The sequence below is a fragment of the Thermobia domestica genome, chromosome 7, assembly GCF_964235325.1.
Source record: "Thermobia domestica chromosome 7, izTheDome1.hap1.1, whole genome shotgun sequence".
Classification (NCBI taxonomy): domain Eukaryota; kingdom Metazoa; phylum Arthropoda; class Insecta; order Zygentoma; family Lepismatidae; genus Thermobia; species Thermobia domestica.
In genome coordinates, this window is record NC_137460.1 from 260,707,726 (window position 1) to 260,851,904 (window position 144,179).

At 35.9% G+C, this 144,179-nt stretch overlaps 2 protein-coding genes across 14 annotated transcripts; both read right to left on the reverse strand.

Moving 5' to 3' along the window:
- Positions 1-8,335: 8,335 nt before the first annotated feature.
- LOC145690860 (uncharacterized) lies at positions 8,336-98,236 on the reverse strand. Of its 8 annotated transcripts, none has more exons than XM_081766237.1 (3): positions 97,473-97,685; positions 84,503-85,171; positions 8,336-9,918 (listed from the first exon to the last, which is right to left on the reverse strand). In XM_081766237.1, exons 2-3 carry the CDS (start codon positions 84,997-84,999, stop codon positions 9,915-9,917), a joined length of 501 nt encoding a protein of 166 aa, XP_081622363.1. In that variant the 5' UTR covers positions 85,000-85,171; positions 97,473-97,685; the 3' UTR covers positions 8,336-9,914. The 8 variants fall into 8 exon arrangements, with proteins under 8 accessions (XP_081622363.1, XP_081622359.1, XP_081622356.1 ...); XM_081766233.1 differs by lacking the exon at positions 8,336-9,918 and adding an exon at positions 36,805-41,302; XM_081766230.1 differs by lacking the exons at positions 8,336-9,918; positions 97,473-97,685 and adding exons at positions 43,969-52,174; positions 97,876-98,236.
- An 18,210-nt stretch (positions 98,237-116,446) lies between these two features.
- On the reverse strand, positions 116,447-129,823 carry LOC145690864 (uncharacterized). Of its 6 annotated transcripts, none has more exons than XM_081766255.1 (3): positions 129,772-129,823; positions 123,924-124,583; positions 116,447-118,990 (listed from the first exon to the last, which is right to left on the reverse strand). In XM_081766255.1, exons 2-3 carry the CDS (start codon positions 124,418-124,420, stop codon positions 118,342-118,344), a joined length of 1,146 nt encoding a protein of 381 aa, XP_081622381.1. In that variant the 5' UTR covers positions 124,421-124,583; positions 129,772-129,823; the 3' UTR covers positions 116,447-118,341. The 6 variants fall into 6 exon arrangements, with proteins under 6 accessions (XP_081622381.1, XP_081622383.1, XP_081622379.1 ...); XM_081766257.1 differs by lacking the exon at positions 129,772-129,823 and adding an exon at positions 129,462-129,759; XM_081766253.1 differs by lacking the exon at positions 129,772-129,823 and adding an exon at positions 129,420-129,759.
- Positions 129,824-144,179: the final 14,356 nt, after the last annotated feature.

The following is a 144,179-nucleotide window of genomic DNA, read 5'->3' on the forward strand; positions in this document are numbered from 1 at the left end:
ATAACTTTTGTAGAAGTCTCGTCTTATTTTTATTTACGGAGAATTCTGTTTTGTTTTCGTTTAATTTATGTAGATCGTCTTGTTTTCATTCTTCAAAAAGTTCTGTAGGAGTTTCGTCCGATTTCTATTTTTGAGAAATTCCTTCTCTGTCGATTTAATTCGCGGATTCTTATCTTAAACGAACACATTTCTCATCTCGTTTTTTAATAACTTTCGGAGAATTCCCTTAATTCTTGAAGAATTTTTCATCTCAATTAGATTGTTGTGAAAAATGAAACAAGATGACACAAGCATTAAGTTTTTCGTCTTTTTTAAAAATAACTTTTCTAAAAACTCTCGATTCATTTCAGCTCATGAGAAACTTACCTTTGTTAACACGAAATGAAAAACCACATTTTAAAATGAAAGATGAAATGAGACGAGATTTATACAAAGTTTACAACACGAAGCGTAAAAATTTATTTCTGGTTTAGTCTCATCTCTTGAACAACAGTGTTTAATATTTCTAATATTAAGAAACAAATGCAATGCGAATTGTGTTACACAAATGTTAAACACACATTTTTATAGCCCTCAATGGAAAAGAAACTGGGTTTGTACTTTTGAATTCATATTCTGCGTATGGTAATCGGGTTTGAACTTTAAAATACAAATTCGTTAATAGGAATATTAAGGAGACTTTGTTGTAACATGATCTGAACTTTAGGGAAAAGAAATTGGTTTAGCTATTTCTGAGTACATGTTCAGCGTATGGTGAATGGGTTTGAACTTTTTGATGCGAATTCTTTAACAGATAGGGACATATTCTTTTTTTGGTATGTTCAGCTTGAGGGAAAATCAAATTGGCTTACATACTTCTGTGTTGGATGAGTAGCCCCCTGGACCCAAGACAAGGGAAGGAGATTTTTATTCATGAATTTCATTTTTATCATGTTCAAGAGTCCAGCTGTACACGGAAGCTAAGCCGTCTTCAACGTCAGAGCGTTTGGTCATTTACCTTGGAGTTCAACTCCCTTGGAGCAACATCGCTTCCATGACATCATAGCAGGAATAAACATAAGTTTCTTTTTTACTTTCTTAATCAAGCTTACCGCAAAGCAGTAATTCTGTTGTCATTGAAATTGAAAATAATTCGATAATTTGTAAATTACAGTAATAAACCTTAGGAGAGCAGCTATTCAACGGACATAACTAATATCTCATTTTCCCTTAATTTCAATTTCTTCACTTATCACGCCACATGAAATTAAGCTTTTTCTGCATTATTTTCGGCCATTGATTTATATTCTTTGTGAGTGTGTTTTGCAAATCATGGAGGTATGTGTTTTGAGAAGAGCCAACACTTCGATTCTACAGTATGTATTAGAAATCAAGCTTTGGGGAACTGTTAGGCTAAGGTCGAAATTCTTTTCCAGCTTTGGAATGTGACTTGTTCCTGCCATATTGAAGCATGTCTTCTTTTCTGTTGGAACACAAGACTGAGTGACTGTAGGACTTCGGAGACAAAGCTGACTTTGTGTTTGGTGAAGTTCTACGGAGACATTTTGGACACACGTGAAAATCACACTACGTTTGCTACCTGACGTCACACACGAGTCAAGAACAAAATTGTTGGAGTAGAGCTGTTCGACGAACTCTGTTATATAGTTTTGGCACGGTACACATCCAGAAATGGAGTGGGTCAACAGGACGCAATCCACTGCGACGCATCGACCCACCATTACCTACTCTGACTTATCGAACCTCTCTTCTGAACACTGGAGAACTTGTCTACGTTTTACTGCCAAGGCCTCCGTTTTCTTCCTTTTTCATTTGTCTGTATTTACTTACCTGAGATGAGTATATCTAACGAGGAAGATCCATAAACCGTGAGAGTTGAATTTTGATGAAAATTAGTGACAAGATTCAGTTCGAGATGCTAAGTAACGTAGTAATAGTCACTCGATGCGCAAATGCTTCGTTGAGCTGCTACACCGACGCCATCTTGAAATCCAATAGGGAATGTCCAAGAATACCCTTTTGGCATAAAAATGAAAAGCTTTAGGTAGATGTGACTTCAACATTGTAAACCGGGATAGGGAATCTATATGTGGGAGTACTTCCAACGCATGATCGCCATCTTGAAAGGCGCCATATTAAATCGCGGTCAAATATGATAAATGGCAAGGGGGTCATGTGGGGTATCAAATAGCACTGAAATTTACTCCTGAATCCATTTCCGTAACCAATGTTTACATATCTGTTTTCAGTTCAGAGTTAAGAGCTCTCTCACCTACAGGAACATATAAAAACTGTGCGAGTTAGATTTGTTATGAAACATGGTCGTGCGAGTAAATGCAGGGTTTTAACTTATGCACTATACCAATAAGATCTTGAGCCTAGTGAGAGAAATCGTTAATTAAATTGATATGCCTGTAGTGAAAAATGGAATAGCAGGACTGTAACAAATTATACATATTTTAAAGTGTGATGGAATAGACTGGTGGTCGATGAAACACACGTTTAATAGTACTGACTAGTACTGACGAGCAAAGAATACTAAAGGGATTGTTCAGATATATATTAGAAAATCCACTATAATCAGTAGGTCCAGGTCTGCTTTAGCGTAGCGGGCATAAGTGTGGGACATTGAACTGAATCAAACCAAAAATCTATTTTAGGCAATTTTATATGGCCCATTATATTGTGTTTCCTTCTCCAATCTTGAAACCTTACGCAAAGACTCTCATTGTTGCAGAATATTGCGTTCCTTTCCAATACTCATACTTGACAACCTATAATTTACCGTGCATATTACGAAGTTAAAACACTTTAATGTATTTGTTGTCAGTTTGTCTAAATAAAGTCGATTTATCGCTGATGCATTGAACAATGAAGGGGATTTAAATTATCAGTTCACAGCCTATTCTTAGAATATAGACCTGGAAACTTAGAATTTACTTTTTCTTGTGTCTGTTCTGCTATTAGTGATAAGAGAATGAATACACACCTGCTAAGAAGAGATGGCAATAAAGATTGTTACAAGTTTCAATATCAAGTTGCAATCCATAAAAAATGTCACTTCTTGCTTTTCCCTTCAATATTAAATAATTAAATATCTGCATCTTTCCACCTTTAACGATAAAACACTCGCTTATAATAATGGCAAGATTAGTTTTCATATCAAAACTGTGATAAATAACTAATTGTAGCAGGTGTTTCGAGGATTTATTTATTATTTAAATCACGTACTTGACAACTCAAGAAATTCATTTTGGGATTTGTTTATTCATGTGCTTTAACACACAATGATATATATGTCTCTTTTTTGTGTTTGAAATATTCTATGGGAATGTGGTGAATTTCCCGAATATTGTACTCCGTACTATTAAAAACTAACAAAGTAGGCTTATTAGTTCTCTTGACTTTAAACTATTGTTTAGGGTATTAAGACATAGCACGCAGAATTTAGAGAGTTTTCCTACAGGCAATAATTGCAACATGGGTGTGCAGTGAGGTGTATGGTGTCTTTCTCCGAATGACAAACGGTAGTAGTACAGCAATTTTGGTGCGGGCAGGCGTGTGACGTTCGGTACGAACGCATTTGTTTGACCAGTGAAACATTCGTTCCGTGCATAAAATGCGAACAATTAATCCAATAAAGGTAGTCAACATTTTAAATCAAGCAGTGATGGAAAAATATAGTGTCGTGAGTGAGAATGGGGTAGAAGATAAAACATTTGCAGGTATATTGCTTGCAATGATAGCAAGCAAATATGATGGCAACATTTCTCTAATAGTGAGTGACACATTAGATGTAGACACTGACACAGAGAGTGAGCGTGAAGATTCGACAAACGAAATGGATTTGGAACAGATAACTAGTCCATCAATTAGTGAAAGTGAGCCTTCTACGAGCGAGTATGAGATGTCATCTCCAAGCCGGACTAAATCTGTACGTGTAGCAGAAGCTGTCGTTAAAAAAATACAAACAAGGAGCACGTTGCAATATTGAAAAAGAATGGGAAACGTAACACCGTTGCAGCTGCAGCGAAGAAATTCAAATGCAATACGGCATTTGTGTATAAGGCTTTGAAATTCCGTAACAAACCTCCTCGCTCTCATGTCATGTCACTACTAAAATACGAAGTACTAAAAACATTCAACATTTATCGCACTAAAGGACTTACGGTACATGATTATCATTTAAAAGCGTGGATGTTACTGACAGCGAGGAAATTGAACTATCCATTCCATGCTTCTCGTGGTTTCATTAACAAATTTAAAAAAGAGCACAGGATTCGCTCACGAAGGATTACTCAATTTGTAACGAAGAAAGATGTTGAAAACGAAGGTGAATTACTTGATAATGCCCAAAATTTTGTGATTAAAATTAATAAAATAATACATGAGAAACCGTACAACAGTGAATGCATCTTTAATACTGATCAGTCTAGGTTTGAGTACGAAATGACCTCTGGTAGAACTCTGTCAGAAATAGGTGAGAAACATACCACAGCAGTCGTTCAGTCTTTGGCCTCAGTGTCCCACGCATATACCATCCAAATTCACATTTCCCCAGTACGGCTAGGCACAAACACAACACACACACACACACACACACACACACACACACACATATATATATATATATATATATATATATATATATATATATATATATATATATATATATATATATATATATATATATATATGTGTGTGTGTGTGTGTGTGTTTCCAGGAGCCTAAAGGCGTGTTCGGACCCAAAGTGAAACAACAGTTAGCTAGACAGATACCTTTCAACATTGTTATTGATGCGAGCAAATCAGGTAAACTTACTCGCGGACACGTCAAACGGTGGCTAAAAGACGTGTTTATTCCTGATGTGAAAGAGGATTCCCTGCTGTTGCTTGACTCGTGGAGTGGACAGACGAGTGAAGACGTGCGAGAATTGTTATATGAGAAAAACATTCATGTTGAAGTTATACCCCCAAAGACCACCAAATTTATTCAGCCTCTTGATGTATACTTTTTTCGGCAATATAAACTGGTAATTCGGAGACTTGAGGATTATTTTCGACATAAATTCATTGTTTCTGGTACACCGAACAAGTTATATGAGAGAATTCTCATAATGAAAATGCATTCTGTTGTGTATCATCAATTTTGTGCGCCAGTCCTAAAGGACATGCTTTCATATGCATGGGAAAAATGTGGGTACGTCACAAGAGCAATAGTTGGTTCATTTACAAATGCTCTGGAGACTATGTTGCAAGTAGAAAATAGTGTCTGTGTTCATGAAGATTGTGACGAAAGTGCATTTGTTAAGTGTTTGTACTGCTCCATGATGCTGTGTGCTAATCACTTCGTTATGGATCTCGATAATCACAACTGAAGAGGAAAAGGTCAGTAGGTTAATATCTGCTTATGTGCACCACTTTATGTTATTTTTCTGATGATTTATCTATTAATTTTCTAATAACTTCAAGACATACCCTTGTAAAATCATATGTGCCGTTGCACCTAACTTAAATCACATCATTTAAGTGCTTATAATTTGTTACAGTGCTGCTATTCCATTTTTCACTACAGGCATATCAATTTAATTAACGATTTCTCTCACTAGGCTCAAGATCTTATTGGTATAGTGGCTCTTGTGAATTAAATGACTACTACTGCATAAGTTAAAACCCTGCATTTACTCGCACGACCATGTTTCATAACAAATCTAACTCGCACAGTTTTTATATGTTCCTGTAGGTGAGAGAGCTCTTAACTCTGAACTGAAAACAGATATGTAAACATTGGTTACGGAAATGGATTCAGGAGTAAATTTCAGTGCTATTTGATACCCCACATGACCCCCTTGTCATTTATCATATTTGACCGCGATTCAATATGGCGCCTTTCAAGATGGCGATCATGCGTTGGAAGTACTCCCACATATAGATTCCCTATCCCGGTTTACAATGTTGAAGTCACATCTACCAAAAGCTTTTTCATTTTTATGCCAAAAGGGTATTCTTGGACATTCCCTATTGGATTTCAAGATGGCGTCGGTGTAGCAGCTCAACGAAGCATTTGCGCATCGAGTGACTATTACTACGTTACTTAGCATCTCGAACTGAATCTTGTCACTAATTTTCATCAAAATTCAACTCTCACGGTTTATGGATCTTCCTCGTAAGTGAAAAAAGCACTTCTGAATATTGATACAGTGAAACCTCTACTAACGGACACTTCCCATAACGGACATATTTTGTAATCCCCAAAAACTGTAATAGGAAAAAAAACATATTGGCAAACCTCTCTCAAGCGGACACTCTCTGCTACGGACACGGACAGCCGGACAGTCTTTTTGTCTTTTATAGGTATTATTTACCTCCGTATTACGGACACTTTCTCTAGAAACAAGTTGAAAAGTGCAGTAAAAATACACTTTTAGTAATTCATACGTATGTCACCAAGGAAGAACATGTGGGTGTGACATTTTGCCTCCTCAACTGTCTGTTCAGCAACCCAGAGAGCAACTCAACTCTCTGTTTCAAAACACCCTTATATCCTTTGCTTGCATTCCAGTCCCACCCAACCTACTTCAGAAACAAAAGTGATTGACAGTTGTCCACTGTTTGGAATGACATATCATTCTACTGTCTCGCTGGAATCTCTAACCAAACAGAAGACAAGTTTGGTATTTTTGACCACGGGTAGGCAAATTGTCTTTTTAAAAAGTCATTGCTGGACTGCAAGTAACTCACAAATTAAAGCAACACACCGAAAACGTAGTAAGTAGCGATAAGTGTAAAGTGCAGAGAACTATAACATCTTATTCCCATGTTGTGCCTCGAATTGGATGGCGCAAGATAATGCAGGTACAGTAATATTCATAAATACGTGATTCATGCAAAAAAAATTCTAATTGCATATTACTTTGTTTATTAATTTACATAAGAAGATATTGAAACCTCTCTAAGGCGGACACCTCTCTATAGCGGACAATTTTTGATTCCCCACGGCTGTCCACTTTAGAGAGGTTTCACTGTATTTGTAATTGTAATAATAGCAATAGGACTTACTACTTGGCTTTTAATACAAGTCTAATATTACACTTTTTTCCTTTACGTTGGTCTACTTTACCTTGATTTGAAACTTTGAAATTTCATCCTATTTTCTACCGAAAAATATCTGTAATTCAATAAGGAAATAATTATATACGATAATTAAATTGAAATTCACCCTAATATGGCCAATTACAAACACTTTACCATTTTATGTCGTCAAGGTCATATCCACTGATAATGTAACAGACTGGTGCTTGAGCGATTGACCGTAGAAATTCAAACACCGATTAGTGATAATTTCACAGCCTTCTTTTATTACAACTGTAAATTCTTTAATCAGTGGAGGAGTGTACGGATCATGGATCAGAGTTAATGATGATGGGTTTTGGTGGATGGGGGGTCTGAGTGGGACACAGTGAGTCAGTGGATCATGGTGTATGGTCGATTAGAGTGGGTCACGGTTGATTATGGGTCAAGTTTTCATTGACCCACGCTATCTCTGTACACATCGCCTGAGTAGATGCTCTATTAGTGCGACAGCCCCAACTTAAAAGGACTTCATGGTGAGACAAAGCTATGATTATAGTTGCAATCCCAGTTTGTCCTCTTTCTCTTAATTAGCTACTACCGATTTCATCAATTTTAAATATGTTAGTTTCTTTTCAGTAATTTCAAATTCAAAGTATCTACTCTTATGTAGTTTGTAAAACCTGTTTGTTTGTTCTTGCATTAGCAAGTAGTGGAACGCCTCAAAATTAATTTATTTCCGAATTTACTCTATCCTTCACGGTATGTCAGTAGTAAGCCCAGAACTTCTCCCGATTTTGTCCCTGCTTCAGGACCCATGGTCCCTGGCCCGATTCAATGACCTAGGAGTACCTAGGACCACCCCCTCTAAATTTTGACACGGGTATCTTGGCCCATACCCTAAAGTTTGCCAGAGATATGTTGGACTACCCCTTTGAAAATTGCCAAAACTAAAAATTCGGTTTTGGTACTATACGAACAGGGTATCTACGTTTGTAAGTTTTGGGCGTTCATCTTGGTTCTTTTCATGGATAAGATATTGCGAAAAGATCAAATTTCGGAGCTTTTTGGCCTAATTTATTCTCTTTGATGAGGTCTTATTACTTTATATAGTTATATGGCCGAGTACAGGGGTGCACTCTTTCATAAGATATAGCTACATTGATGCACCCCTCTGACAATTTGGGAGGGGTATGTTGGCCCACCCCTTCAATTTTGGAAATTGCCAAACTTAAAAATTTGGTATAGTAGTAGGAACCCTAATATATACTACTATAAAGTTGCGTGATCCATCTCGTTCCCTTTAATTTTTTTTAAAAATGCCAAAATTCAAATTTCGGAGGTTATTGATACAAGTTCTTTTTTTTATTATTTTTCTGACTATTGTTATTATTATTATTATTATTATTATTATTATTATTATTATTATTATTCGTTTTAAAGTCTTTGTTTTACCCACGTTTTACAAGGGAACATTCATGTTTACATTCTTTAACATTTGACAAGAATGTCACGATATTTAGCAGAGCGTCTGTATTTTGATAAAGTTCATCACCGCTGAAACACTGATTTTCATCTTCATACGCGCCGGACTTCCATTCTAGTCATCTCGCCACCGATTCCATGGAGCATATATCTATCCAATGTATCTAAAAGATAATGGAACTTTTCAAATTAAAAAAAAAGAATTAGGTATTTTACCAAGTGTTTTTTTTTTTATTGAATACATATCCCTTCCGCATCAATACACCACTGGGCACGTTCAACCAACGCTAGCATAGAGTTTTTAGTGTTCTTTTTCGGAATCGCCTTAATGATTCTAATCACGGCAGACTGGACGTGTGTAACATTGTCATAAAATATTCCTTTCATGGCCAATTTTAATATTGAGTATAGGAAATAGTCACATGGCGTTAAATCAGGCGAATACGGAGGATGTGGAAGCACACAGGTTTGTTTTTTAGCCAAAAAGTTACGAACTGCGACGATACTGTAACATGGTGCATTGTTGTGAAATAAAGAGCAACTGCCTGGCGCTCGATACTTAAGTCTTACGCGAACAATTCCATAAACGCTTCATAACATCCAGATAATATTCACCATTAACAGTTTGAACCTATAGAACGAATTTTCGAAGTATAATGCTTTTGGAATCGTAAAAATAAACGCAGTTTTCTCGCATTCGGAGAACCTGGGGACTTCCACGTAGCACTTTCGCGTTTTGTTTGCGGATCGTTCTTGAAGCACCAAGTCTCATTACCAGTTACAATCGATTTCAGGAATGTTCTGTTCCGTCTGGCTTGTTTAATAAGGTCCTTGCAATGTTCAACACACGCAATTTTTCGGTCGTCAGTTAAGGTGTGCGGAATAAGTCTAGCATAGACTTTCCATTTCTTTAAATTCTTTGTCAAAATTTCATGAATCATGTCTTTCGTCGTATTTAATTCCTTCGGCATCCATTTCACAGTTGAATTTGCATCGTGGGCGATCATTTCACGCACTTGCTCCACCAACTCATCGCAATTTTTTCGGTCTGCCTGGGTTTGGATCGTCTTCCTAGGACTCACGTCCGTCCCGGAATCGCGTATACCACTACGCACTCATCTCCATACATTTGTTTCATCATTTCCAATGTTTGTATGAATGTTTTACATAGCTTGAAACAAAATTTAATATTGGCTCTTTGCTCCATCGTGTTTTTGTGACGAGGTGACACCAGATACATTCACTTTTCTTGCTATAATTTGACACTTCGTTAATCGGTTCTCATGATTGTGGTCTCGTTAGGTTGAGTAGATAACCAGCTTTCTGATGATACGTTGCTTCAATAGATGAAGCTAGTAGCTATCTGAAAAGAAAAAGTTAAGTTATTTTTCCCACATACTGTGTACTAGTATACCAGACGGAGAACAACAGTAGGCTGAAAAAATCATCACTGGAGAATCACCGAGAATATATAACAAGTAGTGTGTAGATTATTCCTATCGCAAACATATCCTCATTCTCTTTTACCGTTTTTCATCCCTATTACATCACAGTCTGGGTCATTAAAGAAAATATTCTGTTTCATTCTTTGAAGCAACCCAGATTACAAATCCCTTACCTTTGTTCTACCAATTCTTGTTTACGAAATCGTAGGGTGATTTGTCAGTTCTAAATCCCCTCCATCTTTATTTTGTTACTGTTATTTTAAGCTACGAGAACAAGGAAAACCACGGTGCACAATACATGTATAAATTTAACAGCTGCAATAAGAGTGCTTATTAAGGTATTGTTTCAAAATTTCTTTATTTTCTGAGCACCTAAGTAACCTATCTAAGTTCTCCACATTGGAATGGAATCGATGGTGGTCAACATAGATAGGTTTTGCTGTATATTCAATTCTTCGCTCATATGTTCTACTAGTATAACCTTTCATCAATGAATATGACGTGAAAGTGTGAAAAGTACAATGTTCTTTGAAGTAAGTAGGAAACGTATAGCATATTGTGAAGATCAGCAGCAGTTATTTCATGTTCCAGGAAAACAAATTGAAAGTTACTGTCTTAATACCCTTGTAATTTACTGATATTGCCAAAAATTCCTATTTACGTCTTAGTTTCATACCAAGAAAACAAAATCATGCTTAAATGATATGGCTTAGCATATTACCAATCATCAATTACATTAGCAGTAATGGGGCCACTTGATCGAACTTTATGCGCCCCCTGGAGTGGCGCCAGGGTCAATGACCTAGTGACCATCCCTCTACATTTTAGCAGGGGTACCTTGCCCCCACCTCCTAATTTTTGGCAGAGGTACATAGAACCACCCCCAAAATTTTGGAAATTGCCAAATCTAAAAATTAGGTATGGTAGCCTAGGACCAGGGTATCTACCTCTATAAGTATTGGGTGTCCTTCTCGTTCCCTTTGGTGGCTAAAACATTGCCAAATATTAACATTTCGGAGGTTTTTGTCCTAATTTATCCTCTTTGATGAGGTCTTATTACTTTATATGGTTATATGGCATGTATAAGGGTCCATTCCCTTTCATAAGACATGAGATATTGGTGCAACCCTTTAAAAATTTGGGAGGGAGACATTGGCCCACCCCTTAAATTTTGAAAATTGTCAACTTTAAAATTTGGTATAATAGTATAGTATAATAGTAATTAAGTTTGAAAATTTTGTTTGAAAAAATTTCTGTTTCAAATTTTTAATTTTTTTAAAGATTTGTAAACCCTTGCACTCATTGGTAAAGAACAGTTTCGAAAAGAAACGGAACTGTTTAGAACAAAAAGATCTGGCGACACTGTTTCATCATGATGCAAAAGTACATATCAGAACATATTTTCTTGGGGTTGTACTCAGTGGTGCTATTCTATTTTTTTTAATAACCAGTTGTTATATATATATATATATATATATATATATATATATATATATATAGAGAGAGAGAGAGAGAGATGGATGGGTAAGCCATGCCATGGATTCCACCGCGGTAGAACTTGGTGGGCCGTGAAGCGAAGAAAGTATCAAGTGAATTTTGCACCTCTACTAGGGATTTGAACTTGAATCCTCTAAGGTAATTGTCGAAGGAATGAAACAGGCGATAATCGGATCGGACGTGGGGCTTAGCATTATCCTGTAACAGGAGGATCTCTTTGCGATTCAGAAGTGCTGGTTCTAGAGTTTTGAGTTTTTCTTGAACACGGCTCAGCTGCTGACAGTACACAGTTGCACTGATGCTTTGACCAGCTGGTAATGGTTCTTGATGAACGATGCCGCGAGCAGTCCACCAAACACACAGGAGAACCTTCTTCTAGTGCAGTGCTGGTTTCTGCTGTTTTGGAATTGGTTTATGGGATGCTAACCAATGATGACGACGCCGTGGGGCTTCGTACATGATTCACTTCTCATCACATGCCAACACCTTGTCCAGAAATGGCTCCTTCCTCAGACGAGACACCAAAGAAACACAGGTATGTGCTCGCGTTGCCTTCTGGCCCGGAGTCAAATCGTGGAACCCATTGACCTAACTTTGTCCTACCCCACTGCCCGTAATGCAGGTCACGCACGCAGGACCGATATCCAGGTCTGCAGCCCCGGAAAACATCCAGTCTGATGTAATGTCACACGTCTGTCAACGGTAAGGATGTGGCAGTTGTTGCGCAACAGTGATTTTCTATTCAACGCTGTCTGTCCGAAATTGCTGGAATTAGGAACATCAAACACGGTCTATAGATCACCAACGGAAAGAAGTTTATCTTGAGTCCGTCGGATGGTGAACGACCGAGATATGAGCTTTAGAAGTCATGTACGACTCATCAGAATTGAAATACAGCTTATCAAATGAAAAAAAAAACTTTTACACAAAAATTTTATCAGAGGCATGTACTAACTAATTATGAACATTCAGAATTTCATAATATGAATTTTGTAAGGTTACTTTATCGAAATTGAGTTGACAATTACTCACAATACATATGTAATCTGGGTTACGAAATTATTGCTGAAACAAAACGTCTTAGCAGACATTACAAAGAAACATGACACGAAATCAAATTTGACACATGCATTACATAGAATACTTTGACACATAAATACAAGACATGCCATCATAATAGATTATATCAGAAAGTACAACGAGGGGGAACCCCAAAAAACGGGAATTGTGTTGCAGTGGGGAGAGAGAGTGGGGAACCCATTGTTGTACCAGTTGTCCGTTACGATCACGCCACCTGCGTCAGTGTGCGACGTTGTGTCGCTGTGAGTGCATCGGTTCGCTCTTGAGAGTTTGTTTAGTAAAACAACTTTTTCTAGTTCGGCGACAACGTTATGGCAGATTATCGAGAGCAACGGGCGGCTGTGAAATTTGGTTTGCTGTTGGGGAAATCGGCCGCGGAAACTACTGTAATGTTGAATACTTCTTATGGGGATGCTGCCCTAAGTAAAACCAGAGTATAGGAGTGGTTTGCACGTTTTAAAAATGGAGAAATGTCAATTGAAGACCAACCCCGTTCAGGACGCCCCGCAACGGCAAGAACTGACGAAAACGTCGAAAAAATCAATGCCCTTGTTCGTGAAGACCGTCGCTGAACCATTGATCAACTCTGTGAGATGTCTGAAATATCGTGGAGTTCAATTCAGAGGATTTTATCGGAAGATTTGCATATGAGAAGGGTTGCAGCCAAATTTGTCCCTCGCCTTCTCACAGACGAGCAAAAGGAGCGTCGATTTGAGGCATGTGTTAAACTTCAAAATCAGCTCAAAGAGGACCCTGACTTTTTTGCCAAAGTGATTACTGGTGATGAATCGTGGTGCTATGGCTACGACCCCGAATCAAAGCAGCAATCAAGCCAATGGAAGACAAGTGGCTCTCCTTGTCCCAAGAAAGCTCGCCAAGTGAAGTCACACATCAAGACAATGCTAATTTGTTTCTTCGATTGCAGAGGTGCTGTGCACGCGGAGTTCGTTCCCCCGGGTCAAACTGTTAACCAGGGGTTCTACTTGGAGGTTTTGAAAAGATTGAGGGAGAGTATCCGTAAGAAAAGGGCGGATCTTTGGCGCACAGGCGAATGGTTCTTCCATCATGACAACGCTCCGGTCCACACCGCCCTCTCCGTAACGCAGTTTTTGACCAAAAACGACATGACACCGATTGTGCACCTCCTACTCACCGGATCTAGCCCCCTGTGATTTCTTTTGTTTTCCCAGACTCAAACGTGACATGAAAGGAAAGCGTTTTGCCAGTGTGGAGGAGGTAAAACAAAAATCGCTGGAGGTCATAAAGAAGATCCCGATAAGTGATTTTCAAAACTGTTTTGAACAATGGAAGGATCGTTTGCAGAAATGCGTTGCGGTCCATGGACAATACTTTGAAGGTGATGAAAATTTGGTGTAAAAATATTAAGAAGTTATGACCAATTTCCCGTTTTTTGGGTACCCCCTCGTATATCTGATGTAATTACAGGTAAACATACTGGTACAGTCCCAGGTAAGCAAGTTCAGTTGGTAATCTATTAGGTAAAAGTTTAATAGTCAATGGAACTAAAGTTATCATAACCTAGGTACTGTCATATCATATGGAAGTTCAATCTTCGACACCTCATCAAATTATTTAATTGCTATTTTATTTATTATTAATTGTGCATCGACCTTTTATTTTCTTTATGTATATATATTTCTTCATATACTTCTTCCATAATTAATCATTTATCTATATAATCCATTTTACTTAGCATTCCATAACATTTTCATCAATATCTCGTTGCTTTATATATTGTTAATATCGTAGTATTTTATTTTGTTTTGATAGCAATTACTCTATTTTTAATATAGATGATAAGACGAAGATAACTGTAATAAAATCTGTATGGTTCTATCCTATTTTCTTCTTTAAAAGGCTGCATTTATATTCTAGTTCCAAAGCATTTAAAATGTAGCAACATACATTAATACTGAATTGTTTATATCTAAATTGCTTTATTGTCCTGGGATACGGAATACGATATTGAATGCATACATGTTCTATGTCCAAAGAACTACTGATTTAGAAGTTAGGCCTAAAGCTGAGAATTCCAGTTAGTATTATTATTTCATTAAATTTAGTGCAGATTCATTTTGGGGAAAGATTATGTATTCAGGAGGCTTCACCTCCTGGACAAGATTAAACTGCTTAGCTAGACATCATTTTGTAATGTTCCCCTTCAAAAAGCTTTAAACATAATATGAAAAAAATACAAGTTACCGTTGGTATTGCTCCGTAGCTATAATTCCACTTTTGGTATTCACAATTCCATCAAATTTCTGCTAACTTGAATTTTACTAAATTTTTTTGGATTATATTTCTCCTTCCAATAACAAAACCGTAGAATGTACGAAGTTACTTCAAAATTGACGTTTCACTAAGAAGACTCAAACTTTATACATTTCAAAAACCATTTTGTGTATATGGTATTTAATTTTAACTTGCTTTCTTTCTTTTTTTATATATATTTTGCATTGGCACATTTATTAAATACATTTATGAAACAATTAAGAAAAAATAACTAAGTCAACAGGAAACATATTTCGATAGTCGAACCAAAGGAAGGGGTAGAAAACCACCTATCAACGGCATCACATCCAGTGCCACTGCCTGCCTTTCCACGACATCCAATGACACCACACCCTACTTGCATAGCACGTCGTCCAGTTGTACAAATGTTCAGTATTGTCCTCTGTGTTAGAGAAGAAATATCTCCTCTAGTTCTTTTCCATGTGGTAAGGTGCCAAGAACCGACGACACGTTGCCACGTTGGATAGCAATAGATATGCGTTGTATTAAGAAAGATGTTGAACGAATATCTCCAGTGACAATAGAAATGCGTCTGCCTACTTCTCTAATAAAATCAAGGCTTGCAGATCCCCAAGCACCACTAGTCTCGATGGCAATTGGAGCAAAAATAAATTTATCAAGGAGGCTGTTATATTTCCTTTGCTTTTCTACTTCTCTACGTCTAGCAACAGCCCCAGCATTCATAACAGCTAAAGGGAGACTTGAATGGGCAAATGTATCTGAACACGTAAAGTCCCAAACTAGTGATTTGCCTTTCAACCAAGGAAATAATGTCATGCCATCAGGTAGTTTACCATCTGAACGACAACATCCTGAAGGTTCACGTATTGAAGGAATTCCAGCTGTGGTAAGGGCTCGTAAAATGATATCATTCACAGAGGAGTGTCTAGCGTTTCTACCCATGCTCTTCATGCATGACAGGCCATGCAGGCCACGTTGGTTAACTTGATCCCCGCAAACTGGACAGCGATGTGGCTCACAAATATCTGCACCTAATCTTAAGGCGACAGAGATTCGAAATGCCTCATTAGTCATATGAAGACCTAATGGTGGGGAGGGTAATGCATTCAACCATGCCCCAGCATGTAGGGATGAGGCAGCACGAATCCTGGCTTTATCCTCTGGAGCAATAACTGACTGTAAGAGAAGTTCATGAAAATGCTCTGCAATTGGTGTGTACCAAGATGCCTGAGAACCTATTTTGTTAATCTCTGGAAGATCTGTATCTGTTAAATTTTTCCATTTGGTAGAGCCTTCTTGAACTGTGCCATCTGGGTCTAGGTAGTAACCTTGCGGAAGAAGAGCCTCGACTAAACGAAGAGATCCGTGGTAGGACGCTAAAAAGGAAGGAATCGCCATATCCACGGATCGTCGAATACCAAGACCTCCTAATCTCACAGGTAAGGATGCTTGAATCCACGATTCGTCGCTTAAGGAGCAGTTTAAAATTGACTCCAGACCCATTTTAAGGATATGATCGTATTTCTCCAGTAATGGAGTCTCATTCCAAGAAGGAAAACATCGTAAGAAGTAGTTTAAACGAGGGATCGACAAAGAGGCACGTAGAAGAAAGAAAGCTGCATGGACAGAAATCGAGGCGAGTCGAGACAAAAAATATTCTAACTTCGATATTTTGCTTAACAGGACATTGGTAAAAGCTTCCTTTGTGAGGGCGGCGCCTAGAAGACAAGCATCCTGGTTAGTTAGAAGACGTATTCCTGGGGCACTTTCGTCAAATTTTTTGAATAATAGGTCGAACTTGGCTTCGTCTGATCCAAGAAAACCAACTTCACACTTTGAAAAATTTAAATATAGGCCAAGTGCAGAAGCCTTCTCATTTATTTGTGCTAGAGTTGAAAGAACTACTTCAGGTTCATCAGCGATAGTTCCATCATCCAAATACCAAATGTTTAATTCAGTGTTGATCGATTTCACTAAGGAATGAATGGTTATAGCAAAAAGTGCTGGGCCCAGGGGATCACCTTGTTGTACTCCTCTCTGGGATGAAATAGTGTCTTCACCTAAGAATAGATCACTGGGTTGAGCGTAACATTGGTAAACATATGGATAGATTGAAGGAAATTCATTCAACACTGTAGTGAGCATGGGGTCCCGGCGAAGCTCGTTAAATGCGTTGCGAAAATCCAGTTTTAAGATAGCCTTAGGAGTATTGTGAATAGAGGAAAAATAAACCCTGGTTGCATGTACAGCTGCTTCGGCTCCGTTGGGAGTACAAACACCAAGTTGATGGGGAGACAAAAAGTTCTTAAAATGCTCCCGTGTTCTGAAGCATATAATTTTTTGCTGATATTCTGCGCCAGACATTACCAACGGCAATAGGTCTAATTCCACCAGATTTCTTTTTTAGAGCAGTAAGTTTGGCTCCGAAAAACAATGGCCGAACTTCCAAGGGAACTTTTCCTGAAATAATTAAATTAAACAGATCGCATAATGATTTTAAGAGCTTTTCCTTCGATTCAAGTACTTGACAGAATAGGAGATCTTTGAGAATCGAAGGGCGAAGACCATCGAGACCTCCCGCGCTACCAGATGGAAAGGAATTAATAGCTACCTTAATTTCATTAATTGAAACTCCTTCACAGTTGTTTGAGTCATCTGGAAAATTCGGTAAAGTAAATTCACCAGGATGGGCTGGATGCTTCTCCAATAGCGTCTCAAACACAGAAATGTCGGGGGCTGCAACAGTATCATCTGACATTAGTAGACGGACTGCTCCACGGATGTCACCATCCGCAAGTTTGTTTTCTACAATCTTAAGATTGGAAACATTCTGTTTTGGAAGAGATTTCCTGATCTTTGTTGGATGCCAGGTTAAGGCGTCAATACCTACATCACACCAAAGACGAACTCTTTGTTTTACCCACGAGGTAAGATTTTTTACATTTTCAGATTTTTTGGGAGCAGGTAGTGCAACTAATGGAAATAATAACATGTTGATCCAATCTTTTTCGTCATTTGAAATGGCTACTTGAATTAACACATCGGCAAGTGCATCAGCAACTGCAGCTCGAGCACCTCGAGGGACACGTCTTAAAATATGTGTTGAGGATCTTAATGATATTAATATTTTGCCCAAGTTAGACACCGTCAAATCCTGTGTGCCTTTATTGCGGTTAGAGATGTAAGTTCTTTTAGTTTTATAACCAGGATAGCTATTATTATAGATATGACAACAATCTTCGTCCCCATTTATAACCTGATGCTTTTTACCTATATGTATAGCTAATCCTCTGGAATTCACATAATGTTTTCCACAGTGAGGACATGGTAACACATTCTTCGAGTTAGTAGAATTCGGCCTGCTAATGTTGGCAACTGAATCAATCTTAGCTATATTACATTCACCTAATTTGGCTGATTCAATCGATGGAACACTTGAACCGTCACTTGATAATTCCATTAGTTCATTCTGTAATATATAAAAAAATCTATGATATTAATATTTAAAAAAATCTAAATATACGTTTTTAACGAATTTCTGTTGCTGTTTATTTCATTGTTAGAATACTATGTTGGAATTATAACGTTCGATAGTTCTTTCATTTCTTTATAAGAAGATAACCACTAATCCTATTTTTGAACGGATTTCAACATTTTTGTCTAGGAGACGTCGTGCACACACACATGTAACTCAAACATGTCCATCAAAAGTATTTCCTCTCTTTTGATCGAAAACCTTGCAGAGAATATCCTTAGGCTTGTGCACTGATCACAACAATCACAACAATCACAACACTGATCACAACAACTTGCTTTCTTGGTATCTTCTATTGTTGTAGGGTGTGGACGCGTGTTTGAAGAGCTCCGTAAATTTAATTAATTTTAAGGTTTAATTGTGATTTATTGGTGAGAAAGGTGTCTATTCTTGGCTTCATGCATGTTCTGAACAAGTTAGGGAACATGGTGTGATCTACAGGCGCTGGCCAGCGCTGATGGGTGTGCGTGGTGTGGTCTTCTTTTCATCGCTCAGAACGTTGTGGTGTGGTGCTTTGCTTTCATCGTGTAGTGCATTGTCCTATATTTTTGTTTATAGGATATCCAAGAGTCAACGTGTAATTTTGGTCCATTACGTATTATATACATTTCAGCAGAAAATTTTTATATCAGTTATTAGTCGTTAAAATTCGAATTCAACAAAATATATATATTTTTTTCAAATCCTAAACAATAGAAAACAATGGAAAACAAATCTATAAATGCAAACTGTTCACAAGATTTATCCATCTAATTCGAAAATGAAATTTATTGTTCTCAATGCGATAAAAAATTCCCGACAAAGAAAGGATACAACATACACAATACTAGAAAACACGCTACGCAGGAACAACACTCAGCTACGGAAGACTTTACACACGAGTTGGCTAAATTAAAATCAAATATATGGGTAATAAAAAGGATTCCAAGAGGCATACGAGGTGCTGTAGCAGACAAACTATCATTTATCATTAGTGATTGCGCCAACAAAAATGATTTAACTTCTTGAAAGAAACTGTTCAGATTTGCTTTTCATAATCTACGAATCCCCAGAAATCGAACAACATCCTCAGTCACTAACATAATCAAACAAAATCTAAGAGAGTCTTCTGTAGTAGAATGTCCTGCAACTTCAAGTAAGAAGATCAAACCCGACTTATCTAAACTGATTACAGCCAAAATCGCTGATTTTGATACAAGAGGTGCCTTAAGATTACTGATATCCGACGATTCTCTGGCTCCTTCGAGTGAGGAAACTTTTGTTAGTCTACAAAACAAACATCCGTCTCCCTCCAGAGTTTTAGAAATGCCGGAGCAACCAGAGTGCTTGACATCTTCTCTCCTTGTAAAGAAGATATGGTATCAAGAGCAATCCATAACTTTAAGAGTGGCTCCGCTTCATGAATCGATGGCTTATCCCCTCAACACCTGAAACACTTAATTTCTAAATCTACAGGAGCATCAGCGTCTGTTTTACTAGGCGAAATCACGAAATTGGTTAACATCATTTTAAATGGAAACGTAAATCAAGATGTGTGGAAATACCTTTTTGGAGCCAATTTGTGTGCATTACGAAAAAAGGATGGCGGAATCAGACCTATAGCAGTTGGATGTGTTTTTCGACGAATAGCATCCAAGATAGCTGTTTCGCTCGCTTACAACCAATGCTCTCAATACTTACGACCACACCAACTGGGGTTTGCAACTAAAAAAGGTAATAAAGCTATTATACATGCCACACGGACATACATAAAGAGAAATGAAAACGCAAACAAAGTAATCTTAAAAATCGATTACAAAAATGCCTTTAATTCGGTGGAAAGAGACTCAATGCTAAAAGAAGTGAAATCTTTTATGCCACATTTGTATCTTTTTTTTTTTTGGGCAAAGCTATGCTTATCCATCAATATTATTTTATGGGGAAAGAACTATCTCATCGCAAGTAGGATGCCAACAGGGAGATCCTGCAGGTCCAATGTTGTTTAGTTTGGCTATTCATCCGATAGTCCAAGCGCTTTGTTCTGAATTGAACGCCTTTTATCTGGATGGTGGAACCCTAGGAGAATCGCCGAATATAGTCATAGAGGACATGAAGCATTTAATTACAGAAAATTGGGCTAGAGGTGAATCCATCGAAATGTGAACCTTATTACACAAAGGGTAAAATAGACACAGACGTAGAAATCCAATTTAAAGAGCTGTTGCCAGGCATACGTATTTTACAACCAGATGAATTATCGTTATTAGGGTCTCCGTTCCACGAAGAAGGATATGATCTCCATTTCCAGAAACATATGAATAGTTTCAAATTAATAACTGAGTAACTAAAAAGTTTACCAAATCACATATCTTATTTTCTTCTCAAAAATTGCTTGTGGGGGCGCGGTGGCTCAGTGGTAGAGCGTTCATCTCCGGTGCTTGGGGTCCCTGGTTCGATCCCAGCTCGCGCCGTGTGGACTTTGTGGTGGACAAACACCGTGCTCGTGGGTTTTATCGGGGTTCTCCCGTTTCCTCCCACTTTCTTCATTTCACCATTTCACTCATTTCTCATTATCACCGTCTCCTTTAGCGTAACCGGCATAACCGTGGGACGTAAAAACTTAAAGATTACATTTCATTTTTTCATTTTTTCAAAAATTGCTTCGGCATGCCAAAGCTAACGTACTTTTTAAGAACTGTTCCAACATGGAAAAGACCATCTAAAGTTTTACAGATAGATAATTACTTGAAAAAGGCATTACAACTAATAATCAACTATTCCCTAAACGAAACCCAATGGACACAAACAAGCCTTCCAGTCCGCTTAGGAGGTCTAAACATACGAAAAGCATCGGACTTGAGCCTAGCAGCCTTCCTTTCTTCTTGCCATGGGGTGCGTCCACTTGTCTCCAATATTTTAAATAGTTCAGTTGACAACGTGGATATACATAACATGGATGAGGCTTTGGAAATTCGGAAGGGGATCTACAACAGTAAAATTCCTGAGACAAAAGAATTACAAAAAAGTTGGGATTCAATATTATTACAGGAAGTAATAGATAATGAAGTAATTCCTGAAAGCATAATTGACACTGTGCGTATGAAAGCTTTACAGAAAAAAGAGACCGGTGCTTGGTTGCAAGTCACGACATCTAAAACGATAGGCACCTTTTTAGATAAAGTTTTTCAAATAGCTTTGCGTCTGGGGGTAAATATCTGCCGTACATTTACTTGTACATGCCAAAGCAGAATGGATGAAAAAGGGTTACACGCACTAAGTTGTACTAAAAGTGGAGGAAGATTAGCACGCCATGGTGAATTGAACAATATAATAAAACGAATACTAGCGAGCATTGATTTTGGAACCATCAGGAATGTTTCGAGAAGACGGAAAGCGGCCAGATGGAATTACTCTAATTCCATGGAAAATGGGTCAACGGTAGATATGGGATGTCACATGCGTGGATACCTTTGCACCATCTTATTTGCCATACACACGAAACGAAGCAGGTAGTGCATGGGTAGTGCAGCTGAAGTGGCCTGCAAGAGAAAACACTCCAAGTATTCTAAACTGAAAGAAGAACATCTTTTCGTTGCTTTTGCAATTGAAACTATGGGGGTTTTCAGCAAAGAAGCTCACAAATTTTTGAAAGAACTGGGTTCCAATTTGATTACTAAATCAGGCGACGCCAGAAGCAAACACTATTTAGTACAACGCATTAGCCTAGCTATACAAAGAGTTAATGAGATTAGCATCATTCACACAAGTTAGAAGAAATCTTTTATCTTAATTAAACATAAACATATTTCGAATTAAAATAAAGTCTGGAAAAATTTATCACCAATGGAATTACTCTTAATATTCATCTGTAATAATTTTAAAAAGTAATATTTGATTGATTGATTTTGAGTTTTACGTCCCGTTCAGCAGCGAGGCTATATGAGACGTGGACCTACTGATTAACGTGGAATCCGAACCATATGAGCTCCCGCCGGGAATCGAACCCGGGTCTCCCGTACGCTAACCGCTTAGCCACGGAGGGGCTCTAAAAGTAATATTTATATTAAATATTGTACAGATTTATTTGTAAAAAAACTTGCCCTCTCTTTTTCGTATTCAGGTGCAGAATTTATACACATGTCACCTAATGCTTGAATACACCGTTATAACTAGAAAACAAATTACAAGTTCATTGCTATAATCTGGATTAATACTGAAACAAAGCATGAAACAACTAAAACGTGAAACTAAATAAATAAAATAAACTTAAATATCAAGATAAATACGAAATGGTACTGACGTAACAAGTGTGCAGGTTTATAATGGTGATGACAACTGTACAGGTTCACTTTAGTGGAGCAGTACAACTTGTAGTGCTTCCCAAGTAGTGCTCTCAAACGGGTCGGGTTGACCCGACCAACTCGGGTCGGGTTATCGGGTCAGGCTACTCGGGTCGGGTTGTCGAATAGGGTTATTCGGGTCGGGTCAGTTCACTTTGGTCAACTGAGTTTAGGTTGAGCTGAAGGCAATGAAAACGTTTCGGAACACAACAAAAGAAACGCAGAAGTTATCCTCCCAATTTCTCAATGCATGACACCACAAAAGAAACATACACATTCAGCGGTAGGCGCCCCTAGTAATTAGTAGTATGCGTGTGACCAATCGACAAAGGCGATTACCCGAAAAACTCAGGAATAATGATTTTTTATGCGACGAGACTATAATATCACTTCTAAAATAGTTAATAGGGAACATGTATCTAAGTTAGATGAAAATCTAACCATCGAAGAGGTAACAAATGGTCCATTCATCGACATAGATACCTCTTCTAGGTCAGTATGCTATCAATCAAACCAATGTAATACAGTTGAACTAAAGGTACTACATCAGAATATACAATCCATTAGAAATAAAATAGAAGAACTAGACATACTAATTAGAAACGACAGTGAGCTGATGAACCCAGATGTAATTTGTACTACCGAACACTGGTTGAGGGAAGGTGAAATAGAGTATACAGTCCTACCAAATTATATATGTGTTGGTGGATTTTGCCGGACCTTCAGTAGGTGCGGTGGTGCTTTAATGTTTGTGAGAAAAATATTAAAGTATAACGTAAAAAACAACAGCATGAAACGAACGTTAAGTACTTTCAATATCTTCTTAGCAAGGAAGACTGGACGGACACGTTACTAGAAAATGAAGTAAACAATAAATACAGACAGTTCATTAATACCGTTAGACACAATTTCGAAATAGCCTTTCCACTTAAGAAGATAAAGGTATATTCTCACAAAACTAGATGCAACTGGATAACACGAGGCATAATTAATTCTTGCATGAGAAAGAAACAACTACATACAATTGTGAAAAGGACGGATAATAGGAAAATAAAAGAATATTTTAATAAATATAGAAGTACTCTGAAAGGAGTAATAAAAGAAGCAAAGAAAATGCACACATCAAATAGGATATCTAAATCTGATAACAAGAACAAAACACTATGGCAAGTAGTAAACGAACAATCAACCGTATCAAAGCCGCAAAAAACAGGAATTAAAGAAATAGTACACCATGGCCAAGAAATAACCAATAAATACCATATTGCAAACCTACTTAATGATTTCTTTGCCAACGTTGCGAAAACATACTCAAATTCTGAGTCTGGAAAGACTAACAAAATAAAATTATCTAGTACTAACTAAATTAACTATATACTTAATACCTACCACAGAGGTAGAAATAAGATCGATTATTAAAAAAAATGAAGACGAAAAGATCTTCCGGGCCCGACGATATTCCTTATTATTTGCTTAAAACGTGTGCCGAATATGTTCTAATACCATTGACTGATATATGCAATTCCTCCCTTGAAACAGGAACATTTCCAGATGATCTTAAACTTGCAAAAATAAGACCTGTATACAAAAAAGGATCAACTACTGACCCAGGAAATTATCGTCCTATCTCCATTTTATCTGTTTTCTCCAAAATTTTAGAAAAAGTTATGTATAACAGATTGGTGCCCTTTTTGGAAAAGAATAATATCTTCACGAAGAGCCAATTCGGGTTTAGGAAGTGCAAGTCAATTAACAATGCTGTAGTTGCTTTTCTAAGTGACATATATAAAGCGAGAGAGAGAAGAAATAAAATATATGGAATTTTTCTGGATCTCTCAAAAGCCTTTGACCTTGTTAATCACAAAATTTTATTGAATAAATTGCGCAGTTATGGTATTAGAGGTCATGCTAATTTATGGTTCCAATCCTATTTGACTAACCGCATGCAATATGTAGAAATAGGTCCAACCAAGTCAGAGGTAAGACACATTACGCACGGAGTTCCACAAGGATCAATATTAGGTCCTATACTTTTCCTTATATACATTAACGATCTTCCCGATTATATAGTTTCAAACAAAAGCGTACTTTTTGCGGATGATACAAACATTTTAATTGAAATTCCAAATAACATTTGCTCCGAGGAATTCATATTTAAGAACACGACAGATAAAATTGCAGAATGGATAAAAGCAAACCAACTAAACTTAAATACAGCGAAAACAACTATAATGAGTTTCAATGAAGGAAAACTGAACTCTCTAAATATACATCAAATACGTATAGACGGGGAACTCATGCAGGTATCTGACACTTTTAAATTTTTAGGGTTAAAATTAGACTCTAAGTTAACATGGTATGATCACGTGAATGATTTGTTGAGGAAACTAAGCGGGAAAATATATCTTATACGTAAAGTTAGTAAGATTCTAACTACAAAAACATTGAAAACAATTTATTTCGGATTGATCCAGTCAATTCTATCGTATGGAATCATATTCTGGGGTAGTACCTGTTATGCGAAGAAAGTATTTACAATGCAGAAGAAAGTGTTACGTTTAATGTTATCAGTTCCGTTTCATAGACTAAGTAGACCACTGTTTCAGAAACTAAATATATTACCATTGCCATGTATATGCATTCTTGAAACAACATCATTCATACATGTGAATAAAAGAAACTTTCAACTCAATTCGGACCTACACCAATGCAACACAAGAACAACCAATCATATTCATACCCAAAATTTCCGTCTAACAAGAACTCAAAATTCGTTACACCACATAGGAATAAAACTTTATAATAAATTACCAGATCGTGTCAAACGAATGCCAAACTGGCAGTTTAAAAGGCAACTCAAGTTACTGTTACTTAAAAGTCTTTTCTATGGTTTAGATGAATATCTTCAGTGTGATCTTTCTTTGTAATGTAAATATTAAAATTTATTTGAATTTTGAAATATATAAAATAAGGTATTATTTATATTTTCTCTAAAATACACTTTTAGTTTAAGTTTTATTGTTACGTATATATTTTGTATTATTATTATATATATTGTATTATTATATATTATTTTTTAAATAATTGTATTATTAATTGTAGCGTTTCTCGTGTAATTATTATTATTATTAATTGTAATAGTAACTGTATCTCTTGACGAAGCCATGAACGCTAAGTTCTTACGGCGGAAAATGAAATAAATAAATAAAATAAACTCGGCTGGAGTCAAAAGCTGCTGTTTTTCGCTAGCTGCGTAATTAAAAATAACAATTTTCAATTGATTTTATTAATATCTACGCCAATATGGAGTCTTGATTTAGAACAAAACTAGAAATTGTTTAAGCAAGGCCAAAAGAAAGATTGGATATGGACGATTAAGCCCAAGCGAGGCCGCGGGGGCTCAGTGGTAGAGAATTCAGCCTTGGTGCGTGGTGCCCATGGTTCGATCCCAGCTTGTGCTAAGTGGGCTTTGTGGAGAAACGCCGTGTAGTGGGTTTTCTCGGGGTTCTCATGTTTCCTCCCACTTTCTTCATTCCACCATTTCATTCATTTCTCATGGTCACCATCTCCCTTAACCTCGGTGCAGAATCGAGGGACCTTAAACTGAATATTTCATTTCATTTCACCAAGCCCAAGAACATCGATACAAGAACAAGATAAAGATTGGATATGCAAGACGAATTGCATAGTAATCTTGCTCTTGGCCTTGTTTTGGTGATCACCAAATAGCGATGAGCATATTTTCTTGCTTTCCGTATAGCATGAAAAACGATAATCAAAATTACACTTGGTCTTCATTTGTACTGATGAGGCTAGCATTCTTGACTCTTGTACAGCATTAAAGATCACCAAGACTACGAAATGCAGGACCAAGACTTGACTATGTAAGACAAGGGATAAGACGCAGTATTGATGACCAAGACCCAGGGTGCGAATTGTTTGAATTTCATTTGTTGGGCTGAAAGTGATGAAATAAAATTAGTACTTTATAATTAATTATCATACTGTATTTTAAAATTAATTCATATTATATATCTTCTTACTTGCAACTATATATACTGTAAAATACGTTTTAATTACCGAGAAAAAAAATCAAAGTGGCGCGGGTCCCGGAATCATAAGAACCTATTTTGGAATGAAAGTTGAAGGGTTGGAAAAAATCACAGATGTTCTCCCGTTTCCTCAATTTTTATCGTTGTAGTTAAACGATTTCCTTTTGTCTCCGCCAAGAGACTGTTGCTACTACCTTCCGAGAAGACTCCCTGCCGTCCGAGCAGGTGAGAACACTGACCTTGAAGAAAAATTTCCTCACATAGAACTAAAGCAAGAAAAAAATTCTCCCACGTCGGACATTAATATCAGTTATAAAAAGAAATCACCAAACCTTACAATTGCCAAATATTCCATAAAGTGCATATACAAATCCCCCGTTTTATCTAGCTAGTGGTTAACGTGTAAGACTTCGGTACACGTGGTCCGGGTTTAATTTCCAATGGGAGTGCATTTTGGCGTTCACCCAGTGTGGTGACGTAGTGCTCTCAAACGGGTCGGGTTGACCCGACCCAACTCGGGTTGGGTTGGGTTATTCGGGTCGGGTCAATCGGATCAGCTCGGGTCGAGTCAATCGGGTCGGGTCGGGTCGGTTTTCAACCCGACCCAACCCGCTGAGAGCACTATTTTCAAGTTAATGGAGGTGCCGCCGATTGGTTTCTCCACTCACACTGAATTGTAGTTCCAGTTCCTCACATGTCTGGCCAGTGTTCGCCTCAATTGCTGCATGAATATCTTCACTTTGTATATGTGTTGGTCGTCTGGCACGTGGTGCGTCTTCGAGGGTTTCGTCACCGTCCTTAAACTTGTTAAACCACCACTGCACTATCCTCGCAGTCACGGCATCCTCAGCAAACACCTGGCATATCTTCCGACCTGCTGCAGCGGCGTTTGACTCCAGTTTGAACTTGTACAGCATACACGCTGTTATGGCGCTCTGTGGAGGTCCCATGTTCATTCTGTCCTTACGCAAGTTCACGGTGTAATTGAACTGCCATAACCAGGTAGTTTTGGATATACCCACACCAAGTGACCTTCGCCTTATTTTCATTCGCATTCAACTCACAGTGTGAGGGCCAATTGAACACTGGCCTCCACAAAAAGCGGCAGAACGTTCTTGGTTACCTTTATATAGGAAAAACAATTTTTTTAAAGCATACCGCAAGTGACAGGAAGATTTTTACAGAGCATCCTAATACAAGGTGGTGTGACGAAATTATCACTAGGAAAAATTTTGGAAACTAATTATATGATAGATGGTTGTGAAAAAATGTTGAAAAGACCTTAATCCAGCAATGTATCGACAGTTGTTGATAATGGTGTGAATGCGTTTAAAATATAAATAACCGTCACCATACACTCATGTGATCCCAGTTCTCATTCTTAATATGTGAGCATTTGAGATTAAGAAATAAACGCTTATATCCTATCCTGAGAGATCATATGTTTAACCCTGTAGCTGTAAGAATTTCTGAAAACAAATACAGTAAAACTAAAATATACTGTTTCTGGATATATTAGGGTAAAATTTACTGTTATGTTTGGGTATAACAAATGGTACTGTGAACTCGAAATATTTTGACAATTGGTTTTAGCGAACCAGTGAGAACCGGGTGAATAGCACCAGTGGTTGTACTTGGAAAGAAAAACACAAATCACTGAAATTAATCATTTTTTTACATTGCATTCATTAATCACATCCATCCATACCAGATAAAGGATCTTACATTGTCGATACAATGTATTTTGTACTTCTTGCACTAGTTTGTCTTTAGCGTATAATTTTAATTCCAATATAAGTCTTCTAAAGTCTATTGCAATATCGATAGATGGAATCTCAATGTCCATATGATCACAAATAAACTGTTGATCAATACAGGTATGAATCCACGAACGGTGTTGACAATCATCATACCGTCTATACACATGTTGTACAATATGCATGACACATTTCTCAAAATAGTATTTTTTCAAGAATATATTGGTTTCGTTGCATATTTCAACGGAATGTGTTACACACTGGAATACATTGATGAATTTGGTCCATTCCGTTTGTGTGAGGTACACCATGTTGCGAGGTACATGTAGTGTACTTTTCTTTTTCTTTTTTTACGTAACAGCGCCATCTTCTCCTCGAAGACTGTACGAAGCACCACTTCATGATTTAAGCCTAATTATTTGACTGTGGTCACATGTAGCTCATCGTGAAAATAATCATTCATTTAGTCGATTCGTGTACATAATATTTTCCATTCTTCAAAGTTCAGTTGTATTCTGTACACCAAATTGATCTGCTTTGCTCAATCGAATAACAGGTTCAAACGTTGTAGCACTGATACCATTCATCACATGTTTTATTTTAAATATAATTATTGGGTAATAGCTTGCGAAAAGGAATTATTTAACGTTAGAAGTACAAATCGTTTCAACTAGAACGCGCTTGCTCGAATGATTTCACCACAGATCATAGGGTTATTGCTTATATGCTGAGACGTCATTGGAATGGAATTTGCTGATGTTTGAACTGATGATTTCATCGCAAGACATAGAGCTATTGGTGACGTTATGCTGACAAGGAATTTGCAGATCAAACCAAATTCACAGATCAGGCTGTGTACAAAATTCAAATTAATGACTTCGATCCAAAAATCCTTTGTAGCATAAAGTTGCAGATCCGGTGTTTAAGAAACATAATAGTTCTTCTTGTTTTGGAGCTTCATGGGTAAATATCTTGCTGGTAAAATTATATTGTTATCATTTTTAAGTTTCACTACGATTTTTAATCCAAACGTTGTAGGGATCATTTGGCTAGCTAAGATTTTATAAGGTATATTCTGTTGTAAATCGGTAATCTTGGTAAATGATTTCATCGCATCACGTGTGTTTAGGAACTGTAGAGAAATAGCCATGATGACGGTATGATGAATACTATCTCGAGCGAAGCTTTTACAGTGTGTAACGTAAATACATGACCAAAAGAGACGAGGTGATTGAGGACACCTAAATAAGTAAAACTGTCCCTATAAACATGGGTCCAATACCCCTTAGTTTCCGAGATACAGTGTGTTCAAATGTCGAGTTCCTCCAGTGGTTCACTGTGGGAAAGTGAGTGGAAATATTCAATATTACAGGAATAATACAATCAAGTGGAATTATGCCTCTATAAATACATTCACACTAACATAGACAATGAATCTAATCAATATTTGAGGTTATTAGGTGGTCAGTATTGCCAACCTGGTACAAAGTATTATGTTTTCAAATAACACTAGACGCCCACACGTTAGCATATGATTGTTGATATCAAAACGTTCCTAAACATGGGGTAGATTCCGCTTCGTTTTCGAAAGACAAGGTGTCAAGTGTGAAGCCAATTAAAGACTCACAAAAGTAAACAACGGTTTATAGACCACAAATATTGCATGTTTCCAAAGATAAGTAATTGAGAAAAGTTCGACGGAGGAGTGTGGCTTCGACGGAGGCCACAGCGTTCGTTTAAAATGAATACAAACTTTGGAAGACAGTGCTCGTAAAGACAGTGACGAAATGTATTACAAGAATTGTACCAAGTTGGCAACACTGACAACCTAATAACCTCAAATGTTGGTTAGTTTCATTGTCTATGTTTGTGTAAATGTATTTTCATAGGCTTAATTTCACTTGGTTATTCCTGTAATATTGGACATTTCCAATCAATTTCCCCATAGTGAAGCATTGGAGAAGTCGACATTTGAACACTCTATCTCGGAAACAAAGCGGCATCGGACCCATGTTTATAGAAACACTACTTATTTGGATGTCCCTCAATCACCTCGTCATTTTTGGCCATGTATTTATGTTACACTCTGTATATAAGCGGATATGATGCAAAACTGATGACGTTGAATTACCATGTTCTGACGTGTACTATTGCATCATGATGAAACAGTGTTGCCAAATCATTTTGCTCTAAACAGTTCCGGTTCTTTTCGGAACTGTTCTTTACCAATGAGTGCAAGAGTTTACAAAAAAAAATCAAACAAAATTTTGAAACGAAACATTTTTCAAATAAAATTTTCAAACTAAAAATTTCAAACAAAAAATTTTTGAAACAAATTTTTCAAAAATGAAAAAATTTCAAACTTAAAAATTCTGAAAACAAAAATTTTCATACAAAAATTTCGAAACAAAATTTTTCAAACAAATGTTGAAAACAAAATTTTCAACTAAAATGCACCAAAAATAACTTCAAGCTTTACAGTTAACTGTCAAACTTTATCCGATTTTAACTATTCGATTAGCGAATAAACGGTTTTGATCATATTTATCAGTGAGTACGAAAGCCTGAACGAAAATGTTCAAACTTTGTCGTTCAAAATTTTCGAACTAAAACTTTTCAAACCAAGATTTTTAAATAAATATTTAAACAGTAACCGATAAATGTTAAGCAAAACTTTTAAATTGCATGCAAGAAAAATTTGAGAATCATCAACCAATCAGATTGCATAAAAATAGTGATCAGCCAATCACAAAGATTTGAAAGTCATCAACCAATCAGATAGCATGGAAGATAGTGTTCAGCAAATCAAATTGCATCAACCATAACTTTGTCAGTGATTAACCGATCAGATGGTATAACCTTAAACAGTGAGTTGTGCCTAAATTTGAAAGTGTAAAATATTAGGTATCATTTGTTGAAATATTGTCTTTAGACTATGAGTCATAACTACAACTCTAAGTTTCAAAAAGGTTGCCTATCAGATTCCATAATCTAAAGCTCGAGGTAAAAATCAACCAATCAGATTTCAGTAATCTTCCACCAATGATCTTATACTAGAATTATGTTTATCACAATTCCGAAATTTAAAGACGACCTATCTACCACTCCCGAAGTGCATCAATATACCTAAGTCTTAGAATTAACCATATAATTATATGTTGTAGTTAGGTCTCAATTAGGTCGATAGCCTCCGGCAATAGTTTACCTTAGAAGGAAATAAGCAGAACCAGCTGTGTTGTAGAAACGTGTTATTTGGTAACTCCCAAACTTACGGAGTACTGCAACAAATTTTGAAAAGGAGCATTAAAGGAAATGAATCCCTGTTCATTACCATATATTCATATAACGTGTCAAACCTCATCAAGGTAAATAACACCTTCCAAGTGGTACAACGTATTACTTATGTTTATATTTTGGTATTTCTTTTACCCATAGGCGGGAATAATCAAGACCAATGAAATGTACTACATTATGTAATTTTTTTTACACTTCTCAAATTTAAGCAGAGTGATCCTAAGTACTCCTCGCAAAGCTTAAGAGGAACGTATCAATGTACCAATGTCATGGACCCATATAAGATAATGCAATTCAATCAAGGGTCAATAACTGACCACGTAACTATGCAAATATTTGACAATGATTTACCCAATGAATGGGATAAGCTGAACCACCCAAATTTCTACAATGATACATATCCATATTCTAAGAAGAATTAAAAGATATTGATTTGACAATTCCCAAAACTTAATGGTGACGGAATGTGCCCTCCCAAAATTTAAGATTGGTGCACAAATATACCTGTGTCTTATGACAAGCAATAAACCTGTACTGATATAAAGTAACGAAGCCGTATCAAAGAAGATAAAATTTTAACATTCGGCGAAATTTGAATATTTGGCCATTTTTGTACTCATAAGAGGGAACAAGATAGACACCAACATTTACAATGGGTCCTAGAGAACGTTTACCGAATTTTATTATTCGGTAATTTCCAAATTTAAGAAATGGTCCTATGTACCCTAACAAAATTTAAAAAGGGAGCATCAAAATAGAAATGTACTATAAAGGAAATGAACGCCTGAACATACCCATATAACGTGTTAAATCCTTATCAAAGGGGCGTCAATCACTTCCAAAATTTACATTATTGACAATTTCATACCCATGAAAGGAACAAGATTTATAATGGTAATTGTTAGGGCCCTATACTATTATACCAAAATTTTAAATTCGGCAATTTCTAAAATTTAAGGGATGAACCAATGCACCCCTCCTAAGTTTTCAAATGGGTGCACTAATGTACCAATACCTAAAGAAAGAGAATAAACCTCTGTACACGAACATATAACCATATAAGGTAATAAGACTTCATCAAAGGGATGCACTAATGTACCTATACCTTAAGAAAGAGAATTGACCTCTGTACACGCCCAAATAATCTTATAAAGTAATAAGACTCCATCAGAGGGAATAAATTGGGTCAATTACAGAACACGTGATCGTGCTAATTTTTTGGCAACTTTCTAACCGTAAAAGAGAACGAGATGGAAGACCGAAATTGATAGTGGCATATATTGTAGTCTTATTATACCGAATTTTTAAATTCAGCAATTTCCAAAACTTAAAGAGTGGGCCAATGTACCCCCAAATTTTCAAAGGGGTGCACGAATGCACCTATATCTTAAAAAAATAGACGTCTGTACATGCCCATATACAGACATGTTCAAATTATTAGACTCAACCTCGAAAAATGCGAAATTGATGTTGCATGTAATTTAATGGTTTAAACCACCAATATAGGATGCTCCATTTGTTTACTGTACACTTGAAGTGGTAATATCACCGTTGAACAGCAGATGCATGAGTAGAGGGGAGGAAGTTCTGAAAGTGATATTTCAGTTATAGACAGCTAAAGTGGCTTCTAACAACAAGTTACAATCTGAAGTATTGTGGTTGCAGTCGTAAGCAGTTACGACATTCAAAGGGTTCAAGAGTTCGAATGGGCCAGTTTAAAGTGATCTTGACGTGTTTTGTGTATTAGTCTTTTATTCTATGAAGTCCTGTAATCAGCGACGCAAATCTGTCTTTAACATTGGGGGGGGGGGGCGACTAATACCTTTTTTAAGCGATATTAAGAACATTTATGAAGTTGAGAAACAATGCTGTGGAGTATCAAGGGAATAGAGTTTTCAACATTAGGCGGCGGGCATATTTGAGACTTATTCTGGGGGACATGAATTTCATCTCACTTTCCTTTGTGGCAATCGGACACACATCGTCACATTTCTCATCAAAAAACGCATTTCAAATCGGATTACTGGAGGGGACAGTCCCCCTAGTTTCAAGATTGGAAGGGACATGTCCCCTCATCCCCCGGGATTTGCGCCAGTGCCTATAATCGCGGCATAATTTGAAAAGACGGAGGCCTTTCTTCGCGTAAAGTGGTTGTCAAAACACTTTTGGCAGAAGGAAGATATACACAACGACAAATTACCATTAGAGTTGGAGTAGGGCAAAAATCTGTGTGTAAAATCTCCGTTCCAATGAGCAAGAAGCAAGTGTATAAACAAAATAGGCTTGGGAAGTGTGGGCGAATTCCAAAACTATCGCTAAGAGGTATCAGAAAACTAAAAAGATTGGCTCTGGGAAACAGAAACGCAACTTCTAGTTAATTAAACATAAAAATGGCTGAGTATGGTGTAGACATTTCGCCTGAAAATATTCGAAGAATTCTTTGCTGAGGGAATAAAAGCACTCAGGCTAGAAAGAAAGCAAAAATTACTCCAATCATGGCAAAGAAGCGTCTCGAATGGGCACGAGGCCTAGAACATTGGACTGCTGCTGATTGGAGAATAGATGTTTCCGTGACGAATCACGTGTCTTCGTGCCTGATGAATGTTCACAATATATGAGACTTCGACCTGAGGAGGAATTCAAGTTGGAATGCCTCCAACAAACAGTGAAGCATCTTACTTCAGTCATGATCTGGGGTGTGATTTTTGTTTTCGGGCTTGGGAAACTGCATATAATAGAGGGAACAATGAAGCATGACTATACCTACAAGTTCTTCAAGAAGAACTGCTTCCCCAGACTGGAATCTGGTTTGATGACGCATACTTCATCTTTATGCATGATGGAGCCCATGCCACCGGGGCAAAACTGTTACAAAATTCTTCGAGAACAACGAAATTAGTTCTCTTCCGTAGCCGGGCAATGGTCCTGATATGAACCCGATTGAAAACCCATGGAGCTTCATGAAGGAAAAGCTAAAGAAGCATATTACAATCAAATATCAATTGATCGAGAAGATCAACAATTTGTGGTATCATGATGCTGAATTGAAGCCAAAATGTGCTAAACTTGTATATACCATGCACAAAGGATAAAAGACTTAATAAAGAACAACGGATTTCATACGAAATAGTAATCTTTGGGCGAGAGATCACTTTCTTGTAAGTATTCCGTTTCATTTTTTTGTTTCCAATTTAGATACACATACTGTATAGTATTTATATTTAATGTCACGTACGCATTTGTTTAATTGATATTGAAAAGCATGTGCCATGACCGCAAGAAATTAGAACAGAGTTACAGAACAGTAATTTGGACTAAGTTCAAACGCGTTTTCTGACAATATTGTAAGAACAGTAAAATATTCAGAAACCGAATGTTGAGTCTAGTAATTTGAACACGTCTGTAATTATATAATATAATAAGACCTCATCAAAGAGAATAAATTGGATCAATAACCTCCAAAACTCGAATTTTTGACAATTTTTTAATCATAAAAGGGAACGAAATGAACCACCCAAATTTATAGTGGTATTTATTAGGGTTCTATAGTACTATAACGAATTTTTAAATTGGACTTACGAGGTCATCCAATGGACCCCTCCCAAATTTTAAGAAGGGTGCACCAATGGATTCATGCCTTATAAAAGGGAATGGACCACTGTACACATGCATATAACCATATAAGGTAATAAGGCCTCATCAAAAGGGATAAATTAGATCAAAAACCGAACACGTGGTACAATGTATTGCTTACGTTCATATTTTGGTATTTTTTTACCCATGAAGGGGAACGAGATGGGCCACCGAAATTTATGATTCATACTAGGGTCCTATACTATTATACCAAATTTTAAATTTGACAATTTACAAAATTTAAGGGGTGGGCCAAGGTACCCCTCCCAAATTTTTAAAGGGGTACACCAATGTACACATGTCTTATGAATGGGAATGGACCCCTATAATGTCCATATAACCATATAAGGTAATAAGACCTCATCGAAGGGAATAAATTATTTCAATAACCTAAAAAATGACATTTTGGCAATTTTTTACCCATGAAAGGGAACGAGATGGGCCCCAAACATTTATAGAGGTAAATACCCTGGTCCTAGGCTATCATACCCAATTTTTAGATTTGGCAATTTTGAAAATTTAAGGGGAGTGGTCCTATGTACCCCTGCCAAAAATTATGAGTAGGCCAAGGTAACCGTGCCAAAATGTAGAGGGGTCGTCCTCCGTACCCCAAGTCTTTGACAAGGGCGCCACTCCAGGGGGCACAAAAGTTCGATCAACTAGCCCCATTACTACTACATTTATGTAGAAAACTTCTTTTGTGTAGGAGTTCAAGAGCTGCCGAAATGTTTGTGGACCGTGATAGAAGAATGTTAATACATTTCATATGGTTCCAAATCTACTTGGAATGGCTGTACTAATTCCTGAAGGATCAGCTAAAAATTATGAGGACAGTACCATTCATTTTTTGGAAATTGCAAAATACACATAATAGGAAATAACCTTACCTTTGTAAGACATATCCAGTCCAAGTATCTTCTTTGGTACTTCTTATTCTAATTCCATTCTTATATATTTCCATGAGAATGAATCTTGTGTCGGCTTGCTACTTCTATGAACGTTTTATAAGTGGAAAGGTCTCTTTTGTGTAATGTGGTTGGTATTTAAATCTTCTTGTCGAAATACTGCTAAAAGGAACTAATTCTTTGTTGATTCTGTAGTAATACATGAAATCGTAACGTTATCATCAAAACTGTCATACTGAAGTAGACAAGTTGATATGGTAGAATGTACCCTATCAGGAATATCACTTTTTAAATAATATGAAAGTATGTCTAGATATTTATTATTTACTGAAAGTAATGTGTTTAATTAATCTATTATTTTATAGAATCTACACAATTAAGTTCTTTCTTCTTATTACACAATTTAACTGAATATCCTGTTAGAGATAAATGAAAAGGTGCAAGTCAGTGATGTTTGTTACATGGGAATTTCAATTTTTTTTCATTTTATCACAAATGTTACATTTTATTATTGGGAATATTTAATAGCTGGTAGTTAGTTTAATTAGAACAATTAAAAGCAATTTAAAAAACAAAGGGAACTCTGAAGATAAAAAAGTGTGATGAAAATTTTTGTGGCTTGCTGCTTTATTTTTCTGGAAAGTACACACACTGTCCTTTAATACTTACCTATATCGTGGTGCGGATAATATTCTTTCGTCGAGGCATCCATATTGGTTTTAACAAAAGACTAATAATTTTGTTACAGGGATGAATGCCCTTGGGACAGGTTTGGACTTTGATATCGGTGTTATGTACTTTCGAGCACATTGTGATGTTTGGGTTCATGACTAGAGTATACATAATATACTTTGATGCAGCTTGTTACTAAGAATACTTCAGCAATTAATAACTTCGCACTTAGCCAGCAGCTTCAGCATGAGTACAGAATTGTCAAATAAATAATGTTTACAAACTATTAAATAAGAAAGAGCTAGTGAGCTTCTATTGCGCCACGAGTTTCTGAACTTAAACTAATTATAAAATCATTTAAAAGGTACCAACTATAAAGGATAGCTTTTGAATTTCAAACTTATTTAAATATCTGTACAAAAACACAAATGTATCTGCAAAAACAACTCAAAAGTTACCCTGAAAGTTCCGTGAGAGGAACAACAGCTTTGTATTAAATCGTGTGAAACTAGCCCAACTTTATTTAAAACTAACTTTTGTCGAAAAGTTAATGCACAACTCTGACGTTCTCTCTTCTGAGGACTGAAATTCTTGTTGCACGAGAACGTTTAATTGGGTTATGGACTTTTACACTTGTTTCAGCCACTTGCTAATTTTTTTGATTCCTTCTGACTTTTTAAATCTTTTTGCTTCATTGTAAATCTTTTGAAGAGAAATGGCTTAATACTTTCAGCTAATTAGTGATTAGAACAGGATCTTTACCCGCAGCTGCATCATGGCTTTGGGAATAATTTTTCCCACAACAGCACAAGTGACGTTTTAGTTGTATTTGTTTCACAACGGCGAGGTTGAACGAAGGGCTGACATTTGATCAAGCTTAAACGTATGCTTATATCGATGTCAGGGCATGGCCATTGTTTTCAATGCACACTAGAATTAAATGTCATTCTGAATGCACAATGTCGTTTGTTTTTTTACGCAAAAATAACACTAACGGGAACAAGATCTTCCAGAAGCCCCACCTCATCATCGTGATTTAAGACAGTAACAGATTTACTGGATGAAGTATAATAGTTTATTTTTTATGACAGTATGACGTAATTCAAGAAACAACCCAGGAAAAGCTGTATTTACGTGTATTTTAAGGCGTTTCATGGTATGAATTCAAAAATATCTGGAGATGTTCTTTTTCGGGATTTGGTATCAAACATTTGAAACTACATTTTTTAAGTAAGTCGAGAATAAAAGTGCGTTGGGACACTTTAAAGTAATATTTTTTTAGGTGTTAATTTCAGACTTACCTGGTTTTAATTTTTAAAGTAAAATGAAATTTATTTCCGTGTTTTTTACAAAAATAATTCGAAACTTACTTTTCCAAGATATGGATGTACGGCATAAAATTGAATTTCCAATTTTGGAATCAAGATTCAGAAATTTTATTTGCTAATATTTATGGAGACAACCAAATCATCGAAAATATATATCAGTAGTCTCTTGTATTGAAATATCGAAACCATGTTTCTGTGGGTTATTATAGTATGTCATTTGTTTAGACAGTGATATTCGGTATTCAAACAAATATCATAAAGTGAATTTTTATTTGTTCTTAAATTAGATATACGTTGGAGTGATGATATACCATTTATGTGTTGAATCCTCATGGGGTAGTGTCTTCTTGTATGCGAAAGAAGAACGCAAACAACTGCGCTATGATGACATAATGTCGGCATTCATTCATTAACGGCAAAGCGACAATAGTAACTACTAAAGTATGATGGTATTATCTCGATATTCATGTAAAGGAAAATTTAAGTATTCAAAAATTACAAAACAGAATGTTGGTACTGAAATTATTTGTAATCATAAGTAGGAGTGACAATTAACATTTTTTTGATGTAACCATCTGATAGAATCAATCTTTATGATGTCTTTTGTTAATTAATCAAGCAGAACAATTCAGTTCTAAGAATGTTTCCGTTAAAAGCAGTATATATGCTCGTCAGAGAGAGAGAGAGAGAGAGAGAGAGATAATAAATTCATATTGTCAGGACATGAAAAAAAAACAAATTTTGCACATTATAAGAATATGAACTTACTATAAAAAAAAAAGAAAAATAAAGTTTTTAAATCTTATGAAAATAAGATTTTACATTTGAACATGATTTTTACTCGTGAAGTCGTAGTGAAGTCTTTGAGTTTTACTTCCCACGGTTATGCCGCTTAGACCAAAGAAGACGGTGATGATGAGTAATGAATGAAATTGTGGAATGAAGAAAGTGGGAGGAAACAGGAAAACACCGAGAAAACCCACGCACACGGTGTTTGTCCACCACAAAGTTCACTTGGCGGGGGCTGGGATCGATCCCGGGACCCCAAGCACCAGAGGTGAACGCTCTACCACTGAGCCACCGCGGCCCCGATTTTTATTCGTGTTGCGGACTTTATATTAAGCCAAATATTTTCGTTTTTTAAACCTGCTCTTTTTTCTCTCGGATATTTTATTATCTTGCGGCAATATATGCATTAACCTGCTAAGTCACTTATACGAGATAACGCTTTCCTTAGATGCAATATCAAAAATACAGCATTTTAAGATCCTGTAAATAAGGAGGATCTTATCTTTAAGTTGAGTGTGATATTACAGGAATTACTTGACCCAGTTTAGATTTAATTAGATGCAATTTGTTGCGCAAGTTTCGAAATTGATTTTAGAGTTCACGAACTATTACAACCTGTGTTTGAATGTGATTCAGTAAACATCACTTCTATGGCTTTTCTAAGTTAATTTAATCACCAGCAACTAGAGTAGCCTTAACAGTTTCTTTCAAGCATGTTTTTCGGGGGCAGAGAGTGCCCCTGGACGAGATAAGATTAATACTAACTAGAAGAGTATTAGGAATGGGAGATTCAGAATACAATAAATAAATAAACATTTTAATATTGCTACTTTACACGTGTTCTAAAGCTCCTGCTCAAGCTATTATTGGTTTTTCATACTTAAAGATTAGGTGGTACCTTGTATCTATAACTACCAACCTTGAACAAGTAAGTGACAATTCAACATCTTGTTACGCATATTTCAGAAAATGTAAGACAAGTAGCTGTAGTCTTTGTTAATACGTAGTTTTAGACTGCCAACGTCAACGTTTTCTAAAAGAAACATTACTAACAATACGTCTTTTCAGGCGTCATGTAACACGCGTTCAACCACAAGCTATTTATCTTTATATGCTTGAACACAATCATCACATAAATGAAAACTGTTAGTGAATTAAAGAGCGCTGACTTACAGCCTATTTTTCCTTGACAACTGGGGTTAACTTGTTATCTTATTTGTGGGTAAAGCTTTTTGAGACCAAACATTTAGGAAAATACCTCTCCTCAATCCTGGCAGGGAATGATTTAGTATATGGTGATTGAGGCTTGTTTTCTTCGCAAATATTTTTCCACAAATACGGCACCTTAATGGTTTCTCATCCGAGTGATTTAATATGTGAATGTTTAGCACTGATTTCCGTGAGTAAGTTTTTCCGCAATGTGGACATAAATGTGGTCGCTCACCTGTATGAGTTAATATGTGGTCGTTCATATCTAGTTTTCTAACAAATGCCTTCCCACAATAAGAACATGAATGTGGTCGCTTAGTTGCCTTAGTTAATCGATGCTTTTTGGTAGGTGATGTAAGCGCTAGAACGTTCTCATATTTATTGCATGAATGTAATGTATCTTGCACGTGGGACAATGCGTGAGAATTAAGGTTAAATCTATTTGTGAATGCCTTTCCACAGTCATTGCATACAAATGGTTTCTCACCAGTGTGAGTTAGTGTGCTTTTTCAGAATTGATTTTAGAGCAAAAGTTTTTCCACAATCATTGCATGTGTATGGTCTTTCGCCTGTGTGCGTTCTGATGTGGTTCCAGAGATGACATTTCTGCGCAAATCCTCTCCCGCAATAGAGGCAGGAATTCGGTTTCTTACCTGTATGTGTTGACATATGTCTTTTTAGACCTGATGGATGCTCAAAACTCTTACTGCAAATTCTGCAGTTATGTGATTTCCAATTTCCGTGAGTTAACATATTTGTATTCATATTAGTTTGTAAGGGAAATGTGCGATCAAAGAGCTGGCGTGGATATTCTCTGTCCACTTTAAGAGCGCAAGTGACAGTCATCAAAGATGAGTTTTGAGGAAGTGGCTTCTTACACTCTAATGTACCCTCTATTTTCCTGAAGGAGTACTGCTCATTACAATTTTTATTTAAAGGATGTGTTTGCAAGCGTAATCTGAAACAAATGATGCCATGAAACAGAAAGTACTTGTTTTGAAAGATGTTATAATATATAAATAAAAACTGATTACAAGGGCTATTTATCTATCTTCTTTAAACATGTATACAAGGTTCTTCTGCGACCATGATTGTGATTTAAATATATCAAAAGGAATGACAGTAGAAAAAATGTCAATTATCACTTTTGTGAAGTAGGATCTTCCAAAAATTGTACAAAAATGGATAGTGTGAATTCGAATATCTCGAAGAAAATCAAACACTGAACTCAAGCGGCATACTGCTACTTTATTTGTGACATGCATATGATTTTTATATAAAAAATGTCAGGTTGGTTATTTGGTCGCGGATACCATAAATAATGGAAAGAAAGCAAAGGATCATTGCTAATTTCAAGTGCTGAGTAAAACTAATCATGCATGGGTCGAATAGCTAAGAGCAAAATATAAAACGTTTATAGAAAGTGGCTGTTGGAAATATTCGTAAATTAATAGGCGTTTCCTCAAGCTCTGTTAAGCCACAGAGGAGAACCAGATGAGATAACGAAACGTGATTAGATAAATCTGTAGTTAGAGATCGTACATACCTCATACCGAAAATACACACTAGGTTTGAGTCATTATGAAGTAACAAGCGTTAAAACATACCGAATTGAATCGACGCGCCGCCAAGTAGGCACTATGTGACGTAATTCAATTTCCCCAGTCGTAATATTATAATAGTCACAATGTATGTTTTGGGTAATTAAGAAATTTTACAGTAAATTTGTAAGAGACCTGTGATTTCAATTTCTACAATTTCTCAAGATTTAAAGAAATACTTTGCAATATACACGAAGAGATTAGACGTAACTGGAATTCTGTGGCAGAAGGCTACTTTGATAGGAATTCGTCAATTGTACGGTTCGGGGGATGGGTAGAATATGGTTTCTGAACCTTTCAATCTTTGGATTAGAGAAAATTTTATCTACCTGCAGAAACTGAATTACACTACGTAGTTCACACTTGAAGGGTGCTTCTATTCAACTCGATATGTTTAGGCGCTCTCTATTTTTTAAAGATTGAACAACAGAGTCTGTCTCTCGGTACGGTGAACGTGCGATCTCCAGTGAAAAAATTTGGTATATCGGCGTTTCACCATCTCACATTGTTCTTTCTGAGCTTAATGGAAATTGAAAACAGAATTGCTCTCTTAAGAATTTAATTAAAACTGAGTGATCTGCTGTAACACTAACAATAAAAGCCTACAAGTTCTAGGCAAGACTGTATTTGATAGGCAAAATTTTAACAATATATTATTGTTATATTGATATTGGTTACTACAAACAAAACTTAGTTCAGTAGATAGTATAGGTAGCACCAAAACAGGGATAGACCAAGGATGCTTTTCGTGTATCGCATTGCAAAATTATATGAAATATAACAGTGCCTTCGGGAGGCTTTCATTTGCCTAATCTGAAATCATGTAAGCAAATGAAGTATGCTTATCTATACAATCTAATATATCTCCAATCTTTTAAACCGAATTACCGCTATGATACAGAAAACTTGGACTATATGTTTGCAAAGTCGCAAACTGGTACAACGACCTCACTTTCTATAGTCTTCATCGCTGTTATGCTGATAATCACACTACAGCTCTGTAATAACAACAAAACGAATACATTTCTGGTGGTAACTTCCTGCAAGATATTCATTTTTCATTTGCTTGTGTTTACCATTTAATAGTTTTCCTATCCACCCAGAAGTAAGTACGCGGTAAATTGTGGGGAAAGTCAGAAAATTTGTTATTCCGGTAACGTATCTGAGAAGGAAACTAGCATGCAAAAATTTGAGGCGATGATATATAAGAATATCTTCAATAAGACAATGGTGAATTTATTCGCATTACTTGTGACTATGAGGCTTCTATAAATTACAAGATTTGTGCGTAATGAGTGACCAAATGAAGGTAATTCTTCAGATTTAAAACCGGCTAAGTTGATGCCTTATCTACAGTCTTCAAGCAAATAGGACGCAAATTGAAACATAAACTATGAACTCATATAATAATACGCATAAAAACTAGAAAGAAAGGGAGGCAGAAATGGAAATTTCAAACGTTAGGTATTTAAGCAGAACAATTTGAGGAATTTAATTCAGAATGTTGACAAAATTCTACGTAGTATATTTGTGATATCCCATCAGACTTGAATGTTTTCTTGTAATGGTTAAAAATACGAACGTGGACATTAAGTTGCAGGCAAAGAAAGTTTGCAGGTCACCTAGCAAAATTTTTAAAGAATTTTCAAACTAAAATTTTTCAAACCAAGATTTTCAAACAGTTTTCACACCAACATTTTTAAACTAAAAATTTCAAAGTAAAAGTGTCAAACTAGAAATTTTCAAATCATTATTTTCAAAATAAAAGATCTGGCAAAGTTATCAAATTTCTTTTCTTGTTAAACTAAAATTTTCAACCTGAAAATTTAAGTGTTCGAAACAATGATAAAAAAATTTAGAGGAAAAAATTGAAATGTTTTTAGAAAATTTAAATACTAGAATTGAGATTTTCAAATTAAATTGTTAATCAAAAAATTGTATACAAAAAAAAAAACATTAAACCAAAATTTCAAACAAAAAATGTTAAATTAAAGTTTCCAAACTAAACATTTTATTCTGAAAGATCATCGGAAATTTTCAAACAAAAACGTTTCAAATTACATATTTTTTAAACTAAGAATTTTAACAGTGATCAAATATGATAAGCAAAATTTTTGAATCTTTTAGACAATACATGAGGCAATGATGTGAATGTGATCAATCGATCAAATTGCACCAGAAATAACTTGCAGCTAATCAACCAATCAAATTGCAGCAGAAATAATGAATTTAGACTATACGTCGTAACTTCAATGCCAAGCTTCAAATATTTTAAAATTATTTGAAAAATTAAAAAAAACAAAAATTTGAAATTATCAACGAATTAGATTGTATCAAGAATAGACATCCGGTGATCAACGAATTAAACTGTGCCAAGAATTACTTTCTATTAATAATTTTTGACAGTGATTTGTGACTAACGTCCATAGCGTTGTTGCATATTAATCGATTTATAAGTTATCGTGTTAAAAATTTTTGCGACAACAATCTTATCTTACGAATCACAACTACAATTCTAATATTCAAAGTTCTACATTGTTACTATATGCCGATATGTTACCTATCAGGTTTCAAGTACAGAATTTAAGCTTGAGGGAAAAGTCAACCAATCAGATTTCAGTAAGATGACTGTGCACAATGACCTTACATTTTGAGTTGTAAATAAAGTTCATAGTATGAAAGTTGTGTTATTTTATATGTATTGATGTGGATAATTGCCTACTATGTTGCAAGTTCTAAAAGTTTTACACCAATAACCTTAGACTATGGATTGTCACTAAATTTCAAACTGATATATTTGGTCAACGTTCTCAAATTTGAATTTTGGCATGAGAGAGCACAAGTTAGATCATCTAATTTTTACCAGTTCTAGTTTTGACAATTGCCAATTTCAAGATGCATCCTATGCACACCTCCTAAATTTTGAGAATGTAGCATCAAAATACACATGTTTTATGAAAAGACAATGAACACCTGTATTAAACCATATCATGTAATGTGTTAAACATTCATCAAAGAACATAAGAGAAGAAAATAACCGAGCAAGTGACAATACTAATATTTAGCACTCATAAAAGAAATAAGCAGGACGATATAAATTCACAATTAGTCATAAAGAATGAAATATTGTTGATTGTGAATTCCACTACTTCCACGATATATGACAAGAATGGCATTAAAAGCTACTGTTTTATATATAGATTGAAATATGTACGTAGTGTGGCAATTGAAATCGAGACTGGAGCTGAAGGAAAAAATAGAATTTCCTTCCCTTGGATCATTAGAGCATAGAAAATAATAACACGTGGCCAGATCTGGTGAGTAGTTAGCGTGAGACAAGACAGATATCATTTTGGGATAAAAAGTTTTGCAGAATCACTGCCGTATAACTTGTGGTATTCTCACGCAACAGACGCCACTGAATCTAATTCCGATACTCGGTCCGCATACCTCGAAGTAAAATAAGCCATTAACTATGTCTTATAAAAATAATAAAAACAACAAAAAAAAAAAAAAAAAAAAAAGCGTAATGCTGGTACTATCGTAGAAAATAGTGAGCTAATGCTTGGTTTTGGATTTGACTGGCGGTTTTTTGGCTTATGGAGAAGGTTGCATTCTGCCCTATGACGTTTTGTCAGCGGGCTGTATTTAGAAAGCCACGTCTAATCTTCAGTAACAATATTTAGAAAAGGTTAGGGACCGCACTTGCGTAATTTAAAGTAATTTGGTTACAATTGCTACATTTTTTTTACTGTTGGGAGAATGTAATAGTTGGTAATTAATTTAGTTAAGATAATTAAAAGTAATTTAAAAGATAAAAAATGTAATGAAACTGGTACGTGGTACTGTTTTAATTCCGTGATAAGTATGCGTTCTGTCGCTGAAATACTTACATATACCTATATCATGGTAGAGATTATATTGATCAGTCGAGGCATGCATATTGGTTTGATTGAAAGATGGAACAATTGATTCTACAAACGGTCGTATTCCCTTGGTATGGGTTTTGATCTTGAAATTAGAGTTAAGTACTTCCGAACACACTGTGATGTTTGGTTTGGGCCCAGGACTGGGATATACATTGAAAAGGAGTGTTACTGATGATCACTTAGCAACTGATGATTTAACACTCAGTATGAGGTGTTTACGATCCATAAAGTAAACAAGGGCTACTGAGGTTCTTCCGCGCTGTGAACCTATTTATAAACTAAAATTTGTTATAAAATCACTCGAAAGTACAAGCTCTAAGAACACAGTGTTCGGCCTTATATACTCTTTGTAAATACCTTTATTAAAACACTCTTAAACAACTCCTAAGCTATCGTCAGAGACCCTTGAAAGGAACAATCTGTGTGTCAAATCTATCAATCATGTGAAGTTAGCCCGACTTTAATCAAAGGTATTCTATGTCGAAAAGTTACCCCCAAATTATTACGTGTTCTCTTAGGATGGAATTTTTTCTAGATGCATGAGAACTTCAAGTTCGTCACGATTTTTTACAGTTTTTCAACCATTAGCCAACCTTTTTAATTCGTTCAGACTTTTTGAACTTTTGTCTTTCATTGTAGATCTTTCTAAGTGAAATGGCTTAATATTTTCAGCTAATTAGTGATTAGATAGGGCTCTTTGCCTGAAGCTGTATTATGTTTTTGGATGTAATTTTGCTCACAGCAGCACGAATGTACCTTCGAGTTGAATTTTTTCACAACAGCGTCGCGGGTTGAAAGGCCTGCCATTGGTGAAGAGTGAACGTATGCTTTGTGTTGACTCAGAGCATTACCATTGTTCTCAATGCGCACTAGATTTAAATCAGAACCGTTGGGTATTCGGAATCTTTCTCACTTAGGTTTCCTGTTTGTGGTTCTCTCACATAAGAAGCTAACACTAACGGGAACAAGATTTTATACAAGCCACACTTCATCACCATTATTTAAGACAGTAAGAGATTTGCTGGATGAAATACAAAGTTTATTTTTTATGGTGGTGTGACATCACACGCAAGACACTGCAGGAAAAGCTAAATTTAGTACTATTTACCAGATATTTCATGTACGAAAATAAAAATTAAATATCTCGAAAATTTTCCCGGTGTTTTGTATTAAATCTGAAAGTGCATTTTTTGAGTCAGTCGTTGAGAATAAAAGTGCGTTATGGTGTTTTGAAGCAATAGTTTTTAATCATTTCTTTATAGATTTATCTGTTCCTATTTTCAAGGAAGAACGCCCTGTTATTTTCATGTTTGTTATAAAAATAATCCAAATCTTGCTTTCTTAAGATATTGATATATAAGAGAAAACTGAAATGAAATCTATAAGCTTTACGTTCCACACTTATGCCGGCTAGGTTAAAGAAACGGTGATGATGAGATATGAATGAAATGGTGGAATGAAGAAAGTGGGAGAAAACGGAAGAACCCCGAGAGAACACACGCATACGTTGTTTGTACACCATAAAGCCCAGCGAGCCACCGCGGCCCCAACATAAAATTGAAATCGAGTTTTAGAATGAAAAGCCAGTAACTGTATTTGGGAAATTTTTATTTACACATTCAAATTCATTGCAATTATAAATCAATAGTCTCTTGTTTTAAAATAACGAGACCGTATTTTTGCGGTTTATTATTAATTTTAAATTTTATTGGTTTAGATAGTAATATACAGTATGTGGAACAGACAAAATAAGTTGAATTTTTTTCTTCTTAGATACCTTTGATTTAGATACCTTTCATTTGTTGATCCCTCATGGAGTGGTGTTTTCTCATATGAAAGGGATTAACGCGACAAGTGCGCTATGATCTCGGTATGCCGACCATAATCACGGCATTCGCTCATTAACGACAAAGCTAGACCTGCAACTACTATAGTGCTATTATATCTAAATTGGTCTGATGGAGGATTTAGGTATACAGAAATTGTAAGAAGACCGTAAAAATTTAATAAGACTAATTGTAAACAGAATTGGAAGTGAAAGTTGCCATTTTTTTAAGTTGAAACAAACTGATCGAACCAATTTTTTTGAAGTTTCTCTTGTTAAGCAGAAAAACACGGGCTTAAAAATGTTTCCGTTTTAAGCAGTAGTATATACGTTCTTCAGAGACAGAAAGATTTAATAGATCCGTATTGTGATGTGTGGTCTGGACATACGTTCTGCACATTTGAGAGTATGAACCTATTTGAGACTGAAATAATATTTTTTTAACCCTACGATGAATATAAAAAGAAGATATTAAATTTGGACATGGGTTCGATTAAGGTTGCGAAGTTTAAGGCAAATATTACCTGACGAGTTTATGTTAAACGAAAAAGAACTATTTATATATTGCTGAAAATATACTTAACTGAATCTAACGTTACTCGAAATTATTTTCATAGAGAAACTCAATTATCACTTCTACTGATTTCTAATATTATGTTATTTTGTATTTCCCATTAGATAATAAAATATTATTTAAGTGATGGAACGTCTTAAGGCTCATAATTAACATTTTAAACAAATCTAAGTTTTGAAGAAATGTTACTTCAAACATATTACGTGCGAAGTTTTGTGGTATGAAAGAGTAAAAGAAACGTGAACTATCTCTTTTTTATTTATCTATTTCATTCTCCGCCGTAAGAATTCTGCGTTCGTGGCTTCGTCTTGAGATACATTATTATAATTAACATACAAATATACATTCCAAATATATACGTAACAATAATACCAAACTAAAAGTGTAATTTCTTAAAAAAATATAAATTGTACTTTGTTTTATATATATATTTTAACATTCAAGTAAATCTTAATATTTACATTATAGAGAAAGATTAGACAAAGTATTCCTCTAAGCTATAGAAAAGATGTTTATGTAACATCAGCTTGGGGTGTTTTAAACTGCAAGTTTGGCATATGTTTGATACAATCTGGCAATTTATTTTTCTCATAGTTTTATTCTCATGTGAAATAACGAATTTTGAGTTTTTTTTAGACGGAAGTTTTGTATGTGAATTCTAAGATTGTACTAGTGTTATATTGGTGTAGGTTTTAATTGAGTTGGAAGTTTCTTTTATTCATATGTATGAATGATTTTTTTTTGGAGAATGTGTATACACGGCAATGATATTTTTAGTTTCTGAAACAGTAGTGTACTTGGTGCATGAAACGGAACTGGTAACTTCATTTGTAGCAGTTTCTTTTGCATTGTAAATTCTTTTATCGAATGACAGGTATTACCCCAAAAAACGATTCCGTACGACAAAATTTTCAGACACTCGAATCCCTAAGGTTGTAATCTAAAGACATTTTTCTCTTTCTTTGATACTTGTTCTGACAATACATTTCATTCTTCATATTTAAACAGATATAACTTTGTCCATTATGCGAAATGTCATATAGAAACTTGCAAATTACATATTTATTAGCGTATAGATTTTTGAAAATATTTTGCGTAAAGTCGATTGTTTTGCTACAGTCGCAACTGTATACAAAAAGTTTACTGTGGGTTAAAATGTGCTAATAGGAATGCAATGTCATTATACAGTACTGACCCAACTATGTACTACCCTTTTTCGTAATTATTGTGGAAAAATAAAATACATTTTAGATGAATAATTTGAAGTTGTAGAAGGAATAAAATGACCTACTGTGCGATAGAAAGAATTTCTTTGGAGGTCTGCTTTATTTGAAATTCTCTCCAGCGTTCTGGCATAATAGAAATAGGTTACGAGTGTGACCAAAGACATATTTGTGAAGTTAAATGTGTTCACAATCGCCTCTACAAACTTGGAATAAATAAAGGTTTTCATGTACAGATTGTGAAATGAAGCCTCGGGATAAACGAAAAGTACTAATTACAGTAACAATATGACGATAAAGTATAAGACATAAACTACTAATCTCAAATTTATTGGTTTATTCTGCTTTTTGCATTTAACTAAAAGGTTTTATTCGTGACCAGTACATTGAGGTTTGTTATTAGGAAAATATTTTGTAATTTTCATCACCTGCTTTGTTTTCCTCGGAAGATATAACACCTTGCAAGAATATAGGCATATGCTTGCTATGTTAGTTGTAGGAGTTGACATGTGGTTCTAAGACAATTTCTAACTTACGCCATCGGAAATTCGTGGAAACAGTGAGAACCTTATCTTTGATTTGACCATGCTATTATGGAAATTATTATTTCAAGTGTAGATTTAGTTGAATATAACTTTTGTAGAGATATTGGATTTTCCTCATATTACTAGTATTCAGTATAAAGACAATTCAAGATTTAATAACGATTTCATTTTTTTATTATTTTTTCCTCCTTATTTTCTGTGGATGATGTATAACAGTCATAACTTGGAATAATAAGACAGTCAGGAAATATTTCAAAGCTCTCTTTAGCAGACGATTCCTCATTTTTCATTCTGTGTATTTTTATGTAACTTATGTAACCGGATTGTTTTGTAACTGTTGACAAATTATTAAATAAGTCGAGAATTCCATTAACCTTGCACTTTCCTCAATGATTACACATGCGTACTTTGGATGTTTTCCGTATTTTCGACGGCCATCTTTCTTCTTTGATGGTATAAAAAAGTTCCAGTACCCGGAAGAGGGCAGAAGCACACGAGAAGCGAGTGTGAGCAACAAGAGAGATCTATTCCAACTTCCACGCCAATTTGGTAGAGAGGCTAAGACATGGAGACGACCAGTCGACGTCCAGGAATTGAGGTATGGAACACGCATCTAAAGTCCTAAACGCCCTAACAATCTTCATTTCTTTTTTAGTAAACCAAGACGCTGGACTCTCTATTTTTAAATATCTGTTCTTATTTATTTCTACCCACATACCCTACAAACTAAAAACGCTCGTCGTCTTCGTAGATACCTCTCAATTCTACCAGTGAGCTATATTTCCCAAATAACGATTATCGTTTCTTTTCTTTCTTCAAAACGACGACGAAAGCTTCCGAGCGAATGCAAAAGCGTAAGACTTTTTGCAAAATTTTGAAATTTAATTTAGAGTTTATGAATTAATGAATATGATATGAATCTCTGTGAATATGATACCGGAAAGATCATCTCTCTTATCTTTTCGAAGTTGATCTAATCGCTTTTGATTTGCTAAACTGCTTCTAACATAGTGTGTTTTCAAGTATGTGATGTAGCAGCCGTTTAGCCACAAATAATTTATTCCAATATGCTTGAATACAATCCTAACATTAATAAAAAATTTTAGTCTTGTGAATTAAAGCACGTTCACGTACAACCTATATCCCCATTGACAATTAAATTGTGAACATGACCTCTCATCTGTAAGTGAATGCTTCCTCAGGCTAGATTTGTGGGCAATTACCTATTCTCAATCCTGACAGAGGTATGACTAGTCACTTGCATGATTTAGTATGTGATTATTAAGTTTTGAGTTCTTCGAAAATGTTTTCCCACAAATATGGCATACAAATAGGCTCTCGCTCATGTGGGTTAATAAGTGGATGTCTAGATTTGACTTCCGCGCGTAGGTTTTTCCGCAACGTGGACAGCGATTTGGTTTCTCACCTGTATGTGTTAATATATGGACATTCATATCTGTTTTTTTAAGGAATGTCTTCCCACAGTAGGAACATAAAAGTGGTCGCTTAATCCTTTTTGTTAATGGGTGATTTGTCACTGCCGGTTTAAGCGCAGGAGCGTAGTTATATTTGTTGCATGAATGTGACTTACCATCCGTGTGGATCAACAGGTGTGAAATAAGAGAGGATTTATGTGTGTACCCCTTTCCACAGTTGTTGCAAGAAAATGGTTTCGCACCTGTATGAGTTAAAGTGTGCTTGATAAGAATTGATTTTAGAGCAAATGATTTCCCACAATCATTACATGTATGTGGCCTTTCCCCTGTATGTGTTTTGATATGGTTCGTTAGATCACCTTTGAACGTGTATCTTTTCTCGCAGAAAGAGCATTGGTGTGGTTTCTCACCTGTATGTATTAACATGTGACTTTCTAGACGTGATGGGTACTCAAAACTTTTGCCGCAAATTTTGCATTTATGTGGTTTCCAAACTCCACGAGTTAACGTGCTTGGTTTTATACTAGCTTGTAGAGGTACTGTATGATCACACAGCTGGCGTGAACATTCCTTGTCCTGTTTTGGAGTGCAAGTGACTGCTCTTAAAGATGAGTAATGAGAAAGAGCCTTTTCATAATATTCGGAAGAACTCTTTTGGTCAACGGGATTATTTAAATGATGTACTTGCGAGTGAAATCTGAAAGACATGGAGTAATGTTTAACCCTTAATACGGAAAGGTATTCCAGTTACACAAAACCGCAAGCTGTGTTTAATGGACACACTGCTTTTTTTTTTTTTTTACTTAATGTCGTTTTCAATACTTTAATATTTTGATTTTTCTTAACTGCAATTTTGTAGAAACGCGTATTTAAAATCAATTCATTCTAATATAAGCCAAATATATAATGTTCAGCGTTTCCAACCCCTTTGCGTTACGAAAAATAAGCGACAGCAAATTTGTAAAAGTAAAGACAAATGTATTCTTGATAGACATATTTTTGTATATTATTGACATAACATGGATTAAGTTGTACATTGAACAACAAAATACTCTAATATAAGGAAAAATATATAATATTCAGTGTTTCCATCTCTTTGTACTACCAAAGATAAACAACTAGTTTGAAAAACTGAACACTAATGTTTTCTTAATAGACTTGTTTGGTATTGGTGACAAAACATTCAACATTTCACATATTTAACATCACTACATCATACATTCAAATACAAGATAAAATGTATATATATTGTTCAGGGTTTCCATCCTCAAGTATCTAATGAAAGATAAGCGACTTATTGGAAAAACTCATTTGAAAAACTTTGAAAATATTTTATATTTTCTTAGTTTTCATGTTTTGATATACCATTGATATTACATATTTGTATATTCCTCCTTCAGTGTTACCAATGGAGCATTTCAGACACTTTCTGATAACACTTGAGTGCTTAGAGCAGACATTATTCTTGCACACTTGTCTCTGCTTTCTGCTCTTTTTGGAGTTACACATGTAACATCTTCTCTTGGGCGTAGATTTCAGTGTGCCAACAGCTGTGGATGAGACACTTGACTGAGCTGCTGAAGCATCACGTGTTAGGTCGATTGCAGTAAGAACAGGTCTCTGAAGTCCTAATTTTCTTCTTCGATGAATTTGAGGGAGAACCAAGGATTCCGCCAATTCCACAAGAAACATATGTCGTATAGAGTTCGCTTTTCTTATGTTCCACTGAGGATTGATATTCAACCACACAACATAGGCGGCAACCGCAGACACATCCAGAAGATTCATGAAGAATGCTAGAGGCCATCGATTGGTTTTCCTTTTGCAGGAGTAGCAGTGTACTAATTAATCTAAACTATCAACGCTGACTTTTGTTTCATTATAATACAGTATTATTTCTGGCTTCGTTTTTTATCAAAAAACTATATCGTCAGTGTTGTGCATGCTTGACAAAAGAATAACAGCCTTTTTCGGTTTCGAGCAAAAGTAAACTAATGTGATATCACTTGTGAACTCGAAGATAGATGATTGTTCAACCCTGTTCTTTGTTTGAACTTTTCAGGAACAATTGTTTTTTCTCACAGTGCCTACTATTGTTAGACCGTTTCCTAGTAAGGTTTTTCCGAGTTCCATGTCTGTAAAAATAAAAGTTATATTTGTTAGTTCGATAATATAGTTCCGCTAAGAATAAAACAACTTCTGTAGCTAACTTATTTGCTCTTTTTTTCCTTCTTTGCCTAAGTACGGTATACCTTTCAAAGGATAAGGGATTTTGTAATCACATATCCACTAAATTTTCATCCGTACTTATCTGGTTTTGACGGTGTGTATTGTTTGAAAGGACAACGACCTCTAAAGGAAACAAGCTGCTCGTCGACTGTTAGACAACTACCAGGAGGTTAATATTTTGTTAAGTTGTTGCAAATCTTTTCCCAAATGTCTCTTATCAGAGCAAGTTTGTCCTTCTTCCGTCTTTCCGATCTAGTAGTTTTATCATTAAACCTGATAAACGACAGTAGATCAATAAATTTATTATATCTCATAGTGGCGCGAAATAAATGTGGACCGTACTTCTTATTCCATAGGGACTTTATGGTTTTCCATTTCAGATGACCAGCAGTAATAAGAAATCCAATAAATGCTAAAACTTCTTCAGAATCACATCTTCTACACCTTTTCCCTCTTTTTTTCCCTATAGACCCGATTAGCTCCTGCATTTGTGTTTGTAACAATATCACATATATTATCCCCGACGAATAACTGGAACACATCTTCAGGTGCCTTTATTTCACAGTTAGCAGGAAGAACTACTTTATTGCAACTGCCTCTAACAATATTTCGTGCTTTTATTTTGGTAGAAGTTGGAACGTCCTTATTTCAACGGGTCCCATTTTTACTTACATATTCACTTACACTTGAACGAGAAGGTACTTGAATGTCATTATCACTATCCGAAGCACTTTCTTGATCTTCATGTTCACTTACATTACTCACGTGATCCGCCTCACACAAATCACTTTCTAGTGTTTCATCGAATAGCAATTCTTCATCTGAGTTTATACTGTAATCTGAACACGATTCATCATCAGCAAGTATTTGTTCGAATTCTGTATCATTCAGTTTTCTTTTTGGCATACTTACATATAAAGTATGCTTACAAACACAAAGGAAAATATTTCAAAAGATAAATCATGTGGAACAACATCCACCAACACAAAAGCGAGGGAGAACAAATGAATGACTAAAGGGGCATAACAATATCCAGCCACATCTGTCAAGAAAGCAACTACATACAAGAGATACTTTACTAAATTTTATCAACATAAATATCGAAAAAGATACAAAGAAAGAAAACACGAAAGAAGAACGCAAGTGAAAACGAGGGTATAATAAAACGTCTGATAATTGATTCAAAAATTTTGAAAATACAATTATTCAATACATTTTAAGTATGTGTCCATTGGACTCGTCTTGCGGCATTAACGAACTAAAAGTATAAATCCCGCCATATGCAACAAGAATCAGCACCTAGAACGAAGTTACTTTGGTAACATAATGCTATTGAGTAGTTAGAAGCATACCTAGAAGGAATAGAAAATTTTACAAATAATAAAGATACAGCTTCCAAAAATTCAAAGCTATGTGTCCATTGGACACACCTTGCGGTATTAAGGTTTAACAAAACAAAGTTCTTGTGTTGAATGATGTAATTTTAGTATATAAATTAAAAATAAATATGATACTACTATTTGTCCGTGTTTTCAACAAATATAAAAGGTGCTAGTTACTCAAGTATAGATAAAACAAAAGACAGGAGATAAAAGATCAATTTTTGCTTTTTTGAGGTAGTAGGAACTCTTCTAAAATGACAAGTTGGTATTCAGAAATCTCGAAAAATATCACATGCAGAACTCAGGTGAAAATTTTCACACTTTATTGGTATCTGCTGTAAATAAAAATCCATATTTGATTATTTAGTCGCTGATTTACAGGCTAATGATCAGAAGACATAGAGATTATTGGTAGTTTCGAGAGCTAAGTGAAAATAATAGCTGCATAAACCTGCATAAACCGAATAGCTACTAGAGAATCATAAAACGTTTACGTGGCTAATGGACATACATGTAAATATTAGGGAGTTTTTTCAAGCTTTCGTTAAGCAACAGACTAGCTGTTGAGACGCGAAACGTGGATAAACGAAATCTATTTATTGGATATTTACATTCTATTCCAAAAACGATGATCTCATGATTGTAGGTGTGTATACCATAAATTCTCCAAGTCTAACTTAGGGTACTTTCGGAAATAGTAAACCAAATATGTTCGAGCACCCTAATAGTGGGGTGAATTTACCATTTGTTAAAAATTGTGCAGATGGGTTTTCTTCTATTTGCTGTAGTAAGACATGTTGAAATATTATAAAGCTTAGAAAAATGTAACATTCTTTGATATATATAATGTTACATTATTTCGAAAATATGTGTACATGTGAGCACACGGTGGTCTTATCACTTACGTTTCATACGTAAAAGAACATTTTCAGAAGACAGCAAATATACGATTATCATCGCAAACGTCTTGCACACAGCGCATGCGCGAACGTTTGGTTGGTGTGATCAAGTTTAATTTTATGTTATTTGTGAGTCAGAGTTTTGCCTTGACTTTTGTGTCTGTGTTTCTTAGTCCGCGTGGCTGTGTTGTAAGAAATTCAGTGTTAAAATGGAAGGTGAACCCGACTCAGGTCGGATTACACATAGTGACCAACGTTCCTAGATCAAAATCGATACTTTACCAGGAAAGAATCCAACTGAAATTTACAATGCTTTGCGAGAGGTTCGTGGAAATAATGTAGTGGATCGTAGCACTGTATTATGGTGGTAATCTCGTTTTCCTGATGGGCGTGTAAGTACTGCGGACAACCCAAGAATTGGAAGACCATCAACTCGTATAGACTACCGTTGAGATTATTGTGAACGACATTTTCACAATGTTTATGTTGTATCAGCAGAATACAGACGATCAGTTTGTTTGAAAAATGAAATGAAATCTTTAAGTTTTACGTCTTACGCTTATGCCGGTTAGGCTAAAGAAGACGGTGATAATGAGAGATGAGTGAAAATGGTGGAATGAAGAAAGTGGGAGGAAACGGGAGAACCCCGAGAAAACCCACGAGCACGGTGTTTGTCCACCACAAAGTCCACACGGCGCGAGCTGGGATCGAACCAGGGACCCCAAGCACCGGAGGTGAACGCTCTACCACTGAGCCACCGCGCCCCCTCAGTTTGTTTGAATTCGCGGCTCTGATCAGTCCTCGAGATTCACTAATGCGTTGTGGCACTCCGGTTGATAATTACTGAAATAAATGCATTTCTACCATGTAAGAGAAAGTAAACGATTATCCAATGTAGACGCATGCAAATTTGCATCCGGTAGCCAAACACAACCTTTGGCATACGAATTTAATGTGCGAATAATGGGATGATGAATGTTTAGTCCAGAAGTACTTTTGAAGTTCTAAGTTTGGGATTATCTCTTTAATGTGGGAACACTTGGGTTCCTACCGAGTCCGACAACGCTTCTCTAAATTGAATGATAAAGAACAATACAACTGAGTTCTTCTGTGTTTTGGTTTAGCGTAAGATATAACTGTCTGATTATCTTAATTTTTTATTCCACTTTATTCATCATCCGTATGAAAATAGTAGATCTTTTCTGTTTAGTTAGCTTTTTCCATTTTAAAAATCTATCCTAGTAGTTAACTAAAAACAGAGAAATTATTTCAAAATTGGGTTGTTACCTTGATTACCGATTAAAATTTGGTAACTCTAAAGCTGATTAGAGATCGTTTTATTTATGAAGGGCCACGATCACGAGGTTAAATCTTAATGAAAGCAGTTACAGAGAAACTATTTCATATCTCGTTTTAGCGATTCTATTTATTGGGAAGTTTCACTTCTTGTGAACTTAACGCTGATATAAATAAAAAAGTAACATTGAAACAGCGGAGAGGGAATCTAAGGTACTGGATTAAATACAGGTCTTGCGGATTGTTACATTGAGTGCGGGACCGAGTTCAAACCTAGTAGGGGCCTTAATTTTAACGGATTGTTTTGGAGCCAAGTTTACAAGAATCCATAGAACGAGTCTTCAGAAACTCACAGATTCGTTAGCGAAATTTATGTCATTAATTAATTAAAATAAGATTTGAAGTAAAATCAGATGACCACATACAATTCGCGTATTAATTCTAGTAAAGTGTAATCTGGAATTAACATTGCCTACACCAAAGAACTTAAATGTGGAAGGAGAAGATGAAAAAGATATGTGAAGAAATTTATCACCTGAGCTGATCAGGGATTTTCTTTTGTGATAATGTGACTGGCAATTCAACTTTGCCTTGCTTTCACATTATTGATAATTACTTTTCAGTTGGGAGATTTTATTTTATGCATCTCGTTTTTCTGACAAGGAACGGACATGAACGTCATCCGGAAATGCAAATCAAACCTCGTCCATTCGATAAACGTAACAAAAATACGTTCATGCGCAAAAAAATAGGTGCCATGGAGAACGAAGTACGTCCCTGGATCCACTAACTCTGTTAGAATAAAGGAAATCGTAGACTTGCAGTGAAATAGCCATTGCATCAACATTGTTCATTGGAAAATCATAGTTTATAGTTCATTCTCTTTAGCGTCAAACAAGCTTCCCAGAGGTACTATGCACTGGGGCCCATAACGTGCTTGAACAGGGAAAATTGGAGAATGCCGGGAAAATTCCCTCCAAAAATCCCACCCATCAACTTTGGTTCCCTCTTGAGTGGCCCCGGGTAAAAGCACACAATCCAAATGTCTTGAAAAATACTATAGAGGATAAGAAATCAGTGTACCAAGTTTTGTTCTGGTAGACGGAATAGGTATGAGGGGAAAGGTGGTCTACCAAAACACTCTGTACATACAAAACCGAAACTATGACGTGACCTAAACAGAGAACGTAACATAAAAAATATAAAAGCAGTACTATTTATCCTGATATCAAGATTTGTACACCTTGTCTCATAAAGGTTGGCCGCACTCTTTATTGCCATTTTGAGGCAAAATTTTTCTAAGCCCAACTTCGGGTATCTTCGGAAAAAAGTAAAGCAGTTCGAACCTCCAAGCCGAACTTGGCAATCGGGAAAAATTTTGCAGATGTGTTTTCTTCTTCTAAATATAAGACTTGTTACCAAGTGTAGAAAAAAAGCAACATTGATTGAAATACTTAATAATAATATATTTCGAAACCTTGTATTAATGTCAGCAAATGCTTGTTTGCCATTTAGCTCTCCATACTTAATGGAATATTTAGATACGTAAAGGAATCTTTCCAAATGTAAAAGAATGCTCAAAGTTAAGACATAGTACATAATTCTCGCCTGAATACTAAAATAAAAGTCAAAGTAGAACAAAACCAGCGTTTACAGTGGATATGAATGTCATAATTATCTTGAGAGCCGCTACAGATCACTAGAAGCATGTTCCGAGTTCCGTAAGAGCTTCGTTGGCGCTTGTTACTGCCCCAAACCCCATCGTTAGTGCTACGAAAGTAACGTCTCATTTTTTAACAGTCACTATTGGAATGCTAACTTCATACCAATGAACTTGGCCGATCATCTACGGCTGGGCACAATTTTGATTTCACACATTGTTAGTGCCGCAAACCTCATCGATAGTGCTACAAAAATAATATCTGAATTCTTAAGTCACTATTGGCCTGCTACTTTCATGCCAATGAAATTTGTGGACCACAATTTCGACTCTTTCACACATCGTAAGAGCTTCGTTAGTGCCGAAAACCCCATCGTTAGTGCTACAAAATAACGTCTGAATTCTAAACAGTCACTATTGACCTGCTAACGTCATGGTAATGAACTTGGTAGGCCACCTATAGCATAACACAATTTCGATTTTAGACATTGTTAGTGCTCGCTAGTGCCGCAAACCCCATCGTTAGTGCTACAATAATAACTTCTCAATTTTTAGCAGTCAGTATTGGCCTGCTAACTTTATGCTAATGAACTTTGCAGGCCACAATTTCGGTTTTGCACATTGTTATTGTTTCGTTAGTTATAGAAAAATAACATCTCAATTTTTAACCGTCACCATTGGTCTGCTAATTTCATGCGAAATTACCGGTTCGAGCAGCGTTAGTGATCGTTAGTGCTATAAACATTAATGTTAGCGCTTCTCTATATACAGCTTTTGGGTAACAAAATGGGTTCCTTCATGGTTCTCACAAGGCACCTATTGCAGACCACAATTTCGACCTCACATATCATTAGTGCCGCCTATCCCATCGTTAATACTTCACGAATAACAGCTACATTTCTTAAGAAGCAAGTATTGGCCTGCTAACTTGATGCCACAAGAACAGGGACGAAATCTACGGCAGGTTAGAATTTAGATTACACTCGTCATTACTGCTTCATGAGTGCTCGTTAGTGTCGCACGTCAGACCGTTGGTTCCTCAAAGATAGAGGCAACATCTTTCAAGAAAGACTTTTTTGCCCGCTAAATTTATGCCAGCAGACCAGAGATGAAATCTGCGGCAGACCCCAATTTTGATTATATCTGTCATTAGTGCTTCTTTAGTGGTCTTTAGTGCCCACATACAATCGTTAGTGCTCCATATCTTATAAGTACTCCACATATGTCGGCTATATTTTTTAAGAAAGGCATTGCTGGTCTGCTGATTTTATGGCAGGAGACCAGAGACTAAATCCACACCAGAACACAATTTTGATTACACCTGTCATTAGTGCTTTGTAAGTATTTCTAGTGACGCATATCCCACCGTTAGTGATCCACCAATAACGGCTACATTTTTAAGAATGCCGTTAGTGTCAAGTTAACTTCATGGCAGAAGACGAGGGGCGAAATCTACGGCAGACTACAATTTTTATTGCACTGGTCATTAGTGCTCATTAATGCTTGGATACCTCATCGTTAATGCTTCACAGATAGCGGCTACATTTTTAAAACATCCATTTTGTCCTAATTTCATGCCAACGCGCCACGCATGAAACCTACAGCAGACCACAATTTTGATTTTATCTATCATTACTGGTGCTTCGTTAGTACTCGTTAATGCTGTATATCATATCATTAGTGAACGACCTATATTATTTAGAAACCATTATTTGTCTGCTAACTTCGTTACAAGAGACCAGGGACGAAACCTGCTGCTATAACAATATCATTTACAGTCGTCGTTAGTGCTTCGTTAGTGTTTGTTAGTGAAGCATATTTCATCGTTACTAGTCCACAGATAACAGCTACGGCTAGGTCGTTACTGTTTTGATATACCGCATACACCATCATTAGTACTCACATATAATGCCTATTATTTTAAAACCGATTATTACCCTTCTAACTTCCTGCCAATAGACCTCGGACGACTCCTACTTCAGACCACAATTTCAATTTCACACATCGTTGGTTGCGCAAATTTAATCGTTAGTGCTCCACAGAGAACACCTATATCGCTTAAAAAATTCATTATTGGCTTACGAACATCATTATTGGCCTGCTCTTTGACAATAGGTTAGTAGGCCAATAATGAAGGTTTTTCTAAAAACAATATAGATGTATTCTGTGGAGCACTAACGATGAAGTTTGCGGTACTAACGAGCAGTAACAATCCACTAACGATGTATGAAATTGAATTGTGTCTGAAGTAGGTGTCGTACCAGGTCTGTTGACAGAAAAGTGGAAGGCCAATAATGGGTTTAAAAAATAAACATTATATGTGAGGACTAATGATGGTGTATGCCGAATATTAAAGCAGCATCGACCTAGCCATAGCCGTTATCTGTGGAACAGTAGCGATGGAATATGATGCACTAACAAGCACTAAAGAAGCACTAACGATGACTGTAAATGAAATTGTTATTACAAGCAGGTTTCGTCCCTGGTATATTGTAACGAAGCACTGATGACAGATAGAATCAAAATTGTGGTCTGCTGGAGGTTTCGTGCGTGGCGTGTTGGCATGAAATTAGAAGGGCAAAATGGATCTTTTAAAATTGTAGCCGTTATCAGTGGAGCATTAACGATGAGATATGCCGCACTAACGAGCACTACTGACGGGTGTAATAAAAATTGTGGTCTGCCATAGATTTTCCCCTAGTCTGCTGGCATTATGTTAGCGGGACAAGAATGGCTTCCTTGAAAAACATATCTTTTATCTTTGAAGCACAAACGGTGGAATATGCAGTACTAACAAGCACTAAGTATTAATTAAAAATGTAATCAAAATTGTGATCTGCCGTAAATTTCGTCCCTGGTCTTTGTTATAAATTTAGCAAGCGACTAATGATTCTTAAAATATGTATTCATCATCGGTGCGATATGCGGCACTGACAAGTACTTACGAAACACTAATCACGGGTGTAATCAAAATTGTGTTCTGTTGTGGATTACGTCCTTGGCCTCCTACTATAAAGTTAGCAGTCCATTTATGTCTTTTTTAAAAATGTAGCCGATATATGGGGAGTATTTAGTATAAGATGTGCAGGACTAACGAACACAAATGATTGGATGTGCGGCACTAAAGAGCATTAAAGAAGCACTACTGATAAATGTAATCAAAATTGTAATCTACCGTAGATTTCGTCCCTGGTCTGCTTGCATAAATTTAGTGGGCCAAAAATGTCTTTCTTGAAAGATGTAGCCGTTATCTGTGAGGAACCAACAGTCTAATACGAGACACCAATGAGGCACTAATGACGAGTGTAATCTAAATTCTAACCTGCCGCAGATTTCGTCCCTGTTTTAATGGCATCAAGTTAGCACACCAATACTTGTTTCTTAAAAAATGTAACTGTTATTCGTGAAGAACTAATGACTGGCGTAAGCAATATTGTGGTCTGCTGAAGATTTCCTGCGTTGTGTGTTGGTATGAAATTAGGAGGGGAAATGGACATTTATTTTCAAATGTAGCCGTTTATATATTATGCACTAAGGATAGGATATGCAGCACTATCGAGCTCTAACAAAGTACTAATGAAGGATATAATAAAATTGTGGTCTACCTTGGTCCCTGGTATGCTAGAATGAAGTTAGAAGGCCAGTAATGGCTTTCTTAAAAACGTAGCCGATATATGGGGATTACTAACGATGGAATATGCAGCACTAACAAACACTAACGCAGTGGCGGTCGGTAGATTGTGGTTTCGGGTGTTGCAGTACGAACGATAAGAGACAGAAGATATTAGGTTGACTCATTGACTAATCAGCATAACTTTAGATTCAAATGCTATGTGACATGTTAAATAAATTTCTGTTTTTAAAAAACAAAAACTGCAGAACATTTTATGCGATTAATCACGATAATTAATTAGTAAGTTCATTATCCTCTCTTTGATTGAGGCAAATCTGTCTAACACATGCTGGTTGAACTCTGGTATTCTTATTGTCAGGTCTTTTTCGATGGAAAGCATAACCAATGGTGATAACCTTTCTTGGGACATTCAATTCCTTGAAAGTGTCAATTCTTTCTCATGTGGAAAAAAACTTTTCGTCTTTTGCTGACACTATAGGTACAGTTAATATAAATTTGAAAAGCTTTGCAGATTCACTAAATATTTTTTCTAGATTATTGCGAACGATTCATTCTAGCAAACTCAGTCCCTGACAGTGATCCGAATTCCTCTTTAGCGTTGACTGAAGAGAGTTCGTAGCAGAGATTAGTGTTATAAAAAATGTACACTGAACGTACTTTATTCATAGTTTATCCAGGAAAATTTAAAATAAATTGAGGAAATGTATCTGGTGCAAACAACACTACTGGCATAAGATATTTTGTAAATTTAAACTGATTTTTTTTTCGAACACTCTCCTGAATTGCTCTTTGCTTGTTTTGTCTAAGCCTTAATTGCAATTTTTTCCTCAGTTGAAAGCTGGTCAATGTTTTTTATAAGTTATTTACAGAAGTCATGGTATACAATTCATTCAGAATTTGTAGGTTATTTACAGAATTAAAGCACACACAATAAAATTAAACCTAATAATTAAAAACCAAATCAGCTGATACAAAAGAGGTACTGGTATATGAGCTCCGAATGCCACATATTCATACATCAACACACATACACGTGCGTAAAAGAAAAAAAAACTACATTCCAAATCATCCGTCTTGTTTGTTACGCAATGCACGATGAACACAATATACTTCCACATGAGGCGATACAATGCTTACCAGTGTGATATGTTCTGGAAAGGAAACCTCGAAACTCGCCAGATGAAGAATCAGCATGTAACAGAAGCCAAAAATCAAAGAACATCAAAATAAACAGCACTGCCAGTTCTACACCCAGAAATGTTAGCTGGGAGGGATCCAAAGTATTTGAGGGAGGTCCAATAAGACTACATAATATGGAACCTGTCTTATACTGCACCCGGAAAGACGATAAGTAATTCTTACTTACTGTCATCTATATTTTTAGAAAAAATGATAGAACGATTATTTTTATAAGAAAAGAAGAGTACATGATGAGGCATAAAATAAAATATTTAGCCTACATCAATCGTTTCTCTGTTAAACAAGTATAGTTCGTTAAGAAAGTCTACAAATGGTAGTCAAGTTTCGAAATTTTTGGAAGGTCCGAACCTGGTGGACCCCCTCGTGGCTACGACCCTGAGCATTGCCAACTAGTCCCAAATTCAATGTGGCGTTCCTCATCATACAGTTTTATGTGGAAATTATCAAGAGTATAAAATATACTTATTTTATAAAAGAAATACGTTTATATTAAAATACTATCCACAGAGGGAGGGGGGCGATTCTACATACTGACTTATTATTATTTGATTCACAAATTACTGTAGAAGCCTTCATTATCAATATAAGCTAAGAATTAACTTGTAAATGCGGGTCTACTTTTATTTGTTTTCTTCTCTACTATATATTTTCTTTCTTATTTTGTAATTCTGCAATCACTTTTTTAATCGTCATTATATTGATTTGCTTCAGTATGGTCCCGTAATTTAAAAATATGAATGCATAAAAACAAATTCCATTTGTTAATTGCTAGTGAAAGAAAACTCAGAAATCTTATTTAGCGCGAAAAACCTTCTCGTTCACTGGAAACCGTGCTGTGTTGCAGAAGCACTGCATCGACCAGTCCCTTTAACTTCTGAGATAGGGGAAAGAAGACTTAACATTTGCTCCAATTGCCGCGCTGAAGGAATCTGGTCGTTGTATGCTCGCTGCAACAGAATATAAATTAGAGACTCTGTGACGGATTATTTTTCGGTTTTTAAAACGGATTATCGGAACGGACAGTTACAGAAATAAAAAATATGTTATTTGAAGTGTATATATGCGAGTATTAAAAAGTATCTTTTCTGTTCTTTACTACTATTGATAATAATATTTTTTTCTTGAAATACTTTGGTCGTTGCGCAACGCTGCAACACTAACATTAGCCGCCACTGCACTAACGATGGGATGTACGGCACTAACGAGCATCAACAAAGAACTAGTGATAGATATAATCAAACCTTTGGGTTGCCGCCTACTTCGTCCCTCGACTGCTGGCATGAAGTTACCAGGACAATAATGGTTTTCTTTAAGAATGTAGACGTTATCTATGAAGCCAAATGATTGTATATGCGGCACTAACGCGCACTAAAGAAGCACTAATAACGGGTATAATCAAACTTGTTGTCTGTTGTACGTTTAGTGGGTGGCCTTTTGGCATGAAATTATGAGGGGAAAATTGAGTTTGCAATAATATAGCTCTTACCTGTGGAGCAATAAGGATGGGATACGCCGCACTAGCTAACAGTAGCGAATCGTTAATGACGGGTATAATCAAATTGCGGTCTGCGCAGATTTGGTCCTGATCCGCTGGCATAAAATTAGCAGGCCAATAATGTCTTTTTAAAAAAATATATTCGTTTTCTGTGAAACACTAACGGTGGGATATGCGACAGTAACCAGCACTCACGAAGCACTAATAACAGGTGTAATCAACATTATGGTCTCCTGTAGGTTTCGTTCCTTGCGCGTTGGTATGAAATTAGGAGTGGAAAATGAATTTTGTTAAAAATGTATCCATTATATCTGGAGCACAAACGATTGGATATGCAGCACTAACGAGCACTAGCGAAGCACTAATGACGCGTGTAATAAAAATTGTGGTCTTCCGTAGATTCCGTCCCTGGTCTGCTGGCATGAAGTTAGTAGGGCAAGAATGGCTTTCTTGAAAAATGCATCCGTTATCTTTGAAGCACTAACGGTGGAAGTTGTGACACTAACGAGAACTAACGAAGCACTAATGACGGGTATAATCAAAATTGTGGTGTGTCTTAGATTTTGTCCATGATCTGCTGGCATGAAATTAGTAGGCCAATAATGCCTTCTTAAAAATGTGTCCGTTCTCAATGGAGCATTAACGATGGAATATGGGGTACTAACGAGTACTAACGACGCACTATAAGTAAAAAAGTTTGTAAACAGAACGCTGCAGCCTAGCTGTTGCGCACCTAATAATACATTTCCCCACTCCCTTCTCCGCGACGATGATGTTTTGCAGCATTGCAATCTGCAGGGAGCGGAATGGTCTCATGATTTTCTACGACATTTGAGTGTAAATGCTGTATATTAACTGTGCCAGTTCATACCAATGAAAAAATAATAACAAAAAGAGAAATTTTCCTTTCAGAAGACGTGAAGGGATCGCCCCGTCGGAAAGCGTCACTGCTTACAGTGTATCCATGAGGTAGTCTGCACGGGCCCGTGAATTAATAATATGAGGCCCGACCCGAGTTAGAAATATGTTTTAGCATTTAGGCCCGACCCCATGTGATAATCAAATGAGCCCGAAATATGCCCGAATTACAAAAACTTAACAATTAAGGCAAAATTGTATTTTTTATTTGCAGCAGATGTTTAATTTTGCATTAGTTAACTATGAATTCTCTAAAAATTCTCATATAATATAAACTGACATTGTCTTGAAGAAAAAACCAAGACACGTTGTTCCCAATGCTCTTGTTCCTTTAATTCAGTGTAAGAAGCAGTATTTTCAATCAGACAAGCTAAGCATATTTATTTCTGTTACTTTTAGTTTTTTTTCTCTATTCCACAGCTTTTCTCTCAATTGCACAGTGATTTTAAGTGTGGGCGTCTTAAGTTACAAATTTAGGTGTGCGTTTAAAGTTCTCCAGAAAATATCGTTGTATTATGCTCGAAAAGGTCCCGAGAAATATGATTGTTTATTCAAAAATTTACGGCCCGGGCCCGGCCCTAAGCCCGAGCTCACGCAAACCTCTACCATGAGATTGCTTACCTACTAAAAAAAGTAAGATTCGGACTTTAAACATTTTAGCAGGTGATATTTGTTGTAACATAAGTTTGCTGAGTTAGTATCACTGGAACTTTCAAAGCCAGACCAGTGGATAAAAGAGTAGTGGGGAGGATGGCGGAATACGATGTGCTCCGCAGCGATCTGCGCATCTTGGTCTGAAACTTGTCGAGTTATAATGACGGGTGCAATCGAAATTCTGTTCTGTCATACATTTCGTCCGTTGTCAGTTGGCATAATGCTGCAGGAATTTTTGGCTTTTTAAACCATTATGTAGCAATTATTTAAAAAATGTAGCTATTATCTATAGAGCACTAACGATATAATACTCGGCAGTAACGAGCACTAACGGAACACTAATGACTGGTGTCATCTGTCGCAATTTCATCCCTGGCCTGCTGGCACGATGTTAGTAGGCCAATAAGGCTTTATTGAAAATATGTAGCCGTTATCTGTAGAGCACTAGCGACGCAATATCCTTCAGTAACGAGCATTAACGAAGCACTAATTATGGGAGTAATCGAAATTGTGGTTTTCAGTAGGTTTGGCCTCTGGTCTGCTGGCACGAGTAGCAGGCCAATAATTGTTTCTTCAAATTCTAGGTGATATTTTTGGAGTACTAACGATGGGACATGCGGCAATAACGACCATTAACGATGAGTGAAGTTGAAATTGTGATTCGCTGTAAGTTCTGTGCGGCGTGTTGACATGAAGTTAGGTGGGGAAAATGGATTCTCTATGTCCGCTGCCTTTGGAGCACTAACGATGGGATATACGGCACTAACGATATGAGAGCTCAAAATCGTGGTTTGCCATACGTGGCTAATCAGCTTCATGAAACGGCCTCATTTTGTTATCCAAAAACTGATATATAGAAGCACTAACATTAATGTTTATAGCACTAACGCTGCGCTAACCGGCAATTTCGTTCATGGGGTGATTTCGATATGTTGGCCTGTTCGCATAAAATTAGCAGGCCAACAGTGACAGTTAAAAATTGAGACATTATTTCTGTAGCATTAACGATGAGTTTTGATGCACTAACGAGCATTAACGATACACTAACAATGTGTTAAATCGAAATTTTGGCCTGCCAAGTTCATTGGCATGAGGTTAGCTGGTCAATAGTGACTACTGAAAATTGAGGCGTTATTTTTGTAGCACTAAAGATGGGATTTGCAGCAATAACAACGTATGAATTCGCAATTGTGGTCTGCCATAGGTGGCCTACCAAGTTTATTGGTATGAAGTTAGCAGCCCAAAATTGACTGCTAACAATTGAGACGTTATTTCTATAGCACTAACAATGGGATTAGCGGCACTAACGAGCACTATCAAAGCACTAGCAATGTATGAATTCGGAATTATAGCCTGCCTAATTCATTGGCATGAAGTTAGCCGCACAATAGTGACTGTTAAATGTTTAGACGTTATTTTTGTAGCACTAACGATGGTGTTTGCGGCACTAACGATGTGTGAAGTCGAAATTCTGGCCTGCCGTAGGTGGCCTGCTAAGTTCATACCAGCTTCATAAAACGGACCCATTTTGTTACCCTATAAACTGTATACATAGAAGCACTAACGTTAATGTTTATAGAACTAACGCTGCTAGAACCGGCAATCTTACTTATGGTGTGATTTTGATATGTTGGCCTCCTAGGATGAAACTAGCAGGCCAATAGTAACTACTAAAGTTGAGACGTTATTTTTGTAGCAGTAACGATGGGGTTTGCGACACTAACGAAACAGAAACGATGTGTGAAGTCGAAATTCTGGCCTGCCATAGGTGGCCTGCTAACTTCATGAATACGAATAGCAAGGCACTCAATGGCGTTATATGCAAGCTTATCCCCCATCTTCGCAGGATGCGAGGCTCGGAGATATGACCAATAAAATGTAAAAACTGACTTAAATATTTGTCGAAGTGATAATTTTCTGGGGTCGGGAAAGCGTTTTAAATAACTTTCGAATGTAGTTTGGACCCACTTGAAGATGGGGTTTTTAATCTATCAATTTCTCACCTTAAGAAGAAACGACCATCTCAACTAGTATATGCATCAAGCCAGCCTTCGCAATCGAGAAAAAATTGTGTAGATATATGTTTCGTCTTTTAAATGATATACTACATGTTAAAATCAGAGATTGAGTGGGTCAACAAGACGTGACCCATTTCGAAACACCACTCACCGTGACTCACACGACCCACCGACCCATTCTGCTCTGTGCCTTGTAAAGAGCATTTTTTGAACACTTGTGAGTTTGTCTACGTTTTACTTTCAAGGCCTCCATTTTTCTCCTTTTCTTTTCATATGGTTCTAAGGAAAAAAGAAAGTCGCGCTCTTTTGGATTTTGATATTCGCAATTGTGACAATGGCAATAGGACTTACTACTTGCTTTTGCAATGCAGGCTGTGAGTTTTTAGAGTAGGGATGGCCAGATCCGGATCCGAAAAAACGGATCTTAGATCCGAATCCGAAATTTCGGATCTTGAATCCGGATCCGAAAAATCGGATTTTGGATCCGGATCCAAAAACCTGGATCTTGGATCCGGATCCGAAACTCAGTGTCAGAAAATTTGGATGTTCCAAATCAGCAAAGTTTTCGAAATTATTGACAAGGTGATTTTCAATCCTATGCTTAAAATAGGATTTTAAGACACTTGTGGTATGTGATCGTGACAGCTTTGCGTTCTCTTCATTCTGTTGATATTTGGTTTTTGTACCTTAATATGTTACAATTACACCAAATTTGATTGACTAAAACTGTCGACTTTGGTGAGAGCAATCTCACTGTCAGATTCGATTCTAGTGGAAATACTCGATCGAGAAGGTAGTAAATCTTTTTTAAAGCGGAGGTTCTGATAGAAATGTGTCCTTTGTTTTCTGTAACACTAGTCAAATGCTGGGATGAAACAGTCTCAAGCCCGAACTTCTCCATTAGGCTCACTTTGCTTACTTTTCTAATTCTTTCTAAGTTATTGTCAGGGTGCGAATTACCGGGGGGATTTTCCCCCTCAATCACATTTTGTTCCCCCCAAAGTAGTCAGCTGAAGTATCCCCATCAGGGATGCTCGCTTCCCCCCCAAACTACGCTTAGTATAACGCCAAATTTCATTTATTTTTGTCATTTCTTGTAAGTTTAATCTTCTAGCTGTATTTCGAAATGAGCGAGTAAACTATTCAGTTTTGGTCATTTCTAATTTCCCCACTATTTTTACCGTTGTTTAGTTGAACTATATTATTATGACGACGGTTTTACTTGCAACCGTACCTTCGTATCCTTTAGTTCGTCATCGTTCGTGAATTTGAGTGTACTAATTGCGCATAACAAAGTCGCATATGGATTTATAAATGCTCTTAGCGGTTGACCAAGAAGAAGAAACAAATAGCTTCTTCCACCATACTTGGGGAAGATCGGACATGTCATATTCATCCTTTACATTTGTATCGATTATTATTTTAATTTTATGTTATATTTCAAGTTTTCAGTGTATTCTTTGTTAGCACATGGTCTTCATTTCCTAGTAGTTTGCGTGTATGCAACTCAAAGAGTTGCATTTAATTTGTGGCAATTAGCATAGTAATCAGTGGTTTTTATAGTTTACGTAGGGTTGTCGTATTTCAAAAACGAAAATCCTTGGTGCTACTAAATTACAAGAATCTTTGAAATGCTTAAAATGCAAAAAATCGTTATATACTAATTTGCTTTCTTCCGTTAGAGTTGTTCCAGTATTACGTAATCACATGTTAGTCATTTTAGTATACTTTCTTCCTAGTTAAGCAAACATCAGATGATGATTTGCCGCTTCTTCCCGGTAAGGAGATTTTTTTTTTTTTAATTTCTCAGGATCTGTTATGTTTCGTGGCTTTCAGAGTCTGTTTTAGCTCATTCAAAGTATGAAGTTTCGTTTCACACATTTTGTCTGTTCATATTGTATTCTTTTTTTCTTCTTGAATGGTCAGCTGAAAATTACTAAAAATATCTGTCTGGGATTATTGATTAAAATATTTCAGAAGCAAGATGCAGAGTTAAACAGAGTACTAAAGATAGCAATAAGATTCAGGAGAAAATCTTTTGTCCCTGGCCTAATGAAAGAAATGCTTCTTTCATGCCAAAGCAGTTAAATCGTGTATTTATTAAATCCATGCTCTATGTACTGAACATTTTCTCCAACTTTTGAATTGACATACTCACAAATTGAAGAGAATAATTATATAACTAATCCTGTGTAAAAAGCAAACTATAATATTCCATTCCTTTCTTCTTCGCTGAAATCCGGGACATTTAAGTATCTCGAGAAATATTATCGGGACTCCGGAACGCAGATCTTGATTCCGTGACAGTCCCAGATTTTCTGGAACGAATGGCAACCCTAAGTTTACGGAAATGAACTTCTGAAACTGTACTCAAAATCTGAGATATATTTTCTCGTGGCTATATGTTAACTACACGCTGGGGATGCGCCCCTAGTGAGCAGACACGTTATTGAAGGTGAGAAAGCGCATAATTGAAGATTTGTTTGAGCATCTGCTAATACAACTGTTTCTCCGTGTCATTGTCCGTATCTGTACAAGCACTTCAACTGGAGCGGGCTTTTTGAAGTTGATCCTTCGTTTTTCCATCTTTCTTTTCGTTGTATAGTTTGCTGTTGACGCCAATAATGTTGTCTGGAAAACTTCAATGTAATGTTTATACTGTATTTGAATAACCTAGCATATAATAAATCAACACATTTGTAACCTAACAGTAAAGTAGGCCTAATTCTAAGTGTTGACCTCCAGAGCTCCCTCATGGAATCGATATTTGCAAAAAAGCATAAAGAGCGCAGGGGAGTAGAATCGCAAGCTCGAAATTTAAATTGAGAGTTTTTAAATATTTGGCCTTCGATTTGATCTTGATGCCAGAAATCGGCACCAGCAACAATCCATTTCTTGTATAATAGCCTAATACCTAAAGTTATTTTTTTTTAAGTAAGTCCGGTTTAACCGCAGAGTCTCTATTGGTCAGGAAGTGAAGGAAAACTCAGAGGAAACCATGCAAGTCAGGGAAACTCAGAGAAATTTTATAAAATATTTTTTTTTAACATTAATTGTACAGCAATTTCAGCTTAGACAACCATTAATGATCACAGTATGGAACGTTGGTCAGATTTTTATGGGTGGTAAGTGGAATGTACGTATGAGCTATTAATTACTATTTGTTTCTATAGATTAAATGTTTTCATATATAAATATTCATCACTATTTATTCCTTATTTATATATCAAAGTCATCCTACACATGTCATGAAAGTCAGGGAATTTCCGGCCAAAGGTCAGGGAGAAGTCAGTAAATTGATTTCTCCAGATCAGGAGGAACCCTGAACTGATAACACTGTTCAAAAAATTTTGACCGAAAGTATGTAAATTCTTTGAAATTGCGATTTTTACATTCATTTAAGCATAATATGAAAGGAAATGATAATAGAAAAATTTCTTAGCTCAGGTTGTGAAAAAAAACGCCCTTGTACAACAGTAGCTGTATATATACAAATGTATTAATATTTATAGAACATTTAAGCAAAATCCTTGTAAAAACGTACATTTCACTTTTTTTTTTATCTATTTCACTGTGATGTGATAAGCTGGGGAGTTAAGAAGTACCCTAACCTATAGCTTTCTATACCTTTGTACTTCCTTTTTCAAAATTGCGCAAATACGTTTCACAGCGATACAGAAAATAAAGTAACCGTGGTCAAGTTAAACATTAACAATTCCGTAATAAAAATCAGTATTAACATCAAAACATGAAAAATATGTACAAATACCTTTTTGTGCAAGAACTACACTGCAATGTAGACAAAAGTTTCAAGTGATCCCTTGTACAGGATTATGTTTATTTTATTTTGAGCTTCTTCGCTTGGCTTGCCTTTTGTAGGTTACATCTGGAGCATCCCTTGCAATAGTCCAACAGTAGTCGGCCAATATGTTAGAACTCCACTTTCCCTCATATCTCTTCTCCATGGCTGCAACATCTCGATGGAAACGCTCACCATGTTCGTCACTTACTGCTCCACAATCTTCGGGAAAGAAGTCTAGATGTGAATGAAGAAAGTGGAGTTTCAGACATATTGCAACCAAGATTTTCGTAGCACAATAACAACTTTGCTACCAGTTGTTTGTAATTTGTTGCTCGGTGTCTTCCCAAGAACTGTAAACAAACACTCTTCAAGCTTTCCCACGCAGCTTTCTCCTTACCTTGGAGAATTTCGTCAACTTGTGATCTTTGAATAGTTGCCTAATCTGTGGCTCTATGAAAACACCCTCTTTAACTTTGGCATCACTTAATCGAGGGAATTGTCCTCTTAGGTACTTATAGGCCTCATCCTCTTCGTTCATGCTCTTAACAAAACTTTTCATAAGACCTAATTTAATATGTAGGGGGGGAAGCAAAATTCGGTTACGATCTACCAGTTGTTCATGCTGCACATTTTTCACTCCCGGCTGAAGAGTTTCTCTGGTACTCCAATCACTTTTGCGGTAACGAGATCCACGATTTCTACTGTCCCATTCACATATAAAGCAACAATACTTTGTATACCCTAACTGCATACCCTACCCAGCGGCACCATTAACAGTGTACTTTAGTAGTAATTTGTGGCAATTTCATCTAAGTTATTTTTCACTGCTAGCATCCCCAACCGCCCCCCTAAGAATCCATCCGCCCCCTCCAGCAGTCCGTTCTGGATTCGTCCCTGCGCAAACATAATATACAACTCATTCAAGAGTACATTTTGTTGACTTTTTAAATTTTTTTATTTTAAAGGATTGTCATTTCTCGTGGCTACTCATGCAATTTTTTCCACAGGGATACATTCAATTTCCAGTCATTACGCAAATACATTTATTTACTTACTAGACTGCGGCTAGTTGGGGGCTTCGCCACTAGACCCCCGTTACTACGGCCTCGCACCACAAAAGCCTCTAATAATCATGACCAATTTAAAAAGAAATGTCTGGGGATTCGCTCTCAGACCCTCTGATATCTCATTTGATCGGCCTACGGCCTCGCACCTCGTAAACCCACAACCATACCGAATCTCAGTTCAAATATCAAGTTGTAGGCCTATGTAGCAACATCCCGAGATATACCGAATTTCAGTGCGAGTACGTAAGGGCTCCCCACACATTTGATCGGTCTACGGCCTCGCACATCATACGCCTGCAAACATAACGAATTTTTCCTCAAATAACAAATTTCATTTCTCTAACTTTCCAGGATTCCGAGATATAAAAATCTTTTCTTCCCTTCTAAGACATACATCAAACAACGCTTAAGTACATATCTAATTACTTCAAATGAAAAGTCTAAACACTAAATTATATGCTCCTAACCTTCAGAGGTTCCCAGATATCGACATGTTATTATAATAATTACAATTCTCACCCTCTTTCCTTTCCATCTCGTTTCTTTTCCTTGTTACTAAAACATCAAAAAACACTGAAACACATGTCAAATTATTTTCAATGAAAAAACCAAATACCAAATTTGAAGTATCTAACGTCAAGAATCTCGGAGATATGGCCATTTTATTGAAATATTTTCCACCCCATTTCCCCCTTCCTCGACGAATTCCCCAAAGTCCTTCCTTAGTGGTATCCTACGTCACAGATCCTATATACTGTCCAAATTTCAAGTTTCTAGCTTAAGTGGTTTGGCCTGTACGGTGATCTGTCACTCAGTCACTCAGGACTTTGCCCTTTTTTATATACAGAGATTTAAGATTTTATGGGAAAGCCATGGATTTTGTTCTAAGACCGCCAGTGTCTTAGAGATGTAATAGCTTTGCTATAGACATTAAGCAATCAACTGACTGATCTGCGTCTATATGTATTATGTAAAATACCGCTTATGATATTTATTTTGCTAACTAACTAACTAACTCTAACTCTATGGCCTATGGAACCCGGAGGTTCAGTGCCGCGTTCACAAAAGCTCTCCACTGACTTCTATCCTTAGCTAATTGCATCCATTGCTTAGATATTTATTTTGCTCCTAATAAAAAAATAGAAATGATAAAAATTCAAAGACATTCATGATTTTAGCGTAATGCTGCAGGAGTTCAGATCATTGCATTAATCATAAGAGCCTACTGTATAAGATAGACTACATTAATTTCCAATGTGGGACAAAGACAATATGCAGCATTACTATGCAGTTTTTCAACGTTATAACTCAATCTGAAAATATTATCATAGGTCTCACGAACAATCGAATTTTAATCCTAACTCGATTAATATATAACAAAAGGTAGATCTATACACCTACTGACTTGAGATGCAAGTGGCATACTTATAGTGCGTTTAAAGATATACTAGACTAAATGATGGGGTGTGCGCAACAGTGGTGTAACCCCGAAAAATGTGAAAATGAGATTTTGATGTAATCTTTTGTCATTTAAATTGAATTGTCTTCCCACTGAGTTAGATAAAATTCACATAGTAAATTTTATATATATTTTATACATATGGATACTTAAGTCTGGGTCTGAATCCAAGACCTAAAATATTCAAAACAGGAGTCTGAATCTGAATTTCGAAATTTTGGATCTGGATCCAGGAACCGGATATCCGGATCCAAGATCCGAAACTTCGGATCCGCAATTCCGGATCAGGATCCAAGATGCGAAATTCCGGATCCGGATCTTATAGAATCCGGATCCTGATCTTATAGGATCCGAATATTCGAGATCCGGCTCCCTCTGGCCATCCCTATTTTAGAGCTAACTACTAGAAAAAAATGGTTTATTACAAATATAACCTCTTTAGTCAGTAGAGAAGATGGCGTGGATCATGGATCAAAGTTAATGACGATGGATCTTAGTGGGTCGGAATTGGTCACAATGGTTCAATTGTTTATAGTTGGTGGTGGGTCATGGTGGGTTAATGGGTCACGGGTGGTGAGTCATAGGTCACGGTGGGTCGTGGGTCACGATGTGTGGTAGGTCAGTGTGTTGCGGATCAAGATTTCATTGACTCACGGCATCTCTGGTTAACATTGTACTAAAGAAGAGAGGCTCCGAAGGTGCGCATCGGCGATTTTTTCAAATTTTGTACATAGATAGTACCCCACCAGAAATAAATAAATATCGAAACGGTTCACAGTATCATCTCACAGAACTCGAGATAGAGGGATTTGTTTGATTGAGTAAATTAAGACTTCAACAATTTATCCTCCTACAAGCGAGATTTTCTTCATCGATTCCGTTGCGAAGTCAGAAGAATACGCGACTAGTAAAACTTAAGGTTGAAGATTCGCGCCCACCTCGGGGTACTTGGTTTTTTCCTAGTGTTTTTTACATTCACCTCAACATAAAGAAATCAGGCATATAGGCGATTTAACATATTTTGTGGGAGTAATTTTGTGGTTTGTTGGCGTTTCGTCGAGTGTCAGCCGCTGGTGTTATAATATTCGAAACGGAAGTGGGGCCACCAGGGATCGTAGCTGCGGATCACCAAACTTTTGGCGAGAGGTCATTAGTTGCCCATGGGTGGTCCACTGACGCTTATGGCATGGGGGCTTGTATCTGAAAAGTAAGAGAGTAAAGAAGCACAGTATCCATGAAGCCCGTTGTCACTCCTAAAAGCCTGAAACGATAAAACATATGTCAAAACCCGAAAACACGTATTTTATAATTTCAAATGTACCCCGTATCGAGGTCTCCTGAAAGGTCTCACTGTCAGAAGGGGTGCAAGTCGAAATTTGAAAATGACAAGGGGAGTCAAGTAGTATATCATTTAAAAGTACTGCTAAAATTAAAAAAGATGGTAAGAGTCCCGAGTCTTTATACTAAACTTGTGCAAAATAGTGAGCGTTCAAGATGGTAATAAAACTCCTTCATTCAAAACTCCGTGACCACCTTTAGAATTGTGAAACTGATAGTACGAGAGGTAAACACTTGTCTTACCATTGCAAAAGTATAATGCACCAAGCTAAAACATGAAGTGCCCCATTGTGGTTTTGTTATATCACTAATACTAAATTTTACGTTCCACGATTGTCTTTAGGCTAAAGGAGAAGGTGATTGTGAATTATGAAATTAATTGTAGAATACAGAATTAGAAGGAATGCAGGGGCTTACGTAGCTAAGTGCTTGAAAAAGGTAGAAACAAAACAAACAAAAACAAACGGATATTGTCAAAGTTTATAACGAACTGGCAACTCTACTAGTAAATAAAACTCATCTTGCCCACCATTCTTTCCATTTCTATATTTTGGCATTAATTTCATAATTCATAATCACAGTCCCTTAGCCTAAAGGTCACAACCGTGGAACGCAGAATTTAACATTTGTTATATAATAAAACTACAATAGGGCACTTTTTTCCCTACAATAATGCATTATACTTTGCAATGATAAGACAAGTGTTTACATCTTATGATATCGGTTTCACAATTTCACATTTCTAGAAGTTGCCACGGAGTTGTCAATGAAAGATTTATTAACGTCTTGAGCACACGCTATTTTGCACAAGTTTAGCATAGAGACTCGAGAATCTTAAAATCTTCTTTCTTCTAGCAATACTTTCAAATGATATACTAGTTATACTGTTCAAATTTTCAGTTGGACCCTTTCTGGAACCCTCCGGGAGCCCCTGGGGCAAATGTTTTTACCTCGACACGGGGTATCTTTCAAAATTTTAAATACGTGTTTTCCGGTTTTGACATTTGTTTCACCGTTTCAGATTTTAGAGGTGCCAACGGACTTACCATGCTGTAAGGATCGGTGGAACACCGATGGGCAACTAACGATCTCTCGTCAAAAATTGACGGCCCCGCAACGACGATCTGCGATTGCTCCCCTTCCGTTTAGAAAATTATAACACCTGCAGCAGAGACACGACGGAACGAAAACGTACCACAAATCTACATCCCCAAAATACGTTAAATCACCTATATGCGTGATTTGTTTACATTTAGGTGAGTCAAAAAACACTAAAGCAAATACCCCGGGGTGGGCGCGAACTATCAATGTTACGATTACTAGGCACGTGTCCTTCTGACTTCCCCACGGGAATGATCATAAAAAGCTTGCTTGCTGAAGGATAAATCATTGGTCTTAATTTAGCCAATCGACAAACCCCTATATCTTGAGTCCTAGGAGGTGGTACCGTGAACCGTTTCAGATTTATTGCTTTCTGGTGGGGTACTATGTATGTGGAAAATTTGAGCATAATCACCAACGTGCACCTTCGGTGCCACTTTGCTTTAGTAGTATTTTAACCAGAGATGGTGTGGGTGAATGAAGATTTGATCCACGACCCACCATGACCCACTATCATGCACCAACCAAATGACGCATTGATCCACTCTTATCTACCACCAATCGTGACCTACTCTGACCCATCATCAACTATGAACCACTCTCATCCATTATGACCAACTCCGACCCACAAAAACCCATCATCATCATCTCTGACCCAAGAACCACGTTCTCCTCTCCATTGACTAAAGAGGTTACACTTGTAGTAAAACAAGACTGTGAAATTATCACTTATCGGAGTTTAAATATCTACCATCAATCGCTCAGGCACCGCTCTGTTACAATACCGGTGGATCTCACCTTTACGATATACAATGGTAAAGTGTTTCTCGTCTTTCAAATTAAGATGAATTTAAATTCATTATATATATTTATTTCTTTGTTGCCTTACAGATATATTTCAGTAGAAAATAGGGTGAAATTTGAGTCTCAAATCAAGATAAATTAGATCAACGTAAAAAAACAAACCAGTTTTCAATATAATTAAGCATGCCGTACTAATTTAAAATGCCCATGTAATTAAGCTTGGAATACAAATTTTGTGGCCATTTTTCTCACAACTGTATGTCTTGATTGCCTTAGGCTCTCACGCTCCATATATTAAACACAATCCTCAGCAATTATTGTAACAGAAACAGGGGTTATAAAATGCGAAGAACTGTAGTTTTCATTTCTCAATTTCTTTCTCAACTAATATTAACCATTTTCGATTATTTTTTACAAATCAACCCACTACAAATTTCCAATATATAGAAGACCCCCTTTGATAAAAGAAAATTTAAACAAATGCCAGGACATGTTCTATTTATTTTTAAGAGTTATATACTGAATTTCAGCTCTCTAAGTTGAACGGCTTGTGAGATTCTCAATTATTCGCAAACATTCGGACTCCTACTCCTCCCTAAGCATATGTATTATAATGAAAGTGATACGCGTATGGTAACTTCTCACTTGGAATTGGGGCCTGTTCATATATCAAACGTCATTCCATTTGACTTTGGAATTTGACTGTGATGATCAAGCAGACATAGTTACATTCAATTTTTTATATAATAATTCATTTATTACAGGTGATTCAAAAATATTTTTTCCAGCAGTTAGCTCCTCTAAAAGCTCACAGGCTGCATCTCAAAATCAAAGTCCTATTGCTATTGCCAGTCTTACAATTGCAAATATCAAAATCCAAAAGTGACTGAACTTTTTTCACTAGAAACAAATAAAAAAAGGAGAAAAATGGAGATCCTGAAAGTAAAACGTAGACAAGCTCACCAGTGTTCAAATGCTGTCTACAATGCACTGAACAGAATGGGTTGGTGGATCAGTGTGAGTCACGATTAGTGGTTTCGCATTAGGTCACGTCCTTTTTACCCACGATCCACTGACTCATTCACAAATCTTGACCCATTTCGCCCACTTACCAACCGACCGATTGATTCACTCCATCTTTGATTTTAAGATATGTCTTATTTCATTTAAAAGACGAAGCATACAACCACACTTTTTATCTCGATTGCGAAGGTTGGTTTGATATAATAGTTGAAATGGTCATTTCTTCTCACGGTGAGAAATTGGTATGATTAAAAAGCCCATGCTGAAGCGGGTACAAACTATCTTCCAAAGTTATTCGCGCTTTCTCAACCCCAAAACTATGAATTCGACAAATATTTCAGTAATTTTTGAGATTTTATTTTCAGCTCTACCAGGTCATCATACTGTGAAGATTAGGATAAATTTGGATGTAAACTCTCATTGGGAGAATCACTATCTCAACGACCGAGAAAATTATGGATAAAACACTAAGATCAGTCGTTTTACATTATTTTTACATGTCACATCTCCCAAGTTCCATTTCTTCATTATACCACAATATTTTCTTCTTAGATTGAAAGTAATATGTCCCTCAAGTTTGGTAAAGGTTGCGTCAGAAATTCTTGAGTTACACATGGAATATACATTTATACGGAAACATTTAAGTACTTAAAACTGTGCGAGCAATGCCTTCGATGCTGCTTCTGTAAGTTCAAAATCCAGCTGGCACGTTCGTTCAGAAGTGTTACTATTTATCTCGGTGATAACGAAACTATGGACTCTACACTAATATCGGTCGTTTTGAATCATTGTATATGTTACTCCCTTCGCCTCTCCTTATTAGATGTGCTAGGGGATCTTACTCATACTGAAAGTTAAACTTAAAGGTCCTCAGAACTGCTTCCAATGAACTTTGAGCCCCAGATATGGATTCGACAGTAACATTGGTCACTTTCAATTACTTCTACATGTCACAATTTCACACACCCCTTCAGGATGCTAATGGGGGCTTAACTTACATGGCATCTAGAGTGCCACACTTTATCTAAGCGACCCCTAAAATTACGGATTCGACACTAATGTCAGTCTATTTTTATAATTGTGATGTCAGCCCCTTTTATTCTTTTAGGAGAGCAAAGGGATACTGCCACCGCTAGGACTAAATTTGTTCTTAAATGACATTAAAATTTCAACCAATTAATTCAGCGTCAAGTGTTGTATTTAGAAGCTCGGCGTTCCTACGCACTTTTGCTCCCGGCATCCGCAACAATTACATATTTCTCCGCCCCTTCATCCCTAACTTAAAAATAAAACTTAATTCGAATATGCTTAATTAGTGAATTTATTACAGTTAAATACCACTCACTAGATGCTACAGCTACAACTACATAACAAAAAATAACAAATGGGAAACATATTCTGAATTATTTTTAATTTCTAATGCTATCATTAAATATATTAGAATAGTAAAAGAGGATATTTCATGAAACAGCATATTTGCTCTTGATTTCTTAACTTTTTCATAAGAAAGAAATTAAAATATTTAATTTTTAAACGTTGCGTTCTTCAAATATGTTGCCCTCTAGGCACTTGCCTAGTTGGACTAATGGGAAACGCGGCACTGTTAGCGGCGCTGAAAACTTACGATTTGACTCTAATATGGTTGATTTCTATATTTTTATGTCGCTACGTAACCCCCAAATGGAAGCTTAATTGGACTTGAATTGAAAGTAGAACTATTTAGCTAAGCGACCACGAAACTATGGATTCGATACTAATATTGATCCTTTTCTAGCATTTTTGATATATATCTCGACAGTACTCTTTTCCAGACTGTAAGAAATATGTTAAAATTTCTCTAGGCATATCATAATTATGTTGACACACACACATACATTCACTTATATATATATATAAATACAGAGTGAGCGAGCGAGCGAGAGAGAGAGCGACCCAAAGCATCACAACTTTCACATTGCAAAACAATGTATATAGCATTGAATTGAAAATCTATGTGAAGACTTTCTGCTATGGCATGCTTCATAAGGACAATTCCAGTCTGCTCACGTGACCTTTAGGGTTTATGAATTTTTTGCGCGCGTTCCGATTTTGGATTCTCTGTTTATACCCTCTTTTTATCCTTCGGATAAGTTTTCAAGAACATAAATGACTTGCTGTAATATGAATGTTGAGAAGTAACACCTATGTTAGAAATAGCTGCAAATAAATACACTACATAATTTATTTATTGCTATTAAACGATTTTCTTAATTTGTGTTTCACATTCACATATAGAATACCGACATACGGTGAACACCTATCACAGATATTAATATTTCAAAGATAATAATTACTATGTTCTGCAATGATTACATGTTATATATATATATGTATGTATATATATACAACAGTTGTATTTTAATGTAATTATTTTATATAATTTTTCAAGCATTGCGGAAAACAGAATTTCATAAAAAAAAGGATTGATCCTAATGGGAATCAAACTCACAACCTTACCAATTGGAATCCAACGGTTTACTACTGAACTTACACAAGCACTCTTCGGAACATGCTTCTAGTGATGTATAGCGGCTCTCATGATAATTATGACATTCATATTCACTGCAAACGCTTTTTTGTTCTATTCGACTTTTATTTTAGTATATAGGCGAGAATTATGTACTATGTCTTGTGGAAAGATTCCTTAACGTATCTAAATATTCCATTACATATGGAGAGCTAATGACAAACAAGCATATGCTGACATTAATACAAGTTTCGAAATATTGTATCATTAAGAATTTCAATCAATATTGCTTTTTTCTTTCTATACTTTGTAACGTGTTCTTATATTTAAAATAAAAAAAAAACACACTTGCAATTTTTTCCGATTGCCAAGGTTGGTTGGAGGTTCGAACCTGGTTTACTTTTTTCCGAAGATACCCGAAGTTGGAAAAATTTTGCCTCAAAATGGCAATAATGTGTGCGGCAAACCTTTATGAGACAAAATGTACCACGTACTCTGTAGAATGAAACAAGTGTTTTAAACAGAAACTGTGCTACAGTTGTATTGGGATAAAGCCACGTTATCCACCAACCCACACCCATGCTCCTTTGTTCTCTATTCCGTACTTATTGTGTTATACTATATCGTGTTTTCAGGATATACGTCTTACACGTATACTTCATTGTATTTTTCAAGTCTATTTTAATTATGTTGTCCTACTAGTGTGTGACTTACCAGGGAGGATGAGGGGAAATCCCCCTCTGAAGAATTGGATGTCTCCCATAAGTTTGGAATTTCCTTATTTTAAATTTCTCAGATGTGCACTTAATCTCCGCTTAAAATGTTTTTCAGCTCGCACACTGGCTGTTACTGGCTCTGCTGTAGCTTTGTAGGACTCACAACTTCATAACACAGCTATTTTGGAAGATATTTTTGCGACTTTTCCCCAATTTCCCGCTCCGCATGTCGGCGAACAATTTGCTTGATAACTATTGAAACACTTGCTTTATTTTACAGTGAATATGATATGACTCTTGGTATGGGAATAAATAGTACTGAGTTTATAGTTTTTATATTATGTTCTCTTTATAGGTTAGGTCATAGCTTCGGTTTTGTATGTATTGAGCGTATTGGTAGACAACCTTTACCTTCATACCTATTCCGTCCCACCAAAACAACTGGTACATTCATTTCTTATCCCCAATAGTATTTTTCGAGGTACATTTGAATTTTGTGCTTTTACTGAGTGCCACTGCAGAGGGAGCCAAATTTAATGGGAGGGAATTTTCCGGACATTCTCCCAATTTTCGTGTTCAAATACGTTATGGGCCTAAATACATAGCACCTCTGGAAAGCTTGTTTTGTGCTGGAGACATTGAACTATGAACCATGACTTTCCAATGAACATTGTTGAGGCAATCGCTATTTCACTGCGAGACCAGAGATCTGTCTCATATATCATATTAATAATATGCTTTCTCTGAACCGATGTTAGCTGAACGAACTGCGCTCGTCTACAATCCGAAATTTCTCCAATATTTTTAACCGATCTGCCACACACTATGGTCCAGAAAAGTTGGATCATTTATTTGCAAAGCCGCCAACTGCTAGAATCACCGTACTTTCTGTAGCTTTCATTGCTGTTCTTTTGGTTATTGCAGTAGTGGTAGTCACTTCCTTTAGGATCGTCATTTTTTATTTGCTTGAATTTATCATTTAATTACTTAAACTTCCCTACTACCGAGAAATCACTACAAGGTACATTGCACGGAATGTCGGGGAATTTGTTACGACAGATACGTACATGAGAAGGAAATCACTATACAAGAATTTATATCTATTTGTTACAGGCGATAAGATACAAAAATATCTTCCACAAAATGCTGGCAAATTTATTCGCATTACATGTGATTATCAAGTAAGAGACAAAAATAAGTTATAAAGCTATATGTATACAAATTTGTTGGAAACGCCTATATCGTAGAGTACATACAATAAAGGAAACTGACACAATATGTAGCTCTATCTTCTTGTGTAATCATATGCAACTGATATTCTGGGTTCGAATCCAACGAAGAAGACATTAAAACTTAAATACTCGAGGTATCAATAAGTCATCTCAGATTGGATTCTCTGAGAGTATGTGATTTCTGACTAATGAGTTGTCAAATTAAAACTCTTTTCTGTAGTTGAAACCGACTATTTTGATGTTTTACCTGTAGAATTATAACAAACAGAACGGGAGCGAATACATACACTACAAATAATAATAATGAAAAAAACTAGAAAGAGAGGGAGACAGAAATTCAAATTTCAAACGTTGAGAATTTAAGCAAAAGAATATGGAGAATTGACCCCAAAATATTGACAAACTTCTATGTAGCATGTTTCTAATATTGCGTTCGATCTGAATGTCATATTCCATCAGATTTTGATTTCTTCTTGTTATTGTTAAAAATGGAAGATGGAACTAAATTACAGACGAAAATGTGTTACTTATTTTACCTGTTAAAGATGTACTCTTATCTACAAATATGAACTATTACAAAGTAAAATATTACCTTTGGCATTCATGATCTCTTAATTTTGTGTCTTCTTCCACGTTATTACTAGAAGATGATTCTGAGAGATTTTGGCATATGTTATTTCCATATATTTTGATTTTGGCAAAGGAAGAGGTTGTATGTGTGTCATCTGTTATGTCTAGCTCTGACTTTATTAAACCTACTGGCTCGGAAATCGAACTATTATCTTTGACGTAAAGTTCGGTTTGTAGTATATCTGCTGACTTAGAAGTTGAATCAAGGAGGTCTTGAAGTTTAGATTCTGGGTTTACCAAACATAATGAGTTGGAAGGAAAGCCGTAAGTCACAATTTCACGCACTATTGGATTTCCTGTTGTACATGATTGCAAATCTGATTCTTTGAGTTCTTTGGATATCAAGGACTCCTGTTCTTCCAAGGATTCGTCAATGAAGCAATCGTCATTTTCAACTTTTATAAATACTTCAGATAGAGTAAAATTCGTTTTATTATTTCTATCGTATTCACTTTCCATTATAATATTAAATTGTTATGTACGATAATTTGTTGTGTAAATAAAAAATACATACCTTACAAGCGCGCAAGGTATTCAGATTTGATTTAAAAAAATAGTGTTTGTTATCAGACGCTGATAATGATCCAGTGTCCGTCGTACGTTTAATAAAAATGCACGTCACACAAACAACCTGAAAAAGGAAAAAACATGATAAAAATATTTTCCCAATTTACTCTATAACGTAAAGAAGGAATTGATCATTATTAAGAGTTTTATATTTAACCACTGTAATCACAAGCGTGCGAATAATGTACAGTAATTTTATGTTTCGAATTTAAGGTGAATGTTTCTCCCTAACTTTTATATTAAATCTGTGAGGAAATAATACTCAACGAAATAATTAGAAGGTGCAGAATGAATATAATTTTAAAAGTTTAAAATGTCGTGTGTTACAAAAAAGAAAAGGAATCTACTGGAAGCAGTACACATGATTATATAAGGGACGCCTGTAAAAAGCCGTTGTTTTACAAAAATAACTAACCAAAGTTACTAGCATGTCAACACTATACACAGCTATATCTAAGCTTCCGGCTGTAATCGGTTTCATGCATTAGTATCTAGGCTAACTAGAGAAAGATATAAGACATGCGAAATGTTCGTATGAAACATGTAGATCTTAATGGAACAGTGTTGTAAGATTCAGCTCTCACGAACTGCAAAAATGTTTTAGTGAAGCGTTACAGAACATACGGACAGTATGTAGTGACGCACAACTATGAAGAACACTTGTGTATCAATGGTGCAACTATTTCAAATGTTGTTGCGAAAAAATTGGTGTTGGTTCAAAAATGAAAAATTTTAGTTTAACGTCCCATGATTGTCTTGAGGCTAAGGGAGACAATGATTAAGGGAAGTGAAAGATTGAAGAATTCACGGAAGGAAAATAGAGTATGTCGAGAAAACCCAGAGACACGATGTCCAGCACAAACTTTCTTGGGCTCGGATCGAACCAGAAACCCCGCGCGCGAGTTGGTGGTTCAAACACAGAACGCATTTTTACGTCAAGAAGTGACAATGCAGTATCTGCCAGATAAGCGAGAAAATTTGTAGGTTAATTTTAATTAATGATCTGAAAATGAGAGAAATCATCTGCTGGTCTTGTGCCTCGTATTTTGACAGAAGATGAAAAGGACAACGGGAAAAAGCATTGCGAGCATTTAATGGATACTAAAGAAAAGTTCAAGTAAACCTGGAGAAGAGCCCTTCAACTTCAACTACACTTCTTGGTGAGGAGAAAAGCAAGAAGGAATGTTTCGAATGTGATTCGAATCCCTTGTTTAAACTGGAGATATAGGCAATTGATGCTACTTCGGAGTGATTTCCATATATTCTGAATATGAGGCGACTCAAATTCCTTTAGTACTTTGCCTTTTAACGTCTAAGTAAGAGTCTTTACACAGAACCAAAGCCTCCAGCTATTTGTGTAGCTTCTGTTGCTTCGCTTTTATCAGGCACAGGTAAAATACCGCACCTCAAAGCTCTGGATAAAAAAAAAAAGTTTTACGTCCTACGGATATGCCGGTTAGGCTATAGGCTAAAGGAAACGGTGATGATGAGTAATGAATGGAATGGTGGAATGAAGAAAGTGGGAGATTCCCGAGAAAACCGACGAGCACGGCGTTTGTCCACCACGAAGTCCATACGGCGCGAGCTGGGATCGAATCAGGGACCCCAGGCACCGGAGGTGAACGCTCAAGAACAGCCACCGCACCCCCCCACACTTGCTGCGCCAATGGCTTTGTGTATCCCATGATATCCCAAGTCGTCTCCCTTGCAGTGTATCTGCATTTGATTAATATTTCATAATAGAAAAGAATTCTTTCAACTCTGTCTACTACACAGTAGATAAAATCCTGGTCTTCCATATAGTGAAAATTGGTTGTGAAGGATTTGAGGTTAACGCTCTTTTGGGCAGGGTGGCTATATGAGACGTGGACCTACTGATTAACGTAGAATCCAAACCACATGAGCTCCCACCGGAAATTGAATCCGGGTCTCCCACGCCAAAGGCGCGTACGCTAACCGCTTAGCCACGAAGGAGTTCGGTTGCGAGGAAAGAGTAATGTAAGATGCTACTTTGTAAAACTCAAGTGAAGAAGTTTCTTTTTTTTCTTGTATTTGAATTCAGCTTCTCTACTTCAGGGTATAACTGTCTTATGTCCTCAGCAATTCGATGTATCCGATGAACTAGATATGGAGGTAAACCTTGTTGGAGGAAAGCACCGTCGGAGCTTTCCTCATATATTGGGCCGAGTCAATGACGAAAAAGAGGACATCAATGTGTCGCGTTCTCTCTGGCCAAATTGGACAACAGAAGTATTGATGAACCATTAACCTGCTCCACCTCCTCTGATGTCACAAGAAATCCCGAGGTTGACGATGGTTCCATGATTCCAATCTTAACGCCCTGAAGCGTCTATAGTCTCATAAATCTAATCCACATCCTCTCCCTACCAAGTTCATTAGGAATGTTTTCCATAGTCTGTTCATAGCAAACATTGCCTCAGCGTAGAATGTAAAGATCAAATTCTTTCAGATGCTTTTCTAGGAAATCTTTTAGTGTCTTCTATATTTCAGAAAGGAATTTTCGCTGCTATGAAAGAACTGCGAACTTTAAGAAAACATTGTGACTGCCTAAGGGATAAAGAGATGGCTGTCGAAATCAATTACAAGTTTTTCTGTTGCATCATTTTAGATGCACCATCATTATCCCTAGCAGTTTATCAGATGCTGAGATATCAAGTATTTCTTTTCATGATTGTTTTTGAAAATACTTTGCCCCCCAAAAAAACCATCCCTGGTAGTGTACGTACCTGTGCCAAATGCAGGTAGGTATCCTTGTAACTTACTCCACAAGGGAGTGTAAATTTGGGATGTTTGGCATTCGAAGCTAGATTAAAAAATATTGAAACTGATAAAGCTGCGTTGATTTCATTTGGCTCTTTTCTTCGTTTTACAGAAGCTATACAAAAAATTTATTACTGGAAGGTCTTTGTTTTGACAAAGACTCTTATTTGTTTAGATGGCGACTAAGGAAACAATCACCGCACGAACAAATGTAACGATCACTCTAACAAACCCTGCTCAGAGTTAGATGTGCCACAGTTTCGTAGAAACCATGTAAAAAATGTTACTGTTGAACACAATAAAAACCAACGTAAATGTTTCACACAAAAAGTGATATTTTGAACCTTATGCACGCTTCGTATCGAAAAGAAAGGTTCTTAGTTTAATACATCTGTAACATGCTGAATATATATATCAAAAAATAAATAAATAAAAGATGAAAATAAAATAAAATACAAAACAGCAATATAAAGAGTTCGGTACATGTTCACAACACAAAACAAATTCTTCCTTTACGGAACTAGAGACAGAGGCAACTTTAATAGTTAAAATTTTGCTAAATTTCCGTACTATCCATATAATAAATGAATGAATATTTAGTTGCATTTTCCCAACGTGAAATCATTCCTCGATGGCTTCTCAGTTCTTTTTCATGTAGCGTTTTTACTATCAATGCAATTTCGTAATTTTGGTATGTATTTAACTTGTTCAACTCTATAGGCAATAAATTTGTTTATAAGAAAAGGAACAGCCTTTAATCCTACACAGACTCACACTTTCGGAAATTATTTTCTTTAACTGGAAGTTATTGGACTACAGGAATGTCGATACTTATCATTTGCTCTACTGGGTTGGTTCCCGGTCTTGTTCATTTTAGATTTGGGCTTTTAAACAGGGCGAGTCTAGATAGGAAGGGAAACAAGTTTACACACAAAACTGCCTTAACTCTAAACTGTATAAATAAAAACAGCGTGCGGTGGCTGGAACCCAACACCAGGTCGTTCATAATGAGAACTAACGGCACTCTCTGAAAAGTACCGTAGGAACACCTCATTGAAGGAAAAATGAAATCTTTGAGTTTTACGTCCCACGATTATGCCGGTTAGGCTGAAGGAGACGGTGATTATGAGAAATGAATGAAATGGTGGAATGAAGAAAGTGGGAGGAAACGGGAGAATCCCGAGAAAACCCACGCACACGGTGTTTGTCCACCACAAAGTTCACTTGGCGGGAGCGTTATTGAAGGATTAGAACCGAGCGATCACTAAAGAGAATCAGAGATGGACACTACCCAATTCGTCCCTATATCGCCTCGAAATGTAAAGCGACACGAAAGAGGAATAAACAACTGAATAATCTATGCAAACTACTCACAAAGACAACACAAACAACAAATAAAATGTGTGGACTTTTAAATATTGTATACTTTTTGATTTTAAAGAATATTATATAAGAAGAAAGAAAACACTGGACGCACAAAGTAATGTTTGAGACATCGACCTCTTCATAGTAAGTCGTCCACTGTTTACCCTCCATAACGGGCAGTGATATTCGGAACTGAGAGGACAAGAAAACAACATGGAGACGAAGAGGATTAAAATGAATGAAGCTTTCTTTTAGTTTCATTCGCTTAGTGATGATGACCATCCAATAAATAAAGACAACCTTATAACTTTGATACATTTTTTATAATAAACTTAAGGACTACAATAAAGTTAACCATAGCAGAATATGAAACCTGATGTTTTCATTATGAGCCAGAAACAAGAGGAGATAGAAAAAGGTATAGTGAGAAATGAAAAGTATAGTTATTGCCGTCCTATCAGTATTACCTCTGTTTTCGATTTCAGTATCCTTGCTTTCTTCATTTAGAACGGCCTATCATGAATTCGTCGTTAAACACAAAGCAGTCTACAAGGAAACACTGGCGAATCAAAAGCAAGATGAGGGAGATTAGGAAAAAAGTATCTTTGTCAAATTAAAGATACTGTGGTAAAGTAGATATCTGCAAACGTTACCCGTATTTTGCGAAGAGATTCTGCAAATGTTTATCAACAATATTTTATATGTTGCACTACCGCAAATATTTATTAAGTTATTAACAAAAGATAGACAAGGCGTACTGCGTCGTTTCGCGAGTGTTTTGAAGAAGATAAATACATCGAAATTTGAGTCCCCTTTTTAAAAGGATCTTTCGTATGTGCCTTCATTTTCTGCTTTAATTCGCAGCTCTTCCACACGTCTGCAGTACTTGATTTTCAAATCAAAAATTGACTAGGTTATAACTTATTTTAGTTTAACAAAAGCTTATTTTAAAAACGTTATACAATAAAGTAATACTATATGTTATTGCCAACCGGCATAAACAGCAAATCTAAGGAAGTAAGCTGGTGATCATAAAACTTTTCTTCTGGCGGCTGCAATTCCCCTCAGGGCATAGATCGTGTCGTGATGGTTGTGGTAGAATGTTCACACGTTGTGCGTACATTGTTGGTTGGATTGCAACTCGCGACAAGTTGGCTTGTTGATGGAGAAACTGTGTGAGTGGACTTACTCGTCATTAAATTTACATTCTGTACTCTACCATTATCTTCCATCTCACAGTCACTAACTCAGCATAATCGTAACACACTCAACAAAATAGCACGTGCGTAATACCTAGTTTCATTATCTATTTTATTACCATGATTCATTTCTCACTGACTCTTTACCCAAAATGGAAATTTTCAGAATTATGTAAAATAACGTATCTTTTTAAAAACGACAATTGCCTCGAATCCCAAATCATAACTTTGATTTCAGTTCATTATTATAAAAGTGAAAGCTTCAATTGCATCTGTTGTCAACATTTTATAATATATGGTTAACATTTTCCTAGAAATGAAACACATGCAACACAACAGATGCCGAGAATGTGTGCGTTAGTTATTGATGCCAATATTAAAACTAAGAAAAAATTGAAATCGTTTCAAACTTTTCTTTAAACACGAACTTTCACTTACCATCAGTGTTATTTAAGAAAATCGCTTGAAGGTTATGTAAGTGATAACGGTAGATTTAGAACCCGAAAATTTCAGATGAAGAAATACGATTAGTCCACGTATCCTTGGAAAAACTTACTGCGAGTGCAACGAATTTAAATTCAATAGAAGAAGGATTACTGATTGGAAATGCTACCAAATTTAAAGATAACTGAAGAAACTGATTTGGTACATTTCAAAAAGTTACGTATAACACATATTAATATGTATGTGACCAAAATAACGGAACAAAAGAGTTTCTACTAAATTTACAGAGATACTACGACATCAGGTAAAGGAAACAAATATGTTTGTTACAAGAATCTTGTTCAAACATTCAAAAGTTAAATATATTTTATCAAAATGATAGTGGAGAATTTTTGAAATTGTGTGTGTTCAAATGCAACTTTAATAACAAACTCTAGAGGAAATTTTGAAATACACTTTTTTCTTACATATATCTATCTATCTATCTATATATATATATCATATCATTAGTGCTTATATCGATGCATTAATATAATTCTTCGTATCTTAGTAATCAATTCTACCTCCAAGATGCTGAAAGGGACGTTGAACTAGAAATGAACCCAACTAGTGTATTTCGAAATGTTTCCAGATTTGATACAATGCTACTTTTAATTTCTCACTTTCATTGGAAAATATCAATGTGTATTAGATATAAACATTTTGCTCGATTTTAATTCTAACATTGAGAAGCAATATGATTAGGTTAGGAGCATTTTTAAATGCTATTAATGGTTTACAATAGCAAGGCAAATACACAACTGGCATCAGCGTGTGAAATCGAGGCCTTAGATAAGAAAGGTAGCAAATAGGAAACAAAAGCATATAGGGACCTAATTCTGAACTACATTCCTTCCAGTGGAGCGTGGTAGCTCAGTGGTAGAGTGTTCACCTCCGGTGCTTGGGGACCCTAGTTTGATTCCAGCTCGCGCCATGTGGAATTTGTGGTGGAGAAACACCGTGCTCGTGAGTTTTCTCGGGGTTTTCCCGTTTCCTCATTTCACCATTTAACTCATCTCATTATCACCGTCTCCTTTAGCCTAACCGGCATAAACGTGGGATGTTAAACTTAAAGATTTCATTTCATTTTTACATTCCTTTCAAAGTCTTGCTTATATTACAATCCAACTAGATAATACTATATAATCATCTCAACAGTCTTTTATGCAACACATTTACTATCACACTGCTATGTGTAACTTACTTTTGCAGAATCTATACTCTGCTGCTCGCAAGCACTAGCTATTTGAAAATTCCATGAACGCACCAATAACAATGATTGAAAAGTGCTTGGTATGAACTACACAGACATAAGGCTCTCCTCTAACATAGATTAGGATAAGTTTTAGAACCAAACAAACAGTCCAAATTTTTCATGAACACAAGAACGTAAAATATAAGCAAGGCTTAGTACTAGGCTAGTCGACAAAGCGTTACCCCCCACAGCGAACGCGGCCTAAGTGGCTACACGGTAATTTTAGTTTCACCAAAGTTGTAAATCATACTATGAGCCAGTCAGGGTTTCCAGGTCTTTTCTTTTCACTTCCCGCGCCAGAAGTGGTAGACATGGATTCGATTCTAGGCAGGAGGTTATGTGGTTAGGGTCCCACGTTGAGCTGTAGTTCACGTCTGATGTAGCCTCGCTGATATAGTCAAAAGGGAGGGAGCAAGAGGCATTTGTTTTTTAGAGATATCCTCTGTATCGAAAACAAATATTAGACCCCAATGAATAAATTCCAACATTTACACTACTTTATACTTTACTAGCTATGCACGTGCCTTTGGAGACTGGGGTTCCGGATTCGAATCCTGTGGGAGATCATTGAAAAGTTTCAGCGCATAAAGGTAGTTTAGATTCCACCTTAAACTGTAGGTTCACATCTTGTATAGCTTCGGTGCTGAAAGGACCGCTAAATTCCAAGCCACCAACTATAAAATTTACACCATGATATTTTAACCAATTCTCTGGTTTAATCTTTTAATTTTTTTCCTCTCATGATTTTGGCTTCTTCTGAAATTCCTACTCTCTACCAATTTTAGCACCTTATTTTCAGTTTCATAACAAAGTTGATAATACACGAGCAGTTACAGTTAAAATAAATAAATAAAATAAAATAAACATATCTTTCCCAGTAATATTTCTAAGCTGCATGGAAAGAAATGTGTGGAAACTGAAGCATTATGTGTTTGTTTTACAAAACTAAGTTTCCAAATAATTAGGCAACGTAGTTTTTCGGTCATTTCAAAGACTGGAAAGAGAATAAGATGTATTGAATCCCAATTTAAAATTATGGTCTTTGCTGTTTAAAACATTTTCGATATACCTAAGTACCAAACTATTAGAGGTGGCATTTTCCGCCTTTCTACTGTGCACACATCTATGGTTTAGACCATCTAAGGGCAATTGTTCCATCATCTAACATATCCATCCCATAAAATGACGCATAGCCGACCCTGGCCTTTTCGGGCTGTTGCGCCTTAAGGTTTGGTATATATTAGGTATATTGAAAGTTGGCACAACTTTAACAAAGTATTTATTATTATTATTATTATTATTATTATTATTATTATTATTATTATTCATAGTGAACATACAATTTGGCTCGATGTAGCTCTACTTAACAGTATTAAATGAAATCATAAAATAAGAATATTCTTACCTTCTTCATTCTGAGAATTCCGTTCCATTCCCTCCCAGTCTGGAACAAATATCGCAGCCACTTCTATCCACATTTTTATTTTTAAGTCACGATTCATGTAGTTCGGATCTCTTAAATCATATAGGCATGGCCTATTTTGTATTTCGATTATAAACGCCTCTGTGTTAAACACACTAACCATGACTGGATGTACACAGGACACGTTTTCAAACACAACTGAAAATTTCTCTTTGTGATTACACTTGTGGTTATCTGTTTGGGGGTGGAGTTCGAGCTTCGGAGATAGGGGCTCAAATTCAAGTTATTTCGTTGTTTCATCTTTTGCCTAAAGCCAAATATTTTGCTTATAGAATACCATGGCACCAGCTAAGTGTCAATCAAGTGTATCACGAGAAATCACCCTATTGTGTTACATAGATTTTTCTGTGATTAGCTAATTTTTCGGAATTTCCTTCTATTTTTGTGAATTTTCTTTTGTTACACACACACATACTTTATAATAGCAGAGTTTTAATCTCTGCACAAAGCGTCTTCCAAGCAGCTGTTTCTTGTTACAATCCCCCTGCCTGGCAACACGTCTTTCCTTCCTGTCCTTCCTTTTGAAATCTTTTAAACAGCAGGCGGTCTATTGTTCCGACCTGCACCAAATACGCTCGAGCCGGCGTTTTCTCAGCGATTTTATTGCTTTCGCGTTCATGTTTAGCCGCTCAGATTTAAATACATGGTCAGCGTATTTCAAGCAAACGCATGAGCAATAAATGCGCTTTGCGATCGCTTCAAATAGCCACCTACTTACATGAATTAGGAAAAACAGGGAGCAGCACCAGAATTTTACTCTTTGTCTCATTTAAAACAAATAAGGAAGTTACTGACTGTTTATATTTTGGTCCTGTGTTTAGGAAAAGGGGTCCAGATATTTTTAGTAAAAAATGTTACAATTTTGCTAATTTTTGTTCACATTAGGTTAGGTTAATTTATATTATGTTAGTATAGGGTTCAAGCATAATTTTCCAAAAAATGATAGGATTTCGCTTATTTCTACTAATATTACTTTAGGTTACTTGAGGTTAGCTTAGGTTGGATTTGGTTATGTTAAGTTTAAGTAAGCAAGGTTCTGGATTACTGGTCCCTCTTCTCATTGAGCACTAATAAAGACAGAAAACGTAACCTGCGGGGGTTTAACGCCCTCAATCACTAACGCTCGCTCGGTACTACTGTGTAAATTAAATGTATGAATATTAGTACAGAAAGAAACCAATCCAGCTACTAAACTACATGGGGGACTAGTAATCTAGAAACTTTCCGTCTAAGTAGTTGCAACATCCGTTTCTGCTATAAAGTACGTGCTTTTTATGTGCTCCTGGACCCCTTCTGGAAAATATACTACATATCTTGGCTCAAAACCGCTTTGAGATCCGGTATCTGAAGATTTTGTATTGACACTTTTATACTGAAACCAGAAATTTGATACCGCATACACTCATTTAAAATTACCGGACAGAAGTGTAAACAATGAATAGTCGCCAGTCGATAAATCATTACGTTACTGGCATACACTCTACATTTAATAATGAAAACAATGAAGAAAAAAAAATAAAAAGCTGATGTTTGCTAACCTGAAAACCTTATTGCTCAAAGAGAACATCTGCAAATTCGAAAAGAAATTTACGCCTTACTCACACACAAACTTACATTAGTAGACTTTAAGAATATGAGTGCCAATTGCCAGAAAATTACAGGTTACATATTTTTACAATAGATTTTTATTAATGAATTTGTTTATATTGGCAGGTAACCTCTAACTAATATATGTATTTTTTGTTACATGTGTACGGATACTAAGTAATGTGAATCAATTTCAACAGCTGCGCAATGCTGAAAATAGATGAATGGATGTGACAGAACTATGATAAGTTGTACAAAATGTGGAAAGGAAATAACTGTGAAGGAACGTGGATAAAGTCATACTTCTCAATGTAACGGTAATTAACATAACCAAAATTGCAGCAGGGTTGTAGAACACAGTCCCCCTTGCATTTAGCTGTAATAAAAACAAAAAATAACGTGCCCTGTGGGGGTGTAACTTGCCTCCGCTCGATCGGCAATACTATCTGAATTAAACTTCAGTACACAAAGGAACCAATTATTATGCCTTTAGCCAAAAGCTAGGCAGACGATCAACTTGGAAATAAATGCTCAAAAGCTGATATATTTTATTGTTATTCGTGTAGAATTGTTAGTGTAAGACGATTACATGTTCGACAGAAACTGATCACGGTCATATGCACATTAAAATACTTCCAAAAGCAACATTACATTACTAACCTACTCAACATTACTGACCTAATCAAACCTAGCCTCTCATGTTAAGCGAATTCTCTCGCTAGTTGTCGTGCTTCTAAAATGACAAATTGTTTTTATGGCATTTCATTCGCAGGAATAACATCAATCTATATGCATCAATATTGTGTATCGCGTCACTAAAATAACGAGACCTGAGCGCATTATTTAGAAGAAATAACAACTTAAAAAAAAGTGAAGCCCATACTCAATCTCCATAAAATGGTGACGAATCTACCTTGCTTACCTCAACTCCCTCACGAGATCTAGCGCAAGTAGTGCATAACTTGAAAATAAAAGGTCTAAAGAAGTGGATGTAATTCCACACTTGTTTCTGAAGAAACGTATCCGAGTGATGCCAACCCGAAACGGCTCCAGCTTTTTTCTCTAAAAGAATGTTACAATTTTGGTAATTTCTGTTCACATTCGGTTACTTTAGGGTAGGTTAGGTCAGTTTAGATTAAGTTAGGTTAGTTTAGTTTATGTTATATTAGTGTAGGAATCCCTGAGAATTTTCCAAAAAATCATAGCATTTCGCTTATTTCGATTAATATTAGGTTAGTTTAGGTTGTTAGTTCAGGTTAGCTTAGGTGAGTTTATGTTAGGTTAGTTTAGATTTGGTTGCATTATGTTACGTCTAAGTACTTGCATCATTCATTTCTCCTGTAAATTTTGCGTTTTGTACGTGCTTTTGGACCCCTTGTACTAAACATACTCCCCCGAAACAATATGGAATCCCATGTCGAGGCAAAAGTCCCATTTTACGTGTGAATTTCCCACGTTATAATAATTAAAAGTATGTTGTAATATTAAAAATTATATATTTTTTTTTGTGTTAGTCACTTTTTACAATATCTAAATGAATAAGCCGTAAATTTCGAAATTCTCGACAAATCCCATACATGCTGCTTATTATCCCTTTCTGAGAAAATAAGACCAAAAACTCCCACGATATGGGAATTTTCCCACATGTTGGCATCACCGACGTATCCATTTTATCGCGCATGTATCAGCAGATATCATTGAGGGGTCATTTTCTCAAAGTATTTTCCCTGATGCATTAAGTTTTGTCGTCAAACCCTTGTTCCTTAAAGGATGTAGAAAATAAATAGAACACTCACTTGCTTCTACTTTTCAAAACTTATTGAAAAACTAGTATGAAATCTAGTGCTAAATTTCATTAATGAACAAGACAATCTCGAAATCCCAAGAAATCCACAACTACAGTGATATATGAAAATATCAAAGTACCTGTAAGGTAATAGTATACAACAGTGCCTCATGATCTGTGCGCGTGGATACTTCCTACTGTTGCACTACGTATAAATATGATTTTATTACATTTAGAAGTAGTAAGAAGCATCCACGTGCACGTGACATGCAATATGTGTTTCAAATCCCCCACATATACTCATACACTACGTACAAGGGCACATTATTATTCTTCGCATACCAAAAAACACAACGAAACGCAACGCAAACCGACGTACATTTTATTTTATATTACTCAGTAATTAAATGAAAGTCGCCTTATTACCTCATTTTCAAGTTCCTATATCCTCAATGAATAATCCTTAAAAGACTGCACTTCGTGAGTCCTCGTTAAATGATGAGGCACCCTCGTATACTATATCCATATTGTGATTTTTCAAACGCTTCTGATTGCGAAGATCATGATATACGTTTCAGTAAATTAGAAAAATATGGTACTTTGGACGGTGCTTCAGTGGTTGAAATCATACTTGTGCAATCGTTAGTGTTGCCAACGAGTTTGCACAAAATCCCGCTAAATTGTAAAGGAAAACCGCCAGAATTCCACCAAAAAAATGTCGCGATGTACAAAAATAGCTAAAAATCCCGTTACACCTGAAAAAGCTGCATATTTTAATTAATTCCAATCTGTGCACTAAAAAAAAAAATTAAAGCACAGGAGTACTTACCAGTAATTCATTCATGGAGCTAATTCATCCTGCGATTCGTCGTCTTCAACTTGTACTTTGAAGTACGTTGCTCTTGTCATAGTATGAATATTCTGTAATATGGAAATAGGCATATCGAAATAAAGGCAGCAGTTCCGAGTCGTCTCAACCCTGCACAACTAGTAAGAATAGCGTCAAATCTATTCCCATTCGATTTCGATGATTCGTCTTCACGAGATTGAGCTGGCTAAAAGGTCTCTCTATTTCTGCATTTTACCATGGTAAAACATGGAGACACAAAGCGAGATTATAAAGTTCATGAAAAGGGTTTTTTCCGACTGCTTCTTTATATTTTTGAACTTCAGTCCAAAACGCTGTAAAAATTTCCGTTCTTTTCTACTCATCTAATGTTAGATTTTGCCATTGAAAGTCAATGTTTGTTATGGTTTCTTTAGGAAAGCTAATGAGTTTCGCTAAAGGAATAATTGGATCCTTTAACACCTTCTAAGTTTTCTCGTGCGAACACTGAAACATTTTTCAATATTTCAACATTTGCAGTTAAACGCTTTTGAAGCTGTGATACCAGCTTAACAATAAAATTCGTACATCTTTTACTAATTTTCATTTTCAATCGAAAGTTCACCAGTCGTTTTTAGTTGTCCTATTCTTTTCTCAACATCATGGCCCAGATAAGGTTTGGAACTCACATAGTTTTTAATATTCTCCGTTAACAAATGAACTGGACAATTAAGTACATCTATTCTTTTTGCCAGTCCTTCAATAAGGAAGACAAGATCTTGCAGTAGCTTACTTGGGTCAACACAGTTTGATTGAAAAGATTGATTTACATGTTGGGTTTCTACTAAGATAGAGTTCAAAAAATAAAAAAAAATACACTTCATTATTTGGATCACTGTATATTTGGGAAAGCAATTCAGATATGTAGCACTTTTCACTGTTCCGCACTATTTGAAATCTCACTGTTCCGTTTTTAACTCCAACCATTGCCCAAAAATCCGTTTCACTGCTATTTCTATTGATAACCACCTAGTATGGGACCCCTGTACAATTTTAAGTGGATTAGACCCTTCATTTATAGCTCTGTACAGTTCTGTGTACACCTGTCCGTGGAGAGGTGATCGAGCAAACCTATTATAAGTTTCGTAAATCAATAATTCCAAATTTCTCGGGAGTAATTCGGAGGCCGCCGTGGACACAGCTAGTTGCACAGAATGACAAACACAACGAACTAACGCGAGATGATTGATTTCTTTTTTTAAAATTCTGTATACACCATTGTTAACTCCCACCATGACATTAGCGTTATCAGTCCCTAAACCGCGTAGTTTCTTCAAATCAAGCCCAAAATCTTTCAAAGCTACTTTTAATACCTTCACAATTGAATTAGCATCAGCCGATTGTAACTCGTACATTCGTAAATAAGTAGACACGACAGTAGAGCGTGCATCAGAATAGTAAATGATACATAATCCTAGCTGTTTGACTACACCAATATCTGTTGATTCATCAGGAAGAATGCTATAGTCACTGTCACCAATGTCTTTCCGAAGGCTCTCCTTAAAGTATGGAGATAAAATATTCTAAATCATAGCACTACAATTACTACTCTGTAAGTGTACCTCTTTCACTTGGAAATAGCGTTTGCACAATTCACTAAGATGGTCAATGCTTTTAATAGAACAATGACACGCGGTAAATAAAGCAAACCCTGCCTCGACTCGAGCAGTGTCAAAAGTAACGTTTGTCACCGGGAATTCTATTTTTTTTGTCTATTTGAACTAAAAGGTTTAGGTGCACTCACGTGTGTTTTTTTTAGTTTTGCTATGTGCTATAAGATCACAAAATTTTGCTTTCAAATTGCACTTGTAGTATTTGCACCGAGCTACCGTACGATCTTCCTCATCTTCCAACACCCAGTCTTACATATTTGGATCATTTAGCCTGTCTTTTCTAAATTTTTGAGAATAACTTGCTCTTGTTCGTCCCATTGTTACACCACACAATGACAATTGGAGTCAAGAAAAACTAAAAGTAGCACAAGTCCGCTTAAACCGGAAAAAGAAACGACCGACCACAGAACTGTCAACTAACAACTATTAATTAACGGGAAGTGGTAGTGAGAACAGAGTCCTCATTCGAACAAAGTTAGGCCGTCTCGGATGCTTAATTCGGAACGATCATATCCAGTGAGGAACGAAAGGGACGAACATACGTTTGAATTAAACGGGATTGTTCCGTTGATTTCGAAAAAAAAAATGAAGGTTGGCATATACCTCGTTCCGAGACCAACATTACCACATACCACTTCTATAGTACGCAGGTAATTCGCAATCATCTGTAATAAGCTCGTCCAATACCTAGATAAGAAAAATACAACAGTAACACACTTTATCAAAAAGTAACATGTTTTGAAATATGTTGCAAATATATTTTTTTAAAAAGCTAGATTTTCAGCTGCCAGCCAATTTTCACCGCGTGACACGATCGTAAAACCACCAGATTTAGTGGGAAACCGCTGCCATTGGCAACACTGATCGTAAGCAAATCGGTCTCTTCTTCTTCTGCGGTTGCTTCTTGCTTTAGCGAAGATTGATCCCCCGGCAATTATAGGCGCTGTTTTCAAAAGAAAAATATGATATTATGAGATGAATCTTTAGAGATGCTTATAAGATGCTAAATAACGTAGATCGTTGTAAATAAAGGTAATAGGCATCAGTGGCGTAGCACACTTTTGCGGGCCCCCCCGCAAGGTATAGAGAAGGGGCCCTAGTTGTAAAGCCGATAGAAGTAAGGTTGGAGTTCTACTTCTTCAAATCTTTATTCATCGCAAGACTTCGGGGCCCCCTATACCTCGGGGTCCCCCGCACTGCGGGAGTTGCGGGGGCAGCTGCTACGCCACTGATAGGCATTAAGAACAGGTGGAGATAAGGTGAGAATTAACGAATCTACATTAAATGGAGATGAATGATGGAGAAGAAAATGGAGTTAGGAGGGAGGGAGAGTATGATGAATGAACCAAGATGGAGAGCGGAGAGAACAAGGATGATACCAGTTCCAACGTGCCTTTGTACATGAGGCATTATAAGCTGTCCAACGTTGATAATGAAGTGTAGTAAGTAGTGGAAAAAGGTCAATAGGCGAGACTGAAAGATCAATGGGAGTGACATACAGGGCACCGAATCGGGCTGCTACATCAGCTAGAGAATTGACGAGTATGCCTATATGACCTTTAGACCAGATTAAGCAAGTAGTATAGTTGAGAGAAGTGGGACGGTGGAGAAGGAGACGATTTTCATTAAAAAAATCCAGGAGGATTTCGGAGTCTAGGGGGAAGATTGTAGGGATCGTAGGACAGATATAGAATCAATGGTGATACAGATAGATGAATACTGATACTGAAGAGAATGAAGAAGAGTCGTAAATAAGACATAAGCTTCAGTGAGAAAAGTAGTGACATAATGGGACAGTTTAAAGCTGAAACATTGCTGAAGAAAGGAATCGTAAAAGGCTGATCTCAAATACAAGCCCTGAGCTGAACCGTCGCAGTACAAGTGCACAGTGTGCTGAGGAAGAGGATGAATGGAGGAGAAATAATGTTGTAAGACACGGGAGAGGAGAGGTGGGCGGGAGGGTATTGGGGAAAATGATAGAAAGAGATTGGGAAAAAACACGGTAGTCATGGAGGTAGCAAGGGAGAGAATACGTGCGCTGCATATGTAACAAATGTGGTGCAAGGTCAAGGTAACTTATGTATATGAAAGGGAGAGATGTGAGATATGGAGAAAGTTTGCGGCCTGTATGAAGGTGTCGGAGCAGATAGAGTTTAGGGAGGGAAAAGGATCGAGTAAATTGGAAACGTTGAAGACAGATTTTGTCTGAGAGGTGTTTCAACTGAATTACCAAGGGTGGAACTCGGGTCTCAGAATAAAGCGCGGTAAGAGCAATGGTGGAAGGAGGACTAAGAGTACGGTAGAGTGTAGAATATTGAAGGGATTGAAATCTTTGAAAGATCCTAGAAGGAGAAGGAGAAAGAAAAAACCGACGATACGTTAAAATACTTAAGTAAACCTGTTTATATACCCGTAACAGAAAAGGACACGGAAGTCTGTAGACCAGGTAGAAGTGGAAATAGAACGAACTATGCGTAAGAAGGATGTAAAAGTTGATAATGGGGAGTCCAACGTAAAGAAGAGTCTAAGACGATTCCGAGGTATTTAACAGAGAGACGGCGAGGAAGGGTAATACCGGTAGAAGTAAGGGAGGGTAGGGCGGGAGTGCGTTTACGGGTAAAAACAAGAAAGGGATTTTTATTCCAGTTTATTCTTAAGCCATGTTGGGAACACCAGGTGGAGAATGTGGTGAGAGCAGAAATGAATTGGGGTATAGCGAGTTGAGGGGAGGTAGAAGGAACATAGAAGACTAAATCATCACAATAAGAAAAAAACGTACAGTGTTACTGGTTTGGCGAAGAATAGGAACCAGAAATAGATTGAAGAAAAAGAGGAGGTAATACAGAACCTTGAGGAAGACCTACGGAACTGGTGCGACCTTCAGAGAGTTGGAAACCAAGGCGTAGATTACTTGACCTGTTATGAGTCAAGCAGTGTAGGTTTTATGCGTATGCATTTTTTAAGCCTAGTGGTGACTTATTATATATATTGATATGTGCTGAATTTTGACAACGATGAGATGAAGATTGACTGAAAATATGGATATGAAATGTCGCTTACCGTACAATATTTAGCTTGCCTTGAATGTGTGAATATGTTCGAAAAATGTATCGCTTTCGTCGCTCCTAAGTAGCAGCAATGTAAAGCAGATGTAAATCATCGATTTCCTTGGTTCTTGAACAATTCATTCATCTTTTCACCCTTTCTAGTTTCTCAAAATGCGATACTACAATCGAATGATCAACGCGTAGATTTTTTTGCCCTTCTCATGTTGTCGTTTTTCGCAGAACTGCTTCGGGGACCAGTTTCAATTTTTAGTAGACAACAACCGAACGATGTTAGTGATATTTCATATCCTGCAAGAGTAAAACAGAATTTTTAGAACTAACCTTCTATTGTATGTTCGCCTACATTATCATAATTTATATCTCACTTTCATTAATGCTTCAATTTGTTTTGCGTCTCTGCGACCGGATTTAAATAGTTACGCTGCATTAGATTTTGGAAAACTGTATAATATTTTGGCTTCCAACCTTCTTAGGCATGAAAATAGATGAATACACATATATATTTCCTATTACATATATTTCTACAATCTGCTAAAAATAAGCTTTCAGATGATATTAACAAGGGACACAACCAGTATATATTATTAGGGATTAGATTTCTGAGCTGTCGGCATCTATGGCCATTTAGCCCATCACGTATGAGAGTGACGTCCCTCGGCGAGCACATTATTCGGGGAAAGGAAAGGAAGGAAGCGGCCTGGGACCTGTATGTTAGGTACCATCCCGGCATTTCCCTAGTGTAGGGTGACCAACCGTCCCGTAAAAACGGGATTGTCCCGTTTTTCACTACCATTTCCGGTGTCCCGAAAAATTCTCCCGGGACGCCAAAATGTCCCGTATTTACGTACATTCGGTACAAAAAACCTTTCGAAGTTCCTAATTTATATTTTTTCTAAGCTATGTGATTATATTGGAATATGTCTAATTACTGAGCAACGTCATTACGACGTTTGCGATATTGGATGTGGTGGTTGCACTGTTTTCCCTCTTAGGCCTCCCCACTCTGCAGACGACAGTGCAAAGGGCTGAAAGTCTTATGAAGAACAATGTAACCTGTTTTTACTCTCTGTTTGGGCGCATTGAGGCGCTGTCATCAGTGTTTCCGTGATTTGACTAAGATGTAACATACTACGAAAGGGTAACAAAGGTATAGAACTATAAAAGTAAAAAGAAAATCAGTTGTAAGTGAAATAATGTTTAAAAGTAACAAAATGCAAATAAAAGGAGTTGGAATCCGATGCTGAGAGTAATTATAAATCCTGTCGGAGACAGATTTGAGCGTTCATATATTTTTAGTAATGTTTTCAAATATTTAATTTTTTGTTAGTTGCTGATAGTTACTTGTTATTTAATTAATTCCGGAACCTTTTAAAATAGGTTTTAAAACTAAAAAGTGTAAATTTACTATTTTTTGTGGGGGATACAGAGAGGGGGGGGGGGCGGAAAGACAAAAATATATATTTAGGGGAGCAATCTATCCGGAAATAAAAGGTGTCCCGTTTTTTCTAGTTGTCGATTTGGTCACCCTACCCTAGTGTGAATGAGGGAAACTTACGAAAAAACTCACTCAAAGTTTCTGGCCTGAAAAAGCTGTTACACTTTTTCGATCGAGTGTTTTCACCGGGAATCGAACCCGGGACTGCTCTCACCAAAGACGATTGTGTTAGCAACTACGCTACGCGGGGCCAAAGCATATTTTACTATCATTGATATGTGTCAAAAGTTTCCAAATTCCTACATTAATCTTGTGCAAACCAAGCGAATAGGACACGGGGATATCCTACAGTCTATCAGAATATTGTTCCGAGATTGCTTCAAAGCAAATTGCTACTTCATTTTGCGCATATCATGCTGGGTTCACAAACGAGCCGCGACTTGTCCTTTTAATAAATTAATCCACAAAGACTACTGTTTACGTTATTTCCAAAAGTCAAGTACAGTAGACTTGGCACTATCCAGCCTAGTTAAGACAGAAAATGAAAGAAAAAGAGAAAGTTCTGTAATAAAATAAGAAATGTTTTGTAAAGGAGCTACTAAACTTTTAACGCTTTCATAAATACGCGACTGTGTCAAGAAGAAACAGTCATCGATCAAAGACATTTTCAAAAACTAGATACTATGGGCCTTATGCAGAGTCGTTTTGATGTATGATTAACGTCACACTAAAAGCCTGACTACTACAGTAAGCATGTTAGTCGAACTCTTTTGTATGGTAGTAATCACACATCTGAACGACTCTGCATAAGGCCATATATATTTTGACTCTTTTAAGCCTGGTTAATTTTGATCGCGAGGCGCTAAAGGTGATCCGTATTACTTACGGCAGTACGGTAGTGCAAAAGTTGAGAACTTCTGATTTACATTTCTTACATGTTTCCTGCAACTAAATTAGACATTATTAAATTTATTTAAAAACATGTACAGTACTTTTATTCTTTTTGACTTCCTTTTTGTATAGTACCGTTTAAACGTATGTTACAATATTAACAAATTTTTATAAATTACTTGACTGTACTAGGTACTAAGTATCCATGTAATATTGATAAGACGAAATGTGACGTAGAAAGTGTTTTTTTAATTATATGTGTGGTGCAGCAATCATAGTACTCCAATGTACCCGGCATTTTTGTTATCCGGCTTGCCCTTCTGCAACACTAGACCGGATAGTCGATATTCTACTGTATACATATTTGCGACACACGAAATGAGAAATTTTTGACTGGAGACGAAAAAGGCTTGCCTAAAATCGATTTAAGAGGAGAGAGAACCGTTTGGGAATAGAGGCGAGACTTTTACAAAAAATGAGACGAGACAATAAAGCTTTTTCTCGTCTCGTCTCGTTTCGTGGGTAACACTAAAATTACATTTTAAGAAAGTAATTGCCACCCTTCTTCTGCCACTGCCCCATCGAATCTCCAAAAACTATTTCCTAGTTGTATCTACTGTATGTCTTGTCCAAGTTTCCAGTTTCTAGCTTAAGCTATTTGGTCTGAACGTTGATCAGTCAGTCAGAACTTGTTTCAAATATAGAGATATACGAATGCAGGCCGCTACTAAGGGAGAAGGAATGTCCCCCGGGCGTGTGGTTGGAGGGGCGCCTAAAAGGGTAATTAGCGGGAGGGTAATTTCACGTTTGTCCCGGGTGACATAAACTCCGTATGAATAAGGAAAATATAATGTCCATGAAGTTGACAAACCACTTACGCCAGATTCCAATTTCGACTTTCGCTAGTGCTACGTTAGTGTTCGATAGTGACGCAAATCGTTAGTACTTCACAGATAATGTGTACTTTCTAAATAATCAGTATGAGTCTTATATCTGCATGCCAACAGGCCCATGTCTAAAAATCATCTAAAAAATGAGTTCAGTACTCGTTAGTGCCTACACAAAACTGCAGTCAGTCTAAAGATATCGATATTAGAATGATGGTACCGGTATCAGTACTTAGTTTGAATTATCGATATTTGTAAAGAAAATTGTGTATTTTCTGGGACCGGCACAGAAACTGCATTCTAATAGCTTAGCATATGTCCCACAAAAATGCAAACTCAGGAACAGAAAAAAATCCCCGTGAACTGATTTGCCCTGCTTATTCCTTATGTCCAAGAATGTCGTCCCAACCGTAATCAGTGGAAGGTTTACGAGGTTTGGAACTTTTAGGCCTAAGCCCACCCAAATTGCATTTCTTTTTTCAAAAAAATCTAATGTTAGTCATTCCTATGTGTTTAAGCTGAAAGCCCTCCCCAAAAAGTCTAGTGATTTTTTTAAAAAAAAGAAAAAAAAAGAAACCGAAGTCTTTGTGAGTAAAGCCTCTCTCAAACTACTTTTCTGGATCCACCAGTGTTCATAATTGGTTTTCCAACAACAAATTCATTCCGGCATCTTCCTAAATACGAAATTTACCTAAATATAGAGTGCAGTACATTCCAGTAGTAATAAATTCCTATCTAAGCGGTACTTTGGACCGGTGCAAAGTAACCCCGAGTAGAGACTGAAACCGCCTTCTCCCAGTTTTGCTTTTCTTTATGACTTTAAAACGTTTCACATTTCAATTTTAACTATTGCATCAAAGTTCCATTATACACAGTACTATTCTACGAAACTGACTTATTTTTGACGGAAAATTTGTACGTGATTTTTTTTCAAATTTTGGCAGCCTTTACAGTGACTGCTTTCAATACTCTACAAGTAAAACTTTCTCGGTAATTGGAACTGAATTCAACCGCCAACATTATAGCCAAAATACAGTTAGATGTTTTATCTTACGGTGGCAGTTGAAACGTCCTCTTTACTGTTCATGGTTTTGCCGACAAAGAACTGTGAAACTCTTTTCATATTTTGTGCAAAGTAACGCCTGATGTGGAAAGTAGCCCCATCTTACTGTATTTTTTCCCTTATAGACGATTACGTGGTTAACACATCTCATTTTCCCCCTTGTATTCTTGCTTTTAGGTAAAATTTCCACATTCTTAGGTTGCTTATATTGCACTGTATCGAACTGGTTGTAGATAATAGTATTGTGAATAATGGGAAAACTAACAGACATCTACAAATAACAAAATAAACTGAAGAAAAAGTTAAGAACTACCTGAAAATTGCTAGGAAGGGAAAAACGTTTGTTACAGGGACTGTAGTTACAAAATAAATTTTGTTTTATTTATATACCCACTGTTTCTTAATGTCTGTCTCCTATGGACGCTCCTCTTATTCCTGCTCTGAACACAAATAGATAGGAATCGTGCCTACAGTGAACACTTAAGCAGGTTAGCACTTGTTTCACGTACTTAGTTTTATTACCTATTTTTGCATGCATATATGCACAATATATGGGCAGATATAGTAATTTGTAGTTAACGCCCCATTCTTAAGCCATTTTAACCCTAAGCAAAAGCGATAATGGAAAACCTTGGAGAAAACATACATCACATTGCGTGAAAGTAAAATACTTTTTAAATAAAGTTATTTAAAACATTTTTCTTAAATCGTTGTGGAGGGTAAATTTATCTTTTCATCCTTGGCAAATTTCAAACCAAAGCAATGTGAATGATTAGAAAGTCTTAAACTAAAATATGCTACAGGTAGATTGTGTTAAATTTGAATCATTTCCCCTTATTCTCAATAGATTTGAGCTCCGAACAATATACGATTTCAACTCCAAGAAATATATTTGGGTCAGTAATCACTTTAACGGAACTGAAATGTCATTTGCTACATTATAGATTGTATAGAAGTAAAAGTGAAGAATGATAGATCATTGCTTGAAGAAATATTATCCATTTTAACGGGAAATTAAAACTATAGGAGTTGCACGCTAAAGTGAGATTTGATTTTTAATTAAACCAAAATGTAGCAAAAGGAGTTTGAACGAATGCTAAACATATTTCCTTCATTTCCAATTTTATTTTAAAATCAGTCACACCAGATTTTTTGGTCAGTAAGGGATTATTTTATCCTGTCAGTTTCCCTAAAGAAATAGGAAAGACTTCCACTGTCTGAAGAAATCATTGGATTGGATTGAAGAAATCTGTAAGGACATATTTATGATAAACTCCTGATGATTCAGACATAAACATAGTTTCCACATCATAGATAATATGCAAAGAAACCTTTTAGTATGTATATGCTTCTGCCTCTGAACTAAACATGTATGATTCGGCTAAACATGCAGGCGGAAAGTGTAAGAGAAATATTCGCCAGACATGTGTTAATTTCATCAAAGATGGTATCATAATCGTTGAAGACCTTCACATTATCGAAGACAGAATTATCAGTTTCATTACGATCCAAAAGATTCTGAAAATAAACACCCTCATAAAACATTAGATTAATATCTACATAAACAGAGGAATAACATCAAAGATATAACATGTTCTTCGGACCTATAACCATCAGCGGCGTAGCGTAAGGGAACGCCGGTATGCCCGGCATCCCCTGTTAATCAGAAAAAGTACGTATTTCATTATATATAAATTGTTTGCTTGTAATTATCACAATTATTTCCATTGCAATCTTCTGGCGCGCTCTCTCAACTTACTTTGACAAGAGAAACCTACGCATGCGCGTCGCTCAGATGCACATTTTCTGTCTTTCCTCCTATCGTATGCTATTTTCCTCGGGCTTCCAGGCCTACTGAAAGCACCGGGGTTTACGTCTGTTTTCTGTTGAATGTGCATGCGCAATACTTCCCTTCTCACTCCTCCTCGTCCCTAGCAACCCGACATTTGCTTTAGATATACGCTGGCATATTCAAGTATTTCCAACTGTATATATTTTGAACTAAGCTATAGTTTCTGAACAGAACGTACGAGCCCTAATATAAAGGAAATAGAACAAAACGAAAATGGTTAGTTCAACGCATTTTTGAAGCATGCGGTTATGTAAATAATAGTATTAAAATAGTTATGCCTTAATCGTAACTAAATGCATCGTAATTATAATCTTTATCGTAAAGGAGCTCACAGACACGGGCATAAATTTAAAGCATTCTGTAGAATTACGGTCACCGATCTGGTAGGACAAGAGAGCCACCACTCCCCGTCACTCGCAAAGATTGTGCCAGGGCCCTTCAGTCACTGGCACAAATCTCGGGGATATAAGGGGAACATGTTCCCTACAATCTTGTCTTCCCCCCTTAATAATCCGATTTGAGATTGTGATGATGATGATTTCTATTCGACTGCCACAAAGGAAACTGATGTCCTTTGACTTGTTTCATTTTTTAAAAAAGAATCGTATTCTTTAATATTTCATTGTCATTAATTATTAGTAGTCTATTTTCAACTATTTGTTTAATTCCTGTAACAATTCCTATAATGCTATTGTGGTAATCATAATTTTGCTCAGATAAGAGTATTGTTGCGCCAAATATAGGCCTGATTGATTTTCTTTCATAGTTTTGGGGAAGTCATTATTTGTATTGTTATAAAACAAATGTCCTAAAATTTTAATGTGGAACATTGTGGATGCGTAAGTAGAAACATGTCAATTATTATTATGCATATATTCAAATTTCAGAATGTGCTCACAGCACTGAGTTGTAATAATGATATGTACCACTATTTCATCTACATCGTTTGGTATATAATATACAACAGGTTTACCTCAGAAATCTGATTCATCTACTGTAATATGAGTCTCTTCTCCCCTCCCCCCACAATAAGCCTTAAAATGTGCCCTCCTGCCGATTTTATAGACAACTGTGCTCCCCTAATCCTCCACAGCATTTTTTTCAACTTCATAAATATTTTGAACATCGTTAAAAAAAGGAAAGGATTATGGAAACAGTCTTACCCATCCCACGAACGTTGGAGACAGATTTGCGCCCTTGACTTTAGTATCTGGATACAGAAACAGGCCCCCAGAGTTGGTTTAAGTGCTTTGTATTTACATCTTCAAATGATATATACACTCAGGCCCATATTCACGAACCGTCTGAGTTCCGGACCCAAGATGACAAATTCCTAGGGGCGATATTTTTTTTTTTGAAAGAAAGAGATTGACGTGTGGTATGTGGAGAAAAAAGCCGCTCACGACAAAGAAATGAAGGGAGCGATAGTGGAAACAATGTTCATACAAAAGTGGGGCCTAGTTTTCTCGTCACAACTGTAGTGGCAAGAAGGAGCTGAGACAATTGGTTATTAAATTCTAACGTAATCCACGCATTCGCTTCTCTATGCCCCACTAGACCTCCAATTAGGGGGGCTTCCTCCTATAATTTTGTATAACCCTATAATTCCATTCGGAATAGCTATATATTGCTGCTTGCAGTAGTACTATATCGCACAAATGACTAACTTTGGCATCCCCCTTTCGGAATATCACGCTACGCTACTGATAACCATGTGAAAAAGCCATTAATCGCCATCTTTACTATAAGCGGTGCTGTATAAAAATAAGAAACACCTAGACACTATCTATTTGCAATTTATTTATTATGTGATTAGTGTTGTAATAGGAAATCATATTTCTACAGCTTTCAGTTTGAAGAGAGATAAAAGTAGGAACAGAACTCACCCTGTATCTCTGTAAAAATCGCTTTCCCATATGTCTGACCGTTTCTGTCCTAGGAAAGGAAGTACTTAAAGCGGACGTTCTAGTAAGTTTCAGCCACTTCTTTTTTGATAGACTCTTCCGGGTGGTGGTGATATGTTTTCTTGACACCCTGAATTGATTGCAAAAGAAATCTACTCGATATGTTTTTTATCGATTTTGCTCTGATGCATGTGCATAGATTGGTGGGCGGACGGATGGATATAGTCGTTCTATAGAACTTCCAAATTTATACATAATATAGTTTCGAAATAAAAAAAAGTGCCAACTTACATCATAGAACAGATACGATTTTCAGTGGATCTACACCTATGCTACCAGCATCCACTGCAGTATTACTTTTAAAAGTTATGCCAAATTAGTGTTCTCTATCTACGATATATATAGTATTGTTATTTAAACGGCAAAAATTGAGAAACGTTCTGGGTGGAGGTAGGCTTATGTTACCCCCTCCTATGTTAGTGTTTGAGATTATGCTGATTGGCATAAAATTAAAATTGTACTGTTATTACATCGGAGAAATTGACCCCCAACTGCACAGCTGGGGAGAAAGTAGTGTGGACCTCTCTGTACCGTTAACTGATCATATTGTGAACCACTTCAAAATATTAGTTCAAGTGGATCGTATTTATGAGAAATTATATGTCGTTGGAAGGAAATTGTCCAGTAAATTACAAAATTCGGGATGGGAAACTGTGAGAACTGATTAGCATAGAACACATATTAAAAGTGAATTCTGGAATTGAGGTATAGTAGGCGAGGCCAAAAACGGAATTTTTGCTTTCTCTACAATGGGGACAATGTAAATGAAATTGCAGGATGTGGTGGGGGTAAACGGTAGAATGTTTATCTCTAAGCACAGTGTAGAGTTAAAAGTTGAATTAGTAAATTGCAATCGCATATCTATCAGAATATATGACGATTGCTGCTTGCGAGAATTGAGGTTATGTGATATCCGAGACATTTGCTATCACTTTCTTTTGAAGCTCACTTCTACAATATGATTAGTAACAATTGCGAGCAAGATCTTAATCATTTTTTATGTTTGCATCAAGTTTAGTATTAATATTTTATATCGAGGGTACGAAGAAGTCGACGGCTTTTGAATGAGAACATGTAGTGGTATATGACAAGGTAAAACATACCTAAGAATTATGACAGCCCAATATTCCTGGTTTGTTTTGCTTATGCATTTGTTGCGTGTAGATCTCCAGATATGCAAAATAGTAGTTGTTGTAGCCTCCATATTAACATTACGAGAAACTGGGAATGGGTAAAATGTAGGTCAAATATTTTCGTCACTCGTGACTATTTACATAGGTTGACCCATGATTACTTATGCTTTACTTAAGTAAACCAATATATATACATTCATGCGTCATTTAACGAACTATATACAATTTCTAGTTAAAGCTTTAACTAAAGGAGATGTCTTTGTAACATATAGTCTGACCAAGTATCTTCTTGGGCATTCCAAACCCATTCGTATGCATTTTCATAAGAATGCTATTTGGATATTTGTATGAACTTTTGAATAAGTGAAAATTATGAAAAAAATATATCAATAATGGGTTTGCAAATTGAATGATATTTTGTACTAGTGAAAACGTCTTTTCTTCTACTGTAGTACCTAATGTGGAACTGTCTTTTCTGCTTGTAGTTCCTGTTTATCTGTTTTTGTCAACGTAATGTTAAAAGAAAAAATGAAATGAAATCTTTAAGTTTGACGTCCCACAGATATGCCGGCCACAGATAAGACGGTGATGATGAGAAATGAAAATGGTGCAATGAAGGTGGGAGGAAACGGGAGAACCGCGAGAAAACCCACGCACTCGGTGTTTGTCGACCACCAAACTCACTTGGTGCGAACTGGAATCGAAACAAGGGAGCCATGCAACAGAGGAATTCTAAAGGAAACTAATTCTTTGTTGGTCCCTTAGTAACACATGAAACCGTAACGTTATTGTTAGAACTATCACACGTTGACATGGTAGGATCTGTCCATATAAACGAATACGACTTCGAAACAATACAAAATATTTGCTTAGATATTTATTTCTTACAGAAAGTAATATGGTTAGTTCAACTATTGTTTTGTAGTTTATGCAAAAGAATTAAGTTTTTTCTTATGGCACAACTTAGCTGGATGTCCCATCAAAGACACATCGGAATATACAACTCTCAGTGATATTTTTAAAAAAGATTTTCAATGGTTTAGAGTAATTTGGTTAGAAATGTTATATTTTCAATTGTTATGAATGTCCAATCGTTCGTGGTTAGTTGAGTTCATATAATTAAAAGTAATTTGAAAGTTAAACATAAGAAAAATGTGATGAAACTTTGGTGCTTGGTACAGGTTTATATCTCTATGAAGAATGGTTCCGTCGTTCAAATACTTATGTTTACCTATATTGTTGGGCAGATTATATTATTTCGTCAAGACATTCATATTGGTTACTAGAAAATACGTAATACTTGTTTTGTTACACGTACGAATACCCTTTGGATGGGTTTTGATCTTGTAATTACTGTTAAGTACTTTCTTACACCGTGATGTTTGGAAATGAAATCTTTAAGTTTTACGTCCCTCGGTTATGTTAAAGGAGACAGTGATGATGAGAGATGAGTGCAATGGTGGAATGGAGAAAGTGGGAGGAGTTGGGAGAACCCCGAGAAAACCCACTCACACGGTGTTCGTCCACCACAAAGTCCACACGGCGCGAGCTTGGATCGAACCAGGGACGCTCTACCACTAAGCCACCATGCCCCCTTATCGTGATATTTGTTTTCGGCCTGTGACTGGAACATACGTTGATTTGGGTAGTCACTTTGGGTCTTTTAGTAACTAATGGCTAAGCACTTAGTCAGTGGTTTTAGAATAAGTGAAGAATTGTAAAACAATTAGTGTTTACGATCAAGGGATCTGAACTTTTTTCGCGCCATGAACCTACGAACAAAAAGTAGTCACCTAAAGGAACAAACTCTAAAAGTACAGCGTTTGCAATTTATAAGCCCTTTTAAAATTTCTCTACGAAAACACTACAGTCCGTGAAAACAAGTCTCAAGCTATCCTAAAGACCCTTGAAAGGAACGTCTATGTGTGAAATCTACCAATCGAGTGTAATTTGGCCAAATTTAGTTGATGGCATATTTTGCCGAAAGTTTTCCCAAAATTATAACATGTTCTCTTCTTAGGACTGAAAACTCTTTTTGTAACTACATGGGAATGTTTTGTCGGTTACGAACATTTGCACTTTTTTCTTTCATTTGGTAACTTTGGTAATACATTGAGAGTTTTTAAACCTTTCTGCTTCATTCTAGATATTTTCGAGAGAAATGGCTTAATATTTTCAGCTAATTAGTGATCACAATATGATCTTTGCCCGTAGCTGTTTTGTTTTAGTTGAAATTGTGCTCAAGGAGCACCAATGACCTTTCCAGCTGGATTTCTTTTACAATGATGTTGCTGGACAAAGTGCTGACCATTGGTCAAGGGTGAAGTGTGCTTTATGTCGACGTCAGAGCATTACCATTGTTCTCAATGTACACTATAATTAAATAAAAACTTTTGGTATTGAAAGAGCTTGTGACTGAGATGTGTTATGTTCTCGATATTTTACATAGAACGTAACACTCACGGGAACAAGGTTTAGATAAGCCCCACTTCACCGTTATTTAAGCAGTAACAGATTTACTGGATGAATTATAAATTTAATTTTTTTATGGCGGTGTGGCATCATTCAGGAAATAACGCAGGAAGAGCTAAGTTCACGTGTTCTTATATCATATATCATCTATGAAGGTAAAAACTTAGTATCTCGAGAATAATTTTTAGTTTGATATTTCATCTGAAACTGCATTTTTGAGTCTGTCGTTGAGAAGAAAAATGCGCTGTGACGTTTAAAAGTGAAAGTTTGTAGGTATTTATTTACAGCCATGTGTTTTTATTGTTTAATTAGAATGAAATTTTATTTTCATATTAGTTATAAAAATAAGTCGAAACTTGCTTTCTTAAGACATTGATGTATGTCAAATTTGAATTCAGCTTTTAGAATAAAACCCCAAGAACTGTATTTGGGAAATTTTTATTGAAACAATCAAATGGATCCGAACTATAAATGGGTAATCTTTTGTTTCAAAATAACTAGGTCATATTTTTGTGCTTTATTATTGCATTTTAAATTTTGTTCATTTGGATAATAATATTCAGTATGTGAAAGAGAATGCAAGTTGAATTGTTGTTCTTAGTTTTTTTCTTAGGTTAGATATATTTGAGTAAGATATCTTTTATGTGTTGAACCCTTACGGGGTTGTGTCTTTTCGTACGGGAAAGAGGAACAACTGATGATAACATAATCTCGACATTCGCTCGTTAACGGCAAAGTGATAATTCCAACCAATAGACTTTAACGTTACTATTTCGATATTCGTTTAATGGATTATTTAAGTATTCAACAGTTGTAAGACAAACCGTTTAAACTTAATGAGACTACTTAGATACAAAAGTGGATGTGACAATAACATATTTTGTTTTGAAAACAGACTGATAAAACCCATCTCTCTGAGGTTTATTCTTGTTAATTAATTAGGAAATTTTGGTGCTAAGAATGCTTCCGTTCTAAGCAGTAGGGTATTAATCCGTTAGACAGAAGGAAAGAAATAATGGACCCGTATTGCGATCTGCGTTTACGACATACCAAACATATTCATTTTACACTTGAGAGTATGAACCTAGTAGAGAGAGGAAGAAATGTTCCTTTAATCTTACTATGAAAGTAAACCATGATTTTAAATTTGAACATGTGTTCGAATATGCTAGCGGAGTTAAAAAAAATATTACGTGAACAGTTTTTGTTGGATGAAAAGGCAAAAAGATTTATATATTGCAGAAAATATACTAAAAGCAAAATTAAACCTTATTCGACAACAACTTCATCAAAAATTGAATTACTATTTCCGTTTATTATAATACTTTGTTCAAATATACCTATCCTTTTTACCATTAGATGAAGAAAGTCATATTCAATGGATGGAATGTCTTGGAACTCATATTTAACATTTTTACAATTGCCAAAACATGTTACATGAAACGTATTACGTGTGAAATTTTTATCTGGTATAAAAGAGAAAAACGAACGTGAACAATCTCTTGTTTTTATTTTAACGCTCGTCTTGTAAACTGAAGACAGTCTCTGTTATTTTGTACTTCTCCTTGTGGTATATTTTTCTTTTTAATCGTTTCTAACACTCACACTAAAAGAATCATGAATGTGGTGGATTAAACAGATATAACTTTCTTTATAGAAAATGTCACATACTATCATGCAAATTACATGGTTTTAAGTGTATAGTTTTTTGGGAATAAAGTTGGATACAAGGATCGTAGCACTAAGTTTACTATGCTTTAGGATTATATCATTGTGCAGTAGTGACGTAAATATTACCTTTTCTTTTTTGCCATTATTGCGAAAACAAACATTTTCAAGGAATAATTTTGAGTTGTACAAGGGATATAATCTCCTACTATTCGAAATCTCTCTTTTGATCAGGTTTGTGTGATGATGTGCAGGTTTCTTTCTTATTTACTTAGCTCGTTTTGTTCCGCCATAAAGATGAGATCTGCTCGCGCTATAAGTTAGCGGGTGTCACAAAAGTATTATAATCAATTTGCACCATGATTTTCATGGGAAAAGTGGATTAACCTAGGGGAAATGACAACATAAATATTAAAATATTTAAGTTTATTACATAACTAAATTTGAATTATAAATTAAATTATTAAACAAAAGTTATCTGATATCTGCTAGTTCATTGATAGTTAAGTACAATAATATAGATTGTTTAACTGGTTGGACATTCAATTATTTAAGTAATAAGAGATGGAAGATGAAATACGAATATGCGACTTTCAGTTCTCACTCTTGAAAGTTTTACGATAGGCTGATAAATCATTTTATAGTACTCTATGACATCTGTTTACTTGAAATTAATGTAGCAGCAAGTGCTTATACATACCTTGTATTAGAAGTCTTCTAACACTTTGCAACTTGGCGTCCCGAATGTCTGGATTTCGATGCTCCTCATCTCTGCGTCTCTGGGCATCCGAATCAATCATTGAGACCTTGAGGTCCCTTTTTATTATTTTACGAGGGACACACCCAATCCTCATATCAGTCAGCATATTCTTTTCGTGAGATCCACAAATATGGAAACTTGTTGCTCTTTTGTATTCTGATTGGCTATTAGCAAGGAACCGCACCCAGATTACATGGCGAGATTCAGTACACACGTGGATAGCGTGACTGTTACCGCCGGAAGATTTCAATAACAGGATTTCTCGACTTATCCACATCTATCTATGACTTGTCTATAGATTCTTAACTATTAACCAAAATTTCCGCAAATGCGGGGTCACGTAGTCAAAATCGTGATGGTTTATCCTGTTAGTAACCAAGCATAACCTTCAACAAGTAAACATCCTACGAATTTTGCGCAGCAAAGCAACCACAGTTACCTTCGAGGTTTTGTGTATTTCCTTTCTCTGTTACTAGCTTGTGACAAGCTAAAAGAGAAAACTGTTAGTAAAATGCACATTAATCCAAAATAGCCTTTTTCAATTCCTTCAATAAAGAGCAATGTAACCATATTTTTGAATCCAGCGTCACATTTGCTCGCAATTATCTCAGGAGTTCTGGCGTAGTATTATAGGCTACCAGTACGTTCCACCGTATGTTTTAATATTTTGACAATTTTCGTGACAAATTTGGGATAAAATGTTTCACAGACAAATTTTGAAATTATTATTAACTAAATAAAAAATAAAATGTCTGGCTAGACCCAAAAAGAAAACAATGTATTAGTTAGATTATTAATATGACAATAAAGTTTGACACGGATTATTTACGTCAAATACATTGCTTTATTGTGCTCTTGATTATTGAATTTGCAGGTTACATTCATAACTGGTATATGGTGGTTCTCATTAGAGAAAAAGTTTCCTTAGATACAGTTTCTTATTTACACCATCCGAAAACCGTGGAAATAATTTTGGGTTTACTGTATTACAGGATTTATTTTTCTTGGAATATATTTAATTGGAATGCTACTTATTACAAACATTTTGAAATTTAGTTTAGATTTAATGAATTAGCACAATATATCTTTGAATATGATTTTGATACCACTTCTGTGTCTTTAAAGTTGTTTGAATCCTATTGATTACCTAAACTGCTTTTATTAATGTATCTTTTTAGGTATGTGATGTAGCACCCGTTCAGCGAGTTTTTTTTCATAATATATTTGAATACAATTGTTACGAATAAAAGATATTAGTCTTGTGAATTAAAGCGCGTTTACTTACAGTCTATTTCCCCAGTGACAACTGTGGGTAGTATATTACCTCTCATCAGTGAGTAAATGAGTTTCCTCAGGTAAGATTTGTGAGCAAATACTTACCCTCACTCTTGACAGAGATATGACTGTTCACCTGCATTATTTAGTGTGTGGTTATTGACGCTTGATTTCTTCGCAAACGTGGCACGTATATAGTGTTTCGCCCAATGGGTTAACATGTGGATATTTAGAACTGATTTCCTCATTTACTTTCACACACCTATATGAGATAATATGTGGGCATTCACAACTATTTTTAAAAAAATCTCTTATCACAATTAGGACATCAATGAGGTTTCTTAATTATTTTCGTTGATCTATGCTTTGTCGAAGCTGGTTTAAGTACAGGAACTTCGCTATGTTCGCTGCACACGTGTGACATATCTGTGTGCGTCAATACGTGTGAAATAATAGAAGATTTCTCTGTGTATGCCTTTCCACAGTCGTTGCACGAAAATGGTTTCACACCTGTATGAATTAAAGTATGCTTTTTCAGATTTGATTTTAGGGAAAAAGATTTTCCACAATCGTTGCACGTGTGTGGTTTTTCGCCTGTGTGTGTTTTAATGTGGTTCGTGAGATCACCTTTCAGTGCATATCTTTTCTCGCAATAGGAACAGGAGTGCGGTTTTTCACCTGTATGCTTCAACATGTGCCTTTCAAGCAGTGATGGATACTCAAAACTGTTGCCGCAAATCTGACACTTATGTGGTTTCCATACACCACGAGATAACATGTTTGTTTTTACATTAGTTTGTAGAGGGACCGTGGGATCACAGACCTGCTGTGAACATTCTCTGCCCTTGGAAGTGACAGATGTAAAACGTGGGTTCTGAGAAAATGTCTTTTCACAATCCTTAAATGTATCGTCAATTTCTTTAAAAGAGCGCTGTTGGTCACGAGAATAATTTAAAGGATGTAGTTGCGAATGAAGCCTGAAAAACATGAAGTAATGTTCAATGTGAAAAGTTTTGGTGTCGAATGATGAAATTTAGTATATAAACGATAAACAATTAAAATAAAATAATTTCAAAGGGTTCTTGAACGGTATGATAGTTATGCAAATATATACAAAAAATGAGAGATAATAATGGACAATTTTCTTGTCTTTTGAAGAAGTAGGAGCCCCTAAAAAGAGCTCTAAAGTGGAAAGCTAAAACTCACGTATGTCGAATAATATCAGACGGTGAACTCAGGCGATTTTTTTTTGTTTATTTTTGAGCTGCTGCAGATAAAAAATAATATTTGATAACTTAATCGCGGATGGACAGGGTAATGATCAGAAGGCACAAGGGCTATTGGTAATTCCGAGAATTATATGAAAATAATGACACCTGAGTCGAAGAGCTACAACCGAAGTATAAAACGTTTATAAGAAGTGGCTAATGGGAATATTTGAAAATACTAGAGCATTTTCTGAGTCTCCGTTAAGCAGCATAGTAGAACCGGATGAAATAGTGAAACAGAGATATACAAAACCTATTCATTGGAGATCGTACGTTCTATTCCAGAGAGGATGACCTTATTGACTGCATAGGTTAAAATGCTCCAATTCCAATATAGGATATCTTCGGAAATAGTAAACCAAGGATGCCACGATCGAGACCCCTAAAGTTGAGGAGAAGTTTCGTAATTGGGGAAAAAAATTTTTTTTAATGTAGTAAGACTTGTTGAAATCTTATTAAATTAAAAAGAAAAATGTATTTGAAATACATAATGATACAGTATTTCGAAGCTATGCATAGATAAGAGAACATGCTGATTTTTCAGCAATGTTACATATGTAAGAGAACATTTTCAATGAAAATACGACAACAAATATAATTATGGCGTCATAGTAGAATGGAAAAGACAAAGGAGAAGAAGAACATTATGAGCAATGAATATGAACACCGTTGTCTAGGAAATTTATAGTCTATCAGAAAGACTTCGAAATGGGCTTGATATTAACTCAGTTGGAGTTTACGGGTCGAGTTCGATTGTCTTTTGGGACAAACATTTTAGTTTGTAATGATATATTCCGGAAGATACATGATATATTCCGAGTTACTTGTGTATTCATACAATCATTTCAGAACATAAATTATTGTTTAGAATATAACATCTGAGGTATAATTGGTGTTGAGAGAACGTCGGGATATCATGTGTCGAGGTTTAACTTCTAATAGCAATACATGAGTGTGGGTACTGTATTTACCTGCAGAATTTGTCATACTGATGTACTTTCTCAATATTCTCATTACATCTTGGGATGTGTTTTTAAAGATAATATTATAGTCGCTGTATATGAAATATATGCATATGGCGTTTATTTATTTCACTGCTACAGTTGCGTATTATTGCATATGAAATTTTTTGGTCTAGTATATCACAGTTATGTAGAGTAAAATGCACTATTCATTCTATAATTTGAGTAATGCGGTTTTTTCTATTATTTTGAAATTACTTGCATTTCCCCCTTACACTTTACGTGACAGATTGAAATATACGTAATCATATTTCGTTAATCCCTTGCACTGAAATGACGAATCTAGCTCATCATGAACTCCCGGTGCCAAACCACACAATGACAAGCTACACTCGTCATAAAATTTAAAGTGTAGCATCACATAGGGTTACTATTTTGATATTTAAATTTATATAATTTTCATTGAAAAAAAATACGAAAAATAAATGCTAGATAGAGGTAGGAAACTCAGAAAATAAATCGTAGTGGAAGTGGTTAAACACTTCACGTATGGACCTTTTTGGAAATTCTGTGTACAAGAACTAGCGGGAGACGGATAAGTAACTTTCCAAATTCATGATATCAATTTCTGAATTATAGAATGTTGAAATTTCTGATTGTAGAATTTGAAAATCCCATAATTAAAAATTGAAACATGGCTCAAAAGGTTAACAGGGTTGTAGGATAAAAAAACTGTATAAATTTACACTTTCTTTAATTGAAAAGATGAAATCATTTAAGTTTTATGTCCCATGCTTATGTCGGCTGGGAAAGGAGAGTGTGATGACAAATGAACGCATGAGTAGAATGAAGAAAGTGGGAGGAAACAGAAACTTGAGAAAACCCTTGCATTGCTGGGATCGAAGCAAGGACTCCATGCACCAGAGGTAAACGCTGTAACACAGGCATCGCGGTCCTCACTTTCTCTAATTAAGTAATGTAAGTAATTTCGAAAATTTTCATTGCCGTTTGCTGTCTAAGTGTGTTGGATGATTTTTCTACATCGAGTCTCCCGGATTTCAAACAAGTCAAGTTTAATACATTTTCAATTGATATCAGTATTAAAGTTATTAAAACGCGCAAATTGAAAGTCATTTTTTTTAGAATGGATTTTTGTGTTGATGTAGCTCAGTCGTAAAGCACTGGATTGACAATCGGGAGGTTTTTGAGTTAAAATCCCTTAGTGACTTCTCTTTATAAATAGACAAAAATATAATAGAATGAATGGTTGCTACGAGAAATAGTTTCACAAAAAATGAGGTAGCGTAGAAAGGACTTTTGGGATTTTTGGTAGGGAAAATAACATTTTGCGCAAGACCCTTCTGCATTTATTACACGTTCAATTCTTCTGGACACAGAATTTATTAGATGAACCAAAAATCTACTTTCTCTACCTCCACCTATGCGTCAGGAAATATACCCCTCGGTTCATCCCGAGCTCTGGTGGATCTGTTTCATGCCAACTGTTCCTTAGAGTACGGTTCATCTCTCCACAGACGTTTTCCATAGTTCGAGGTGTACTCAGCAAAGCAATTAGGACTTTAGTAAATCTCAGGCTGTCTTGCGAACGATTCCTAAGCCACACGGGAAGAACGTACTGGAGCTTGATCTTACTGGAAGAGAATGACACCATGATGCTGAAGTACTCGTAGTGATGGCATCGTGTTACTCATAATATGTAAGTATTGAGCACTTTCCAAGTGCCCTCCAATTCTGTCCTGCACTTCGAATGGTAATCTAACTCCAAAACGAAATAGATACCTAACGACTGCGTTTTCACACAACCGCATATTGAGTCATAGCGGGTGCTCCTCGGACGATACAGAAAACGGCGCCTTTCATTCGATGTTGTGAATATGGATTCATCTGAGGCACCTAAGTTTTATCAGGGGCGATGTATATTATTATGAGGAAATGCGAAACGGAAAATTCTGTGTTTATCTGAGAGTTTTTGCCCCAGAACAGCAAGACAGCTACGCAAGCCTTCGGACTTCTGTCTGTTCTGCTAGCAGGGTGGGAAGATTCGCTTAGCTTGAAAGTTACTTTTCATTTGGGAAGTTTTATTTGATAAATTTCGTTTTTCTGAGTTCTGTTTCAATTGTTCAGATAATTTTCTTTAAAGGTCGGTCAGAGTGACGGGTATATACTTTTATATACTCAACACATTTTACTAACCGGTGCATATATATACTTTATATATACATATCAGAGAGCAATCAAAACGCATGACTTCAGTATAAAAAAGCTTTTCAGACTACTGAGCTATGGAAAGAAGTTCTGCCTTCCTTAGTGAAGCAAACTAGTCTTTGAAAGTAGCTTATCGGAACAGTGAACTGCTCTGGATATAGTTCTAAAAGATAGTGAACTTACTTTTTGAAACCAAAATCTGGATTTAGATATTCTCTGCTTATACCAGCATTTTCTTTTCCCCACTGATTATATTTCAAGAACGTAAATCCCACGTTGTAGACAGGATATTGAGAAGTAACCTCGGTTTGACAATTAACCACAGATAAACAGACTACACATATTTATGTATTATTACACGATTCTACCTAATTTGCAGTTAACGTTGACATACAACATTGACAGTTACTGATGTGCTGTTAACACCCACCTCTTCTCAAGTGCTATAATACAAAATGTAATAGTGAAGAATTCGAACCAGTGATAAGACTTCGAAACAAACTGGTGTGAATATCCTTTTGACAACTAAAATTTGACATGATTCCTAGAGAGAAAATTTTAATATCATCTTATCAAAGATAGAACTACGTCCGATGTAGTATAACTCATAACGTGTTCGTTTGAATCTGTAGATGAAAGCTCTACCTCAACTAAGATATGGTAAGTTGTTTTTTGAAATTTTACTGATATCAGAGTTATGTCCTAGCTAGGAAATGCAAACCATCTCGACGGAAATAGAGATATTAATAAGTATATGTGTTATCGTAAGACGTCAATGAAATTATTTCATGGCTAGTCTATTGATTTCCATTTTACTCGGTATCTGTTACTATCTTCGTTCTTTGGTAATAAGCGTGGTAATAAGTAATAGTGAATTTGAACCACTTTCTGTTTTGATTGCTTTGTGGATATATTGTCTTGAGAACTGAATGGTTTGCAGAAAATATGTTATCGCTATCTGCTATCATTTTCTTTCTACGGCAATAAAATTTGAAACTGGAAATGACCAATTTGGACCACTGATGGTTTGAATAGAGAATTAGTGGAGATGATGGAATGTTTTCTTTGCAGGCTGAATAGACTGCAAGAAATCACATCTCGATATCTCTTACCGTTTTTACTCTTATACCGTAGACAAACGGACAAAGGTGTTTTATAAGACTTTCGACATTTATGCATAGCATAGTTTGGAAGTTTAAAACTAGACGAAGTGGTAAAGAGAAATGCAAATCTCAAACGTTGAGAACTTACACAGAAGAATGTGAAGAATTTACCTCAAAACGTTGATTATTCTACGTATTATGTTTGTAATATACCATCAGATTTGAATGTTTTGTCTATATTACTCAAATATATAAACATGGTCATTTAAGGTAGAGGCAGAAATCGTTTATTTACTTTACAAGATAAAGATTTACTGTTATCTAAAAATATGAACTAATATAAAAGATTACCTTTGGAATTGATGATATGTTGATGTTTGTTCTTCCATTTTATTACTTGAAAATGATTCGAAGAGATTTCGGTATTTCTTATTTTCATCTATTTTGATTTCGTGAACGAAAGCAGTTTCATGTGTGCCATCTGTTGTGTCTTGCTCTGACTTTATTGAAAGTGATACTGGCTCAGGAATAGAAATATCATGTTTGATAATAAGTTCTGGCTGGACTATATCACCTGAGTTAGAAGTTGAAGGAGAGATGGTTTGCACTTGAAATTCTGGGCTCACAAAACATAATGACGTTGAATTGAAACTAGAAGTCACATTTTGAAATATTGTCGAATTTTCTGTTGAAGATATTTGCAGTTCTGATTCTTTATATTCTGTGTGTACCAAGGATTTCTGTTCTTCCAAGGATTCATTAATATAGTAGTCGTCATTTTCAGCTTTTATGAAAATTTCGCATAGGGCTGAATTCGTTTCGTTTTCTCTTTCGTATGCCCTTTCCATTATGACAATAAATAGTCACGAACGATAATTTGTAATGTATATAAAAAACAACTCTTGATCAAGGTATTTGCAGCTTATTTTAAGTTTAGAAGTTGTTATCATAAGATGATAATGATCCAGTGTCCATCGTAAGTTGAATAACAATGCATTGCACTCAAACAACCTGAAAAATGAAAAACAATGATAAAAATATTCTTTCGAATTTACTGTATAACGTAAGGAAAAACTAGACCATTACAGTGTTTTATATTTAACCAGTGTAATCACTAACTTACAAATAAAATACGGTAATTTTATGTCTTGAATGTAAGGTGAACGCTTCCGCGTAACTTTCACATTAAATCTAAAATGTTATCTATACGTCTATAACTGCGTCTTCAATGACATTATTTGAAGGAAAAGAATAAACATAATTTCAAAAATTAAAAACGCTGTTCGTTATAAGAAAGATAAGCAATCTACTAGTAAATATATACATGATTATACAAGCTGTTTTACAAAAATAACCAACCAGAAAGTTTACGAGTGTGGTAGCACTGGGAAGACTTATGTAAGGTTCCGGCTACAATCGGTTTCATTCGTTTGGTATCTGGGTAAGCTTAAAAAAGATGCAGCTCACGCGAAGTTTTACAACGAAACACGTGGATTAAATGGAATAGTGTTATAACGAACCGGGAAAGTGTTTTAGTGAAACGTTACAGAACATACACACAGTACACAGTGATGCAGCCACAAGAAATCGTGCTACTATTTCAAATGTGGAGCAAAGAATTGGCGGCTTGAAGACCAGAACTATCTTTAACATAAAAAAAGCTTGTCAACTTTAAGCACTGGTGGAAGCATATAGACGTATAACTATGCACTATCTGCCAAATAAGCGAAGGATGCTTTAGGTTAATTTTAATTGACAATCTGAATGCGACAGATGTGTCTGCTGGCCTTCTGCCTTGTATTTTGACAAAAGAGGAAAAGGACAATGGGAAGATCTACTTCGAGCACTTGATTGCTACTGCAAAATAGAACAACTAAACCTAAAGAAGAGCTCTGTATCTTCATTGAAACTTTTTGGTAAGGAGAAGACCAAGTAAGTTGAATTCATGTTTCGTATCGTATTCGAATCTCTATTCCAAACCGTAGTCATATTGTCCTGGTGCTACTTCGAAATGAAGTTTATATGTTTTGAACACCAGGCGACTAAATTCCTTTCGTGCTTCGTCTTTAACGATTTAAGAAAGCACCTTTAAACAAAATCAACTTTTCCGCTATTAGTTTAGCTTCTGTTGATTCGCTTCGCTATCAGCGATATGTAAAGTATCGCACCTGGAAGTACTAGATAAATGGTATTAGGAATTTGATGCACCATTGGCTTTATCTCTCATGATACCCCAAATCGTTTTCTATACAAAATAATGATCTTTTTTGATAAATGTTGCATCACAGCTGGGATCGTTTCAAGGTTGATTGTGTAGTGCAGACTAGATTATATTCTGTTCCCTCACGTCGTGAAGATCTGTTATGGGGGAAGTGTCATGTTGGATGTTACTCTTAAACTCTGTCATTGGAAAAAAGTTTCAAAAATATATTTTGTTGTTTCAAATTAGCTTGTCTACTATAGTGAGTAGCTGTCTCATCTCTTCAGAAATTCTATGTATCCCATGAAACAGATATAAATTTTATCGGTTTATAGTACCCTTGCAACTTTTTCTATATGTATGGGGCTGAATCAGTAACGAACAAGAAGACATTATTGAGTCGCGTTTTCTGTGATCAAAGTGCGACATATGAATTGATGAACTGAAATATTGACAAACCATACTTTTGTAACTTACTTCTCAAAAGAATGTAAATTTTGGCATGATGAGGCCTGCTTAGGGTTTGAGTTTAGAATAAAATATATTGAAACTAATGATCCTTTGTGACTTAAGTTGGCTCTTCCTTTCTGCAGCAGCTGTACAGATCATTTTTGATGGAGCTTTAAATTTATAAAAGCTTCTGTTCGTCCAGATACCAACTAAGGAAACAATCAAGGCACGAATAAACAAAACAATCACTCCAACAAACACTTCTCAGACTTAAGTGAGCCGAAGTTGCGTAAAAGAACATGAACCTGAAAGCAACGTTGTTAAACACGATATTATCCGAGGTAAACGTTTCACATAAAAGGTGACATTTACGGATAAGCACGCTTCGTGTCGAAACTGAGGGTTCCCAGTTTAAAATTTCAGTGACAGAATGAACATATGTATAATAAAAAGCCAAAAAAGAAAAACACTCGTTAAAAAGTTGCAAAAAAAAAGCAAAACATCAATACAAGAACCTCTGCTACGTGTTAACAACACAAAAGAACTCTTCCTTCAATGAATTACCGATACAGGCAACTTTTATAGAAAAATAGTGTTGTGAAACTTTCGGGCTATAGTTATTATCTTGTTATTATTATTATTATTATTATTATTATTATACATATCCATTTATCCAACGTAAAATCACTCCTTGATAGCTTCGGAGTTTATCTTCATCTAGTGTTTTCATTAAGTGGGATTTTGTAATTTCTTAATGTTTCCAATTTGTCCAGTTCTATTGGCAATAAGTTTCTTTCAAAAGGAAACACATCCTTAATCCTACAAAGACTTGTACTCTTAGGATGGGACCACTTTAAAGGACAAGGTTAAATCTATTTACAGAAGGGTGATAATTACTGATCTTAATTATATAGGCAGGCAGCTTGTTACTCATATTATTATAGTTTTTTTTTTTTTTTTTTTTTTTTTTTTGCTTTTAGAATTGTAAGGTTACTCGTATGAATAATTTCAACTGATGCACGACGTCAAGAATTGATTTAGGTATTGTTTTGGGTGGCGAGATTTTTTATGCAGTTCTGAAAATGTTATATTTTATAGTTTTAAGCGTAGAATTACTAGTGTGAAACGATTACAAGTGCTACAGGAACTCGTATTATTGTTTGCACCCACACAAACATACTTGATAACACAACATGCAGCAACATATCTCCTGAATTTAACTAACCTAACCTACCCAACTTATTTTACTAACCTAATCAAACCAAGCCTCTCTGCAAACGCAATTCTTGTTTATAGTGATAACTTATATCAGGATAGTGCGTGTTTCTCGCATAACTAATGTTTAGGTTTAGTTTGTTACTTGGTATTTTGTGGTGAATTCTTATGGAAGTAGTTCGGAGGCGTTGGTGTGTTACGTTGCTATTTAAAAATTGCAAATTACAATAAGACATTTATTATATTAGTATTTTTAGTGTTACTTAGTCTGTTAAGTATGGTTAGGAGGGCTTGACCACCTCGATATCTAAACTACTTGCTTCATGTTTAGTCTTGTCCTACATTCATCAGTGTTTTTCACTTGCTTCTCGTATTTTGTGGAAATGCTCTTGTTTTCAGTGAATACATACTTTGCAAGAGTAAAATTTTAGAAGCTTGCTTTTTGTCAACTGTTTAGTGTTGAAACAAATTCAATATAAACATTTTTCTGTTTATTCATTAAATTTATTTCTATCACTTCATACAGAATGTTTTGATCCCACGTTAATAGGTACTTCGAGGTAGTGTGTTTTGTCTTGATTGAGGGTGAGTTGTTAACACAGTACCGTGATGATTCATGTTCTTAAAGATTGTGATTGGTTGATGTTGTAATGTTGTACGATGTGTATGGCGTGTTGCCCGTGTAGCAGTTGCGATAGCTAAACTGTGACAGGATACGGTTTTCCAGTGCTTGTCCTAGGTTAGGTCATAATACGTCTGTTATTTTTTGATGTATGTGTTGTTTGATTCACAATGTGAAAGAATAGTAGTTCGTTATTTGAATATTGAAATAACATGATTTAAATTATACTTTTGGAAGGAAAACGATGAAAACGAAAGTAGAACGGATAACGTCATTGTTATCATACAACGTTTTGCATTACACTACGTGGAAATAGTTCATCATTTTTTAAAATTTAGTTCCATTCCTTTCTGAAATATAATAAAATCATTGTTGTTTCATTATTCAGATAAATGTTTGACATCTGATTGTTAGCGGGATACCAACTAACGAACTATATTCAATTGACTTCATGGCACTTTACTTAGCAAGAATATGACGAACCTGTACGCACTTATTGAGGCATGCGTCAGTAAGAGTCTAGAGAGCATTACTTAGAACAAAAATGGAGATTGAAAATTGTGAAACATATTTTTAATTTCCGACGAAATTCTGAAGAATCTACACTACTCTCCCAATTTAGCCGTAACAGATAGTGGAAATGCTATGTAAATTTGAAAATCAAAGGTTCGCAGAAATGGATATAATTGACAGCACCTTTTGAAGAAATACATGGTTCATTAGATAAGACGCTCCTATGAAATAAAAAAAATAGGTAAAATACGATATAAAACACTTTTCTTGAAGGAATGAGAGTTTGAATTTAAGTACTGTAAGTGCAAAAGACGCTGAAATGAATTTTGAGAGATACTAAAAACATTGCGTATGTGTCTCTAAGTTTGTTCTTCCGCTATACGTGCTTATGCATATTGCTCTAGTCGCTGACGAGCCTGCTCCCTACTGACGCACTGTCTCGTTACCGCTCGGGCTCAACTTACTGCGCGGACTCGGTTAGATAGCATTCGTGCTTTTTATTGGCCACCCAGCACAAGTTGATTAGTGTTTGATGCACTGTAGTTTTTATATTATCTGCAAATGATAATGGAGCTAGTCGTTTAGTGCATGGTCTGCTAAAAATAAATACAAAGCTCTAATTTAACCTGAAAATGTAAGAATTGTATCAAAATTCGTGAGAACTATCTGCTCGAGTAATGATGAAATATATTCCTATTATTTCGCCTGCTTTATCTGACATAATTTTCTCAAGAAACTCTCCTTGATGAATTAATACTCTGAGTCATCAAACCCTTGTTCAAAAACAGGTGTAAAACAAATACAAAATTACCGTCTCAATTCATTTTTTCTTTAATACAAATCTTACTGAAAAATTAGTATTAACTCTTGACATTTCATTAGAAGTTACATTAATGAGCATTCTTCTTCATCCTCCTCTTCTTCTTCTAAAAACTTTTAAATCTTAATTTGCTTTTACTCTCTCTTGTACAAGATCTATCTACAACTAAAAAATATGATTCAGACAATGCAAAATTTTACAGAATGCTCTTGAAATTGGCGAGAAATTAAAAAAAAATTGTGAGAATTAATTTGATCGGGGTATATTCACATTAGCCCCTCCCACTTTGGGGGTGGTGAAGGCAAACTAGTGTCATATAATAGTGCTGTATATGTGCTCAGAGAAATCATCAAAACAAAAAGTGTGCTAAAATATTTACCGTAGGAACAGGGTTGCCAAATTAAGGACCAGCATGATGCTATAGCGTCCACCCAAGGAGGAGCTAAAAAAACTAGCGCCAGAAAACAATTCTAAAAATTTATTCCCAGAAAAGTATAAAGACAAAAAATGTGCTCTATTATTCACTGTACAAACAGGGTTGCTAATTGGGAGGCCAGCGTGTGATAGGCTCACCTACCTAACTCAGAGCCACGAAACTATTATTTAAATGTTATGCTAGAATTGTCATATGCAACAAATATTTATAATATTTATTATAAAATAAAAAATACAGTCTCAGAGACCATTTTACACTAGAACACTCAGCAGATGATAACATCGGAGAAAGTGAAATATTGGTGGCCATGGCCCATAGTTCTAGGTATCGTCTCAGCATTTGTCTGGTGTAACAGGAAAGTCCTAGAAAAGGCTAGGACGATCTCGGGACTTCGTACTCCGATTGCTAACAAAGAACTGTAAACACTATGCTTGCTCAGTATTTGCTCAACTATTTGCGGTAGAAACAAGACCAGCAGCAATTTGGGTCTAGAGTGAATTCTTTACAGTGTGAGCCGATATCTTGACCACATCATTTGCCTTAACTGCATTCGCTTTCAACTCCCGGGGTGAGAGCAAATGAAAACAGACCTCCACAAAGATCGCCAGAACTTTATCTTGGTTATCTTTATATTTGACACAAATTCAGTTGTCCCCCGTTGGGTGAGCGAGGCCAGCTTTACGTTGGCCCACAACTAAGCAACGTAATTTGTACAGGAAAGAATAGAGCACTTTTTTTTTCTGGAAGCTCATTCTTTAGCACTAATATTTTTTGCTAGTTTAGTGGCTCCCCGCCTAAATTAATCTTCTAATTTCTCGCCAATTTGAAGAGCTCATTCCTTAAAATTTTGTTTTTTGTGAAGCCTATTTTAGCCCATTTTTGGTGCTACTTTTAAGAAATGTTCTCAATTGGGATGGGTCAGCTTCACGCACGTCAAATCAAAAATGCTACATAGACGTGGAGAGTTGACAGAAAGTATTGGACTGGAATTATGTACTAGAGGATAACAAGCGATTAGTAGAAACACAAAAGAGAAAAATGAATAAGGAAGCGATGCTGGTAAAAGACGAATCCAAGTTGTAAGGGCCAAGACTACAAGAGAGAGTAGAACTGGAGAAGTATAGAGAGTAACGAGACAAGCAGAGATTAAGTGATTGTATGTACTGAGGACGATTCAACAATCACTGCAAGTGAGGAACGTAGATGGAGACGATAGACACAACAGGAGTGAAGGGGACATGAAGGTGGAGTTCTAGTAGTAAACGGATTTGGAAAGTAGAGAGGGAGGTGAAAGGAAACCAAGGAGAGGAACTGAGAGAAAGAGAGGGGTGCAAGTACCAAGAAGAGGTAGAACTTTGAGAATTGCAACATTCCAAACGTTGTATGTGGCTGGAAAGGTAGCGGGAGCGGTGTGCAGAAGGAGAAAATATAACAAAATACTTTGGTTTGTGTAATATTTACCTGTACCTTGGGCAGAAAGTACTCATACATGTGCACTATACTTAGCAGAATGTTAATTTCATATTAACAAAAGAAGAATGTTTTTAATATATGTAAGATATTATTATGGGATAGTTGTTGATATGGACATGTTTTATGGTTACCTCGTCAGCAAGTTTGTGTGCTTGGAAAGTTAAGAAAAGAATATTATAAGTTATATCAAATAATAAACCAGTTTAGCACCGTTTATAGACGTTGTCATTTTTATAAACAAGGTGAGATTAATGGTATTTAAATATCGAAGCTAATATTTTCATGTCAAAGAAATACTACCATTTCAGGTTTTTATCTCAGCAAACGAACCAGGTTTACGACTATCTTTTTGATAAGTCGTTATAAAAATTTTGGTTTACCTCACCCGGGACTTTGTAAATTCAATTCCCGAAGAAGAGTAAGGTTGAATTTACTTTTATACTACAGTTAATGAATACGAACTTAACCATATTGCGAAGTGGTAAAGTAATCATAAGAAAAATGGACAACGAAACAATGCAGCATGAATCAAATAATAGTGACAGCGATGAGACTAGTGTAACACCAGGATTGACATCGGAGGATCGAATCTTGTTAGCTTTACAGCGACAATTAATTCAAATGTCTACCGAGTTAAAGCAGACCATGGAACAGAAGTTTGACAAAGCTAACAAGCAAAATGAAGAATTAAAGCAGACCATAGAGCAAAAGTCTGACGAAGCTAACAAGCAATGTGAAGAATTAAAGCAGACCATGGAACAGAAGTTCAACGAATCTAACAAGACCATAGAACAGAAGATAGAACTGAAGTTTGACGAAGCTAACAAGCAAAATGAAGAATTAAATAGACGAATGGACCAGAAGTTTGACGAATCAAATAAGCAATATGAAGAATTAAGTAGACGGATAGAACAGAAATCAGATGAAACGAAACAGACAATTGTCCAGGTGGTGAACGACATATCCTCACAGTTCGAGGAAAAGTTAAAAAGGATATCCGATGATTGTCAAGAAAAGCACAATCACCAAAACCAAGAAATTAGTGCTGTAAAAAAAGATTTAGAAGTAATAGAATCTTCCATTAAACAGCAAAAGATCCAGGTCACCAACAATTCTAACAACATACGTGTAAATACACAGTTGTTAGCTACTATACAGGAAGAGATTAGAACATTACAGGCTAAAGACCACATTTACCGTAATAACTTGGATAGTGATCGCTTGGAGTTTCCCCACTCACCGGAGATGAACTCGCCTTCGCCGGGGTCTGATGAGGATATTATACTAGAAGAAAGTTGTCCGAAGAGTACTGATGAGCGAAACATAGATGGTGTGACGACACAGCATGTCATGGATAGGAACTATCACTCAACAAGAACAAGGAATGAGAAAAGGAAGGTAAAATTAAGTGTTAAGATGAGTGAAATTCGAGCTATGAGCAAATTCAGTGGTAAGTGTAATGAGAATGCTACTTCTTTCTTAGAGAAATTCCAAGACGAATGCAATATAATGTGTATAGATAGATCACAGTATATGAAATTAATACCCCATGTATTACTCCCACCTTGTTCCTTATGGTTTAAAGCCATACGTGATCACATTAGTACATATGAGGAATTCAAAGCGGCATTGATCGCAAATTATGAAAATGACTTTTTGCTGGCAAATAGAGATGCCACCCTTAGAAATCAACACTTCAATCCTCGATTGCACAAATCTCTTGTAGAATTTGTTGTAAATGTCTACAACGAATTAAAGGTTGTTAATCCATTACAATCGGAATCGAGAATAATAGCATCGATTCGAAATTTGCTTCCATTTAAATTGCAACAGATCTTATTTTCCACACAGTGTATGAGTTTCAGCCATTTATTGATGCTTGTCCAATGCTACGAAACTCAATACCATGCCATGATTCCACAATTAGGAATGGGTAAAAATAAGAATAATTCAGATCATTTGGTGCCTGTTCGGAATTTAGATATCCGAAGTGTGAATAATATGAAACCTAACCTAAGCCGAGTATACTCTAGCAATCAAAATGAGCAAAATAGACAAGGTTATGTAGAGAATCCGCCTAACCTAATTAATCGTAGCAATTCCTATGTTAGACCATATAGTCAAAATAGATTTAAAAATCGACGTAATGTATGGCGAAATTCCGGAAATACAGCGAACTACGCGGATAGACGTAATGGAAGGACAAGAGATGGCACTTCGCATCAAGATCCAGGCATTGAAGTAATTTCTGTACAGAACAATAATACGGGACATAATCACGATTGTGCTGTACAGTGTACTTTATTGGAACCATACACGAGTATGAATTTAAACTAATCGCGGCTGATGTGGTAGGGGTTAAACCCATGTCAGCTGTAGATTCTCATGAACATTTATCTAAAAATTTAAGTGATAATTTTTATGAACATTTATCTTCCAATTTACATGTACATGCTAATTATGAAAATGATCTTTCACATGACGTCACTGTAAATAATTATTCTGAAATAGCAATTAATAGGTGTCAGTACTAATTTATACCGGTTGTAAATCGTTGTTGGTTTGAAGATGATACTGTCAATGATGGTTTTAATATTGAAGAAAATTTTGTATTTTTAAAGTCATATAGTACAGCTAAAATACCTATTAAAGTCAATGGGTTAAGTACCGAAGCTCTACTTGACACAGGAGCAAATGCCTCTCTATTATTGTATTCATTGTGGAAAGCAATTACTAGTAATTATTCGAATCCTAAGCTACAAAAGGCTGAGAATCTTATTATAGTTGATTTTACCGGTAAACATAAAAAGAGAGTAGCAGGAATTACTCGTGTGACAATATCTATTCAAGATTTTGAAATATCAATCCCTATTCTGGTAATAAAGGATCTTAACGAGAAATTAATTATGGGCTTAGATTTATTATCCCAATTACGTGTCATGCTTGATTTTAAAAACCAAACGTTGACGATACCGGGTATACCTCAGGAAATCGTTCAGAAACTGCTTCCAAAATTAGATAATCTTGCTTGTCAATATAATGATATGTCTCCTATAGTGAATAATGTTTCTATTAGTGCAAAAAGTGATAAATTAAATGATCCACGATTGGAAGACAAACAAAATTTGGTGAATATAAAGGACGATGTATTATTTTCTGAACATGTTAAATTACTCGAAAGCAGCCTTGATTTTGCTGATAATATAGTAATAGCCGATTTTAAGAACATCTTATATAAACATAGAAATGTCTTTTCAGAACGTCCTGGACGTTGCAAGGATTTTGTTTATTCTTTTAAAGTTAAAACAGACAAACCCATAGTAACCAAGCCCTATATAATTCCATATAGATACAGGGAGAATGTACGGCAGCAAATTGCAGATATGTTAAGAGATGGGATCATTAGGCCTTCAAGAAGCGTCCACCTTAATCCATTACATGTTGTTCCAAAGAAAAATGGTTCTTTACGTGTGGTATTAGATTTGAGACGCACGAACAGTCACATTGATCTAGAACAAGTGAGGTATCCTCCAGTAGAAGAAATACTAGCTTCTTTACAAGGGAACACTGTATTCGGAAATCTAGATCTAGTGATGGCGTATAATCAGGTCGAGTTACATGAAGATTCAAAACCATACACAGCATTTAGTTTTGAAGGTCACTTGTACGAATACAATCGTGTAGTCTTTGGGCTTATCAATGGTAGTGCAGCATTAGCATCCTGCTTGAACAAAGTTCTAGGTCAAGACTTACGCAGCAACGTGATAACTTATGCTGATGACATCTTAATCATGGAGAAAAATCCACATGAATACCTGAAGTACTTAGATATAGTTTTAGAGAGATTGGAAAGTTCGGGCCTTACTATCAATCTACAGAAATCCAAATTTTTGCAGAATTCTATAGAATTTCTTGGGTACCAAATTGATGCCTCTGGTTTACAATTCAGTCAATCTAAAGTTCAAGCAATAGAAGATCTGCCTGCGCCTGTAAATGTGAAACAGACACGACAAATATTAGGACTCTTCAATTGGTTTCGCAAAGCCATCCCGCGATTCGCTGAGATAGCCCAGCCTTTATTTATGATCATAAAGAAAGGAGTACCATGGCAATGGGGTCCGATTCAAGAACACAGTTTTAATAAGTTGAAGGAGTGCGTAAAACGAAACATCCATTTGAATCACCCCAGATATGACGTTCCTTTCTATGTGCAGTGTGACGGTTTTCAACTTGGAATCTCTGCAGTACTATGGCAACCTAACCCAACTATTCAGGGACCAGCTGTTATACATTGCGCTAGCCGTACTCTAAAGAAAGCTGAAAAGGGATACACCACGACAGAAATTGAACTTTTGGCTATACGTTTTGCAATACAAAAATTCGCTCCATATCTTAGCGGGTGTCATTTCATAGTACTTACCGACCATAATTCATTGCGATACCTTAATAGCGTACAAGGATATAATAACAGATTACTTCGCTGGTCGTTAGATCTTCAAGCTTATGATTTCGAAGTACAACACATTAAAGGGATAGATAATGGACCCGTAGATACCTTATCACGTCTGTTTCCTGGAGAAGAGCAACATATTTTGTCCATTAACGAATTTAAGATCTTACAGGATGAAATAGCTACCATTTCAATAGAAGATTTAAGAGAACATCAAATGAAGTATCATAAATACAAACAAATCATGGAACATTTATCTTCATGCGGCGAGGGATGTAGTTGTCCCAAACACTGGAATTCCAGATTTAAATTAAATAACGGAATTTTACTTATTAAGGATTTTAAATTCAAATCTAGGAACAAAATTTGCATTCCACCTACGTTAACAGCACGCATATTAAAGGCCTACCATGATGATTTCGGACATTTTGGGTATGTGAAGGTATGTGCCTTGGTTAATAAATCTTTTTACTGGAAGGGAATGAGAGCTCAAGTCAAAAATTATATCAATGACTGTATTGAGTGCATGCGAATTAAGCATAATTACCAGGCTATACAAAAACCAATGCTATCAATAACGCCTGAGAGACCACATTCATTTCTGTCGATCGATTTATATGGACCTTTACCCAGAGCAGCTACTGGAGAAGTTTATTTGTTAACAACTATGGATATCTTTTCACGATATGTGGTAGCCTATCCCTTGCGTAAAGCAACCTCCGCTGCTATCGTGAATAAAATTCTGAATGTATATATTCCACATTGTGGCCCTATCGAACATATATTATGCGATAACGGTTCACAATTCAAAAGTGATGTGTTTCTCAAAGCCATGAACAAGGCCAACATTAAAATTCATTTTGTGACTCCGTACCACCCAAGTAGCTCCGTGGTAGAAAATGTACATCGCAATTTTGGTATGTTGTTTCGGCACTTTTGTAAGGATAAACATGCTGAATGGATTAAGCATGTCAACCAAATTACGTACCTTTTGAACCATTCTATATCAGATACTTTAGGTGTATCTCCTGCTAATGTGCATAATGGCTCTGATTTGATTTTCCCTGTGGAACAACATTTTGATGTCAAATTAGAAGATTCGACAATTATAGATTCATCCAGTTTAGTGAATATGGTGAAGATCCGAAGACATAACAAGTTTTTGAAACGTAATTCCCAAGTAGAGTCATTGCAAGAAGGAAAATATCGGATCAAGGTCAATGACTTAGTTTTTGTTAAACAACATCCACAAAGTAATATGTTGTTAAAGAAAATTTATAAATTTTGTGACATTTTCTCAGGTCCTTATTTATGTTTTAAGGAAATAAATCCTAAAGTTTTCGAATTGTTGAACGCTAAAACGGGGATGTCAATTGGACTTCGCAATATAGATGAGTTAAAGGTTTGGAAACCTACTCCGTATACAAAGGAAAAATGGATGCATCTAGTGAAAGAGTTAGTAGCACCTGACATTCTTGCTCAAATAAATAGGAATGAAAAATAATAATAATAATAAAAATGTATTTATATAATAACAAAAGGGTGTCTTTTGTTTCTGTAAAAATAGATTTATTTACTTACATGTGCTTAATCAAACGTAGATTGTGTTTAATTTTTGATTTTTGTTCAATTATATTTTCTTTGATTTTCATTCATCAACGATAAGTTTTCAATAACTTGAATTCTTTCTTATTAACGTGAAGGATTATAATTTAATGCATGATTAATCAAGCACAAAATTGTTTTCATTATATTAATTTGTGTTAAAACTTTATTGTTAAAAGTAAGTATTGATGAAGTGTAAAATTTGTTTAAAATATATGTGAAATGTAATGAAGTGATATACAAGGTGCGATCAAAATATGATGGACATATGCTATGTAGGAACATTAATGTAAACGGACCAGTGGTTCTTGAAGATAAAAGCCAAGCCAACTCATGACTTTTATATTCAGTCCCTTTGTCCAGCGACATTTTTATATAACAAAATACTTTGGTTTGTGTAATATTTACCTGTACCTTGGGCAGAAAGTACTCATACATGTGCACTGCATGTGCATACCTCGTCAGCAAGTTTGTGTGCTTGGAAAGTTAAGAAAATAATATTATAAGTTATATCAAATAATAAACCAGTTTAGCACCGTTTATAGACGTTGTCATTTTTATAAACAAGGTGAGATTAATGGTATTTAAATATCGAAGCTAATATTTTCATGTCAAAGAAATACTACCACTTCAGATTTTTATCTCAGCAAACGAACCAGGTTTACGACTATCTTTTTGATAAGTCGTTATAAAAATTGTGTTGCCAATTACTTTATCTCTAAGAGAGATCGATCAGCTTTAGAAATCGAACGATCGGATAGTAATGCAGTAAGGATGGATTTAGTATCAGTAACGAAACAAACTGTAACATAAGAGTGTTGAAGAGATGACAGAGCGAAGCAAAAATTGTGTAAACTTCGGCAAGAAAGGTAGTAGAGGAGGAGCGCAATTTGTAACTAAAATGAAAGTTGGAAAAGAAATCATAGAAACCAGAACCAAGACAGTAGCGGAATTTACAAACATCAGCATATAAATAACGGGTATCTAATGGGAAACGAGAAAGCCAATGGTAGGAAATAGAATCGTAGATGCTCGGATGACGAAGGCCAATTGAAGAGAGTGGGTAGGGGAAAGTCTATAGAAAGTCGAAAGAGCGTAAGTGTACATACAAGGTAAGAGAGTCCTGGTATGAGAGAGAAGGGGAAAGAGGGGGCATAGAAAAGTGCGAGTAGTAAGCCCACCCGTTGGAGCGAATGACCCACAGTGACGTCATAAGACAAAGGTCAATGCTCTTGGCCCGGGGTCAATGACCTAGGGGTACTTAGAACCACCACCTCTAAATTTTGGCAGGGATACCTTGGCCCACCCCCTAAAGTTTGGCAGGGGTACATAGGACCACCCCCGTTAAATTTTGGAAATTGCCAAATCTAAAAATTGGGTATGGTAGCCTAGGACCATAGTATGTACCTCTATCAGTACTAGGGGTACACCTCGTTCCCCTTTATGGGTAAAAAAATTGCTAAAAATTCAAATTTCGGAGGATTTTGACCTAATTTATCCCCTTTGATGAGGTGTTATTACCCTATATGGTTATATGGGCGTATACAGGTTCCATTACCTTTCATAAGACATGGGTATATTAATGCACACTTGAAAATTTTGGGAGGGGTACCTTGGCCCACCTCTTCAATTTTAGAAATTGCCAATTTAAACATTTGGTATAATACTATAGAACCATAGTATGTATCACTATAAATTTGGGTGGTCCACCTCGTTCCCTTTCATGGGTACAAAATTGTCAAATTTTAGTACAACCACGTGTTTGGTCTTTTGGCCCAATTTATCCTCTTGGATGAGGTCCTATTACCTTATATGGTTATATGGTTATGTATAGGGGTCTATTCCCTATCCCCTATCATAAGACATAGGTACATTTGTGCACCCCTTTAAAAATTTGGGAGGGGAACCTTGGCCCACCCCTTAAATTTTAGAAATTGCCCATTTTACACATTTGGTATAATAGTATAGGACCCTAATGTATATTACTATAAATTTGGGTGGTCCACCTCGTTCCCTTTTAGGGGTACAAAATTGCCAAAATATAAACGTAAGCAATACGTTGTACCACGTGTTTCGTTTTTGACATAATTGATTCCCTTGGATGAGGTCCTATTAGCTTATATGGTTATATGGTCATGTATAGGGGTCCACTTCCTATTATAAGACATGAATATATTGATGCTCCCCTTTAAATTTTTGGGAGGGGTACTTTGGCCCACCCCTTTAGTTTTGGAAATTGTCCATTTTATATATTTGGTATTATAGTATAGGACCCTAATATACATCACTATAAATTTGGGTGGTCCACCTCGTTTCCTTTCATGGGTACGAAATTACCAAATTTTAATACAACCACTTGTTTGGTTTTGGCTCAATTTATCTCCTTGGATGAGGTCCTATTACCTTATATGGTTATATGGTCGTGTATAGGGGTCCATTACCTATCATAAGACATAGGTACATTTGTGCACTCGGGAGGGGTACCTTGGCCCACCCCTCTAATTTCGAAATTGCCCATTAAATATATTTGGTATTATAGTATAGGACCCTAATATAGATGACTATAAATTTTAGTGGTTCACCTCGTTCCCTTTCATGGATACAAAATTGCCAAATTTTAGTATAACCACGTGTTTGGTTTTGGCCCAATTTATTTCCTTGGATGAGGTCCTATTACCTTATATGGTTATATGATCATGTATAGGGTTCCATTCCATATCATAAACCACAGGTACATTTGACACACCTTTAAATTTTTGGGAGGGGTACCATGGCCACCCCTTAAATTTTGGAAATTTTCCAATTTAAACATTCGCTATCATAGTACATGACCTCGACATGTGTCATGATAAATTTGGGTGGTCCACCTTGCTTTCTTTCATGGGTAAAAAATTGCCAAAATATAAACGTAAGCAATATGTTGTACCACGTGTTTGGTTTTTGGTCAAATTTATTGCCTTTGACGAGGTTTTATTACCGTATATGGTTATATGGTCATGTATATAGGTTCATTTCCTATCATAAGACGTTGATGCACCCTTTAATGCATCATGATGCACCATAGGCTCATACATTGATGCACCCTTTAAAATTGGGCGGGGGTATCTTGGCTCATCCACTCAGTTTTAGAAATTGTTTAATATAAGCATTTGGTATCATAGTACAGGTCATCAATATATACCACTATAAATTAGGATGGTCCACATCGTTCCCTTTCGTGGGTAAAGAACTACAAAAAATCAAATTTAGGATGTTATTGACCCCAATTTAGCACGTTATATGGGTATATACAGAGGTTTATTACCTTTATATGTTTATGTTCCCTTTTTAATTTGGGAATTATCAAATAACAAAATTCGGTAAACGTTTTCTAGGACCCATTGTAGATGTTGGTGTTCCTCTTATGGCCAGATATTCAAAGTTTAAAATTTATTGACCTATTTTTTGATACGGCTTTATTATTGAATGAGTACAGGATTTATTACTTTTTCATGAGACAGGTGTATTTGTGTACCAATCTTAAATTTTGGAAGGGGTACATTTCTTATTGTCATATCAATAATTGGTAATTGTTCTTAAAATTGGATAGTATCTCATTCATTGAGTAAATCATTGTCAAATATTAGTATGATTACGTGATCAGTTATTGACCTATGATGGGATTAGAAGTCCAGGACATTGATACACAAACTTTGGAGGATAATTTGAGAATTGTCAAATGAAATTGCGTCATTGGTTTTGATTATTCTAACCTATGGACCAAATATAAGCAAATATAAACAGTTGGTTCTACTCAGGTAAACAATTGACAGACATTATTGACCTTATTGAACATATAATGGTATGATTAATTCTAAGACTTAGGTATATCGAGAGAAGTATTCTTTAAATTTGGGAATTGTGATAAACAGAACTTAACATAAGGCGCGAAATTTGAAACAATACTTTGAACTTTAGTCACAGCTCATAGTTTAAGATCATTTGTGGTGATTGATTTGACCTTGAGCTTTAGAAATCTGATAGCTAACCTTGTTGAATCTTATGACTCATAGTCTTAAGGGAATACATGCTACAACACTGAAATTTAGTCACAAGGTGATGTAATCTGACTCTGGCAAAGTTATTGTTGACGCAATTTGATTAGTTGATCACCATCTTTCGTGCAATCTGATTGGTTGATGATTTTCAAAACTTTGCTGCATTCAGTTGGTTTTGTTTAGTATTTAAAATGCTTTTAAATTTTTGTTTGAAATTTTTTTGTTTGAAACTTTGGTTTGACATTTTTGCGTTTGATATTTTTAATTTGAAAATTTTTGTTTCGAAATTTTTGTTTCAAATTTTTTGTTTGAAACTTTGGTTTGAAATTTTTCGTTTGAAAATTTGTTTCAAAATTTTTGTTTAAAAATTTTTTTAGAAATTTTTTCGAAATTTTGTTTGAAAATTTTTTGAAATTTTTATGAATTTTTTTTCAAAATTTTGTTTGAAATTTTTTCGTTTGAAGCTTTGTTCGTTTCAAAACGGAATTTTTTTTGAAATTTTAGTTTTAAAAAATTCGATTTTTTTCTGTTTAAAAATTTTTTGTTTGAACATTTTTGTTACGAAATTTTTGTCTGGAAAATTTTGGTTTCAAATTTTTAAGTTTTTGAACTCATTAGTGAAGAACCGGAACTGCTTAGAAGAAAATTTGGTTTGAAATATTTCATTTGAAAATTTTTGTTTCGAATTTTTTGTTTAAAATTTTTGTTTCAAAGTTTGGTTTGACATTTTTAAAAGTTTGTGCACTCATTACTAAAGAACCGGAACTCTTTAGAACAAAAACCTATGGGAACATTGTTTATCATGGTGCAATAATACACGTCAGAACATGGGGTTGTACTTGAAATGAAAAAACACAAATCATTGAAATGAATCATTTTATTACACTCCACATACATCCATACCAGATAAAGGATCTGGATATTGTCGTTACAATGTATTTTGAACTTCTTGCACTAGTTTGTCTTTAGCATGTAATTTTAATTCCAATTGAAGTCTTTTAAGGTCTATTGCAATATCAATAAGTCGAAACTCAATGTCCATTTGATCACAAATAAACTGTTTATCAATACAGGTATGCACCCACGAACGATGTTGACAACCATCACAACATCTAGATACATGTTGTACAATATGCATGACTCATTTCTCAAAATAGTACTTTTTCAGGAATGTACTTGTTTTGTTGCACACTTCCACTGCATACACACTGGAATACGTTGATGAATTTGTTCCATTCCGTGTTCCATTCCATTCCGTTAGATACACCATGTTGCTAGGGATATGAAATGTACTCTTTTTACGTAACAGCACCATCTCTTCAAGGACTGTACGCAGCACCACTTCATGATTTGAGCCTAATGATTTGGTAAATGATTTCATCACATCACGTGTGTTTAGAAACTGCAGACAAGTAGCCATGATGATGTTATCATGAATACTAACTCGAACGATACTTGTATATGATGCAAAACTGATGACGTTGCATTATCATGTTCTGACGTGTACTATTGCACCATGAGAAAAAATGTTACCAGAGGATTGTGTTCTAAACAGTTATGGTTCTTTATTAATGAGTGCACAAACTTTAAAAAATGTCAAACCAAAATTTGAAACAAAAATTTAGAAACAAAAATTTTCAAACAAAAAAATTCAAATGAAAAATTTCAAACCAAATTTTCTTCTAAGCAGTTCCGGTTCTTCACTAATGAGTGCACAAACTTAAAAATTTGAAACCAAAAATTTACAAACAAAAATTTCGAAACAAGTGTTCAAACAAAAAATTTTTAAACAGAAAAAATCGAACATTTTTTTAAAACAAATTTCAAAAAAAATTCCGTTTTGAAACGAACAAAACTTCAAACGAAAAAATTTCAAACAAAATTTTGAAACAAAAATTTCATAAAAAATTTTAAACAAAATTTTCAAACAAAATTTTGAAAAAAATTTCAAACAAAAAGTTTCCAAACATAAATTTCGAAACAAATTTTCAAACGAAAAAAATTCAAACGAGAACAAAAACCTCTGGGAACATTGTTTATCATGGTGCAATAATACACGTCAGAACATCGGGTTGTACTTGAAATGAAAAACACAAATCATTCAAATGGATCATTTTACTACACTCCACATACATCCATACTAGATAAAGGATCTGGATATTGTCGATACAATGTATTTTGAACTTCTTGCACTAGTTTGTCTTTAGCGTATAAAGGTCTATTGCAATATCAATTGGTGGAAACTCAATGTCCATTTGATCACAAATAAACTATTTATCAATACAGGTATGCACCAACGAACGATGCTGACAACCATCACAAGATCTAGATACATGTACAATATGCATGACATATTTTTCAAAATAGTACTTTTTCAGGAATATACTTGTTTTGTTGCACACTTCCACTGCATGTTCACACACTGGAATACGTTGATGAATTTGTTCCATTCCGTTTGCGTTAGATACATCATGTTGCGAGGGACATGCAATGTACTCTTTTCACGTAACAGCACCATCTTCTCTTCAAGGACTGTACGCAACACCACTTCATGATTTGAGCCTAATGATTTGACTATGGTCACATTTAGCTCATCATGAAAATAATCATTCATTTGGTCGATTTTTGAACATAATTTTTGCCATTCTTCAAAGTTCAGTTGTACACCAAATCACAGGTTCAAATGTTCTAGCACTGATACTAATCATCACATGTTTTGTTTGAAATATATTTATTGGATAATAGCTTGCGAAGATGAATTTTTTATCGTTAGAAGTACACACTTG

What these genes read in the sequence shown, in the direction of transcription:
- LOC145690860 (XM_081766230.1), bottom strand. Translation starts at nt 84,999, where the DNA reads ATGGAAAGTGAATACGATAGAAATAATAAAACGAATTTTACTCTATCT. An exon ending in AGAGATCATGAATGCCAAAG is followed by an intron (nt 52,175 to 84,502) that starts GTAATATTTTAC and finishes CATGTCTTTCAG; the next exon opens with ATTTCACTCGCAAGTACATC.
- LOC145690864 (XM_081766255.1), bottom strand. Translation starts at nt 124,420, where the DNA reads ATGGAAAGGGCATACGAAAGAGAAAACGAAACGAATTCAGCCCTATGC. An exon ending in ACATATCATCAATTCCAAAG is followed by an intron (nt 118,991 to 123,923) that starts GTAATCTTTTAT and finishes CATGTTTTTCAG; the next exon opens with GCTTCATTCGCAACTACATC.